This window comes from Eleutherodactylus coqui, unplaced genomic scaffold (assembly GCF_035609145.1).
Source record: "Eleutherodactylus coqui strain aEleCoq1 unplaced genomic scaffold, aEleCoq1.hap1 HAP1_SCAFFOLD_19, whole genome shotgun sequence".
Classification (NCBI taxonomy): domain Eukaryota; kingdom Metazoa; phylum Chordata; class Amphibia; order Anura; family Eleutherodactylidae; genus Eleutherodactylus; species Eleutherodactylus coqui.
The window spans coordinates 321,195-465,373 of record NW_027102012.1 but is presented as its reverse complement, the minus strand read 5'-3'; positions in this window follow the sequence as shown (position 1 = coordinate 465,373).

Here is a 144,179-nt window from a genome sequence, read left to right as displayed (position 1 = left end):
GTGAAATGTCAGATTATATAGTCTTAAATATGTCCAGTAAAATGGTTGAGATAAGATATTATGATAAAATTAGGTACACCTTCACCAGAGTACCTCAGGGCTGCTGTGAATCTCCAACAATTTTCTCCCAGGCTATGTCAGCAAACTTAGCTGACTACCTCTAGGATGCTGGAACTGGGCTACTACTGTATGTTGGTAGCTAGCAGCAGACAGTGGAGCGAATTGTGGGGGGACACAGTCGAACCCTTGAGGTTTCTTTATAAGCAAGGCCATAAAGTAAACAGGTAGAAACTCCAATACTGTCAGCAAACAGTTAAATATCTGGGGTATAACCTGTCAGATGAAGGTAGGCAAGCAATTCTGGAAGTCCCAAAACCACGAGCAAATTCTGTCCTTTTTGGGAATGACAAACGTCTGCAGAGCCTGGATCCTAAATTATGCATCCCTGACAGCACCTCTTACCAGACTCATCTATGATGAACCTCTTTCTGCAGCTGACAGGATCCAGTGGGATGCACCCTCTGAGGAAGCCTTTGTCAGGTTAAAACAGACTCTGGTGGGCACATCAGTCTTGGGGGCTGCTGAACTACAGCAAGCTCTTTGTGCTGTTGACTCAAGGGAAGGATATATGACCTCTGTGTTAACTCAGGCACACAGTGGGAAACAGATCGCTGGCATACTACTCCTGCAGACTAGATCCAGTGGCCGAGCGCTCCCACCCTGTGTACAAGCGGTAGCAGCGGCAGCTGAAGCAGTCAGACCTGCCACTATAGTGCTGTTCCGCCACTCACACTGTGTACCGCACGCAGTTGGTTATACTCATATCTTTGTCCTTCCAGACATCCCTCCTACATGACACTACTGCTCTCACAGCCACACCTGACAACTGAGGGATGTACTACGCTCCATCCATCTACCTTACTGCCTATTTCTTCAGACGGTCCTCCATACAACTGTCTAGGAGAGATGGCACATAAGGTGTTACCCAGACCAGATCTGCAGGATGTATCTCTTGTAGATGCTGAATACACTCTTTGTAGATGGGTTGGACATCTCCGCAGAAGGAAAAAAAACTATCTTACCTAAATCGTTCTTCAGATATGCAGCAAATTTGAGCCATGGCCTGTGTCATTTCTCAACAGGGGGGATGGTAGCACTCATATCGAAAGTATTCACAGCCTATGCGTTTACAAACTACTCTAAAAATTTTTGTTTATCTTATATTCCCTTGTGCCTTGTGTTTAGCACAAATAATACAAGACCATGGAGGGGATGCTGTCCTACACCTCAGTATCCCCTCCAACACATTTGTATGGACTACATAGAATTAAACAAATGTGAAGGTAAGAAATACTGCCTAGTTATTATAGATGCTTTAGCCAAGTGGATAGAAGTGTTTCTCACAGGTCAGTCGCATGAAGCCTCAGTGGCTAAAGCATTACTAAGGGAAATAATACCAGGTGATTGGGTCCTCATCAAGGGGATAAAGAAAAAGAACTGGAAGACCCCAAAGTGAGAAAGACCTTACCAGGTACTCCTGACCACTCCTGCTGCAATAAAGATTGCTGAATGGCAGACCTGGATTCACCATTCTCACTGTAAAAAGGTAACACAGGCAGAGCAGGGACAGTGTGCTGAGGGGGTCTAGTTTAGCCCATTACAGGGGGGTGGGGGGCACATTAGGTGGTCTCCATCTCAACTCGGTGAAGAAATCCACACCCTTTCCCCATGGGCCTCCTCGGTAAGGACAAAAATAACAGGAATAACATTTCTTTTCGGTGTATTGGTGAGTCTGGGGAACGCTATTGATGACAGCCCTGAAATTGTCAGAGGTCATCATCATATTACCCGATCCTACACGATGGGGGAATGGTGGAAGAGCTCTGACCATTGTCTGTATATAGCATCCCTCACTCTCCACCCCGCTATACTGTGCACATCTCCAGCCCCTTTACCTTCTGTATCACCCCATTACTTGTGTAAGCTCGATGGAGCAGAACCCTCACCCCTATTGTTTCCATCAGCTGATTACTATGTATCCGTGGTTCTGTATTTTTTGTACTTTTGTCTTTCTGTATTCCCCCTGTCTATGTAAACACTGTGGAAATGTTGGCGCTATACACATAAAGATTATTATAGATATGTGTCAGATGAGGGACTTGTTGGCATTGTACACAAAGGAATAAGGCGTGGCTAGATGCTTGCCTGGCTTGATAGTACTCTTAGTCAGGCCACATCCCTGGTGGCCATTTTAGTGCTAGTCATGGCCTGCGGCCATTTTAGTACCTGCTGCAATACCCTCGGCTGTCGCCCAGGCGCCACCTTGGCTTCACACCTCCCATAGATGTACCTTTTACCTAGCATCCCAATGCTTGCACTGATTGTAGTACACAACACTAGTGATTAGTGCCTTCTTTGACTTGTGCAGGAATAGTAAGAACCCTCCATCACTGTCCTCTGTGTGTTGATGATATGTAGTCTACCTTATTAAGTGTGGGTTATAAGATACTTGTCACAGAGACGGAAAAAGTCTATAGACTAAATTATTTGGCCCTTATCACAGTTATAGACTAAAATGTATATACTTTAATGGAAATTTAACTTAAAAACATGAATGGGCTCACACACATGCGTATCGCATGGACGAACAAAACAACCACACAAAAACACAAAGGTCGCCTCTTCCTTATCTCAGGAAACTTATGGAGGCTAGAAAAATCAATATTGATAAAGGACTACTAATGTTATGTCCTCTATTTTTTATTTATATCACATAGGAGGTAAGAGGAAGGCTCTATCTGCTGTAGGGCGCCTGTAAGTATAATGCCCCCCGCAGAGTATTTTAGGTAGGGAACCTCTTCCTAACAAAAATTCGCCCCTCTGTGATTACAGTATAGCGCTTAGCGCATGACGAGATGGTTCAAATAGGAGAAACTCCAAGAGAACTAGACCCTTATGCGCAAGAATTACGGCGCAGACCAGGGTTATTCAATTGCAGTATGCTCGGCTCAACGCGTTTCCCCACACGAATGTGGTTCATCAGGAGCACAAATATTTTGAAGAAAGAATGATAAATCAGGATGATAACTGATTCTGCTTTTTGTTGTTTTTTCGTGATAAATAGATATTTTAAAATATTAGAACAGGGTGGCTTGGGAAAGCGCAATTTATGTGCTCGATCATATATAGACTGGATCACAGCATCTGATTTATTCAGGACAATTTCGAGCACTAAATCGCCATGGCGTGTCTCTATAGCCAAGTTCTTGGGAAATCCACACAATGGATAGCTATAGTGACAAATAACAGTACAGCTAGGGCTGAATGCGATTCACCACAAAAAGCCCACAAGTAGATCTTGCCCAGAACTAGGTATTGATTGCCGCAGGCAAAAGAAGTTGTTGCAGAGATAAATGCAACAGCCCCAAAAAGGCTAATAAGCCCTAGAGATTTTTTGACCCTTATTTGGTGTATTAGCTGCAGATGGTGCAGCCAGTTTCAAGAGTCAGCAGCTCATGAACAGCAAATAGTTGTTGCAGAGATAAATGCAACAGCCCCAAAAAGGCTAATAAGCCCTAGAGATTTTTTGACCCTTATTTGGTGTATTAGCTGCAGATGGTGCAGCCAATTTCAAGAGTCAGCAGCTCATGAGCAGCAAATGGTTGTTGCAGAGATAAATGCAACAGCCCCAAAAAGGCTAATAAGCCCTAGAGATTTTTTTGATGATTATTTGGTGTATTAGCTGCAGATGATGCAGCCAGTTTCAAGAGTCAGCAGCTCATGAACAGCAAATAGTTCTATCATAAAACCCAGTGAGGGTATTAGAGGAGCTATCTAATAGAGCCTGCAAGTAGATGTCAGATATCTAATTCGCCAAAGTATCCCTAAAAGCACCCAATAATAGAAAAACAAATAAATAAAAGGATAAAGCCTGTGGCTCTGATGGTGAGCCATTACTCCTGTGGCTCACCATCAGAGCCACAGGCTTTATCCTTTTATTTATTTGTTTTTCTATTTTCAAAAAATCTCTAGGGCTTATTAGCCTTTTTGGGGCTGTTGCATTTATCTCTGCAACAACTATTTGCTGTTCATGAGCTGCTGACTCTTGAAACTGGCTGCACCATCTGCAGCTAATACACCAAATAAGGGTCAAAAAATCTCTAGGGCTTATTAGCCTTTTTGGGGCTGTTGCATTTATCTCTGCAACAACTTCTTTTGCCTGCGGCAATCAATACCTAGTTCTGGGCAAGATCTACTTGTGGGCTTTTTGTGGTGAATCGCATTCAGCCCTAGCTGTACTGTTATTTGTCACTATAGCTATCCATTGTGTGGATTTCCCAAGAACTTGGCTATAGAGACACGCCATGGCGATTTAGTGCTCGAAATTGTCCTGAATAAATCAGATGCTGTGATCCAGTCTATATATGATCGAGCACATAAATTGCGCTTTCCCAAGCCACCCTGTTCTAATATTTTAAAATATCTATTTATCACGAAAAAACAACAAAAAGCAGAATCAGTTATCATCCTGATTTATCATTCTTTCTTCAAAATATTTGTGCTCCTGATGAACCACATTCGTGTGGGGAAACGCGTTGAGCCGAGCATACTGCAATTGAATAACCCTGGTCTGCGCCGTAATTCTTGCGCATAAGGGTCTAGTTCTCTTGGAGTTTCTCCTATTTGAACCATCTCGTCATGCGCTAAGCGCTATACTGTAATCACAGAGGGGCGAATTTTTGTTAGGAAGAGGTTCCCTACCTAAAATACTCTGCGGGGGGCATTATACTTACAGGCACCCTACAGCAGATAGAGCCTTCCTCTTACCTCCTATGTGATATAAATAAAAAATAGAGGACATAACATTAGTAGTCCTTTATCAATATTGATTTTTCTAGCCTCCATAAGTTTCCTGAGATAAGGAAGAGGCGACCTTTGTGTTTTTGTGTGGTTGTTTTGTTCGTCCATGCGATACGCATGTGTGTGAGCCCATTCATGTTTTTAAGTTAAATTTCCATTAAAGTATATACATTTTAGTCTATAACTGTGATATGGGTTATAAGATAGGGTCAGTATGATACTGTGGGATATTTAGTCGTAGCAGAGGAATATGTATGGTCTCCTTCAGATAAGTGTCAGGTAGTGAGGGGACAGGTTGCTATGGATGACGGTAGTGCTGACAAGGATCAGAGATAGTAGGCAGCAGGACAGCAGAGATGATTACATGATGCAGATAGTCCTGGGGTAAGACAGTGAAGGAATGAAAGTTTACAGTAGTATTAAATGAAGTTGACAGACAATGGCTTGAGTGCTGGCTCTGTGTGGTGGGGTTAGCTCACAAATGGTTAAATCATCTGTTACATTGGAATGCTTGTTTCACTTTCACCCTCACCTTTCAGCTTTAGAGTTTAGTGAGAAGAAGGGAGGGGGGAGTGTGTGACTGACTCTCTAACGTAGTAGTCTGAGAGCGATGCTCTGCTTGCTTGAAATGAATAGACTTGTAATGAAGATGATCAGGAATTAAGTTTAATATAAACTTGTGTGAATAGGGAACATACATTCTTGCTGTTATTTGTGTACATGTTAGTTCTGTAATTGGTTTGCAGTGCGTTTGATTGTTAAATGGTGTTTTCAATGTGATAATGTCATGTAAGAAAAAATAATAATAATTAAGTTGTTAATAATGTGAGACCTGAGTGTTCCTATTAAGGGAAAAATATTCCAAGGATACTGCAGTTAGCTGTAGGAGTCTAAAACAGTTAAAGCTTTGTTTATCTTACTCCATCACCTCTCCTTGATAAGAGAAATTCCTGAGGGGGGGTTGTTAAGGTTGGAGGATTAAGCGGTTAAGTGTATAGAGAATTATATGTTATTAATAATTATATGAGATAGAAAGACATGACTGTACGATAGATAAAAGTTAATGACAAGTGGCATGGGGGGCGTGGCTTGGCATAGGAGAGGGAGGCCGCACATCTCAGAGCTCCGCTGCCACTGACTCTCAGAAAACCAGAAAACAAAGAAAATAGCCCATACCCGATGATGACTAGAGTGGGGAAGAGGAAGGCAGACCAGCCACAGATCCAGGGATCCCCTATAAGTCGGTTCCTGCACGGAACACACGCCGCCGGAGCGGGAAGACGGCTCTCCAACATGGCACTGGGTCAGCGCGACAAGCCCACACTGAAGCAGAGTGGAGATCCAGCAACCCTATCCACAGGCCAGGTGAAGGCAGGAGAGCCCCATGCTGGCACACCGCCAGGGCAGAGAGAGAAGCCCATACAACAGCGGAGCAGAGCCATACCCTGAGGGAAGGAGAAAATCCCCTGCCGACTAGACCCAGGGGCTACAGACAGAAAAGAGCGGGCAGCCAGTACAGGGTGCAGAAGCACCACCTTCAAATGCCGGAGGAGCAGCGCAGCTCCACACCAACACGGAGCAGGGGCAGCAAGAAGGACTAAGGGAGCAGTGGACCAAGAACCCAGGTACCTCACCACCAAACAGAGCCCAACACCCTGAACAGGATGGGAGGGGGAATAGGGCAGAGACCCCGAGGTCACCAGCGAGACATTCCACTGTACCCACACTCTACACAATTGGTAATGAATCCCATGAAACCCCCAGCCAGGGACACAGCCCTAACGCAAAGGGTGGCAGAAAGGGACCTGATGCAGACCATACCCCTCCCCGGAAGGACAACCCAAGCAAGAGCGGGGTAATGCAGGGAGATAATCCTATCCCTATCGCCCGACCTCCTTCTCAACAGAGAGACAACAGCAGAGATATAAATACCTTCCATGACTACAGCTCCCAGTAATTTCCCGAAACAGAAGCTCCTGGCAATCATACAGCGCCACCTGCAGACGATTCCCAAACACTACAAGCACTCTGGGTCATGATACGTGCCCTACCGACCAAAACAGACTTAGAGATGCAGATACGATGTATAGAAGAGAAACACGAGAGGGCCATCGCGGCAGTTAACCACTCAGTACAGGCCTTTACAGAACGGGTGATGGCGCTAGAAGAGAACCCCGAGGTCTCCTATATGGACTTTCAACAGCTAACAAGCTTCATAGAAAAACAGCAGAAACAGCTCAGTGAGTTAACTTTCCACCTCGACGACGTCGAAAACAGAGGCCGCTGCAACAACCTAAAGCTGAGAGGCGCCAGAAGCGCTCTATGAGTGTGTAACAACCGTCTTCAACAAGCTACTACGCCGTCCGGAAGACAGGACAATAGAGCTGGACAGGGTCCACAGAATGATGGGCGGGAGAACAAGGAACCCCAATCTGCCAAGGGATGTCATCTGCCGAGTGCACTTTTACAGACAAAAGGAGGAAATCCAACGCATGGCATGGGAAAGAGGTCCAGTTAACTTTAACGGAGTGGAAATTACTATCTTACCAGATGTCTCCAGACTGACCCTCAATAGTCGGTGACTGATAAGACCACTTGTGGACGCAGCACGCCAGGCGGACGCGACCTACAAATGGGGCCACCCCTTTCATTTAATATTACACAAGCGAGGCCGCCTGTACACCGTCAGATCACCCACAGACCTGGACAGAGCTTTCAGGTTCCTAGAAGTCCTGGCGGTGCCCATTCCAGACTGGACTATGCCCATGGACACGGCACAGAGCAACCCGTGACCCGCGAAGGACCCAGGGAACCTTTCCAACCGGCAAGGCAGCAGGGACCGAGACTAACAACCAATCAAAGAAATCGAGACTTATTGTGCCCCGCCAGCAGATACCCTACGAATGACGGCGGCGCGTTCCCCAGTCTCTTACCCGCCGGACGGGCTGAAAGCTGTCTAATTTTGTCTCTTTGCTTCCTCTTGTTTTTTTCCCACAGTACTACTTCTAATGATAGTGGCATCCCGCAAGTTCCGAGTAAGAAGGTTATAGAGGAACAGATACGGAATCGGTGGTCGTTTTCCTTGTTATCTGATCTCCGAGTTAGACAGCGGCCTTAACAGTAAGTGCACTTCCACGTTACCTCCAGTAGGGCATCAGGGGGCCTGGCTTAACCCCTTTTTTGAGGGGGGGAAACAGGCTCCCTGACTAAAATATAGTTGCTAGCCACCGGGCTAGCCTTAGTTGTGTTTGTCCCGGATTAGTTTTCCTTGTGTGTCGTGTAAGTGTCCATCCCCCCTCCTCTTTTTTTTTCTCTTCTTCTTCCACTCTCCCCTCTCCTTCCCCCTCTCTCTCTATATCTTTCCTGATTCTCAACTTGGTGCTTTCACTACCCCTTCTTTTTGCAACCTGATCTTCTCTCTTTCGCAATGTCAGGCTCCGCTAACCTCTCCATAATCTCCATTAATGCGCAGGAACTGAACGTGCCAGAGAAGAGGTCCTCCATCCTCCACCTCCTCTGGAAAAGAAGAGTACATGTGGCCTTTATCCAGGAGACCCACTTCCGCACGAACAAAAGCCCCAGATTTGCAAACGACAGATTTCCAAACACCTACCACAGCACAAATGCGGAATCCAAGTCCAAAGGGGTCTCCATCCTTATCGCCAACTCCGTCCCATGGGAGCAGGAAGAGGTCCGCTGTGATCCGGGAGGTAGATATATTTTCCTCAAGGGGAAACTCACTGGCACACAAATCACACTAGCGGCCATCTATTCACCCAACTCCAACCAGGTGTCCTTCTTAGAGGAGATCCTGGAGGAGCTGGAGGAATTTCAGGAGGGCACCCTGGTCCTGGGAGGAGATTTTAACATGCCGTTGGACCCAAGAATAGACACATCTAAAGGCAGCGGTAACCTTCCCAGGTCAGCGTACCGCAGGATCAAAAATACATTACACAAGTATCAGTTGGAAGACGCCTGGAGAACCTTACACCCCACCACAAAGGACTACACGTTCTTTTCCCAACCACACAACTCATACTCCAGAATCGATTTTTTCCTCCTCCAACTCTCATCCCTAGCGAATCTAGTCTCGGCTACAATAGACACCATCACATTTTCAGACCACGCAATGATCATACTAGCGCTGAAATTACCTACCCTGCACAATAGAATATGGCATTGGATATTCAATACACGGCGAACTCAGACGAAATCCGCACAACATTAAGGAAATACTTTGAACACAAAGTCACTCCAGAGGTTGACCCACTAACAGTATGGAAAGCACACAAGTGCGTGATACGGGGTTTCTGTGTAGGCCTTGGCTCACGCATTAAAAAGGAACGTAGCGCACATCTCAGGGGACTCCTAGATCAGATCCAGGCACTAGAGTCCTCCCACAAATCGACACTAGACAGAGAGAAGGGAACAGAATTACTACGGTTGAAGGAGCAGGTCCGTTCCCACTGTCTGGGAAAGGCAAAAGTGAGCCTGACGAAATGTAGACGTCATTTCTTTGAATTTGGAGACAAACCGAGCTGCATATTGGCCCGGGCCCTCCGCGCAGCAAGAGCTAGGGCCTACGTTCTACACATTAAGAACTCCGAAGGCCACACACTACATCTTCCCGAACAAATCACAGAAGCGTTTTGGCAATATTACTACTCTTTATATAACCAATCTCCACCACAGTCCGAGCAAGCCAGAGAACACAAGAAAGCTAGGATCCACGAATGCCTACAATGATCAAACATTCGCAGATTCCCAAAGGAGGCCATAGAACTGATGGAGGCCCCAATATCCCCGACTGAGCTAGCAGAAGCGCTGACAGACTCTCAGACAGGGAAAGCGCCAGGTCCAGATGGGCTAACCCTATCATATTATAAGAAATTCGCAGAAACACTTACACCCCACTTCATCCAAGCCTTCAATTCCATAACATCCGGAAACAAAATACCTAGAGATACCCTAACAGCACACATAGCGGTCATCCCTAAAGAAGGGAAGGACCCAGCGCAATGCCAGAGCTACCGCCCCATCTCTTTACTTAACGCAGACCTGAAATTATTTTCTAAAATTCTGGCAAATAGGATCTCCCCCTACTTATGTAACAATACACAAAGACCAAGTCGGCTTCGTCCCATTAAGAGAGGCAAGGGACAACACAACCAAAGCCATTAACCTAATACACCAGGCGCACAGACTCTCCAAATCGATATGCCTTTTATCCACAGATGCAGAAAAGGCATTTGACAGGGTGGAGTGGGACTTCCTATTTGCGACAATTACCCACGTGGGTATGGGCCCTAACATGTTACACTGGATTACAGGCCTATATTCCAGCCTATCCGCGTCCGTTAGAGTAAACAGCCAGCTTTCAAAGCCATTTTCCATTTCAAATGGTACAAGGCAGGGCTGCCCTCTATCGCCACTGATCTTCATAATATGCCTGGAGCCACTGTTGTCACAAATACTTAATAACCCAAACGTTAAAGGGATCACGGTGGGGGAGGAAGAATATAAGATCGCCGCATATGCGGACGACCTCCTGTTCTTTATCTCCAACCCACGAATCTCCTTACCAAACCTATTGGCAGAAATTAACCACTATTCCAAAATATCAAACTTTAAAATAAACTATCATAAGTCAGCAGCTCTTAACATCTCTCTCCCACAACATTTTGTGGAGGAATTAAAGGACTCGTTCTCATTTCAGTGGGAAAAGAATCACATTCAATACTTGGGGACCAAGCTAACGCCAAACATTGAGGACCTATACCCCGCCTACTTTCCAGCACTCTTAAGCGAAATTCGACAAGACCTCAACTCTTGGACCAAAGGGACTTTCTCTTGGTTCGGCAGCGGAGCAATAATCAAAATTAATATACTCCCCAGTATACTATACCTACTTCAGGCCCTTCCCATACAAGTGCCAAGGCTCTTCGTCCAGCATTTACAATCACTCACGTCCACATTCATATGGGCAGGAAAGGCCCCACGGATAGCAAGAGACACTTTATCTCGGCCGAAAAGCGAGGGGGGCATGGGACTACTAGATTACGTAAAATACCACCAGGCAGTACACTTAGTACGCATGGTGGACTGGCACCGGCATGCAGCCCTTAAACAGTGGATAGCAACAGAACAAACAGCAGCCCTGGCGCCGTTAGTAGCTCTCCCATGGTCTGAGGGACAAGCCCCCACAGAACTAGCACTCCATCCTACAATCGGCCCCACGCTAGGGATCGCCATCAAAGTACTAGCCAGGAAAGACATTTCTCCCAGGCCCTCACCCATGTTCCCGGTTCTGGGTAACCCGAGATTTCCCCCAGGCAATGAGAACAAAGTATTCCGTGCAAGGATTACCGAAGGCAGATTCCGGGCAGAACATTTTATGCAAGAAGCCCAGTGGCTCCCACTGGAAATGCTCAGAGGGAATACGGACTCACCCCAACTCCCATTATGGCAGGCATTACAAGTAAGACACTTTCTATCTACGCTACCCCGCCCCACTACTTTTGCCTGCCCAAAAACACAATTTGAAGTCATCTGTAGGGAGAAGGGACCCTCAGGCATACGCTATCCAAAATGTACAACATACTAAACACACAACCTGAGGCCTCACCACCTAAGTACATGAATAAATGGGAAGAAGAGTTGGGAGTCACACTTACACCGGAGGAAAGAGATAGAATTTTCATCATCACACACTCGGTTTCAATATTGAGCAAAATACAAGAATCTGGATACAAGGTTCTCACCAGGTGGTATAGGGTGCCCTCCCACTTGCATAGAATATTCCCGACAGTCCCCCCCACATGTTGGAGATGCGGGGCGGAGCAAGGGACAATGTTACATGTCTTTTGGGACTGCTCGGTCCTGGCGAGCTTTTTGATCAGAGGTGTGGCAGATAGCATCTAGATTCACCCACTACCCCCTGCCAAAATCCCCGGCCTTCTTCCTCCTGCATCACAGCGATATACCACTGGCGACCTACAAAGAATCTATAGTACGTTTTCTAGTGAGTGCGGCAAGATCATGCATTCCTAAACTTTGGAGACAGACAACCTCACCAACAATGGCTCTATGGCTCAATACAGTAAGGAGGATCATGGAGATGGAGGACTTCACTGCGGCACTAAGGGGCACACAGGAAAGCTTCAGGAACATATGGTATCACTGGATGGTGTTCCAGGAATCTGAGGAATATCGCTCGTTAATGGATCACTAAACGACAAAAGCGAAACCTGACCACATAGCTATACTCCACGCAACTTAATGGTTGAGTTTTATTTTATTTTTCCCCTAAATGTGTCCCCCTGGTTAATCCCCCTTGTGTCACGTCTGTCTAATTGGTCATGTTAGTTTATATAATATAGAAAGAAAAGAAACACAGATGACGAACAGAAGGACAACGAGTCTTGAATGTTGCAATAAGTTAAGTCTTCCTTTTATTCACAACAAAGAAAAACTGTTCTAATTCTTTGGTATGGTAATGTTCATAAAGTTGGTGTGACGGTGCGCAATGAACACTATGTAAACTGTAATCAAGTTATAATCTGAAAAATAAAGAATAAAAAAAAAAGGTAATGACAAGTCTTCAAGCCGTGATGACCGTAAAATGTGGGATTAAGCTTCTTAACTGTACCTACACCCCACAGATAAGCGATCCATGTTATACATTGAGTTTGCTGTTTCCACCTGTGGGCAAGGACCTGCTGTTGTCTCTGATCCTGGGGTTATACTTGCTTTGCGCTACCTGGTAATGGGACCAAGGCAGACTACGGGAGACTGCCTGAGGGACACTATATGGAGAGGAGAACCATGGAGGCACACTGTTTTCTGGGATATGGCCTGAGCTACAAAGAGCACACGCAGACGTGTGATGGTTGTGTGGTCACAGGTACCTAGAACAGGTGCCAGGTACAGGCCCTAACGGGATTGTGCTTTGGTACAACTGATAATGCCTGTGCACCTCATGACCTCCGAGGGCAACAGCAAGGGCCGTGTCCGGAAAACTAGGAATTCCTCTCCCAAAGGTTCCTTTGACGCCATCAGGGGTCCTAAGGGGGGTACTGAACGAGTATAGGGCAAGAAATCAGATGGCTGCAGCGGGTTTGAGTCTCTTCTTGCATCGTGGGCAACAGTGGATAAAAATGTAGACTGGATTAATTACACATACTATAACCAACAGAGATTTGTTAATTATACAAGAGATGCAATTAGGGGCCTAGAGGAACAACTAGGACATACCTTACTTATTACATGGCAAAATAGAATGGCTCTTGATATGTTACTAGCAGAAAAAGGAGAAGTTTGTAAAATGATTGGAGGATATTGTTGTACTTTCATTCCTAATAACACGGCACCAGATGATACCTGAGCACTGGAAGGGGTAAATGCATAATAAAATGAACTAGCTGATAACTCTGGCATAGACGATCCATTCAGGGACTGGTTGAAAGCTTGTTCGGACACTGGTCACAAGTCATATACTCCACACTAGTCTCTGTGTCAGTATTTGCCTCCATTCTAGTACTCTGTGGTTGCTGCTGTATTCCATGTATCCGAGGAGCACTGCATCAGCCAGTGCCCGATTAACCAATCACAGCCATTCAATGATGTCATTCAGTGATGTCATTCAGTGGTGCAAGCCTCTGGTTTGCACCACTGCCTCTCCCCCTGTGCCCCAACCTGCCACTGAGATCCAACCCCCCTCTCAGGACACAGGCACGACCGTCTCCTGGCCTGCACCCACATGCTCACCTCCGCTGTCCTCGGCCCCATCCAGCAATGTCTCTCAGCGCAGCGTCCAGCCATCGCTAGCGCAACTGTTTGAACGCAAGTACGCCGTCGTGCACATAGCCAAATTGATCAGCCTGGAGATGCTGCCGTATAGGCTTGTGGAAACGGAGGCTTTCAAAAACATGATGGCGGCGGCGGCCCCGCGCTACTCGGTTCCCAGTCGCCACTACTTTTCCCGATGTGCCGTCCCAGCCCTGCACGACCACGTCTCCCGCAACATTGTACGCACCCTCACCAACGCGGTTACTGCCAAGGTCCACGTAACAACGGACACGTGGACAAGCACAGGCGGAGAGGGCAACTATATCTCCCTGACGGCACATTGGGTGAATTTAGTGGAGGCTGGGACCGAGTCAGAGCCTGGGACCGCTCACGTCCTACCCACCCCCAGAATTGCGGGCCCCAGCTCAGTGGTGGTATCTGCGGTGGTGTATGCTTCCTCCACTAAACCACCCTCCTCCTCCTCCTCCTACGCAACCTCTATCTCACAATCAAGATGTGTCAGCAGCAGCATGTCGCCAGCAGTCGGTGTCGCGCGGCGTGGCAGCACAGCGGTGGGCAAGCGTCAGCAGGCCGTGCTGAAACTACTCAGCTTAGGAGAGAAGAGGCACATGGCCCACGAACTGCTGCAGGGTCTGAGAGCAGACCGACCGCTGGCTTTCGCCACTGAGCCTCCAACCGGGCATGGTCGTGTGTGACAACGGCCGTAACCTGGTGGCGGCTCTGCAGCCTCACGCACGTGCCATGCCTGGCCCACGTCTTTAATTTGGTGGTTCAGCGGTTTCTGAAAAGCTACCCACGCTTGTCAGACCTGCTCGGAAAGGTGCGCCGGCTCAGCGCACATTTCCGCAAGTCCAACACGGACGCTGCCACCCTGCGGACCCTGCAACATCGGTTTAATCTGCCAGTGCACTGACTGCTGTGCGACGTGCCCACACGGTGGAACTCTATGCTTCACATGTTGGCCAGGCTCTATGAGCAGCGTAGAGCTATAGTGGAATACCAACTCCAACATGGGCGGCGTAGTGGGAGTCAGCCTCCTCAATTCTTTACAGAAGAGTGGGCCTGGTTGGCAGACATCTGCCAGGTCCTTGGAAACTTTGAGGAGTCTACCCAGATGGTGAGCGGTGATGCTGCAATCATTAGCGCAATCAAGAAGGAAAATACTGTGGCAGCAGACAGCGATGCAGTAAAACTTCTTCCTTTATTCCTCCACACACATACGACGTTTCGATCAACACAGTGATCTTTGTCAAGTACAAATACACCCTTAGTTACAGACTATATATAGTGAAACAACAATTAAAATCCCACATGTAACAGCTGAACAGTACCTAATTCGCATGTGCTCACGTCCTCCATGGCTCCCGATGCTTCCGGTTTGTCATCTGAACGAGTGCGCCTGTGCATGATTTAGCCACTATCGCGAGATTTAGAAGAGCAAGAGGAATCTTGAGGGACTGATCGCGCATGCGCCTGGAGTCCTGCGATGCCGCTGATATAACTATTGGACTCTATTTAGTAAAAGAGACTTCAGAAGTTAAGTGCGCATGCGCTAGCAGTTCCACTGCTCTAATAGCAATAGAAGTATCGCTGGTCCACGGAGAAGACTATATGTAGTGGCAAACAGTATTAATTATAAATAAGATGCTGTTTATAGGTAGTCTTATAGGGAAAACTAGCTCCAACACAACAAATCCATATTATATATATATATATATATATATATATATATATATATATATACATACATACATACATACATACACACACATATACATATACACATATATATATATATATACATATATACACATATATATATATATTCCACAGCAACATTAAACAATAATGGTAATATTGATCAGCCTCATATATCTGTATGTTGATTTAGCAACAAACTTTTTATTGGAGAGTGAGATATGGAGAAAATGATGTCCATTATTGAAATAAATGTCAAAATATAAATAATCTTGGGTAATAACCCTAATATATTAATAATCAATAATCTACCATATCTCACAGCAATATGTCTTTAATCATAGTTCATATCTCATACATATGACTCATGGGTCCAACAATTAGAGTACAGCTCCCTCTATTATCATAACCTATAGTGATACCTCATAAAGCAGCCAATACATAGAATGATATCATATTTATTTATTATGCACATTAGCACACATTAATGCACAAAATATTTTTTTTTTGGGGGGGGGGGGAGTTTATACTGGAAGCCAAACAACAAGTAATGGAACAACAAGGAGTCCGGAGCACATGCATCAAACAGGTATCTGTAACATAAAATAAAAGGTAATTAAAATCAAATACCGTAGATGAGATTATGTATACATAATTTGCAGATAGAGAAAGTGCACATTAGTCTGACACATGACTATCAACTGGACCTATTTATATACAGGACATAATGGGATACTCTATATTAAGACCCTTGGGGGAAAGGGTATCAAGTTCGTGTATCCAACGGATCTCTTTACATTTAAGGATTCCCTCCCGGTCCCCACCTTGAGGCAGTGGGGCAACAGAGTCAATGACCCTAAATTTGAGCTGACTGATTGTATGGTGAAATTCAGCAAAATGTTTTGAGATTGGTAGATCTGTCTTTCTTGTACGGATAGTGCTTTTATGCTACTACGCTAGCATTGGAGTCCGCTGTAGGCACGCGATTGCTGATGGTTTGTGCAGAGGCCTATGTCCTGGGTGCAGTGAAAGTCCGCTTCCAGCCTAGGATTGCTGAATGTGTGGGCCGAGGCCTATGCCATGTTTGGCCGCTCAGATCAATTTTTTGTTCATGTCTTGGGTTTCCTAGGACCCACCTATGCTGTTGGTGCAAACTTAGTTCCCATTGTGGTGTTTGACCTGTCTGGCACAAAGGCACTGACTGACTTGGGTAGGGGGCAGAGCGCTGACTGCTTTCCCCTTGCAGTGTGGATTGAGCTATGCGACACCTTGACAGAATGAATACTGTGTGGCACATGGATTCCCCATTGCTATGCCCACGTTTGCAGCTCCTGACGGAGGTGGCACAGGATTGGAGTTCTCATTGCTTCTGTACAGCATTGTGGGCTATCGCCCCGCCCCTTTTAAAGAGGGTCGCTGCCTGGCCCTGCTAACCCTCTGCAGTGTGTGCCTCCGGTTCCTCCTCATGGCAGACGCACTTATAAATAGACATGAGGGTGGTGTGGCTATGAGGCCAGTGTGTGGCATGAGGGCAGCTGAAGGCTGCGCAAGGACACTTTGGTGTGCGCTGTGGACACTGGGTCGTGCGGGGGGGAAGGGGGGGGTTGGGCAGCATGTAACCCAGGAGAAGTGGCAGCGGAGTGTCATGCAGGCAGTGATTGTGCCTTGTTGGAGGTAGTGTGGTGCTTAGCTGAGGTATGCCTTGCTAATGAGGGTTTTTCAGAAGAAAAAATTGTTGGGGGGGGGGCCCACTCTTGCCGCTATTGTGGCTTAATAGTGGGACCTGGGAACTTGAGATGCAGCCCAACATGTAGCCCTTCGCCTGCCCTATCCGTTTCAGTGTCAATTTCTTGAATTTCCCAGATTTTCAGAAATGAGAACCTTAGCGAGCATCGGCGATATACAAAAATGCTCGGGTCGCCCATTGACTTCAATGGGGTTCGTTACTCGAAACGAACCCTCGAGCATCGCGGAAAGTTCGACTTGAGTAACGAGCACCTGAGCATTTTGGTGCTCCCTCATCTCTAATTATGACATCATAATGGAGTTCTATATTACATTATAATGAAGTTTTACGTTGTATCTTTTGTTATTACTAGATTGTGACATCATAATGGAGTTGTAAATTCTACCCCCTACTATAATTACATTATGACATCATAATGCAGTTTTACATTATGACATCATAATGGAGTTCTATATTACATAATAATATTGTTCTACATTGTATCTTTTGTTATTACTAGATTATGACATCATAATGGAGTTGTAAATTATATTACCTGCTATAAATAAATTATGACATCATAAAGCAGTTTTACATTATGACATCATAATGGAGTTCTATACTACATTATAATGAAGTTCTACATTGTATCTTTTGTTATTACTAGATTGTGACATCATAATGGAGTTGTAAATTCAATCCCCTGCCATAAATACATTATGACATCATAATGCAGTTTTACATTATGACATCATAATGGCGTTCTATATTACATAATAATGTTTTTCTACATTGTATCTTTTGCTATTACTAGATTCTGACATCATAATGGAGTTGTAAATCCTATCCCCTACTATGAATACATTATTACATCATAATGCAGTTTCACATTATGACATCATAATGGCGTTCTATATTACATAATAATGTTGTTCTACGTTGTATCTTTTGTTACTACTAGATTGCGACATCATAATGAAGTTGTAAATTCTATCCCCTACTATAAAAACATTATGACATCATAATGCAGTTTTACATTATGACATCATAATAGAGTTCTATATTACATTATAATTATGTTGTATCTTTTGTTATTACTAGATTGTGACATCATAATGGAGTTGTAAATTCTATCCCCTACCATGAACAGATTATGACATCATAATGCAGTTTTACATTATGACATCATAATGGAGTTCTATATTACATTATAATTAAGTTGTATGTTGTATCTTTTGTTATTACTAATTTGTGACATCATAATGGAGTTTTAAATACTATCCCCTACCATGAATAGATTATGACATCTTAATGCAGTTTTACATTACATTATGACATCCTAATATAGTTCTATACTAAATTATAATGAAGTTCTACATTGTATCTTTTGTTATTACTAGATTGTGACATCATAATGCAGTTGTAAATTCTACCCCCTACTATAAATACATTATGACATCATAATGCAGTTTTACATTATGACATCATAATGGAGTTCTATATTATATTATAATGAAGTTCTACAAAGTATCTTCTGTTATTACTAGATTGTGACATCATAATGGAGTTGTAAATCCTATCCCCTACAATAAATACATTATGACATCATAATGAAGTTTCACATTATGACATCATAATGGAGTTCTATATTACATAAAAATGCTGTTCTACATTGTATTTTTTGTTATTACTAGATTGTGACATCATAATGATATTGTAAATTCTATCCCCTACCATGAATAGATTATGACATCATAATGCAGTTTTACATTATGACATCATAATGGAGTTCTATATTACAAAGTAGTGTTGTTCTACGTTGCATCTTTTGTTATTACTAGATTGTGATATCATAATGGAGTTGTAAATTCTATTACTTGCTATGAATAGATTATGACATCATAATGCAGTTTTACATTATGACATCATAATAGAGTTCTATACTACATTATAATGAAGTTCTACATTACATCTTTTGTTATTACTAAATTCTGACATCATAATGGAGTTGTAAATTCTATCCCCTACTATGAATACATTATGACGTCATAATGCAGTTTAATATTATGACATCATAATGAAGTTCTATATTACATAATAATGTTGTTCTATGTTGTATCTTTTGTTATTACTAGATTGTGACATCATAATGCAGTTGTAAATTCTATCCCCTACTATAAATACATGATGACATCATAATGCAGTTTTACATTATGACATCATAATGGAGTTCTATATTACATAATAATGTTGTTCTACGTTGTATCCTTTAATAGTACTAGATTGTGACATCATAATGGAGTTGTAAATTCTATCCCCTACCATGAATAGATTATGACATCATAATGCAGTTTTACATTACATGATGACATCATAATGGAGCTCTATATTATAATTTAATGAAGTTCTACGTTGCATCTTTTGTTATTACTAATTTGTGACATCATAATGCAGTTTTAAATACTATCCCCTACCATGAATAGATTATGACATCATAATGCAGTTTTACATTACATTATGACATCCTAATATAGTTCTATACTAAATTATAATTTCACTGTGAAAGTACCCCAGAAATATTAGATTACCATTCTTCATTTGGGGCATTTGAGTACAAAAGACAGAGGCTATTTGTCTTGATCCTGATGAATCGGCTCACTTATTACATCAGGGCCGTAGAAACACGTCGATTAAATATTATTTGTCTATCATCCTTAGCCTTCTGAAATAAAATTTATACCGTTATTACCACTGTATAAATAGCAATATAACCGTACCTGTAAATCTATTAAGGGAACGGTAATTAACATCGGTATAGCGGATCACCACGATAAGGTGATATACCTATCCCCTGTCCTGTATGTTCTTTGGGTGTTTGTATGTTTATGTTCGTCTAGTTTTCTGATGTGTGCTGGGCCATTTGGTGGTGTGATTTAGTGTATTTTAAATAAAGTCCTATAATAAAAGTTATATTTTAATAATAGAACAGATTATCTAATCTAATATTTCTGGGGTACTTTCACAGTGAAATTGTATTTCATTTAAAGGACCCCACCTGTCCCAGTGACGACTGTATACTAAATTATAATGAAGTTCTACATTGTATCTTTTGTTATTACTAGATTGTGATATCATAATGGAGTTGTAAATTCTACCCCCTACTATAAATACATTATGACATCATAATGCAGTTTTACATTATGACATCATAATAGAGTTCTATATTACATAATAATGTTGTTCTACGTTGTATCTTTTGTTATTACTAGATTGTGACATCATAATGGAGTTGTAAATTCTATTACCTGCTATGAATAGATTATGACATCATAATGCAGTTTTACATTATGACATCATAATGGAGTTCTATACTACATTATAATGGAGTTCTACAAAGTATCTTCTGTTATTACTAGATTGTGACATCATAATGGAGTTGTAAATCCTATCCCCTACAATAAATACATTATGACATCATAATGCAGTTTCACATTATGACATCATAATGGCGTTCTATATTACATAATAATGTTTTTCTACATTGTATCTTTTGTTATTACTAGATTCTGACATCATAATGGAGTTGTAAATCCTATCCCATACTATGAATACATTATTACGTCATAATGCAGTTTCACATTATGACATCATAATGGAGTTCTATATTACATAATAATGTTGTTCTACGTTGTATCTTTTGTTATTACTAGATTCTGACATCATAATGGAGTTGTAAATTCTATTACCTGCTATGAATAGATTATGACATCATAATGCAGTTTTACATTACGACATCAAAATAGAGTTCTATACTACATTATAATGAAGTTCTACATTGTATCTTTTGCTATTACAAGATTGTGACATCATAATGGAGTTGTAAATTCTATCCCCTACCATGAATAGATTATGACATCATAATGCAGTTTTACATTACGTTATGACATCATAACAGAGTTCTATACTAAATTATAATGAAGTTCTACATTGTATCTTTTGTTATTACTAAATTGTGACATCATAATGGAGTTGTAAATCCTATCCACTACAATGAATACATTATGACATCATAATGCAGTTTCACGTTATGACATCATAATGGAGTTCTATATTACATAAAAATGCTGTTCTACATTGTATCTTTTGTTATTACTAGATTGTGACATCATAATGGAGTTGTAAATTCTACCCCCTACTATAAATACATTATGACATCATAATGAAGTTTCACATTATGACATCATAATGAGTTCTATATTACATAAAAAGGCTGTTCTACATTGTATCTTTTGTTATTACTAGATTGTGACATCATAATGATATTGTAAATTTGATCCCCTACCATGAATAGATTATGACATCCTAATGCAGTTTTACATTACGACATCATAATAGAGTTCTATACTAAAATATAATGGATTTCTACATTGTATCTTTTGTTATTACTAGATTGTGACATCATAATGGAGTTGTAAATGCTATCCCCTACTATGAATAGATTATGATGTCATAATGCAGTTTCACATTATGACATCATAATGAAGTTCTATATTACATAATGTTTTTCTACTTTGTATCTTTTATTATTATTAGATTGTGACATTATGGAGTTGTAAATTATATTACCTGCTATAAATAAATTATGACATCATAAAGCAGTTTTACATTATGACATCATAATGGAGTTCTATACTACATTATAATGAAGTTCTACATTGTATCTTTTGTTATTACTAGATTGTGACATCATAATGGAGTTGTAAATTCAATCCCCTGCCATAAATACATTATGACATCATAATGCAGTTTTACATTATGACATCATAATGGCGTTCTATATTACATAATAATGTTTTTCTACATTGTATCTTTTGCTATTACTAGATTCTGACATCATAATGGAGTTGTAAATCCTATCCCCTACTATGAATACATTATTACGTCATAATGCAGTTTCACATTATGACATCATAATGGCGTTCTATATTACATAATAATGTTGTTCTACGTTGTATCTTTTGTTACTACTAGATTGCGACATCATAATGAAGTTGTAAATTCTATCCCCTACTATAAAAACATTATGACATCATAATGCAGTTTTACATTATGACATCATAATAGAGTTCTATATTACATTATAATTATGTTGTATCTTTTGTTATTACTAGATTGTGACATCATAATGGAGTTGTAAATTCTATCCCCTACCATGAACAGATTATGACATCATAATGCAGTTTTACATTATGACATCATAATGGAGTTCTATATTACATTATAATTAAGTTGTATGTTGTATCTTTTGTTATTACTAATTTGTGACATCATAATGGAGTTTTAAATACTATCCCCTACCATGAATAGATTATGACATCTTAATGCAGTTTTACATTACATTATGACATCCTAATATAGTTCTATACTAAATTATAATGAAGTTCTACATTGTATCTTTTGTTATTACTAGATTGTGACATCATAATGCAGTTGTAAATTCTACCCCCTACTATAAATACATTATGACATCATAATGCAGTTTTACATTATGACATCATAATGGAGTTCTATATTATATTATAATGAAGTTCTACAAAGTATCTTCTGTTATTACTAGATTGTGACATCATAATGGAGTTGTAAATCCTATCCCCTACAATAAATACATTATGACATCATAATGAAGTTTCACATTATGACATCATAATGGAGTTCTATATTACATAAAAATGCTGTTCTACGTTGTATTTTTTGTTATTACTAGATTGTGACATCATAATGATATTGTAAATTCTATCCCCTACCATGAATAGATTATGACATCATAATGCAGTTTTACATTATGACATCATAATGGAGTTCTATATTACAAAGTAGTGTTGTTCTACGTTGCATCTTTTGTTATTACTAGATTGTGATATCATAATGGAGTTGTAAATTCTATTACTTGCTATGAATAGATTATGACATCATAATGCAGTTTTACATTATGACATCATAATAGAGTTCTATACTACATTATAATGAAGTTCTACATTACATCTTTTGTTATTACTATATTCTGACATCATAATGGTGTTGTAAATTCTATCCCCTACTATGAATACATTATGACGTCATAATGCAGTTTAATATTATGACATCATAATGGAGTTCTATATTACATAATAATGTTGTTCTATGTTGTATCTTTTGTTATTACTAGATTGTGACATCATAATGCAGTTGTAAATTCTATCCCCTACTATAAATACATGATGACATCATAATGCAGTTTTACATTATGACATCATAATGGAGTTCTATATTACATAATAATGTTGTTCTACGTTGTATCCTTTAATAGTACTAGATTGTGACATCATAATGGAGTTGTAAATTCTATCCCCTACCATGAATAGATTATGACATCATAATGCAGTTTTACATTACATGATGACATCATAATGGAGCTCTATATTATAATTTAATGAAGTTCTACGTTGCATCTTTTGTTATTACTAATTTGTGACATCATAATGCAGTTTTAAATACTATCCCCTACCATGAATAGATTATGACATCATAATGCAGTTTTACATTACATTATGACATCCTAATATAGTTCTATACTAAATTATAATTTCACTGTGAAAGTACCCCAGAAATATTAGATTACCATTCTTCATTTGGGGCATTTGAGTACAAAAGACAGAGGCTATTTGTCTTGATCCTGATGAATCGGCTCACTTATTACATCAGGGCCGTAGAAACACGTCGATTAAATATTATTTGTCTATCATCCTTAGCCTTCTGAAATAAAATTTATACCGTTATTACCACTGTATAAATAGCAATATAACCGTACCTGTAAATCTATTAAGGGAACGGTAATTAACATCGGTATAGCGGATCACCACGATAAGGTGATATACCTATCCCCTGTCCTGTATGTTCTTTGGGTGTTTGTATGTTTATGTTCGTCTAGTTTTCTGATGTGTGCTGGGCCATTTGGTGGTGTGATTTAGTGTATTTTAAATAAAGTCCTATAATAAAAGTTATATTTTAATAATAGAACAGATTATCTAATCTAATATTTCTGGGGTAGTTTCACAGTGAAATTGTATTTCATTTAAAGGACCCCACCTGTCCCAGTGACGACTGTATACTAAATTATAATGAAGTTCTACATTGTATCTTTTGTTATTACTAGATTGTGACATTATAATGGAGTTGTAAATTCTACCCCCTACTATAAATACATTATGACATCATAATGCAGTTTTACATTATGACATCATAATAGAGTTCTATATTACATAATAATGTTGTTCTACGTTGTATCTTTTGTTATTACTAGATTGTGACATCATAATGGAGTTGTAAATTCTATTATCTGCTATGAATAGATTATGACATCATAATGCAGTTTTACATTATGACATCATAATGGAGTTCTATACTACATTATAATGAAGTTCTGCAAAGTATCTTCTGTTATTACTAGATTGTGACATCATAATGGAGTTGTAAATCCTATCCCCTACAATAAATACATTATGACATCATAATGCAGTTTCACATTATGACATCATAATGGCGTTCTATATTACATAATAATGTTTTTCTACATTGTATCTTTTGTTATTACTAGATTCTGACATCATAATGGAGTTGTAAATCCTATCCCATACTATGAATACATTATTACGTCATAATGCAGTTTCACATTATGACATCATAATGGAGTTCTATATTACATAATAATGTTGTTCTACGTTGTATCTTTTGTTATTACTAGATTCTGACATCATAATGGAGTTGTAAATTCTATTACCTGCTATGAATAGATTATGACATCATAATGCAGTTTTACATTACGACATCAAAATAGAGTTCTATACTACATTATAATGAAGTTCTACATTGTATCTTTTGCTATTACAAGATTGTGACATCATAATGGAGTTGTAAATTCTATCCCCTACCATGAATAGATTATGACATCATAATGCAGTTTTACATTACGTTATGACATCATAACAGAGTTCTATACTAAATTATAATGAAGTTCTACATTGTATCTTTTGTTATTACTAAATTGTGACATCATAATGGAGTTGTAAATCCTATCCACTACAATGAATACATTATGACATCATAATGCAGTTTCACGTTATGACATCATAATGGAGTTCTATATTACATAAAAATGCTGTTCTACATTGTATCTTTTGTTATTACTAGATTGTGACATCATAATGGAGTTGTAAATTCTACCCCCTACTATAAATACATTATGACATCATAATGAAGTTTCACATTATGACATCATAATGAGTTCTATATTACATAAAAAGGCTGTTCTACATTGTATCTTTTGTTATTACTAGATTGTGACATCATAATGATATTGTAAATTTGATCCCCTACCATGAATAGATTATGACATCCTAATGCAGTTTTACATTACGACATCATAATAGAGTTCTATACTAAAATATAATGGATTTCTACATTGTATCTTTTGTTATTACTAGATTGTGACATCATAATGGAGTTGTAAATGCTATCCCCTACTATGAATAGATTATGATGTCATAATGCAGTTTCACATTATGACATCATAATGAAGTTCTATATTACATAATGTTTTTCTACTTTGTATCTTTTATTATTATTAGATTGTGACATTATGGAGTTGTAAATTATATTACCTGCTATAAATAAATTATGACATCATAAAGCAGTTTTACATTATGACATCATAATGGAGTTCTATACTACATTATAATGAAGTTCTACATTGTATCTTTTGTTATTACGAGATTGTGACATCATAATGGAGTTGTAAATTCAATCCCCTGCCATAAATACATTATGACATCATAATGCAGTTTTACATTATGACATCATAATGGCGTTCTATATTACATAATAATGTTTTTCTACATTGTATCTTTTGTTATTACTAGATTCTGACATCATAATGGAGTTGTAAATCCTATCCCCTACTATGAATACATTATTACGTCATAATGCAGTTTCACATTATGACATCATAATGGCGTTCTATATTACATAATAATGTTGTTCAACGTTGTATCTTTTGTTACTACTAGATTGCGACATCATAATGAAGTTGTAAATTCTATCCCCTACTATAAAAACATTATGACATCATAATGCAGTTTTACATTATGACATCATAATAGAGTTCTATATTACATTATAATTATGTTGTATCTTTTGTTATTACTAGATTGTGACATCATAATGGAGTTGTAAATTCTATCCCCTACCATGAACAGATTATGACATCATAATGCAGTTTTACATTATGACATCATAATGGAGTTCTATATTACATTATCATTAAGTTGTATGTTGTATCTTTTGTTATTACTAATTTGTGACATCATAATGGAGTTTTAAATACTATCCCCTACCATGAATAGATTATGACATCTTAATGCAGTTTTACATTACATTATGACATCCTAATATAGTTCTATACTAAATTATAATGAAGTTCTACATTGTATCTTTTGTTATTACTAGATTGTGACATCATAATGCGGTTGTAAATTCTACCCCCTACTATAAATACATTATGACATCATAATGCAGTTTTACATTATGACATCATAATGGAGTTCTATATTATATTATAATGAAGTTCTACAAAGTATCTTCTGTTATTACTAGATTGTGACATCATAATGGAGTTGTAAATCCTATCCCCTACAATAAATACATTATGACATCATAATGAAGTTTCACATTATGACATCATAATGGAGTTCTATATTACATAAAAATGCTGTTCTACGTTGTATTTTTTGTTATTACTAGATTGTGACATCATAATGATATTGTAAATTCTATCCCCTACCATGAATAGATTATGACATCATAAGCAGTTTTACATTATGACATCATAATGGAGTTCTATATTACAAAGTAGTGTTGTTCTACGTTGCATCTTTTGTTATTACTAGATTGTGATATCATAATGGAGTTGTAAATTCTATTACTTGCTATGAATAGATTATGACATCATAATGCAGTTTTACATTATGACATCATAATAGAGTTCTATACTACATTATAATGAAGTTCTACATTACATCTTTTGTTATTACTATATTCTGACATCATAATGGTGTTGTAAATTCTATCCCCTACTATGAATACATTATGACGTCATAATGCAGTTTAATATTATGACATCATAATGGAGTTCTATATTACATAATAATGTTGTTCTATGTTGTATCTTTTGTTATTACTAGATTGTGACATCATAATGCAGTTGTAAATTCTATCCCCTACTATAAATACATGATGACATCATAATGCAGTTTTACATTATGACATCATAATGGAGTTCTATATTACATAATAATGTTGTTCTACGTTGTATCCTTTAATAGTACTAGATTGTGACATCATAATGGAGTTGTAAATTCTATCCCCTACCATGAATAGATTATGACATCATAATGCAGTTTTACATTACATTATGACATCCTAATATAGTTCTATACTAAATTATAATTTCACTGTGAAAGTACCCCAGAAATATTAGATTACCATTCTTCATTTGGGGCATTTGAGTACAAAAGACAGAGGCTATTTGTCTTGATCCTGATGAATCGGCTCACTTATTACATCAGGGCCGTAGAAACACGTCGATTAAATATTATTTGTCTATCATCCTTAGCCTTCTGAAATAAAATTTATACCGTTATTAGCACTGTATAAATAGCAATATAACCGTACCTGTAAATCTATTAAGGGAACGGTAATTAACATCGGTATAGCGGATCACCACGATAAGGTGATATACCTATCCCCTGTCCTGTATGTTCTTTGGGTGTTTGTATGTTTATGTTCGTCTAGTTTTCTGATGTGTGCTGGGCCATTTGGTGGTGTGATTTAGTGTATTTTAAATAAAGTCCTATAATAAAAGTTATATTTTAATAATAGAACAGATTATCTAATCTAATATTTCTGGGGTAGTTTCACAGTGAAATTGTATTTCATTTAAAGGACCCCACCTGTCCCAGTGACGACTGTATACTAAATTATAATGAAGTTCTACATTGTATCTTTTGTTATTACTAGATTGTGACATCATAATGGAGTTGTAAATTCTACCCCCTACTATAAATACATTATGACATCATAATGCAGTTTTACATTATGACATCATAATAGAGTTCTATATTACATAATAATGTTGTTCTACGTTGTATCTTTTGTTATTACTAGATTGTGACATCATAATGGAGTTGTAAATTCTATTATCTGCTATGAATAGATTATGACATCATAATGCAGTTTTACATTATGACATCATAATGGAGTTCTATACTACATTATAATGAAGTTCTACAAAGTATCTTCTGTTATTACTAGATTGTGACATCATAATGGAGTTGTAAATCCTATCCCCTACAATAAATACATTATGACATCATAATGCAGTTTCACATTATGACATCATAATGGCGTTCTATATTACATAATAATGTTTTTCTACATTGTATCTTTTGTTATTACTAGATTCTGACATCATAATGGAGTTGTAAATCCTATCCCATACTATGAATACATTATTACGTCATAATGCAGTTTCACATTATGACATCATAATGGAGTTCTATATTACATAATAATGTTGTTCTACGTTGTATCTTAGATTGCGACATCATAATGAAGTTGTAAATTCTATCCCCTACTATAAAAACATTATGACATCATAATGCAGTTTTACATTATGACATCATAATAGAGTTCTATATTACATTATAATTATGTTGTATCTTTTGTTATTACTAGATTGTGACATCATAATGGAGTTGTAAATTCTATCCCCTACCATGAACAGATTATGACATCATAATGCAGTTTTACATTATGACATAATGGAGTTCTATATTACATTATCATTAAGTTGTATGTTGTATCTTTTGTTATTACTAATTTGTGACATCATAATGGAGTTTTAAATACTATCCCCTACCATGAATAGATTATGACATCTTAATGCAGTTTTACATTACATTATGACATCCTAATATAGTTCTATACTAAATTATAATGAAGTTCTACATTGTATCTTTTGTTATTACTAGATTGTGACATCATAATGCAGTTGTAAATTCTACCCCCTACTATAAATACATTATGACATCATAATGCAGTTTTACATTATGACATCATAATGGAGTTCTATATTATATTATAATGAAGTTCTACATTGTATCTTTTGTTATTACTAGATTGTGACATCATAATGCAGTTGTAAATTCTACCCCCTACTATAAATACATTATGACATCATAATGCAGTTTCACATTATGACATCATAATGGAGTTCTATATTACATAATAATGTTGTTCTACGTTGTATCTTTTGTTATTACTAGATTCTGACATCATAATGGAGTTGTAAATTCTATTACCTGCTATGAATAGATTATGACATCATAACGCAGTTTTACATTACGACATCAAAATAGAGTTCTATACTACATTATAATGAAGTTCTACATTGTATCTTTTGCTATTACAAGATTGTGACATCATAATGGAGTTGTAAATTCTATCCCCTACCATGAATAGATTATGACATCATAATGCAGTTTTACATTACGTTATGACATCATAACAGAGTTCTATACTAAATTATAATGAAGTTCTACATTGTATCTTTTGTTATTACTAAATTGTGACATCATAATGGAGTTGTAAATCCTATCCACTACAATGAATACATTATGACATCACAATGCAGTTTCACGTTATGACATCATAATGGAGTTCTATATTACATAAAAATGCTGTTCTACATTGTATCTTTTGTTATTACTAGATTGTGACATCATAATGGAGTTGTAAATTCTACCCCCTACTATAAATACATTATGATATCATAATGAAGTTTCACATTATGACATCATAATGAGTTCTATATTACATAAAAAAGGCTGTTCTACATTGTATCTTTTGTTATTACTAGATTGTGACATCATAATGATATTGTAAATTTGATCCCCTACCATGAATAGATTATGACATCCTAATGCAGTTTTACATTACGACATCATAATAGAGTTCTATACTAAAATATAATGGATTTCTACATTGTATCTTTTGTTATTACTAGATTGTGACATCATAATGGAGTTGTAAATGCTATCCCCTACTATGAATAGATTATGATGTCATAATGCAGTTTCACATTATGACATCATAATGAAGTTCTATATTACATAATGTTTTTCTACTTTGTATCTTTTATTATTATTAGATTGTGACATTATGGAGTTGTAAATTATATTACCTGCTATAAATAAATTATGACATCATAAAGCAGTTTTACATTATGACATCATAATGGAGTTCTATACTACATTATAATGAAGTTCTACATTGTATCTTTTGTTATTACTAGATTGTGACATCATAATGGAGTTGTAAATTCAATCCCCTGCCATAAATACATTATGACATCATAATGCAGTCTTACATTATGACATCATAATGGCGTTCTATATTACATAATGTTTTTCTACATTGTATCTTTTGTTATTACTAGATTCTGACATCATAATGGAGTTGTAAATCCTATCCCCTACTATGAATACATTATTACGTCATAATGCAGTTTCACATTATGACATCATAATGGCGTTCTATATTACATAATAATGTTGTTCTACGTTGTATCTTAGATTGCGACATCATAATGAAGTTGTAAATTCTATCCCCTACTATAAAAACATTATGACATCATAATGCAGTTTTACATTATGACATCATAATAGAGTTCTATATTACATTATAATTATGTTGTATCTTTTGTTATTACTAGATTGTGACATCATAATGGAGTTGTAAATTCTATCCCCTACCATGAACAGATTATGACATCATAATGCAGTTTTACATTATGACATAATGGAGTTCTATATTACATTATCATTAAGTTGTATGTTGTATCTTTTGTTATTACTAATTTGTGACATCATAATAGAGTTTTAAATACTATCCCCTACCATGAATAGATTATGACATCTTAATGCAGTTTTACATTACATTATGACATCCTAATATAGTTCTATACTAAATTATAATGAAGTTCTACATTGTATCTTTTGTTATTACTAGATTGTGACATCATAATGCAGTTGTAAATTCTACCCCCTACTATAAATACATTATGACATCATAATGCAGTTTTACATTATGACATCATAATGGAGTTCTATATTATATTATAATGAAGTTCTACAAAGTATCTTCTGTTATTACTAGATTGTGACATCATAATGGAGTTGTAAATCCTATCCCCTACAATAAATACATTATGACATATAATGAAGTTTCACATTATGACATCATAATGGAGTTCTATATTACATAAAAATGCTGTTCTACGTTGTATTTTTTGTTATTACTAGATTGTGACATCATAATGATATTGTAAATTCTATCCCCTACCATGAATAGATTATGACATCATAATGCAGTTTTACATTATGACATCATAATGGAGTTCTATATTACAAAGTAGTGTTGTTCTACGTTGCATCTTTTGTTATTACTAGATTGTGATATCATAATGGAGTTGTAAATTCTATTACTTGCTATGAATAGATTATGACATCATAATGCAGTTTTACATTATGACATCATAATAGAGTTCTATACTACATTATAATGAAGTTCTACATTACATCTTTTGTTATTACTAGATTCTGAAATCATAATGGTGTTGTAAATTCTATCCCCTACTATGAATACATTATGACGTCATAATGCAGTTTAATATTATGACATCATAATGGAGTTCTATATTACATAATAATGTTGTTCTATGTTGTATCTTTTGTTATTACTAGATTGTGACATCATAATGCAGTTGTAAATTCTATCCCCTACTATAAATACATGATGACATCATAATGCAGTTTTACATTATGACATCATAATGGAGTTCTATATTACATAATAATGTTGTTCTACGTTGTATCCTTTAATAGTACTAGATTGTGACATCATAATGGAGTTGTAAATTCTATCCCCTACCATGAATAGATTATGACATCATAATGCAGTTTTACATTACATGATGACATCATAATGGAGCTCTATATTACAATATAATGAAGTTCTACGTTGCATCTTTTGTTATTACTAATTTGTGACATCATAATGCAGTTTTAAATACTATCCCCTACCATGAATAGATTATGACATCATAATGCAGTTTTACATTACATTATGACATCCTAATATAGTTCTATACTAAATTATAATTTCACTGTGAAAGTACCCCAGAAATATTAGATTACCATTCTTCATTTGGGGCATTTGAGTACAAAAGACAGAGGCTATTTGTCTTGATCCTGATGAATCGGCTCACTTATTACATCAGGGCCGTAGAAACACGTCGATTAAATATTATTTGTCTATCATCCTTAGCCTTCTGAAATAAAATTTATACCGTTATTACCACTGTATAAATAGCAATATAACCGTACCTGTAAATCTATTAAGGGAACGGTAATTAACATCGGTATAGCGGATCACCACGATAAGGTGATATACCTATCCCCTGTCCTGTATGTTCTTTGGGTGTTTGTATGTTTATGTTCGTCTAGTTTTCTGATGTGTGCTGGGCCATTTGGTGGTGTGATTTAGTGTATTTTAAATAAAGTCCTATAAAAAAAGTTATATTTTATTAATAGAACAGATTATCTAATCTAATATTTCTGGGGTACTTTCACAGTGAAATTGTATTTCATTTAAAGGACCCCACCTGTCCCAGTGACGACTGTATACTAAATTATAATGAAGTTCTACATTGTATCTTTTGTTATTACTAGATTGTGACATCATAATGCAGTTTTACATTATGACATCATAATAGAGTTCTATATTATATAATAATGTTGTTCTACGTTGTATCTTTTGTTATTACTAGATTGTGACATCATAATGGAGTTGTAAATTCTATTACCTGCTATGAATAGATTATGACATCATAATGCAGTTTTACATTATGACATTATAATGGAGTTCTATACTACATTATAATGAAGTTCTACAAAGTATCTTCTGTTATTACTAGATTGTGACATCATAATGGAGTTGTAAATCCTATCCCCTACAATAAATACATTATGACATCATAATGCAGTTTCACATTATGACATCATAATGGCGTTCTATATTACATAATAATGTTTTTCTACATTGTATCTTTTGTTATTACTAGATTCTGACATCATAATGGAGTTGTAAATCCTATCCCATACTATGAATACATTATTACGTCATAATGCAGTTTCACATTATGACATCATAATGGAGTTCTATATTACATAATAATGTTGTTCTACGTTGTATCTTTTGTTATTACTAGATTCTGACATCATAATGGAGTTGTAAATTCTATTACCTGCTATGAATAGATTATGACATCATAATGCAGTTTTACATTACGACATCAAAATAGAGTTCTATACTACATTATAATGAAGTTCTACATTGTATCTTTTGCTATTACAAGATTGTGACATCATAATGGAGTTGTAAATTCTATCCCCTACCATGAATAGATTATGACATCATAATGCAGTTTTACATTACGTTATGACATCATAACAGAGTTCTATACTAAATTATAATGAAGTTCTACATTGTATCTTTTGTTATTACTAAATTGTGACATCATAATGGAGTTGTAAATCCTATCCACTACAATGAATACATTATGACATCATAATGCAGTTTCACGTTATGACATCATAATGGAGTTCTATATTACATACAAATGCTGTTCTACATTGTATCTTTTGTTATTACTAGATTGTGACATCATAATGGAGTTGTAAATTCTACCCCCTACTATAAATACATTATGACATCATAATGAAGTTTCACATTATGACATCATAATGAGTTGTATATTACATAAAAAGGCTGTTCTACATTGTATCTTTTGTTATTACTAGATTGTGACATCATAATGATATTGTAAATTTGATCCCCTACCATGAATAGATTATGACATCCTAATGCAGTTTTACATTACGACATCATAATAGAGTTCTATACTAAAATATAATGGATTTCTACATTGTATCTTTTGTTATTACTAGATTGTGACATCTTAATGGAGTTGTAAATGCTATCACCTACTATGAATAGATTATGATGTCATAATGCAGTTTCACATTATGACATCATAATGAAGTTCTATATTACATAATGTTTTTCTACTTTGTATCTTTTATTATTATTAGATTGTGACATAATGGAGTTGTAAATTATATTACCTGCTATAAATAAATTATGACATCATAAAGCAGTTTTACATTATGACATCATAATGGAGTTCTATACTACATTATAATGAAGTTCTACATTGTATCTTTTGTTATTACTAGATTGTGACATCATAATGGAGTTGTAAATTCAATCCCCTGCCATAAATACATTATGACATCATAATGCAGTTTTACATTATGACATCATAATGGCGTTCTATATTACATAATAATGTTTTTCTACATTGTATCTTTTGTTATTACTAGATTCTGACATCATAATGGAGTTGTAAATCCTATCCCCTACTATGAATACATTATTACGTCATAATGCAGTTTCACATTATGACATCATAATGGCGTTCTATATTACATAATAATGTTGTTCTACGTTGTATCTTTTGTTACTACTAGATTGCGACATCATAATGAAGTTGTAAATTCTATCCCCTACTATAAAAACATTATGACATCATAATGCAGTTTTACATTATGACATCATAATAGAGTTCTATATTACATTATAATTATGTTGTATCTTTTGTTATTACTAGATTGTGACATCATAATGGAGTTGTAAATTCTATCCCCTACCATGAACAGATTATGACATCATAATGCAGTTTTACATTATGACATCATAATGGAGTTCTATATTACATTATCATTAAGTTGTATGTTGTATCTTTTGTTATTACTAATTTGTGACATCATAATGGAGTTTTAAATACTATCCCCTACCATGAATAGATTATGACATCTTAATGCAGTTTTACATTACATTATGACATCCTAATATAGTTCTATACTAAATTATAATGAAGTTCTACATTGTATCTTTTGTTATTACTAGATTGTGACATCATAATGCAGTTGTAAATTCTACCCCCTACTATAAATACATTATGACATCATAATGCAGTTTTACATTATGACATCATAATGGAGTTCTATATTATATTATAATGAAGTTCTACAAAGTATCTTCTGTTATTACTAGATTGTGACATCATAATGGAGTTGTAAATCCTATCCCCTACAATAAATACATTATGACATCATAATGAAGTTTCACATTATGACATCATAATGGAGTTCTATATTACATAAAAATGCTGTTCTACGTTGTATTTTTTGTTATTACTAGATTGTGACATCATAATGATATTGTAAATTCTATCCCCTACCATGAATAGATTATGACATCATAAGCAGTTTTACATTATGACATCATAATGGAGTTCTATATTACAAAGTAGTGTTGTTCTACGTTGCATCTTTTGTTATTACTAGATTGTGATATCATAATGGAGTTGTAAATTCTATTACTTGCTATGAATAGATTATGACATCATAATGCAGTTTTACATTATGACATCATAATAGAGTTCTATACTACATTATAATGAAGTTCTACATTACATCTTTTGTTATTACTATATTCTGACATCATAATGGTGTTGTAAATTCTATCCCCTACTATGAATACATTATGACGTCATAATGCAGTTTAATATTATGACATCATAATGGAGTTCTATATTACATAATAATGTTGTTCTATGTTGTATCTTTTGTTATTACTAGATTGTGACATCATAATGCAGTTGTAAATTCTATCCCCTACTATAAATACATGATGACATCATAATGCAGTTTTACATTATGACATCATAATGGAGTTCTATATTACATAATAATGTTGTTCTACGTTGTATCCTTTAATAGTACTAGATTGTGACATCATAATGGAGTTGTAAATTCTATCCCCTACCATGAATAGATTATGACATCATAATGCAGTTTTACATTACATGATGACATCATAATGGAGCTCTATATTACAATATAATGAAGTTCTACGTTGCATCTTTTGTTATTACTAATTTGTGACATCATAATGCAGTTTTAAATACTATCCCCTACCATGAATAGATTATGACATCATAATGCAGTTTTACATTACATTATGACATCCTAATATAGTTCTATACTAAATTATAATTTCACTGTGAAAGTACCCCAGAAATATTAGATTACCATTCTTCATTTGGGGCATTTGAGTACAAAAGACAGAGGCTATTTGTCTTGATCCTGATGAATCGGCTCACTTATTACATCAGGGCCGTAGAAACACGTCGATTAAATATTATTTGTCTATCATCCTTAGCCTTCTGAAATAAAATTTATACCGTTATTACCACTGTATAAATAGCAATATAACCGTACCTGTAAATCTATTAAGGGAACGGTAATTAACATCGGTATAGCGGATCACCACGATAAGGTGATATACCTATCCCCTGTCCTGTATGTTCTTTGGGTGTTTGTATGTTTATGTTCGTCTAGTTTTCTGATGTGTGCTGGGCCATTTGGTGGTGTGATTTAGTGTATTTTAAATAAAGTCCTATAAAAAAAGTTATATTTTATTAATAGAACAGATTATCTAATCTAATATTTCTGGGGTACTTTCACAGTGAAATTGTATTTCATTTAAAGGACCCCACCTGTCCCAGTGACGACTGTATACTAAATTATAATGAAGTTCTACATTGTATCTTTTGTTATTACTAGATTGTGACATCATAATGCAGTTTTACATTATGACATCATAATGAGTTCTATATTATATAATAATGTTGTTCTACGTTGTATCTTTTGTTATTACTAGATTGTGACATCATAATGGAGTTGTAAATTCTATTACCTGCTATGAATAGATTATGACATCATAATGCAGTTTTACATTATGACATTATAATGGAGTTCTATACTACATTATAATGAAGTTCTACAAAGTATCTTCTGTTATTACTAGATTGTGACATCATAATGGAGTTGTAAATCCTATCCCCTACAATAAATACATTATGACATCATAATGCAGTTTCACATTATGACATCATAATGGCGTTCTATATTACATAATAATGTTTTTCTACATTGTATCTTTTGTTATTACTAGATTCTGACATCATAATGGAGTTGTAAATCCTATCCCATACTATGAATACATTATTACGTCATAATGCAGTTTCACATTATGACATCATAATGGAGTTCTATATTACATAATAATGTTGTTCTACGTTGTATCTTTTGTTATTACTAGATTCTGACATCATAATGGAGTTGTAAATTCTATTACCTGCTATGAATAGATTATGACATCATAATGCAGTTTTACATTACGACATCAAAATAGAGTTCTATACTACATTATAATGAAGTTCTACATTGTATCTTTTGCTATTACAAGATTGTGACATCATAATGGAGTTGTAAATTCTATCCCCTACCATGAATAGATTATGACATCATAATGCAGTTTTACATTACGTTATGACATCATAACAGAGTTCTATACTAAATTATAATGAAGTTCTACATTGTATCTTTTGTTATTACTAAATTGTGACATCATAATGGAGTTGTAAATCCTATCCACTACAATGAATACATTATGACATCATAATGCAGTTTCACGTTATGACATCATAATGGAGTTCTATATTACATACAAATGCTGTTCTACATTGTATCTTTTGTTATTACTAGATTGTGACATCATAATGGAGTTGTAAATTCTACCCCCTACTATAAATACATTATGACATCATAATGAAGTTTCACATTATGACATCATAATGAGTTGTATATTACATAAAAAGGCTGTTCTACATTGTATCTTTTGTTATTACTAGATTGTGACATCATAATGATATTGTAAATTTGATCCCCTACCATGAATAGATTATGACATCCTAATGCAGTTTTACATTACGACATCATAATAGAGTTCTATACTAAAATATAATGGATTTCTACATTGTATCTTTTGTTATTACTAGATTGTGACATCTTAATGGAGTTGTAAATGCTATCACCTACTATGAATAGATTATGATGTCATAATGCAGTTTCACATTATGACATCATAATGAAGTTCTATATTACATAATGTTTTTCTACTTTGTATCTTTTATTATTATTAGATTGTGACATAATGGAGTTGTAAATTATATTACCTGCTATAAATAAATTATGACATCATAAAGCAGTTTTACATTATGACATCATAATGGAGTTCTATACTACATTATAATGAAGTTCTACATTGTATCTTTTGTTATTACTAGATTGTGACATCATAATGGAGTTGTAAATTCAATCCCCTGCCATAAATACATTATGACATCATAATGCAGTTTTACATTATGACATCATAATGGCGTTCTATATTACATAATAATGTTTTTCTACATTGTATCTTTTGTTATTACTAGATTCTGACATCATAATGGAGTTGTAAATCCTATCCCCTACTATGAATACATTATTACGTCATAATGCAGTTTCACATTATGACATCATAATGGCGTTCTATATTACATAATAATGTTGTTCTACGTTGTATCTTTTGTTACTACTAGATTGCGACATCATAATGAAGTTGTAAATTCTATCCCCTACTATAAAAACATTATGACATCATAATGCAGTTTTACATTATGACATCATAATAGAGTTCTATATTACATTATAATTATGTTGTATCTTTTGTTATTACTAGATTGTGACATCATAATGGAGTTGTAAATTCTATCCCCTACCATGAACAGATTATGACATCATAATGCAGTTTTACATTATGACATCATAATGGAGTTCTATATTACATTATCATTAAGTTGTATGTTGTATCTTTTGTTATTACTAATTTGTGACATCATAATGGAGTTTTAAATACTATCCCCTACCATGAATAGATTATGACATCTTAATGCAGTTTTACATTACATTATGACATCCTAATATAGTTCTATACTAAATTATAATGAAGTTCTACATTGTATCTTTTGTTATTACTAGATTGTGACATCATAATGCAGTTGTAAATTCTACCCCCTACTATAAATACATTATGACATCATAATGCAGTTTTACATTATGACATCATAATGGAGTTCTATATTATATTATAATGAAGTTCTACAAAGTATCTTCTGTTATTACTAGATTGTGACATCATAATGGAGTTGTAAATCCTATCCCCTACAATAAATACATTATGACATCATAATGAAGTTTCACATTATGACATCATAATGGAGTTCTATATTACATAAAAATGCTGTTCTACGTTGTATTTTTTGTTATTACTAGATTGTGACATCATAATGATATTGTAAATTCTATCCCCTACCATGAATAGATTATGACATCATAAGCAGTTTTACATTATGACATCATAATGGAGTTCTATATTACAAAGTAGTGTTGTTCTACGTTGCATCTTTTGTTATTACTAGATTGTGATATCATAATGGAGTTGTAAATTCTATTACTTGCTATGAATAGATTATGACATCATAATGCAGTTTTACATTATGACATCATAATAGAGTTCTATACTACATTATAATGAAGTTCTACATTACATCTTTTGTTATTACTATATTCTGACATCATAATGGTGTTGTAAATTCTATCCCCTACTATGAATACATTATGACGTCATAATGCAGTTTAATATTATGACATCATAATGGAGTTCTATATTACATAATAATGTTGTTCTATGTTGTATCTTTTGTTATTACTAGATTGTGACATCATAATGCAGTTGTAAATTCTATCCCCTACTATAAATACATGATGACATCATAATGCAGTTTTACATTATGACATCATAATGGAGTTCTATATTACATAATAATGTTGTTCTACGTTGTATCCTTTAATAGTACTAGATTGTGACATCATAATAGAGTTGTAAATTCTATCCCCTACCATGAATAGATTATGACATCATAATGCAGTTTTACATTACATTATGACATCCTAATATAGTTCTATACTAAATTATAATTTCACTGTGAAAGTACCCCAGAAATATTAGATTACCATTCTTCATTTGGGGCATTTGAGTACAAAAGACAGAGGCTATTTGTCTTGATCCTGATGAATCGGCTCACTTATTACATCAGGGCCGTAGAAACACGTCGATTAAATATTATTTGTCTATCATCCTTAGCCTTCTGAAATAAAATTTATACCGTTATTACCACTGTATAAATAGCAATATAACCGTACCTGTAAATCTATTAAGGGAACGGTAATTAACATCGGTATAGCGGATCACCACGATAAGGTGATATACCTATCCCCTGTCCTGTATGTTCTTTGGGTGTTTGTATGTTTATGTTCGTCTAGTTTTCTGATGTGTGCTGGGCCATTTGGTGGTGTGATTTAGTGTATTTTAAATAAAGTCCTATAATAAAAGTTATATTTTAATAATAGAACAGATTATCTAATCTAATATTTCTGGGGTAGTTTCACAGTGAAATTGTATTTCATTTAAAGGACCCCACCTGTCCCAGTGACGACTGTATACTAAATTATAATGAAGTTCTACATTGTATCTTTTGTTATTACTAGATTGTGACATCATAATGGAGTTGTAAATTCTACCCCCTACTATAAATACATTATGACATCATAATGCAGTTTTACATTATGACATCATAATAGAGTTCTATATTACATAATAATGTTGTTCTACGTTGTATCTTTTGTTATTACTAGATTGTGACATCATAATGGAGTTGTAAATTCTATTATCTGCTATGAATAGATTATGACATCATAATGCAGTTTTACATTATGACATCATAATGGAGTTCTATACTACATTATAATGAAGTTCTACAAAGTATCTTCTGTTATTACTAGATTGTGACATCATAATGGAGTTGTAAATCCTATCCCCTACAATAAATACATTATGACATCATAATGCAGTTTCACATTATGACATCATAATGGCGTTCTATATTACATAATAATGTTTTTCTACATTGTATCTTTTGTTATTACTAGATTCTGACATCATAATGGAGTTGTAAATCCTATCCCATACTATGAATACATTATTACGTCATAATGCAGTTTCACATTATGACATCATAATGGAGTTCTATATTACATAATAATGTTGTTCTACGTTGTATCTTAGATTGCGACATCATAATGAAGTTGTAAATTCTATCCCCTACTATAAAAACATTATGACATCATAATGCAGTTTTACATTATGACATCATAATAGAGTTCTATATTACATTATAATTATGTTGTATCTTTTGTTATTACTAGATTGTGACATCATAATGGAGTTGTAAATTCTATCCCCTACCATGAACAGATTATGACATCATAATGCAGTTTTACATTATGACATAATGGAGTTCTATATTACATTATCATTAAGTTGTATGTTGTATCTTTTGTTATTACTAATTTGTGACATCATAATGGAGTTTTAAATACTATCCCCTACCATGAATAGATTATGACATCTTAATGCAGTTTTACATTACATTATGACATCCTAATATAGTTCTATACTAAATTATAATGAAGTTCTACATTGTATCTTTTGTTATTACTAGATTGTGACATCATAATGCAGTTGTAAATTCTACCCCCTACTATAAATACATTATGACATCATAATGCAGTTTTACATTATGACATCATAATGGAGTTCTATATTATATTATAATGAAGTTCTACATTGCATCTTTTGTTATTACTAGATTGTGACATCATAATGCAGTTGTAAATTCTACCCCCTACTATAAATACATTATGACATCATAATGCAGTTTCACATTATGACATCATAATGGAGTTCTATATTACATAATAATGTTGTTCTACGTTGTATCTTTTGTTATTACTAGATTCTGACATCATAATGGAGTTGTAAATTCTATTACCTGCTATGAATAGATTATGACATCATAACGCAGTTTTACATTACGACATCAAAATAGAGTTCTATACTACATTATAATGAAGTTCTACATTGTATCTTTTGCTATTACAAGATTGTGACATCATAATGGAGTTGTAAATTCTATCCCCTACCATGAATAGATTATGACATCATAATGCAGTTTTACATTACGTTATGACATCATAACAGAGTTCTATACTAAATTATAATGAAGTTCTACATTGTATCTTTTGTTATTACTAAATTGTGACATCATAATGGAGTTGTAAATCCTATCCACTACAATGAATACATTATGACATCATAATGCAGTTTCACGTTATGACATCATAATGGAGTTCTATATTACATAAAAATGCTGTTCTACATTGTATCTTTTGTTATTACTAGATTGTGACATCATAATGGAGTTGTAAATTCTACCCCCTACTATAAATACATTATGATATCATAATGAAGTTTCACATTATGACATCATAATGAGTTCTATATTACATAAAAAAGGCTGTTCTACATTGTATCTTTTGTTATTACTAGATTGTGACATCATAATGATATTGTAAATTTGATCCCCTACCATGAATAGATTATGACATCCTAATGCAGTTTTACATTACGACATCATAATAGAGTTCTATACTAAAATATAATGGATTTCTACATTGTATCTTTTGTTATTACTAGATTGTGACATCATAATGGAGTTGTAAATGCTATCCCCTACTATGAATAGATTATGATGTCATAATGCAGTTTCACATTATGACATCATAATGAAGTTCTATATTACATAATGTTTTTCTACTTTGTATCTTTTATTATTATTAGATTGTGACATTATGGAGTTGTAAATTATATTACCTGCTATAAATAAATTATGACATCATAAAGCAGTTTTACATTATGACATCATAATGGAGTTCTATACTACATTATAATGAAGTTCTACATTGTATCTTTTGTTATTACTAGATTGTGACATCATAATGGAGTTGTAAATTCAATCCCCTGCCATAAATACATTATGACATCATAATGCAGTCTTACATTATGACATCATAATGGCGTTCTATATTACATAATGTTTTTCTACATTGTATCTTTTGTTATTACTAGATTCTGACATCATAATGGAGTTGTAAATCCTATCCCCTACTATGAATACATTATTACGTCATAATGCAGTTTCACATTATGACATCATAATGGCGTTCTATATTACATAATAATGTTGTTCTACGTTGTATCTTAGATTGCGACATCATAATGAAGTTGTAAATTCTATCCCCTACTATAAAAACATTATGACATCATAATGCAGTTTTACATTATGACATCATAATAGAGTTCTATATTACATTATAATTATGTTGTATCTTTTGTTATTACTAGATTGTGACATCATAATGGAGTTGTAAATTCTATCCCCTACCATGAACAGATTATGACATCATAATGCAGTTTTACATTATGACATAATGGAGTTCTATATTACATTATCATTAAGTTGTATGTTGTATCTTGTGTTATTACTAATTTGTGACATCATAATGGAGTTTTAAATACTATCCCCTACCATGAATAGATTATGACATCTTAATGCAGTTTTACATTACATTATGACATCCTAATATAGTTCTATACTAAATTATAATGAAGTTCTACATTGTATCTTTTGTTATTACTAGATTGTGACATCATAATGCAGTTGTAAATTCTACCCCCTACTATAAATACATTATGACATCATAATGCAGTTTTACATTATGACATCATAATGGAGTTCTATATTATATTATAATGAAGTTCTACATTGTATCTTTTGTTATTACTAGATTGTGACATCATAATGCAGTTGTAAATTCTACCCCCTACTATAAATACATTATGACATCATAATGCAGTTTCACATTATGACATCATAATGGAGTTCTATATTACATAATAATGTTGTTCTACGTTGTATCTTTTGTTATTACTAGATTCTGACATCATAATGGAGTTGTAAATTCTATTACCTGCTATGAATAGATTATGACATCATAACGCAGTTTTACATTACGACATCAAAATAGAGTTCTATACTACATTATAATGAAGTTCTACATTGTATCTTTTGCTATTACAAGATTGTGACATCATAATGGAGTTGTAAATTCTATCCCCTACCATGAATAGATTATGACATCATAATGCAGTTTTACATTACGTTATGACATCATAACAGAGTTCTATACTAAATTATAATGAAGTTCTACATTGTATCTTTTGTTATTACTAAATTGTGACATCATAATGGAGTTGTAAATCCTATCCACTACAATGAATACATTATGACATCATAATGCAGTTTCACGTTATGACATCATAATGGAGTTCTATATTACATAAAAATGCTGTTCTACATTGTATCTTTTGTTATTACTAGATTGTGACATCATAATGGAGTTGTAAATTCTACCCCCTACTATAAATACATTATGATATCATAATGAAGTTTCACATTATGACATCATAATGAGTTCTATATTACATAAAAAAGGCTGTTCTACATTGTATCTTTTGTTATTACTAGATTGTGACATCATAATGATATTGTAAATTTGATCCCCTACCATGAATAGATTATGACATCCTAATGCAGTTTTACATTACGACATCATAATAGAGTTCTATACTAAAATATAATGGATTTCTACATTGTATCTTTTGTTATTACTAGATTGTGACATCATAATGGAGTTGTAAATGCTATCCCCTACTATGAATAGATTATGATGTCATAATGCAGTTTCACATTATGACATCATAATGAAGTTCTATATTACATAATGTTTTTCTACTTTGTATCTTTTATTATTATTAGATTGTGACATTATGGAGTTGTAAATTATATTACCTGCTATAAATAAATTATGACATCATAAAGCAGTTTTACATTATGACATCATAATGGAGTTCTATACTACATTATAATGAAGTTCTACATTGTATCTTTTGTTATTACTAGATTGTGACATCATAATGGAGTTGTAAATTCAATCCCCTGCCATAAATACATTATGACATCATAATGCAGTCTTACATTATGACATCATAATGGCGTTCTATATTACATAATGTTTTTCTACATTGTATCTTTTGTTATTACTAGATTCTGACATCATAATGGAGTTGTAAATCCTATCCCCTACTATGAATACATTATTACGTCATAATGCAGTTTCACATTATGACATCATAATGGCGTTCTATATTACATAATAATGTTGTTCTACGTTGTATCTTAGATTGCGACATCATAATGAAGTTGTAAATACTATCCCCTACTATAAAAACATTATGACATCATAATGCAGTTTTACATTATGACATCATAATAGAGTTCTATATTACATTATAATTATGTTGTATCTTTTGTTATTACTAGATTGTGACATCATAATGGAGTTGTAAATTCTATCCCCTACCATGAACAGATTATGACATCATAATGCAGTTTTACATTATGACATAATGGAGTTCTATATTACATTATCATTAAGTTGTATGTTGTATCTTTTGTTATTACTAATTTGTGACATCATAATGGAGTTTTAAATACTATCCCCTACCATGAATAGATTATGACATCTTAATGCAGTTTTACATTACATTATGACATCCTAATATAGTTCTATACTAAATTATAATGAAGTTCTACATTGTATCTTTTGTTATTACTAGATTGTGACATCATAATGCAGTTGTAAATTCTACCCCCTACTATAAATACATTATGACATCATAATGCAGTTTTACATCATGACATCATAATGGAGTTCTATATTATATTATAATGAAGTTCTACAAAGTATCTTCTGTTATTACTAGATTGTGACATCATAATGGAGTTGTAAATCCTATCCCCTACAATAAATACATTATGACATATAATGAAGTTTCACATTATGACATCATAATGGAGTTCTATATTACATAAAAATGCTGTTCTACGTTGTATTTTTTGTTATTACTAGATTGTGACATCATAATGATATTGTAAATTCTATCCCCTACCATGAATAGATTATGACATCATAATGCAGTTTTACATTATGACATCATAATGGAGTTCTATATTACAAAGTAGTGTTGTTCTACGTTGCATCTTTTGTTATTACTAGATTGTGATATCATAATGGAGTTGTAAATTCTATTACTTGCTATGAATAGATTATGACATCATAATGCAGTTTTACATTATGACATCATAATAGAGTTCTATACTACATTATAATGAAGTTCTACATTACATCTTTTGTTATTACTAGATTCTGAAATCATAATGGTGTTGTAAATTCTATCCCCTACTATGAATACATTATGACGTCATAATGCAGTTTAATATTATGACATCATAATGGAGTTCTATATTACATAATAATGTTGTTCTATGTTGTATCTTTTGTTATTACTAGATTGTGACATCATAATGCAGTTGTAAATTCTATCCCCTACTATAAATACATGATGACATCATAATGCAGTTTTACATTATGACATCATAATGGAGTTCTATATTACATAATAATGTTGTTCTACGTTGTATCCTTTAATAGTACTAGATTGTGACATCATAATGGAGTTGTAAATTCTATCCCCTACCATGAATAGATTATGACATCATAATGCAGTTTTACATTACATGATGACATCATAATGGAGCTCTATATTACAATATAATGAAGTTCTACGTTGCATCTTTTGTTATTACTAATTTGTGACATCATAATGCAGTTTTAAATACTATCCCCTACCATGAATAGATTATGACATCATAATGCAGTTTTACATTACATTATGACATCCTAATATAGTTCTATACTAAATTATAATTTCACTGTGAAAGTACCCCAGAAATATTAGATTACCATTCTTCATTTGGGGCATTTGAGTACAAAAGACAGAGGCTATTTGTCTTGATCCTGATGAATCGGCTCACTTATTACATCAGGGCCGTAGAAACACGTCGATTAAATATTATTTGTCTATCATCCTTAGCCTTCTGAAATAAAATTTATACCGTTATTACCACTGTATAAATAGCAATATAACCGTACCTGTAAATCTATTAAGGGAACGGTAATTAACATCGGTATAGCGGATCACCACGATAAGGTGATATACCTATCCCCTGTCCTGTATGTTCTTTGGGTGTTTGTATGTTTATGTTCGTCTAGTTTTCTGATGTGTGCTGGGCCATTTGGTGGTGTGATTTAGTGTATTTTAAATAAAGTCCTATAAAAAAAGTTATATTTTATTAATAGAACAGATTATCTAATCTAATATTTCTGGGGTACTTTCACAGTGAAATTGTATTTCATTTAAAGGACCCCACCTGTCCCAGTGACGACTGTATACTAAATTATAATGAAGTTCTACATTGTATCTTTTGTTATTACTAGATTGTGACATCATAATGCAGTTTTACATTATGACATCATAATAGAGTTCTATATTATATAATAATGTTGTTCTACGTTGTATCTTTTGTTATTACTAGATTGTGACATCATAATGGAGTTGTAAATTCTATTACCTGCTATGAATAGATTATGACATCATAATGCAGTTTTACATTATGACATCATAATGGAGTTCTATACTACATTATAATGAAGTTCTACAAAGTATCTTCTGTTATTACTAGATTGTGACATCATAATGGAGTTGTAAATCCTATCCCCTACAATAAATACATTATGACATCATAATGCAGTTTCACATTATGACATCATAATGGCGTTCTATATTACATAATAATGTTTTTCTACATTGTATCTTTTGTTATTACTAGATTCTGACATCATAATGGAGTTGTAAATCCTATCCCATACTATGAATACATTATTACGTCATAATGCAGTTTCACATTATGACATCATAATGGAGTTCTATATTACATAATAATGTTGTTCTACGTTGTATCTTTTGTTATTACTAGATTCTGACATCATAATGGAGTTGTAAATTCTATTACCTGCTATGAATAGATTATGACATCATAATGCAGTTTTACATTACGACATCAAAATAGAGTTCTATACTACATTATAATGAAGTTCTACATTGTATCTTTTGCTATTACAAGATTGTGACATCATAATGGAGTTGTAAATTCTATCCCCTACCATGAATAGATTATGACATCATAATGCAGTTTTACATTACGTTATGACATCATAACAGAGTTCTATACTAAATTATAATGAAGTTCTACATTGTATCTTTTGTTATTACTAAATTGTGACATCATAATGGAGTTGTAAATCCTATCCACTACGATGAATACATTATGACATCATAATGCAGTTTCACGTTATGACATCATAATGGAGTTCTATATTACATACAAATGCTGTTCTACATTGTATCTTTTGTTATTACTAGATTGTGACATCATAATGGAGTTGTAAATTCTACCCCCTACTATAAATACATTATGACATCATAATGAAGTTTCACATTATGACATCATAATGAGTTGTATATTACATAAAAAGGCTGTTCTACATTGTATCTTTTGTTATTACTAGATTGTGACATCATAATGATATTGTAAATTTGATCCCCTACCATGAATAGATTATGACATCCTAATGCAGTTTTACATTACGACATCATAATAGAGTTCTATACTAAAATATAATGGATTTCTACATTGTATCTTTTGTTATTACTAGATTGTGACATCTTAATGGAGTTGTAAATGCTATCACCTACTATGAATAGATTATGATGTCATAATGCAGTTTCACATTATGACATCATAATGAAGTTCTATATTACATAATGTTTTTCTACTTTGTATCTTTTATTATTATTAGATTGTGACATAATGGAGTTGTAAATTATATTACCTGCTATAAATAAATTATGACATCATAAAGCAGTTTTACATTATGACATCATAATGGAGTTCTATACTACATTATAATGAAGTTCTACATTGTATCTTTTGTTATTACTAGATTGTGACATCATAATGGAGTTGTAAATTCAATCCCCTGCCATAAATACATTATGACATCATAATGCAGTTTTACATTATGACATCATAATGGCGTTCTATATTACATAATAATGTTTTTCTACATTGTATCTTTTGTTATTACTAGATTCTGACATCATAATGGAGTTGTAAATCCTATCCCCTACTATGAATACATTATTACGTCATAATGCAGTTTCACATTATGACATCATAATGGCGTTCTATATTACATAATAATGTTGTTCTACGTTGTATCTTTTGTTACTACTAGATTGCGACATCATAATGAAGTTGTAAATTCTATCCCCTACTATAAAAACATTATGACATCATAATGCAGTTTTACATTATTACATCATAATAGAGTTCTATATTACATTATAATTATGTTGTATCTTTTGTTATTACTAGATTGTGACATCATAATGGAGTTGTAAATTCTATCCCCTACCATGAACAGATTATGACATCATAATGCAGTTTTACATTATGACATCATAATGGAGTTCTATATTACATTATCATTAAGTTGTATGTTGTATCTTTTGTTATTACTAATGTGTGACATCATAATGGAGTTTTAAATACTATCCCCTACCATGAATAGATTATGACATCTTAATGCAGTTTTACATTACATTATGACATCCTAATATAGTTCTATACTAAATTATAATGAAGTTCTACATTGTATCTTTTGTTATTACTAGATTGTGACATCATAATGCAGTTGTAAATTCTACCCCCTACTATAAATACATTATGACATCATAATGCAGTTTTACATTATGACATCATAATGGAGTTCTATATTATATTATAATGAAGTTCTACAAAGTATCTTCTGTTATTACTAGATTGTGACATCATAATGGAGTTGTAAATCCTATCCCCTACAATAAATACATTATGACATCATAATGAAGTTTCACATTATGACATCATAATGGAGTTCTATATTACATAAAAATGCTGTTCTACGTTGTATTTTTTGTTATTACTAGATTGTGACATCATAATGATATTGTAAATTCTATCCCCTACCATGAATAGATTATGACATCATAAGCAGTTTTACATTATGACATCATAATGGAGTTCTATATTACAAAGTAGTGTTGTTCTACGTTGCATCTTTTGTTATTACTAGATTGTGATATCATAATGGAGTTGTAAATTCTATTACTTGCTATGAATAGATTATGACATCATAATGCAGTTTTACATTATGACATCATAATAGAGTTCTATACTACATTATAATGAAGTTCTACATTACATCTTTTGTTATTACTATATTCTGACATCATAATGGTGTTGTAAATTCTATCCCCTACTATGAATACATTATGACGTCATAATGCAGTTTAATATTATGACATCATAATGGAGTTCTATATTACATAATAATGTTGTTCTATGTTGTATCTTTTGTTATTACTAGATTGTGACATCATAATGCAGTTGTAAATTCTATCCCCTACTATAAATACATGATGACATCATAATGCAGTTTTACATTATGACATCATAATGGAGTTCTATATTACATAATAATGTTGTTCTACGTTGTATCCTTTAATAGTACTAGATTGTGACATCATAATGGAGTTGTAAATTCTATCCCCTACCATGAATAGATTATGACATCATAATGCAGTTTTACATTACATTATGACATCCTAATATAGTTCTATACTAAATTATAATTTCACTGTGAAAGTACCCCAGAAATATTAGATTACCATTCTTCATTTGGGGCATTTGAGTACAAAAGACAGAGGCTATTTGTCTTGATCCTGATGAATCGGCTCACTTATTACATCAGGGCCGTAGAAACACGTCGATTAAATATTATTTGTCTATCATCCTTAGCCTTCTGAAATAAAATTTATACCGTTATTACCACTGTATAAATAGCAATATAACCGTACCTGTAAATCTATTAAGGGAACGGTAATTAACATCGGTATAGCGGATCACCACGATAAGGTGATATACCTATCCCCTGTCCTGTATGTTCTTTGGGTGTTTGTATGTTTATGTTCGTCTAGTTTTCTGATGTGTGCTGGGCCATTTGGTGGTGTGATTTAGTGTATTTTAAATAAAGTCCTATAATAAAAGTTATATTTTAATAATAGAACAGATTATCTAATCTAATATTTCTGGGGTAGTTTCACAGTGAAATTGCATTTCATTTAAAGGACCCCACCTGTCCCAGTGACGACTGTATACTAAATTATAATGAAGTTCTACATTGTATCTTTTGTTATTACTAGATTGTGACATCATAATGGAGTTGTAAATTCTACCCCCTACTATAAATACATTATGACATCATAATGCAGTTTTACATTATGACATCATAATAGAGTTCTATATTACATAATAATGTTGTTCTACGTTGTATCTTTTGTTATTACTAGATTGTGACATCATAATGGAGTTGTAAATTCTATTACCTGCTATGAATAGATTATGACATCATAATGCAGTTTTACATTATGACATCATAATGGAGTTCTATACTACATTATAATGAAGTTCTACAAAGTATCTTCTGTTATTACTAGATTGTGACATCATAATGGAGTTGTAAATCCTATCCCCTACAATAAATACATTATGACATCATAATGCAGTTTCACATTATGACATCATAATGGCGTTCTATATTACATAATAATGTTTTTCTACATTGTATCTTTTGTTATTACTAGATTCTGACATCATAATGGAGTTGTAAATCCTATCCCATACTATGAATACATTATTACGTCATAATGCAGTTTCACATTATGACATCATAATGGAGTTCTATATTACATAATAATGTTGTTCTACGTTGTATCTTTTGTTATTACTAGATTCTGACATCATAATGGAGTTGTAAATTCTATTACCTGCTATGAATAGATTATGACATCATAATGCAGTTTTACATTACGACATCAAAATAGAGTTCTATACTACATTATAATGAAGTTCTACATTGTATCTTTTGCTATTACAAGATTGTGACATCATAATGGAGTTGTAAATTCTATCCCCTACCATGAATAGATTATGACATCATAATGCAGTTTTACATTACGTTATGACATCATAACAGAGTTCTATACTAAATTATAATGAAGTTCTACATTGTATCTTTTGTTATTACTAAATTGTGACATCATAATGGAGTTGTAAATCCTATCCACTACAATGAATACATTATGACATCATAATGCAGTTTCACGTTATGACATCATAATGGAGTTCTATATTACATACAAATGCTGTTCTACATTGTATCTTTTGTTATTACTAGATTGTGACATCATAATGGAGTTGTAAATTCTACCCCCTACTATAAATACATTATGACATCATAATGAAGTTTCACATTATGACATCATAATGAGTTGTATATTACATAAAAAGGCTGTTCTACATTGTATCTTTTGTTATTACTAGATTGTGACATCATAATGATATTGTAAATTTGATCCCCTACCATGAATAGATTATGACATCCTAATGCAGTTTTACATTACGACATCATAATAGAGTTCTATACTAAAATATAATGGATTTCTACATTGTATCTTTTGTTATTACTAGATTGTGACATCTTAATGGAGTTGTAAATGCTATCACCTACTATGAATAGATTATGATGTCATAATGCAGTTTCACATTATGACATCATAATGAAGTTCTATATTACATAATGTTTTTCTACTTTGTATCTTTTATTATTATTAGATTGTGACATAATGGAGTTGTAAATTATATTACCTGCTATAAATAAATTATGACATCATAAAGCAGTTTTACATTATGACATCATAATGGAGTTCTATACTACATTATAATGAAGTTCTACATTGTATCTTTTGTTATTACTAGATTGTGACATCATAATGGAGTTGTAAATTCAATCCCCTGCCATAAATACATTATGACATCATAATGCAGTTTTACATTATGACATCATAATGGCGTTCTATATTACATAATAATGTTTTTCTACATTGTATCTTTTGTTATTACTAGATTCTGACATCATAATGGAGTTGTAAATCCTATCCCCTACTATGAATACATTATTACGTCATAATGCAGTTTCACATTATGACATCATAATGGCGTTCTATATTACATAATAATGTTGTTCTACGTTGTATCTTTTGTTACTACTAGATTGCGACATCATAATGAAGTTGTAAATTCTATCCCCTACTATAAAAACATTATGACATCATAATGCAGTTTTACATTATGACATCATAATAGAGTTCTATATTACATTATAATTATGTTGTATCTTTTGTTATTACTAGATTGTGACATCATAATGGAGTTGTAAATTCTATCCCCTACCATGAACAGATTATGACATCATAATGCAGTTTTACATTATGACATCATAATGGAGTTCTATATTACATTATCATTAAGTTGTATGTTGTATCTTTTGTTATTACTAATTTGTGACATCATAATGGAGTTTTAAATACTATCCCCTACCATGAATAGATTATGACATCTTAATGCAGTTTTACATTACATTATGACATCCTAATATAGTTCTATACTAAATTATAATGAAGTTCTACATTGTATCTTTTGTTATTACTAGATTGTGACATCATAATGCAGTTGTAAATTCTACCCCCTACTATAAATACATTATGACATCATAATGCAGTTTTACATTATGACATCATAATGGAGTTCTATATTATATTATAATGAAGTTCTACAAAGTATCTTCTGTTATTACTAGATTGTGACATCATAATGGAGTTGTAAATCCTATCCCCTACAATAAATACATTATGACATCATAATGAAGTTTCACATTATGACATCATAATGGAGTTCTATATTACATAAAAATGCTGTTCTACGTTGTATTTTTTGTTATTACTAGATTGTGACATCATAATGATATTGTAAATTCTATCCCCTACCATGAATAGATTATGACATCATAAGCAGTTTTACATTATGACATCATAATGGAGTTCTATATTACAAAGTAGTGTTGTTCTACGTTGCATCTTTTGTTATTACTAGATTGTGATATCATAATGGAGTTGTAAATTCTATTACTTGCTATGAATAGATTATGACATCATAATGCAGTTTTACATTATGACATCATAATAGAGTTCTATACTACATTATAATGAAGTTCTACATTACATCTTTTGTTATTACTATATTCTGACATCATAATGGTGTTGTAAATTCTATCCCCTACTATGAATACATTATGACGTCATAATGCAGTTTAATATTATGACATCATAATGGAGTTCTATATTACATAATAATGTTGTTCTATGTTGTATCTTTTGTTATTACTAGATTGTGACATCATAATGCAGTTGTAAATTCTATCCCCTACTATAAATACATGATGACATCATAATGCAGTTTTACATTATGACATCATAATGGAGTTCTATATTACATAATAATGTTGTTCTACGTTGTATCCTTTAATAGTACTAGATTGTGACATCATAATAGAGTTGTAAATTCTATCCCCTACCATGAATAGATTATGACATCATAATGCAGTTTTACATTACATTATGACATCCTAATATAGTTCTATACTAAATTATAATTTCACTGTGAAAGTACCCCAGAAATATTAGATTACCATTCTTCATTTGGGGCATTTGAGTACAAAAGACAGAGGCTATTTGTCTTGATCCTGATGAATCGGCTCACTTATTACATCAGGGCCGTAGAAACACGTCGATTAAATATTATTTGTCTATCATCCTTAGCCTTCTGAAATAAAATTTATACCGTTATTACCACTGTATAAATAGCAATATAACCGTACCTGTAAATCTATTAAGGGAACGGTAATTAACATCGGTATAGCGGATCACCACGATAAGGTGATATACCTATCCCCTGTCCTGTATGTTCTTTGGGTGTTTGTATGTTTATGTTCGTCTAGTTTTCTGATGTGTGCTGGGCCATTTGGTGGTGTGATTTAGTGTATTTTAAATAAAGTCCTATAATAAAAGTTATATTTTAATAATAGAACAGATTATCTAATCTAATATTTCTGGGGTAGTTTCACAGTGAAATTGTATTTCATTTAAAGGACCCCACCTGTCCCAGTGACGACTGTATACTAAATTATAATGAAGTTCTACATTGTATCTTTTGTTATTACTAGATTGTGACATCATAATGGAGTTGTAAATTCTACCCCCTACTATAAATACATTATGACATCATAATGCAGTTTTACATTATGACATCATAATAGAGTTCTATATTACATAATAATGTTGTTCTACGTTGTATCTTTTGTTATTACTAGATTGTGACATCATAATGGAGTTGTAAATTCTATTATCTGCTATGAATAGATTATGACATCATAATGCAGTTTTACATTATGACATCATAATGGAGTTCTATACTACATTATAATGAAGTTCTACAAAGTATCTTCTGTTATTACTAGATTGTGACATCATAATGGAGTTGTAAATCCTATCCCCTACAATAAATACATTATGACATCATAATGCAGTTTCACATTATGACATCATAATGGCGTTCTATATTACATAATAATGTTTTTCTACATTGTATCTTTTGTTATTACTAGATTCTGACATCATAATGGAGTTGTAAATCCTATCCCATACTATGAATACATTATTACGTCATAATGCAGTTTCACATTATGACATCATAATGGAGTTCTATATTACATAATAATGTTGTTCTACGTTGTATCTTAGATTGCGACATCATAATGAAGTTGTAAATTCTATCCCCTACTATAAAAACATTATGACATCATAATGCAGTTTTACATTATGACATCATAATAGAGTTCTATATTACATTATAATTATGTTGTATCTTTTGTTATTACTAGATTGTGACATCATAATGGAGTTGTAAATTCTATCCCCTACCATGAACAGATTATGACATCATAATGCAGTTTTACATTATGACATAATGGAGTTCTATATTACATTATCATTAAGTTGTATGTTGTATCTTTTGTTATTACTAATTTGTGACATCATAATGGAGTTTTAAATACTATCCCCTACCATGAATAGATTATGACATCTTAATGCAGTTTTACATTACATTATGACATCCTAATATAGTTCTATACTAAATTATAATGAAGTTCTACATTGTATCTTTTGTTATTACTAGATTGTGACATCATAATGCAGTTGTAAATTCTACCCCCTACTATAAATACATTATGACATCATAATGCAGTTTTACATTATGACATCATAATGGAGTTCTATATTATATTATAATGAAGTTCTACATTGCATCTTTTGTTATTACTAGATTGTGACATCATAATGCAGTTGTAAATTCTACCCCCTACTATAAATACATTATGACATCATAATGCAGTTTCACATTATGACATCATAATGGAGTTCTATATTACATAATAATGTTGTTCTACGTTGTATCTTTTGTTATTACTAGATTCTGACATCATAATGGAGTTGTAAATTCTATTACCTGCTATGAATAGATTATGACATCATAACGCAGTTTTACATTACGACATCAAAATAGAGTTCTATACTACATTATAATGAAGTTCTACATTGTATCTTTTGCTATTACAAGATTGTGACATCATAATGGAGTTGTAAATTCTATCCCCTACCATGAATAGATTATGACATCATAATGCAGTTTTACATTACGTTATGACATCATAACAGAGTTCTATACTAAATTATAATGAAGTTCTACATTGTATCTTTTGTTATTACTAAATTGTGACATCATAATGGAGTTGTAAATCCTATCCACTACAATGAATACATTATGACATCATAATGCAGTTTCACGTTATGACATCATAATGGAGTTCTATATTACATAAAAATGCTGTTCTACATTGTATCTTTTGTTATTACTAGATTGTGACATCATAATGGAGTTGTAAATTCTACCCCCTACTATAAATACATTATGATATCATAATGAAGTTTCACATTATGACATCATAATGAGTTCTATATTACATAAAAAAGGCTGTTCTACATTGTATCTTTTGTTATTACTAGATTGTGACATCATAATGATATTGTAAATTTGATCCCCTACCATGAATAGATTATGACATCCTAATGCAGTTTTACATTACGACATCATAATAGAGTTCTATACTAAAATATAATGGATTTCTACATTGTATCTTTTGTTATTACTAGATTGTGACATCATAATGGAGTTGTAAATGCTATCCCCTACTATGAATAGATTATGATGTCATAATGCAGTTTCACATTATGACATCATAATGAAGTTCTATATTACATAATGTTTTTCTACTTTGTATCTTTTATTATTATTAGATTGTGACATTATGGAGTTGTAAATTATATTACCTGCTATAAATAAATTATGACATCATAAAGCAGTTTTACATTATGACATCATAATGGAGTTCTATACTACATTATAATGAAGTTCTACATTGTATCTTTTGTTATTACTAGATTGTGACATCATAATGGAGTTGTAAATTCAATCCCCTGCCATAAATACATTATGACATCATAATGCAGTCTTACATTATGACATCATAATGGCGTTCTATATTACATAATGTTTTTCTACATTGTATCTTTTGTTATTACTAGATTCTGACATCATAATGGAGTTGTAAATCCTATCCCCTACTATGAATACATTATTACGTCATAATGCAGTTTCACATTATGACATCATAATGGCGTTCTATATTACATAATAATGTTGTTCTACGTTGTATCTTAGATTGCGACATCATAATGAAGTTGTAAATTCTATCCCCTACTATAAAAACATTATGACATCATAATGCAGTTTTACATTATGACATCATAATAGAGTTCTATATTACATTATAATTATGTTGTATCTTTTGTTATTACTAGATTGTGACATCATAATGGAGTTGTAAATTCTATCCCCTACCATGAACAGATTATGACATCATAATGCAGTTTTACATTATGACATAATGGAGTTCTATATTACATTATCATTAAGTTGTATGTTGTATCTTGTGTTATTACTAATTTGTGACATCATAATGGAGTTTTAAATACTATCCCCTACCATGAATAGATTATGACATCTTAATGCAGTTTTACATTACATTATGACATCCTAATATAGTTCTATACTAAATTATAATGAAGTTCTACATTGTATCTTTTGTTATTACTAGATTGTGACATCATAATGCAGTTGTAAATTCTACCCCCTACTATAAATACATTATGACATCATAATGCAGTTTTACATTATGACATCATAATGGAGTTCTATATTATATTATAATGAAGTTCTACATTGTATCTTTTGTTATTACTAGATTGTGACATCATAATGCAGTTGTAAATTCTACCCCCTACTATAAATACATTATGACATCATAATGCAGTTTCACATTATGACATCATAATGGAGTTCTATATTACATAATAATGTTGTTCTACGTTGTATCTTTTGTTATTACTAGATTCTGACATCATAATGGAGTTGTAAATTCTATTACCTGCTATGAATAGATTATGACATCATAACGCAGTTTTACATTACGACATCAAAATAGAGTTCTATACTACATTATAATGAAGTTCTACATTGTATCTTTTGCTATTACAAGATTGTGACATCATAATGGAGTTGTAAATTCTATCCCCTACCATGAATAGATTATGACATCATAATGCAGTTTTACATTACGTTATGACATCATAACAGAGTTCTATACTAAATTATAATGAAGTTCTACATTGTATCTTTTGTTATTACTAAATTGTGACATCATAATGGAGTTGTAAATCCTATCCACTACAATGAATACATTATGACATCATAATGCAGTTTCACGTTATGACATCATAATGGAGTTCTATATTACATAAAAATGCTGTTCTACATTGTATCTTTTGTTATTACTAGATTGTGACATCATAATGGAGTTGTAAATTCTACCCCCTACTATAAATACATTATGATATCATAATGAAGTTTCACATTATGACATCATAATGAGTTCTATATTACATAAAAAAGGCTGTTCTACATTGTATCTTTTGTTATTACTAGATTGTGACATCATAATGATATTGTAAATTTGATCCCCTACCATGAATAGATTATGACATCCTAATGCAGTTTTACATTACGACATCATAATAGAGTTCTATACTAAAATATAATGGATTTCTACATTGTATCTTTTGTTATTACTAGATTGTGACATCATAATGGAGTTGTAAATGCTATCCCCTACTATGAATAGATTATGATGTCATAATGCAGTTTCACATTATGACATCATAATGAAGTTCTATATTACATAATGTTTTTCTACTTTGTATCTTTTATTATTATTAGATTGTGACATTATGGAGTTGTAAATTATATTACCTGCTATAAATAAATTATGACATCATAAAGCAGTTTTACATTATGACATCATAATGGAGTTCTATACTACATTATAATGAAGTTCTACATTGTATCTTTTGTTATTACTAGATTGTGACATCATAATGGAGTTGTAAATTCAATCCCCTGCCATAAATACATTATGACATCATAATGCAGTCTTACATTATGACATCATAATGGCGTTCTATATTACATAATGTTTTTCTACATTGTATCTTTTGTTATTACTAGATTCTGACATCATAATGGAGTTGTAAATCCTATCCCCTACTATGAATACATTATTACGTCATAATGCAGTTTCACATTATGACATCATAATGGCGTTCTATATTACATAATAATGTTGTTCTACGTTGTATCTTAGATTGCGACATCATAATGAAGTTGTAAATACTATCCCCTACTATAAAAACATTATGACATCATAATGCAGTTTTACATTATGACATCATAATAGAGTTCTATATTACATTATAATTATGTTGTATCTTTTGTTATTACTAGATTGTGACATCATAATGGAGTTGTAAATTCTATCCCCTACCATGAACAGATTATGACATCATAATGCAGTTTTACATTATGACATAATGGAGTTCTATATTACATTATCATTAAGTTGTATGTTGTATCTTTTGTTATTACTAATTTGTGACATCATAATGGAGTTTTAAATACTATCCCCTACCATGAATAGATTATGACATCTTAATGCAGTTTTACATTACATTATGACATCCTAATATAGTTCTATACTAAATTATAATGAAGTTCTACATTGTATCTTTTGTTATTACTAGATTGTGACATCATAATGCAGTTGTAAATTCTACCCCCTACTATAAATACATTATGACATCATAATGCAGTTTTACATCATGACATCATAATGGAGTTCTATATTATATTATAATGAAGTTCTACAAAGTATCTTCTGTTATTACTAGATTGTGACATCATAATGGAGTTGTAAATCCTATCCCCTACAATAAATACATTATGACATATAATGAAGTTTCACATTATGACATCATAATGGAGTTCTATATTACATAAAAATGCTGTTCTACGTTGTATTTTTTGTTATTACTAGATTGTGACATCATAATGATATTGTAAATTCTATCCCCTACCATGAATAGATTATGACATCATAATGCAGTTTTACATTATGACATCATAATGGAGTTCTATATTACAAAGTAGTGTTGTTCTACGTTGCATCTTTTGTTATTACTAGATTGTGATATCATAATGGAGTTGTAAATTCTATTACTTGCTATGAATAGATTATGACATCATAATGCAGTTTTACATTATGACATCATAATAGAGTTCTATACTACATTATAATGAAGTTCTACATTACATCTTTTGTTATTACTAGATTCTGAAATCATAATGGTGTTGTAAATTCTATCCCCTACTATGAATACATTATGACGTCATAATGCAGTTTAATATTATGACATCATAATGGAGTTCTATATTACATAATAATGTTGTTCTATGTTGTATCTTTTGTTATTACTAGATTGTGACATCATAATGCAGTTGTAAATTCTATCCCCTACTATAAATACATGATGACATCATAATGCAGTTTTACATTATGACATCATAATGGAGTTCTATATTACATAATAATGTTGTTCTACGTTGTATCCTTTAATAGTACTAGATTGTGACATCATAATGGAGTTGTAAATTCTATCCCCTACCATGAATAGATTATGACATCATAATGCAGTTTTACATTACATGATGACATCATAATGGAGCTCTATATTACAATATAATGAAGTTCTACGTTGCATCTTTTGTTATTACTAATTTGTGACATCATAATGCAGTTTTAAATACTATCCCCTACCATGAATAGATTATGACATCATAATGCAGTTTTACATTACATTATGACATCCTAATATAGTTCTATACTAAATTATAATTTCACTGTGAAAGTACCCCAGAAATATTAGATTACCATTCTTCATTTGGGGCATTTGAGTACAAAAGACAGAGGCTATTTGTCTTGATCCTGATGAATCGGCTCACTTATTACATCAGGGCCGTAGAAACACGTCGATTAAATATTATTTGTCTATCATCCTTAGCCTTCTGAAATAAAATTTATACCGTTATTACCACTGTATAAATAGCAATATAACCGTACCTGTAAATCTATTAAGGGAACGGTAATTAACATCGGTATAGCGGATCACCACGATAAGGTGATATACCTATCCCCTGTCCTGTATGTTCTTTGGGTGTTTGTATGTTTATGTTCGTCTAGTTTTCTGATGTGTGCTGGGCCATTTGGTGGTGTGATTTAGTGTATTTTAAATAAAGTCCTACAAAAAAAGTTATATTTTATTAATAGAACAGATTATCTAATCTAATATTTCTGGGGTACTTTCACAGTGAAATTGTATTTCATTTAAAGGACCCCACCTGTCCCAGTGACGACTGTATACTAAATTATAATGAAGTTCTACATTGTATCTTTTGTTATTACTAGATTGTGACATCATAATGCAGTTTTACATTATGACATCATAATAGAGTTCTATATTATATAATAATGTTGTTCTACGTTGTATCTTTTGTTATTACTAGATTGTGACATCATAATGGAGTTGTAAATTCTATTACCTGCTATGAATAGATTATGACATCATAATGCAGTTTTACATTATGACATCATAATGGAGTTCTATACTACATTATAATGAAGTTCTACAAAGTATCTTCTGTTATTACTAGATTGTGACATCATAATGGAGTTGTAAATCCTATCCCCTACAATAAATACATTATGACATCATAATGCAGTTTCACATTATGACATCATAATGGCGTTCTATATTACATAATAATGTTTTTCTACATTGTATCTTTTGTTATTACTAGATTCTGACATCATAATGGAGTTGTAAATCCTATCCCATACTATGAATACATTATTACGTCATAATGCAGTTTCACATTATGACATCATAATGGAGTTCTATATTACATAATAATGTTGTTCTACGTTGTATCTTTTGTTATTACTAGATTCTGACATCATAATGGAGTTGTAAATTCTATTACCTGCTATGAATAGATTATGACATCATAATGCAGTTTTACATTACGACATCAAAATAGAGTTCTATACTACATTATAATGAAGTTCTACATTGTATCTTTTGCTATTACAAGATTGTGACATCATAATGGAGTTGTAAATTCTATCCCCTACCATGAATAGATTATGACATCATAATGCAGTTTTACATTACGTTATGACATCATAACAGAGTTCTATACTAAATTATAATGAAGTTCTACATTGTATCTTTTGTTATTACTAAATTGTGACATCATAATGGAGTTGTAAATCCTATCCACTACAATGAATACATTATGACATCATAATGCAGTTTCACGTTATGACATCATAATGGAGTTCTATATTACATACAAATGCTGTTCTACATTGTATCTTTTGTTATTACTAGATTGTGACATCATAATGGAGTTGTAAATTCTACCCCCTACTATAAATACATTATGACATCATAATGAAGTTTCACATTATGACATCATAATGAGTTGTATATTACATAAAAAGGCTGTTCTACATTGTATCTTTTGTTATTACTAGATTGTGACATCATAATGATATTGTAAATTTGATCCCCTACCATGAATAGATTATGACATCCTAATGCAGTTTTACATTACGACATCATAATAGAGTTCTATACTAAAATATAATGGATTTCTACATTGTATCTTTTGTTATTACTAGATTGTGACATCTTAATGGAGTTGTAAATGCTATCACCTACTATGAATAGATTATGATGTCATAATGCAGTTTCACATTATGACATCATAATGAAGTTCTATATTACATAATGTTTTTCTACTTTGTATCTTTTATTATTATTAGATTGTGACATAATGGAGTTGTAAATTATATTACCTGCTATAAATAAATTATGACATCATAAAGCAGTTTTACATTATGACATCATAATGGAGTTCTATACTACATTATAATGAAGTTCTACATTGTATCTTTTGTTATTACTAGATTGTGACATCATAATGGAGTTGTAAATTCAATCCCCTGCCATAAATACATTATGACATCATAATGCAGTTTTACATTATGACATCATAATGGCGTTCTATATTACATAATAATGTTTTTCTACATTGTATCTTTTGTTATTACTAGATTCTGACATCATAATGGAGTTGTAAATCCTATCCCCTACTATGAATACATTATTACGTCATAATGCAGTTTCACATTATGACATCATAATGGCGTTCTATATTACATAATAATGTTGTTCTACGTTGTATCTTTTGTTACTACTAGATTGCGACATCATAATGAAGTTGTAAATTCTATCCCCTACTATAAAAACATTATGACATCATAATGCAGTTTTACATTATGACATCATAATAGAGTTCTATATTACATTATAATTATGTTGTATCTTTTGTTATTACTAGATTGCGACATCATAATGAAGTTGTAAATTCTATCCCCTACTATAAAAACATTATGACATCATAATGCAGTTTTACATTATGACATCATAATAGAGTTCTATATTACATTATAATTATGTTGTATCTTTTGTTATTACTAATTTGTGACATCATAATGGAGTTTTAAATACTATCCCCTACCATGAATAGATTATGACATCATAATGCAGTTTTTCATTACATTATGACATCCTAATATAGTTCTATACTAAATTATAATGAAGTTCTACATTGTATCTTTTGTTATTACTAGATTGTGACATCATAATGCAGTTGTAAATTCTACCCCCTACTATAAATACATTATGACATCATAATGCAGTTTTACATTATGACATCATAATGGAGTTCTATATTATATTATAATGAAGTTCTACAAAGTATCTTCTGTTATTACTAGATTGTGATATCATAATGGAGTTGTAAATCCTATCCCCTACAATAAATACATTATGACATCATAATGAAGTTTCACATTATGACATCATAATGGAGTTCTATATTACATAAAAATGCTGTTCTACGTTGTATTTTTTGTTATTACTAGATTGTGACATCATAATGATATTGTAAATTCTATCCCCTACCATGAATAGATTATGACATCATAAGCAGTTTTACATTATGACATCATAATGGAGTTCTATATTACAAAGTAGTGTTGTTCTACGTTGCATCTTTTGTTATTACTAGATTGTGATATCATAATGGAGTTGTAAATTCTATTACTTGCTATGAATAGATTATGACATCATAATGCAGTTTTACATTATGACATCATAATAGAGTTCTATACTACATTATAATGAAGTTCTACATTACATCTTTTGTTATTACTATATTCTGACATCATAATGGTGTTGTAAATTCTATCCCCTACTATGAATACATTATGACGTCATAATGCAGTTTAATATTATGACATCATAATGGAGTTCTATATTACATAATAATGTTGTTCTATGTTGTATCTTTTGTTATTACTAGATTGTGACATCATAATGCAGTTGTAAATTCTATCCCCTACTATAAATACATGATGACATCATAATGCAGTTTTACATTATGACATCATAATGGAGTTCTATATTACATAATAATGTTGTTCTACGTTGTATCCTTTAATAGTACTAGATTGTGACATCATAATGGAGTTGTAAATTCTATCCCCTACCATGAATAGATTATGACATCATAATGCAGTTTTACATTACATGATGACATCATAATGGAGCTCTATATTACAATATAATGAAGTTCTACGTTGCATCTTTTGTTATTACTAATTTGTGACATCATAATGCAGTTTTAAATACTATCCCCTACCATGAATAGATTATGACATCATAATGCAGTTTTACATTACATTATGACATCCTAATATAGTTCTATACTAAATTATAATTTCACTGTGAAAGTACCCCAGAAATATTAGATTACCATTCTTCATTTGGGGCATTTGAGTACAAAAGACAGAGGCTATTTGTCTTGATCCTGATGAATCGGCTCACTTATTACATCAGGGCCGTAGAAACACGTCGATTAAATATTATTTGTCTATCATCCTTAGCCTTCTGAAATAAAATTTATACCGTTATTACCACTGTATAAATAGCAATATAACCGTACCTGTAAATCTATTAAGGGAACGGTAATTAACATCGGTATAGCGGATCACCACGATAAGGTGATATACCTATCCCCTGTCCTGTATGTTCTTTGGGTGTTTGTATGTTTATGTTCGTCTAGTTTTCTGATGTGTGCTGGGCCATTTGGTGGTGTGATTTAGTGTATTTTAAATAAAGTCCTATAATAAAAGTTATATTTTAATAATAGAACAGATTATCTAATCTAATATTTCTGGGGTACTTTCACAGTGAAATTGTATTTCATTTAAAGGACCCCACCTGTCCCAGTGACGACTGTATACTAAATTATAATGAAGTTCTACATTGTATCTTTTGTTATTACTAGATTGTGACATCATAATGGAGTTGTAAATTCTACCCCCTACTATAAATACATTATGACATCATAATGCAGTTTTACATTATGACATCATAATAGAGTTCTATATTACATAATAATGTTGTTCTACGTTGTATCTTTTGTTATTACTAGATTGTGACATCATAATGGAGTTGTAAATTCTATTACCTGCTATGAATAGATTATGACATCATAATGCAGTTTTACATTATGACATCATAATGGAGTTCTATACTACATTATAATGGAGTTCTACAAAGTATCTTCTGTTATTACTAGATTGTGACATCATAATGGAGTTGTAAATCCTATCCCCTACAATAAATACATTATGACATCATAATGCAGTTTCACATTATGACATCATAATGCAGTTTTACATTATGACATCATAATAGAGTTCTATACTACATTATAATGAAGTTCTACATTACATCTTTTGTTATTACTATATTCTGACATCATAATGGTGTTGTAAATTCTATCCCCTACTATGAATACATTATGACGTCATAATGCAGTTTAATATTATGACATCATCATGGAGTTCTATATTACATAATAATGTTGTTCTATGTTGTATCTTTTGTTATTACTAGATTGTGACATCATAATGCAGTTGTAAATTCTATCCCCTACTATAAATACATGATGACATCATAATGCAGTTTTACATTATGACATCATAATGGAGTTCTATATTACATAATAATGTTGTTCTACGTTGTATCCTTTAATAGTACTAGATTGTGACATCATAATGGAGTTGTAAATTCTATCCCCTACCATGAATAGATTATGACATCATAATGCAGTTTTACATTACATGATGACATCATAATGAAGCTCTATATTACAATATAATGAAGTTCTACGTTGCATCTTTTGTTATTACTAATTTGTGACATCATAATGCAGTTTTAAATACTATCCCCTACCATGAATAGATTATGACATCATAATGCAGTTTTACATTACATTATGACATCCTAATATAGTTCTATACTAAATTATAATTTCACTGTGAAAGTACCCCAGAAATATTAGATTACCATTCTTCATTTGGGGCATTTGAGTACAAAAGACAGAGGCTATTTGTCTTGATCCTGATGAATCGGCTCACTTATTACATCAGGGCCGTAGAAACACGTCGATTAAATATTATTTGTCTATCATCCTTAGCCTTCTGAAATAAAATTTATACCGTTATTACCACTGTATAAATAGCAATATAACCGTACCTGTAAATCTATTAAGGGAACGGTAATTAACATCGGTATAGCGGATCACCACGATAAGGTGATATACCTATCCCCTGTCCTGTATGTTCTTTGGGTGTTTGTATGTTTATGTTCGTCTAGTTTTCTGATGTGTGCTGGGCCATTTGGTGGTGTGATTTAGTGTATTTTAAATAAAGTCCTATAATAAAAGTTATATTTTAATAATAGAACAGATTATCTAATCTAATATTTCTGGGGTAGTTTCACAGTGAAATTGCATTTCATTTAAAGGACCCCACCTGTCCCAGTGACGACTGTATACTAAATTATAATGAAGTTCTACATTGTATCTTTTGTTATTACTAGATTGTGACATCATAATGGAGTTGTAAATTCTACCCCCTACTATAAATACATTATGACATCATAATGCAGTTTTACATTATGACATCATAATAGAGTTCTATATTACATAATAATGTTGTTCTACGTTGTATCTTTTGTTATTACTAGATTGTGACATCATAATGGAGTTGTAAATTCTATTACCTGCTATGAATAGATTATGACATCATAATGCAGTTTTACATTATGACATCATAATGGAGTTCTATACTACATTATAATGAAGTTCTACAAAGTATCTTCTGTTATTACTAGATTGTGACATCATAATGGAGTTGTAAATCCTATCCCCTACAATAAATACATTATGACATCATAATGCAGTTTCACATTATGACATCATAATGGCGTTCTATATTACATAATAATGTTTTTCTACATTGTATCTTTTGTTATTACTAGATTCTGACATCATAATGGAGTTGTAAATCCTATCCCATACTATGAATACATTATTACGTCATAATGCAGTTTCACATTATGACATCATAATGGAGTTCTATATTACATAATAATGTTGTTCTACGTTGTATCTTTTGTTATTACTAGATTCTGACATCATAATGGAGTTGTAAATTCTATTACCTGCTATGAATAGATTATGACATCATAATGCAGTTTTACATTACGACATCAAAATAGAGTTCTATACTACATTATAATGAAGTTCTACATTGTATCTTTTGCTATTACAAGATTGTGACATCATAATGGAGTTGTAAATTCTATCCCCTACCATGAATAGATTATGACATCATAATGCAGTTTTACATTACGTTATGACATCATAACAGAGTTCTATACTAAATTATAATGAAGTTCTACATTGTATCTTTTGTTATTACTAAATTGTGACATCATAATGGAGTTGTAAATCCTATCCACTACAATGAATACATTATGACATCATAATGCAGTTTCACGTTATGACATCATAATGGAGTTCTATATTACATACAAATGCTGTTCTACATTGTATCTTTTGTTATTACTAGATTGTGACATCATAATGGAGTTGTAAATTCTACCCCCTACTATAAATACATTATGACATCATAATGAAGTTTCACATTATGACATCATAATGAGTTGTATATTACATAAAAAGGCTGTTCTACATTGTATCTTTTGTTATTACTAGATTGTGACATCATAATGATATTGTAAATTTGATCCCCTACCATGAATAGATTATGACATCCTAATGCAGTTTTACATTACGACATCATAATAGAGTTCTATACTAAAATATAATGGATTTCTACATTGTATCTTTTGTTATTACTAGATTGTGACATCTTAATGGAGTTGTAAATGCTATCACCTACTATGAATAGATTATGATGTCATAATGCAGTTTCACATTATGACATCATAATGAAGTTCTATATTACATAATGTTTTTCTACTTTGTATCTTTTATTATTATTAGATTGTGACATAATGGAGTTGTAAATTATATTACCTGCTATAAATAAATTATGACATCATAAAGCAGTTTTACATTATGACATCATAATGGAGTTCTATACTACATTATAATGAAGTTCTACATTGTATCTTTTGTTATTACTAGATTGTGACATCATAATGGAGTTGTAAATTCAATCCCCTGCCATAAATACATTATGACATCATAATGCAGTTTTACATTATGACATCATAATGGCGTTCTATATTACATAATAATGTTTTTCTACATTGTATCTTTTGTTATTACTAGATTCTGACATCATAATGGAGTTGTAAATCCTATCCCCTACTATGAATACATTATTACGTCATAATGCAGTTTCACATTATGACATCATAATGGCGTTCTATATTACATAATAATGTTGTTCTACGTTGTATCTTTTGTTACTACTAGATTGCGACATCATAATGAAGTTGTAAATTCTATCCCCTACTATAAAAACATTATGACATCATAATGCAGTTTTACATTATGACATCATAATAGAGTTCTATATTACATTATAATTATGTTGTATCTTTTGTTATTACTAGATTGTGACATCATAATGGAGTTGTAAATTCTATCCCCTACCATGAACAGATTATGACATCATAATGCAGTTTTACATTATGACATCATAATGGAGTTCTATATTACATTATCATTAAGTTGTATGTTGTATCTTTTGTTATTACTAATGTGTGACATCATAATGGAGTTTTAAATACTATCCCCTACCATGAATAGATTATGACATCTTAATGCAGTTTTACATTACATTATGACATCCTAATATAGTTCTATACTAAATTATAATGAAGTTCTACATTGTATCTTTTGTTATTACTAGATTGTGACATCATAATGCAGTTGTAAATTCTACCCCCTACTATAAATACATTATGACATCATAATGCAGTTTTACATTATGACATCATAATGGAGTTCTATATTATATTATAATGAAGTTCTACAAAGTATCTTCTGTTATTACTAGATTGTGACATCATAATGGAGTTGTAAATCCTATCCCCTACAATAAATACATTATGACATCATAATGAAGTTTCACATTATGACATCATAATGGAGTTCTATATTACATAAAAATGCTGTTCTACGTTGTATTTTTTGTTATTACTAGATTGTGACATCATAATGATATTGTAAATTCTATCCCCTACCATGAATAGATTATGACATCATAAGCAGTTTTACATTATGACATCATAATGGAGTTCTATATTACAAAGTAGTGTTGTTCTACGTTGCATCTTTTGTTATTACTAGATTGTGATATCATAATGGAGTTGTAAATTCTATTACTTGCTATGAATAGATTATGACATCATAATGCAGTTTTACATTATGACATCATAATAGAGTTCTATACTACATTATAATGAAGTTCTACATTACATCTTTTGTTATTACTATATTCTGACATCATAATGGTGTTGTAAATTCTATCCCCTACTATGAATACATTATGACGTCATAATGCAGTTTAATATTATGACATCATAATGGAGTTCTATATTACATAATAATGTTGTTCTATGTTGTATCTTTTGTTATTACTAGATTGTGACATCATAATGCAGTTGTAAATTCTATCCCCTACTATAAATACATGATGACATCATAATGCAGTTTTACATTATGACATCATAATGGAGTTCTATATTACATAATAATGTTGTTCTACGTTGTATCCTTTAATAGTACTAGATTGTGACATCATAATGGAGTTGTAAATTCTATCCCCTACCATGAATAGATTATGACATCATAATGCAGTTTTACATTACATTATGACATCCTAATATAGTTCTATACTAAATTATAATTTCACTGTGAAAGTACCCCAGAAATATTAGATTACCATTCTTCATTTGGGGCATTTGAGTACAAAAGACAGAGGCTATTTGTCTTGATCCTGATGAATCGGCTCACTTATTACATCAGGGCCGTAGAAACACGTCGATTAAATATTATTTGTCTATCATCCTTAGCCTTCTGAAATAAAATTTATACCGTTATTACCACTGTATAAATAGCAATATAACCGTACCTGTAAATCTATTAAGGGAACGGTAATTAACATCGGTATAGCGGATCACCACGATAAGGTGATATACCTATCCCCTGTCCTGTATGTTCTTTGGGTGTTTGTATGTTTATGTTCGTCTAGTTTTCTGATGTGTGCTGGGCCATTTGGTGGTGTGATTTAGTGTATTTTAAATAAAGTCCTATAATAAAAGTTATATTTTAATAATAGAACAGATTATCTAATCTAATATTTCTGGGGTAGTTTCACAGTGAAATTGCATTTCATTTAAAGGACCCCACCTGTCCCAGTGACGACTGTATACTAAATTATAATGAAGTTCTACATTGTATCTTTTGTTATTACTAGATTGTGACATCATAATGGAGTTGTAAATTCTACCCCCTACTATAAATACATTATGACATCATAATGCAGTTTTACATTATGACATCATAATAGAGTTCTATATTACATAATAATGTTGTTCTACGTTGTATCTTTTGTTATTACTAGATTGTGACATCATAATGGAGTTGTAAATTCTATTACCTGCTATGAATAGATTATGACATCATAATGCAGTTTTACATTATGACATCATAATGGAGTTCTATACTACATTATAATGAAGTTCTACAAAGTATCTTCTGTTATTACTAGATTGTGACATCATAATGGAGTTGTAAATCCTATCCCCTACAATAAATACATTATGACATCATAATGCAGTTTCACATTATGACATCATAATGGCGTTCTATATTACATAATAATGTTTTTCTACATTGTATCTTTTGTTATTACTAGATTCTGACATCATAATGGAGTTGTAAATCCTATCCCATACTATGAATACATTATTACGTCATAATGCAGTTTCACATTATGACATCATAATGGAGTTCTATATTACATAATAATGTTGTTCTACGTTGTATCTTTTGTTATTACTAGATTCTGACATCATAATGGAGTTGTAAATTCTATTACCTGCTATGAATAGATTATGACATCATAATGCAGTTTTACATTACGACATCAAAATAGAGTTCTATACTACATTATAATGAAGTTCTACATTGTATCTTTTGCTATTACAAGATTGTGACATCATAATGGAGTTGTAAATTCTATCCCCTACCATGAATAGATTATGACATCATAATGCAGTTTTACATTACGTTATGACATCATAACAGAGTTCTATACTAAATTATAATGAAGTTCTACATTGTATCTTTTGTTATTACTAAATTGTGACATCATAATGGAGTTGTAAATCCTATCCACTACAATGAATACATTATGACATCATAATGCAGTTTCACGTTATGACATCATAATGGAGTTCTATATTACATACAAATGCTGTTCTACATTGTATCTTTTGTTATTACTAGATTGTGACATCATAATGGAGTTGTAAATTCTACCCCCTACTATAAATACATTATGACATCATAATGAAGTTTCACATTATGACATCATAATGAGTTGTATATTACATAAAAAGGCTGTTCTACATTGTATCTTTTGTTATTACTAGATTGTGACATCATAATGATATTGTAAATTTGATCCCCTACCATGAATAGATTATGACATCCTAATGCAGTTTTACATTACGACATCATAATAGAGTTCTATACTAAAATATAATGGATTTCTACATTGTATCTTTTGTTATTACTAGATTGTGACATCTTAATGGAGTTGTAAATGCTATCACCTACTATGAATAGATTATGATGTCATAATGCAGTTTCACATTATGACATCATAATGAAGTTCTATATTACATAATGTTTTTCTACTTTGTATCTTTTATTATTATTAGATTGTGACATAATGGAGTTGTAAATTATATTACCTGCTATAAATAAATTATGACATCATAAAGCAGTTTTACATTATGACATCATAATGGAGTTCTATACTACATTATAATGAAGTTCTACATTGTATCTTTTGTTATTACTAGATTGTGACATCATAATGGAGTTGTAAATTCAATCCCCTGCCATAAATACATTATGACATCATAATGCAGTTTTACATTATGACATCATAATGGCGTTCTATATTACATAATAATGTTTTTCTACATTGTATCTTTTGTTATTACTAGATTCTGACATCATAATGGAGTTGTAAATCCTATCCCCTACTATGAATACATTATTACGTCATAATGCAGTTTCACATTATGACATCATAATGGCGTTCTATATTACATAATAATGTTGTTCTACGTTGTATCTTTTGTTACTACTAGATTGCGACATCATAATGAAGTTGTAAATTCTATCCCCTACTATAAAAACATTATGACATCATAATGCAGTTTTACATTATGACATCATAATAGAGTTCTATATTACATTATAATTATGTTGTATCTTTTGTTATTACTAGATTGTGACATCATAATGGAGTTGTAAATTCTATCCCCTACCATGAACAGATTATGACATCATAATGCAGTTTTACATTATGACATCATAATGGAGTTCTATATTACATTATCATTAAGTTGTATGTTGTATCTTTTGTTATTACTAATTTGTGACATCATAATGGAGTTTTAAATACTATCCCCTACCATGAATAGATTATGACATCTTAATGCAGTTTTACATTACATTATGACATCCTAATATAGTTCTATACTAAATTATAATGAAGTTCTACATTGTATCTTTTGTTATTACTAGATTGTGACATCATAATGCAGTTGTAAATTCTACCCCCTACTATAAATACATTATGACATCATAATGCAGTTTTACATTATGACATCATAATGGAGTTCTATATTATATTATAATGAAGTTCTACAAAGTATCTTCTGTTATTACTAGATTGTGACATCATAATGGAGTTGTAAATCCTATCCCCTACAATAAATACATTATGACATCATAATGAAGTTTCACATTATGACATCATAATGGAGTTCTATATTACATAAAAATGCTGTTCTACGTTGTATTTTTTGTTATTACTAGATTGTGACATCATAATGATATTGTAAATTCTATCCCCTACCATGAATAGATTATGACATCATAAGCAGTTTTACATTATGACATCATAATGGAGTTCTATATTACAAAGTAGTGTTGTTCTACGTTGCATCTTTTGTTATTACTAGATTGTGATATCATAATGGAGTTGTAAATTCTATTACTTGCTATGAATAGATTATGACATCATAATGCAGTTTTACATTATGACATCATAATAGAGTTCTATACTACATTATAATGAAGTTCTACATTACATCTTTTGTTATTACTATATTCTGACATCATAATGGTGTTGTAAATTCTATCCCCTACTATGAATACATTATGACGTCATAATGCAGTTTAATATTATGACATCATAATGGAGTTCTATATTACATAATAATGTTGTTCTATGTTGTATCTTTTGTTATTACTAGATTGTGACATCATAATGCAGTTGTAAATTCTATCCCCTACTATAAATACATGATGACATCATAATGCAGTTTTACATTATGACATCATAATGGAGTTCTATATTACATAATAATGTTGTTCTACGTTGTATCCTTTAATAGTACTAGATTGTGACATCATAATGGAGTTGTAAATTCTATCCCCTACCATGAATAGATTATGACATCATAATGCAGTTTTACATTACATTATGACATCCTAATATAGTTCTATACTAAATTATAATTTCACTGTGAAAGTACCCCAGAAATATTAGATTACCATTCTTCATTTGGGGCATTTGAGTACAAAAGACAGAGGCTATTTGTCTTGATCCTGATGAATCGGCTCACTTATTACATCAGGGCCGTAGAAACACGTCGATTAAATATTATTTGTCTATCATCCTTAGCCTTCTGAAATAAAATTTATACCGTTATTACCACTGTATAAATAGCAATATAACCGTACCTGTAAATCTATTAAGGGAACGGTAATTAACATCGGTATAGCGGATCACCACGATAAGGTGATATACCTATCCCCTGTCCTGTATGTTCTTTGGGTGTTTGTATGTTTATGTTCGTCTAGTTTTCTGATGTGTGCTGGGCCATTTGGTGGTGTGATTTAGTGTATTTTAAATAAAGTCCTATAATAAAAGTTATATTTTAATAATAGAACAGATTATCTAATCTAATATTTCTGGGGTAGTTTCACAGTGAAATTGTATTTCATTTAAAGGACCCCACCTGTCCCAGTGACGACTGTATACTAAATTATAATGAAGTTCTACATTGTATCTTTTGTTATTACTAGATTGTGACATCATAATGGAGTTGTAAATTCTACCCCCTACTATAAATACATTATGACATCATAATGCAGTTTTACATTATGACATCATAATAGAGTTCTATATTACATAATAATGTTGTTCTACGTTGTATCTTTTGTTATTACTAGATTGTGACATCATAATGGAGTTGTAAATTCTATTATCTGCTATGAATAGATTATGACATCATAATGCAGTTTTACATTATGACATCATAATGGAGTTCTATACTACATTATAATGAAGTTCTACAAAGTATCTTCTGTTATTACTAGATTGTGACATCATAATGGAGTTGTAAATCCTATCCCCTACAATAAATACATTATGACATCATAATGCAGTTTCACATTATGACATCATAATGGCGTTCTATATTACATAATAATGTTTTTCTACATTGTATCTTTTGTTATTACTAGATTCTGACATCATAATGGAGTTGTAAATCCTATCCCATACTATGAATACATTATTACGTCATAATGCAGTTTCACATTATGACATCATAATGGAGTTCTATATTACATAATAATGTTGTTCTACGTTGTATCTTTTGTTATTACTAGATTCTGACATCATAATGGAGTTGTAAATTCTATTACCTGCTATGAATAGATTATGACATCATAATGCAGTTTTACATTACGACATCAAAATAGAGTTCTATACTACATTATAATGAAGTTCTACATTGTATCTTTTGCTATTACAAGATTGTGACATCATAATGGAGTTGAAAATTCTATCCCCTACCACGAATAGATTATGACATCATAATGCAGTTTTACATTACGTTATGACATCATAACAGAGTTCTATACTAAATTATAATGAAGTTCTACATTGTATCTTTTGTTATTACTAAATTGTGACATCATAATGGAGTTGTAAATCCTATCCACTACAATGAATACATTATGACATCATAAAGCAGTTTCACGTTATGACATCATAATGGAGTTCTATATTACATAAAAATGCTGTTCTACATTGTATCTTTTGTTATTACTAGATTGTGACATCATAATGGAGTTGTAAATTCTACCCCCTACTATAAATACATTATGACATCATAATGAAGTTTCACATTATGACATCATAATGAGTTCTATATTACATAAAAAGGCTGTTCTACATTGTATCTTTTGTTATTACTAGATTGTGACATCATAATGATATTGTAAATTTGATCCCCTACCATGAATAGATTATGACATCCTAATGCAGTTTTACATTACGACATCATAATAGAGTTCTATACTAAAATATAATGGATTTCTACATTGTATCTTTTGTTATTACTAGATTGTGACATCATAATGGAGTTGTAAATGCTATCCCCTACTATGAATAGATTATGATGTCATAATGCAGTTTCACATTATGACATCATAATGAAGTTCTATATTACATAATGTTTTTCTACTTTGTATCTTTTATTATTATTAGATTGTGACATTATGGAGTTGTAAATTCTATTACCTGCTATGAATAGATTATGACATCATAATGCAGTTTTACATTATGACATCATAATGGAGTTCTATACTACATTATAATGAAGTTCTACATTGTATCTTTTGTTATTACTAGATTGTGACATCATAATGGAGTTGTAAATTCAATCCCCTGCCATAAATACATTATGACATCATAATGCAGTTTCACATTATGACATCATAATGCAGTTTTACATTATGACATCATAATAGAGTTCTATACTACATTATAATGAAGTTCTACATTACATCTTTTGTTATTACTATATTCTGACATCATAATGGTGTTGTAAATTCTATCCCCTACTATGAATACATTATGACGTCATAATGCAGTTTAATATTATGACATCATAATGGAGTTCTATATTACATAATAATGTTGTTCTATGTTGTATCTTTTGTTATTACTAGATTGTGACATCATAATGCAGTTGTAAATTCTATCCCCTACTATAAATACATGATGACATCATAATGCAGTTTTACATTATGACATCATAATGGAGTTCTATATTACATAATAATGTTGTTCTACGTTGTATCCTTTAATAGTACTAGATTGTGACATCATAATGGAGTTGTAAATTCTATCCCCTACCATGAATAGATTATGACATCATAATGCAGTTTTACATTACATGATGACATCATAATGAAGCTCTATATTACAATATAATGAAGTTCTACGTTGCATCTTTTGTTATTACTAATTTGTGACATCATAATGCAGTTTTAAATACTATCCCCTACCATGAATAGATTATGACATCATAATGCAGTTTTACATTACATTATGACATCCTAATATAGTTCTATACTAAATTATAATTTCACTGTGAAAGTACCCCAGAAATATTAGATTACCATTCTTCATTTGGGGCATTTGAGTACAAAAGACAGAGGCTATTTGTCTTGATCCTGATGAATCGGCTCACTTATTACATCAGGGCCGTAGAAACACGTCGATTAAATATTATTTGTCTATCATCCTTAGCCTTCTGAAATAAAATTTATACCGTTATTACCACTGTATAAATAGCAATATAACCGTACCTGTAAATCTATTAAGGGAACGGTAATTAACATCGGTATAGCGGATCACCACGATAAGGTGATATACCTATCCCCTGTCCTGTATGTTCTTTGGGTGTTTGTATGTTTATGTTCGTCTAGTTTTCTGATGTGTGCTGGGCCATTTGGTGGTGTGATTTAGTGTATTTTAAATAAAGTCCTATAAAAAAAGTTATATTTTATTAATAGAACAGATTATCTAATCTAATATTTCTGGGGTACTTTCACAGTGAAATTGTATTTCATTTAAAGGACCCCACCTGTCCCAGTGACGACTGTATACTAAATTATAATGAAGTTCTACATTGTATCTTTTGTTATTACTAGATTGTGACATCATAATGCAGTTTTACATTATGACATCATAATAGAGTTCTATATTATATAATAATGTTGTTCTACGTTGTATCTTTTGTTATTACTAGATTGTGACATCATAATGGAGTTGTAAATTCTATTACCTGCTATGAATAGATTATGACATCATAATGCAGTTTTACATTATGACATCATAATGGAGTTCTATACTACATTATAATGAAGTTCTACAAAGTATCTTCTGTTATTACTAGATTGTGACATCATAATGGAGTTGTAAATCCTATCCCCTACAATAAATACATTATGACATCATAATGCAGTTTCACATTATGACATCATAATGGCGTTCTATATTACATAATAATGTTTTTCTACATTGTATCTTTTGTTATTACTAGATTCTGACATCATAATGGAGTTGTAAATCCTATCCCATACTATGAATACATTATTACGTCATAATGCAGTTTCACATTATGACATCATAATGGAGTTCTATATTACATAATAATGTTGTTCTACGTTGTATCTTTTGTTATTACTAGATTCTGACATCATAATGGAGTTGTAAATTCTATTACCTGCTATGAATAGATTATGACATCATAATGCAGTTTTACATTACGACATCAAAATAGAGTTCTATACTACATTATAATGAAGTTCTACATTGTATCTTTTGCTATTACAAGATTGTGACATCATAATGGAGTTGTAAATTCTATCCCCTACCATGAATAGATTATGACATCATAATGCAGTTTTACATTACGTTATGACATCATAACAGAGTTCTATACTAAATTATAATGAAGTTCTACATTGTATCTTTTGTTATTACTAAATTGTGACATCATAATGGAGTTGTAAATCCTATCCACTACAATGAATACATTATGACATCATAATGCAGTTTCACGTTATGACATCATAATGGAGTTCTATATTACATACAAATGCTGTTCTACATTGTATCTTTTGTTATTACTAGATTGTGACATCATAATGGAGTTGTAAATTCTACCCCCTACTATAAATACATTATGACATCATAATGAAGTTTCACATTATGACATCATAATGAGTTGTATATTACATAAAAAGGCTGTTCTACATTGTATCTTTTGTTATTACTAGATTGTGACATCATAATGATATTGTAAATTTGATCCCCTACCATGAATAGATTATGACATCCTAATGCAGTTTTACATTACGACATCATAATAGAGTTCTATACTAAAATATAATGGATTTCTACATTGTATCTTTTGTTATTACTAGATTGTGACATCTTAATGGAGTTGTAAATGCTATCACCTACTATGAATAGATTATGATGTCATAATGCAGTTTCACATTATGACATCATAATGAAGTTCTATATTACATAATGTTTTTCTACTTTGTATCTTTTATAATTATTAGATTGTGACATAATGGAGTTGTAAATTATATTACCTGCTATAAATAAATTATGACATCATAAAGCAGTTTTACATTATGACATCATAATGGAGTTCTATACTACATTATAATGAAGTTCTACATTGTATCTTTTGTTATTACTAGATTGTGACATCATAATGGAGTTGTAAATTCAATCCCCTGCCATAAATACATTATGACATCATAATGCAGTTTTACATTATGACATCATAATGGCGTTCTATATTACATAATAATGTTTTTCTACATTGTATCTTTTGTTATTACTAGATTCTGACATCATAATGGAGTTGTAAATCCTATCCCCTACTATGAATACATTATTACGTCATAATGCAGTTTCACATTATGACATCATAATGGCGTTCTATATTACATAATAATGTTGTTCTACGTTGTATCTTTTGTTACTACTAGATTGCGACATCATAATGAAGTTGTAAATTCTATCCCCTACTATAAAAACATTATGACATCATAATGCAGTTTTACATTATGACATCATAATAGAGTTCTATATTACATTATAATTATGTTGTATCTTTTGTTATTACTAGATTGCGACATCATAATGAAGTTGTAAATTCTATCCCCTACTATAAAAACATTATGACATCATAATGCAGTTTTACATTATGACATCATAATAGAGTTCTATATTACATTATAATTATGTTGTATCTTTTGTTATTACTAATTTGTGACATCATAATGGAGTTTTAAATACTATCCCCTACCATGAATAGATTATGACATCTTAATGCAGTTTTACATTACATTATGACATCCTAATATAGTTCTATACTAAATTATAATGAAGTTCTACATTGTATCTTTTGTTATTACTAGATTGTGACATCATAATGCAGTTGTAAATTCTACCCCCTACTATAAATACATTATGACATCATAATGCAGCTTTACATTATGACATCATAATGGAGTTCTATATTATATTATAATGAAGTTCTACAAAGTATCTTCTGTTATTACTAGATTGTGATATCATAATGGAGTTGTAAATCCTATCCCCTACAATAAATACATTATGACATCATAATGAAGTTTCACATTATGACATCATAATGGAGTTCTATATTACATAAAAATGCTGTTCTACGTTGTATTTTTTGTTATTACTAGATTGTGACATCATAATGATATTGTAAATTCTATCCCCTACCATGAATAGATTATGACATCATAAGCAGTTTTACATTATGACATCATAATGGAGTTCTATATTACAAAGTAGTGTTGTTCTACGTTGCATCTTTTGTTATTACTAGATTGTGATATCATAATGGAGTTGTAAATTCTATTACTTGCTATGAATAGATTATGACATCATAATGCAGTTTTACATTATGACATCATAATAGAGTTCTATACTACATTATAATGAAGTTCTACATTACATCTTTTGTTATTACTATATTCTGACATCATAATGGTGTTGTAAATTCTATCCCCTACTATGAATACATTATGACGTCATAATGCAGTTTAATATTATGACATCATAATGGAGTTCTATATTACATAATAATGTTGTTCTATGTTGTATCTTTTGTTATTACTAGATTGTGACATCATAATGCAGTTGTAAATTCTATCCCCTACTATAAATACATGATGACATCATAATGCAGTTTTACATTATGACATCATAATGGAGTTCTATATTACATAATAATGTTGTTCTACGTTGTATCCTTTAATAGTACTAGATTGTGACATCATAATGGAGTTGTAAATTCTATCCCCTACCATGAATAGATTATGACATCATAATGCAGTTTTACATTACATGATGACATCATAATGGAGCTCTATATTACAATATAATGAAGTTCTACGTTGCATCTTTTGTTATTACTAATTTGTGACATCATAATGCAGTTTTAAATACTATCCCCTACCATGAATAGATTATGACATCATAATGCAGTTTTACATTACATTATGACATCCTAATATAGTTCTATACTAAATTATAATTTCACTGTGAAAGTACCCCAGAAATATTAGATTACCATTCTTCATTTGGGGCATTTGAGTACAAAAGACAGAGGCTATTTGTCTTGATCCTGATGAATCGGCTCACTTATTACATCAGGGCCGTAGAAACACGTCGATTAAATATTATTTGTCTATCATCCTTAGCCTTCTGAAATAAAATTTATACCGTTATTACCACTGTATAAATAGCAATATAACCGTACCTGTAAATCTATTAAGGGAACGGTAATTAACATCGGTATAGCGGATCACCACGATAAGGTGATATACCTATCCCCTGTCCTGTATGTTCTTTGGGTGTTTGTATGTTTATGTTCGTCTAGTTTTCTGATGTGTGCTGGGCCATTTGGTGGTGTGATTTAGTGTATTTTAAATAAAGTCCTATAATAAAAGTTATATTTTAATAATAGAACAGATTATCTAATCTAATATTTCTGGGGTACTTTCACAGTGAAATTGTATTTCATTTAAAGGACCCCACCTGTCCCAGTGACGACTGTATACTAAATTATAATGAAGTTCTACATTGTATCTTTTGTTATTACTAGATTGTGATATCATAATGGAGTTGTAAATTCTACCCCCTACTATAAATACATTATGACATCATAATGCAGTTTTACATTATGACATCATAATAGAGTTCTATATTACATAATAATGTTGTTCTACGTTGTATCTTTTGTTATTACTAGATTGTGACATCATAATGGAGTTGTAAATTCTATTACCTGCTATGAATAGATTATGACATCATAATGCAGTTTTACATTATGACATCATAATGGAGTTCTATACTACATTATAATGGAGTTCTACAAAGTATCTTCTGTTATTACTAGATTGTGACATCATAATGGAGTTGTAAATCCTATCCCCTACAATAAATACATTATGACATCATAATGCAGTTTCACATTATGACATCATAATGCAGTTTTACATTATGACATCATAATAGAGTTCTATACTACATTATAATGAAGTTCTACATTACATCTTTTGTTATTACTATATTCTGACATCATAATGGTGTTGTAAATTCTATCCCCTACTATGAATACATTATGTCGTCATAATGCAGTTTAATATTATGACATCATCATGGAGTTCTATATTACATAATAATGTTGTTCTATGTTGTATCTTTTGTTATTACTAGATTGTGACATCATAATGCAGTTGTAAATTCTATCCCCTACTATAAATACATGATGACATCATAATGCAGTTTTACATTATGACATCATAATGGAGTTCTATATTACATAATAATGTTGTTCTACGTTGTATCCTTTAATAGTACTAGATTGTGACATCATAATGGAGTTGTAAATTCTATCCCCTACCATGAATAGATTATGACATCATAATGCAGTTTTACATTACATGATGACATCATAATGAAGCTCTATATTACAATATAATGAAGTTCTACGTTGCATCTTTTGTTATTACTAATTTGTGACATCATAATGCAGTTTTAAATACTATCCCCTACCATGAATAGATTATGACATCATAATGCAGTTTTACATTACATTATGACATCCTAATATAGTTCTATACTAAATTATAATTTCACTGTGAAAGTACCCCAGAAATATTAGATTACCATTCTTCATTTGGGGCATTTGAGTACAAAAGACAGAGGCTATTTGTCTTGATCCTGATGAATCGGCTCACTTATTACATCAGGGCCGTAGAAACACGTCGATTAAATATTATTTGTCTATCATCCTTAGCCTTCTGAAATAAAATTTATACCGTTATTACCACTGTATAAATAGCAATATAACCGTACCTGTAAATCTATTAAGGGAACGGTAATTAACATCGGTATAGCGGATCACCACGATAAGGTGATATACCTATCCCCTGTCCTGTATGTTCTTTGGGTGTTTGTATGTTTATGTTCGTCTAGTTTTCTGATGTGTGCTGGGCCATTTGGTGGTGTGATTTAGTGTATTTTAAATAAAGTCCTATAAAAAAAGTTATATTTTATTAATAGAACAGATTATCTAATCTAATATTTCTGGGGTACTTTCACAGTGAAATTGTATTTCATTTAAAGGACCCCACCTGTCCCAGTGACGACTGTATACTAAATTATAATGAAGTTCTACATTGTATCTTTTGTTATTACTAGATTGTGACATCATAATGCAGTTTTACATTATGACATCATAATAGAGTTCTATATTATATAATAATGTTGTTCTACGTTGTATCTTTTGTTATTACTAGATTGTGACATCATAATGGAGTTGTAAATTCTATTACCTGCTATGAATAGATTATGACATCATAATGCAGTTTTACATTATGACATCATAATGGAGTTCTATACTACATTATAATGAAGTTCTACAAAGTATCTTCTGTTATTACTAGATTGTGACATCATAATGGAGTTGTAAATCCTATCCCCTACAATAAATACATTATGACATCATAATGCAGTTTCACATTATGACATCATAATGGCGTTCTATATTACATAATAATGTTTTTCTACATTGTATCTTTTGTTATTACTAGATTCTGACATCATAATGGAGTTGTAAATCCTATCCCATACTATGAATACATTATTACGTCATAATGCAGTTTCACATTATGACATCATAATGGAGTTCTATATTACATAATAATGTTGTTCTACGTTGTATCTTTTGTTATTACTAGATTCTGACATCATAATGGAGTTGTAAATTCTATTACCTGCTATGAATAGATTATGACATCATAATGCAGTTTTACATTACGACATCAAAATAGAGTTCTATACTACATTATAATGAAGTTCTACATTGTATCTTTTGCTATTACAAGATTGTGACATCATAATGGAGTTGTAAATTCTATCCCCTACCATGAATAGATTATGACATCATAATGCAGTTTTACATTACGTTATGACATCATAACAGAGTTCTATACTAAATTATAATGAAGTTCTACATTGTATCTTTTGTTATTACTAAATTGTGACATCATAATGGAGTTGTAAATCCTATCCACTACAATGAATACATTATGACATCATAATGCAGTTTCACGTTATGACATCATAATGGAGTTCTATATTACATACAAATGCTGTTCTACATTGTATCTTTTGTTATTACTAGATTGTGACATCATAATGGAGTTGTAAATTCTACCCCCTACTATAAATACATTATGACATCATAATGAAGTTTCACATTATGACATCATAATGAGTTGTATATTACATAAAAAGGCTGTTCTACATTGTATCTTTTGTTATTACTAGATTGTGACATCATAATGATATTGTAAATTTGATCCCCTACCATGAATAGATTATGACATCCTAATGCAGTTTTACATTACGACATCATAATAGAGTTCTATACTAAAATATAATGGATTTCTACATTGTATCTTTTGTTATTACTAGATTGTGACATCTTAATGGAGTTGTAAATGCTATCACCTACTATGAATAGATTATGATGTCATAATGCAGTTTCACATTATGACATCATAATGAAGTTCTATATTACATAATGTTTTTCTACTTTGTATCTTTTATAATTATTAGATTGTGACATAATGGAGTTGTAAATTATATTACCTGCTATAAATAAATTATGACATCATAAAGCAGTTTTACATTATGACATCATAATGGAGTTCTATACTACATTATAATGAAGTTCTACATTGTATCTTTTGTTATTACTAGATTGTGACATCATAATGGAGTTGTAAATTCAATCCCCTGCCATAAATACATTATGACATCATAATGCAGTTTTACATTATGACATCATAATGGCGTTCTATATTACATAATAATGTTTTTCTACATTGTATCTTTTGTTATTACTAGATTCTGACATCATAATGGAGTTGTAAATCCTATCCCCTACTATGAATACATTATTACGTCATAATGCAGTTTCACATTATGACATCATAATGGCGTTCTATATTACATAATAATGTTGTTCTACGTTGTATCTTTTGTTACTACTAGATTGCGACATCATAATGAAGTTGTAAATTCTATCCCCTACTATAAAAACATTATGACATCATAATGCAGTTTTACATTATGACATCATAATAGAGTTCTATATTACATTATAATTATGTTGTATCTTTTGTTATTACTAGATTGCGACATCATAATGAAGTTGTAAATTCTATCCCCTACTATAAAAACATTATGACATCATAATGCAGTTTTACATTATGACATCATAATAGAGTTCTATATTACATTATAATTATGTTGTATCTTTTGTTATTACTAATTTGTGACATCATAATGGAGTTTTAAATACTATCCCCTACCATGAATAGATTATGACATCTTAATGCAGTTTTACATTACATTATGACATCCTAATATAGTTCTATACTAAATTATAATGAAGTTCTACATTGTATCTTTTGTTATTACTAGATTGTGACATCATAATGCAGTTGTAAATTCTACCCCCTACTATAAATACATTATGACATCATAATGCAGCTTTACATTATGACATCATAATGGAGTTCTATATTATATTATAATGAAGTTCTACAAAGTATCTTCTGTTATTACTAGATTGTGATATCATAATGGAGTTGTAAATCCTATCCCCTACAATAAATACATTATGACATCATAATGAAGTTTCACATTATGACATCATAATGGAGTTCTATATTACATAAAAATGCTGTTCTACGTTGTATTTTTTGTTATTACTAGATTGTGACATCATAATGATATTGTAAATTCTATCCCCTACCATGAATAGATTATGACATCATAAGCAGTTTTACATTATGACATCATAATGGAGTTCTATATTACAAAGTAGTGTTGTTCTACGTTGCATCTTTTGTTATTACTAGATTGTGATATCATAATGGAGTTGTAAATTCTATTACTTGCTATGAATAGATTATGACATCATAATGCAGTTTTACATTATGACATCATAATAGAGTTCTATACTACATTATAATGAAGTTCTACATTACATCTTTTGTTATTACTATATTCTGACATCATAATGGTGTTGTAAATTCTATCCCCTACTATGAATACATTATGACGTCATAATGCAGTTTAATATTATGACATCATAATGGAGTTCTATATTACATAATAATGTTGTTCTATGTTGTATCTTTTGTTATTACTAGATTGTGACATCATAATGCAGTTGTAAATTCTATCCCCTACTATAAATACATGATGACATCATAATGCAGTTTTACATTATGACATCATAATGGAGTTCTATATTACATAATAATGTTGTTCTACGTTGTATCCTTTAATAGTACTAGATTGTGACATCATAATGGAGTTGTAAATTCTATCCCCTACCATGAATAGATTATGACATCATAATGCAGTTTTACATTACATGATGACATCATAATGGAGCTCTATATTACAATATAATGAAGTTCTACGTTGCATCTTTTGTTATTACTAATTTGTGACATCATAATGCAGTTTTAAATACTATCCCCTACCATGAATAGATTATGACATCATAATGCAGTTTTACATTACATTATGACATCCTAATATAGTTCTATACTAAATTATAATTTCACTGTGAAAGTACCCCAGAAATATTAGATTACCATTCTTCATTTGGGGCATTTGAGTACAAAAGACAGAGGCTATTTGTCTTGATCCTGATGAATCGGCTCACTTATTACATCAGGGCCGTAGAAACACGTCGATTAAATATTATTTGTCTATCATCCTTAGCCTTCTGAAATAAAATTTATACCGTTATTACCACTGTATAAATAGCAATATAACCGTACCTGTAAATCTATTAAGGGAACGGTAATTAACATCGGTATAGCGGATCACCACGATAAGGTGATATACCTATCCCCTGTCCTGTATGTTCTTTGGGTGTTTGTATGTTTATGTTCGTCTAGTTTTCTGATGTGTGCTGGGCCATTTGGTGGTGTGATTTAGTGTATTTTAAATAAAGTCCTATAATAAAAGTTATATTTTAATAATAGAACAGATTATCTAATCTAATATTTCTGGGGTACTTTCACAGTGAAATTGTATTTCATTTAAAGGACCCCACCTGTCCCAGTGACGACTGTATACTAAATTATAATGAAGTTCTACATTGTATCTTTTGTTATTACTAGATTGTGATATCATAATGGAGTTGTAAATTCTACCCCCTACTATAAATACATTATGACATCATAATGCAGTTTTACATTATGACATCATAATAGAGTTCTATATTACATAATAATGTTGTTCTACGTTGTATCTTTTGTTATTACTAGATTGTGACATCATAATGGAGTTGTAAATTCTATTACCTGCTATGAATAGATTATGACATCATAATGCAGTTTTACATTATGACATCATAATGGAGTTCTATACTACATTATAATGGAGTTCTACAAAGTATCTTCTGTTATTACTAGATTGTGACATCATAATGGAGTTGTAAATCCTATCCCCTACAATAAATACATTATGACATCATAATGCAGTTTCACATTATGACATCATAATGCAGTTTTACATTATGACATCATAATAGAGTTCTATACTACATTATAATGAAGTTCTACATTACATCTTTTGTTATTACTATATTCTGACATCATAATGGTGTTGTAAATTCTATCCCCTACTATGAATACATTATGTCGTCATAATGCAGTTTAATATTATGACATCATCATGGAGTTCTATATTACATAATAATGTTGTTCTATGTTGTATCTTTTGTTATTACTAGATTGTGACATCATAATGCAGTTGTAAATTCTATCCCCTACTATAAATACATGATGACATCATAATGCAGTTTTACATTATGACATCATAATGGAGTTCTATATTACATAATAATGTTGTTCTACGTTGTATCCTTTAATAGTACTAGATTGTGACATCATAATGGAGTTGTAAATTCTATCCCCTACCATGAATAGATTATGACATCATAATGCAGTTTTACATTACATGATGACATCATAATGAAGCTCTATATTACAATATAATGAAGTTCTACGTTGCATCTTTTGTTATTACTAATTTGTGACATCATAATGCAGTTTTAAATACTATCCCCTACCATGAATAGATTATGACATCATAATGCAGTTTTACATTACATTATGACATCCTAATATAGTTCTATACTAAATTATAATTTCACTGTGAAAGTACCCCAGAAATATTAGATTACCATTCTTCATTTGGGGCATTTGAGTACAAAAGACAGAGGCTATTTGTCTTGATCCTGATGAATCGGCTCACTTATTACATCAGGGCCGTAGAAACACGTCGATTAAATATTATTTGTCTATCATCCTTAGCCTTCTGAAATAAAATTTATACCGTTATTACCACTGTATAAATAGCAATATAACCGTACCTGTAAATCTATTAAGGGAACGGTAATTAACATCGGTATAGCGGATCACCACGATAAGGTGATATACCTATCCCCTGTCCTGTATGTTCTTTGGGTGTTTGTATGTTTATGTTCGTCTAGTTTTCTGATGTGTGCTGGGCCATTTGGTGGTGTGATTTAGTGTATTTTAAATAAAGTCCTATAATAAAAGTTATATTTTAATAATAGAACAGATTATCTAATCTAATATTTCTGGGGTAGTTTCACAGTGAAATTGCATTTCATTTAAAGGACCCCACCTGTCCCAGTGACGACTGTATACTAAATTATAATGAAGTTCTACATTGTATCTTTTGTTATTACTAGATTGTGACATCATAATGGAGTTGTAAATTCTACCCCCTACTATAAATACATTATGACATCATAATGCAGTTTTACATTATGACATCATAATAGAGTTCTATATTACATAATAATGTTGTTCTACGTTGTATCTTTTGTTATTACTAGATTGTGACATCATAATGGAGTTGTAAATTCTATTACCTGCTATGAATAGATTATGACATCATAATGCAGTTTTACATTATGACATCATAATGGAGTTCTATACTACATTATAATGAAGTTCTACAAAGTATCTTCTGTTATTACTAGATTGTGACATCATAATGGAGTTGTAAATCCTATCCCCTACAATAAATACATTATGACATCATAATGCAGTTTCACATTATGACATCATAATGGCGTTCTATATTACATAATAATGTTTTTCTACATTGTATCTTTTGTTATTACTAGATTCTGACATCATAATGGAGTTGTAAATCCTATCCCATACTATGAATACATTATTACGTCATAATGCAGTTTCACATTATGACATCATAATGGAGTTCTATATTACATAATAATGTTGTTCTACGTTGTATCTTTTGTTATTACTAGATTCTGACATCATAATGGAGTTGTAAATTCTATTACCTGCTATGAATAGATTATGACATCATAATGCAGTTTTACATTACGACATCAAAATAGAGTTCTATACTACATTATAATGAAGTTCTACATTGTATCTTTTGCTATTACAAGATTGTGACATCATAATGGAGTTGTAAATTCTATCCCCTACCATGAATAGATTATGACATCATAATGCAGTTTTACATTACGTTATGACATCATAACAGAGTTCTATACTAAATTATAATGAAGTTCTACATTGTATCTTTTGTTATTACTAAATTGTGACATCATAATGGAGTTGTAAATCCTATCCACTACAATGAATACATTATGACATCATAATGCAGTTTCACGTTATGACATCATAATGGAGTTCTATATTACATACAAATGCTGTTCTACATTGTATCTTTTGTTATTACTAGATTGTGACATCATAATGGAGTTGTAAATTCTACCCCCTACTATAAATACATTATGACATCATAATGAAGTTTCACATTATGACATCATAATGAGTTGTATATTACATAAAAAGGCTGTTCTACATTGTATCTTTTGTTATTACTAGATTGTGACATCATAATGATATTGTAAATTTGATCCCCTACCATGAATAGATTATGACATCCTAATGCAGTTTTACATTACGACATCATAATAGAGTTCTATACTAAAATATAATGGATTTCTACATTGTATCTTTTGTTATTACTAGATTGTGACATCTTAATGGAGTTGTAAATGCTATCACCTACTATGAATAGATTATGATGTCATAATGCAGTTTCACATTATGACATCATAATGAAGTTCTATATTACATAATGTTTTTCTACTTTGTATCTTTTATTATTATTAGATTGTGACATAATGGAGTTGTAAATTATATTACCTGCTATAAATAAATTATGACATCATAAAGCAGTTTTACATTATGACATCATAATGGAGTTCTATACTACATTATAATGAAGTTCTACATTGTATCTTTTGTTATTACTAGATTGTGACATCATAATGGAGTTGTAAATTCAATCCCCTGCCATAAATACATTATGACATCATAATGCAGTTTTACATTATGACATCATAATGGCGTTCTATATTACATAATAATGTTTTTCTACATTGTATCTTTTGTTATTACTAGATTCTGACATCATAATGGAATTGTAAATCCTATCCCCTACTATGAATACATTATAACGTCATAATGCAGTTTCACATTATGACATCATAATGGCGTTCTATATTACATAATAATGTTGTTCTACGTTGTATCTTTTGTTACTACTAGATTGCGACATCATAATGAAGTTGTAAATTCTATCCCCTACTATAAAAACATTATGACATCATAATGCAGTTTTACATTATGACATCATAATAGAGTTCTATATTACATTATAATTATGTTGTATCTTTTGTTATTACTAGATTGTGACATCATAATGGAGTTGTAAATTCTATCCCCTACCATGAACAGATTATGACATCATAATGCAGTTTTACATTATGACATCATAATGGAGTTCTATATTACATTATCATTAAGTTGTATGTTGTATCTTTTGTTATTACTAATTTGTGACATCATAATGGAGTTTTAAATACTATCCCCTACCATGAATAGATTATGACATCTTAATGCAGTTTTACATTACATTATGACATCCTAATATAGTTCTATACTAAATTATAATGAAGTTCTACATTGTATCTTTTGTTATTACTAGATTGTGACATCATAATGCAGTTGTAAATTCTACCCCCTACTATAAATACATTATGACATCATAATGCAGTTTTACATTATGACATCATAATGGAGTTCTATATTATATTATAATGAAGTTCTACAAAGTATCTTCTGTTATTACTAGATTGTGACATCATAATGGAGTTGTAAATCCTATCCCCTACAATAAATACATTATGACATCATAATGAAGTTTCACATTATGACATCATAATGGAGTTCTATATTACATAAAAATGCTGTTCTACGTTGTATTTTTTGTTATTACTAGATTGTGACATCATAATGATATTGTAAATTCTATCCCCTACCATGAATAGATTATGACATCATAAGCAGTTTTACATTATGACATCATAATGGAGTTCTATATTACAAAGTAGTGTTGTTCTACGTTGCATCTTTTGTTATTACTAGATTGTGATATCATAATGGAGTTGTAAATTCTATTACTTGCTATGAATAGATTATGACATCATAATGCAGTTTTACATTATGACATCATAATAGAGTTCTATACTACATTATAATGAAGTTCTACATTACATCTTTTGTTATTACTATATTCTGACATCATAATGGTGTTGTAAATTCTATCCCCTACTATGAATACATTATGACGTCATAATGCAGTTTAATATTATGACATCATAATGGAGTTCTATATTACATAATAATGTTGTTCTATGTTGTATCTTTTGTTATTACTAGATTGTGACATCATAATGCAGTTGTAAATTCTATCCCCTACTATAAATACATGATGACATCATAATGCAGTTTTACATTATGACATCATAATGGAGTTCTATATTACATAATAATGTTGTTCTACGTTGTATCCTTTAATAGTACTAGATTGTGACATCATAATGGAGTTGTAAATTCTATCCCCTACCATGAATAGATTATGACATCATAATGCAGTTTTACATTACATTATGACATCCTAATATAGTTCTATACTAAATTATAATTTCACTGTGAAAGTACCCCAGAAATATTAGATTACCATTCTTCATTTGGGGCATTTGAGTACAAAAGACAGAGGCTATTTGTCTTGATCCTGATGAATCGGCTCACTTATTACATCAGGGCCGTAGAAACACGTCGATTAAATATTATTTGTCTATCATCCTTAGCCTTCTGAAATAAAATTTATACCGTTATTACCACTGTATAAATAGCAATATAACCGTACCTGTAAATCTATTAAGGGAACGGTAATTAACATCGGTATAGCGGATCACCACGATAAGGTGATATACCTATCCCCTGTCCTGTATGTTCTTTGGGTGTTTGTATGTTTATGTTCGTCTAGTTTTCTGATGTGTGCTGGGCCATTTGGTGGTGTGATTTAGTGTATTTTAAATAAAGTCCTATAATAAAAGTTATATTTTAATAATAGAACAGATTATCTAATCTAATATTTCTGGGGTAGTTTCACAGTGAAATTGTATTTCATTTAAAGGACCCCACCTGTCCCAGTGACGACTGTATACTAAATTATAATGAAGTTCTACATTGTATCTTTTGTTATTACTAGATTGTGACATCATAATGGAGTTGTAAATTCTACCCCCTACTATAAATACATTATGACATCATAATGCAGTTTTACATTATGACATCATAATAGAGTTCTATATTACATAATAATGTTGTTCTACGTTGTATCTTTTGTTATTACTAGATTGTGACATCATAATGGAGTTGTAAATTCTATTATCTGCTATGAATAGATTATGACATCATAATGCAGTTTTACATTATGACATCATAATGGAGTTCTATACTACATTATAATGAAGTTCTACAAAGTATCTTCTGTTATTACTAGATTGTGACATCATAATGGAGTTGTAAATCCTATCCCCTACAATAAATACATTATGACATCATAATGCAGTTTCACATTATGACATCATAATGGCGTTCTATATTACATAATAATGTTTTTCTACATTGTATCTTTTGTTATTACTAGATTCTGACATCATAATGGAGTTGTAAATCCTATCCCATACTATGAATACATTATTACGTCATAATGCAGTTTCACATTATGACATCATAATGGAGTTCTATATTACATAATAATGTTGTTCTACGTTGTATCTTTTGTTATTACTAGATTCTGACATCATAATGGAGTTGTAAATTCTATTACCTGCTATGAATAGATTATGACATCATAATGCAGTTTTACATTACGACATCAAAATAGAGTTCTATACTACATTATAATGAAGTTCTACATTGTATCTTTTGCTATTACAAGATTGTGACATCATAATGGAGTTGTAAATTCTATCCCCTACCACGAATAGATTATGACATCATAATGCAGTTTTACATTACGTTATGACATCATAACAGAGTTCTATACTAAATTATAATGAAGTTCTACATTGTATCTTTTGTTATTACTAAATTGTGACATCATAATGGAGTTGTAAATCCTATCCACTACAATGAATACATTATGACATCATAAAGCAGTTTCACGTTATGACATCATAATGGAGTTCTATATTACATAAAAATGCTGTTCTACATTGTATCTTTTGTTATTACTAGATTGTGACATCATAATGGAGTTGTAAATTCTACCCCCTACTATAAATACATTATGACATCATAATGAAGTTTCACATTATGACATCATAATGAGTTCTATATTACATAAAAAGGCTGTTCTACATTGTATCTTTTGTTATTACTAGATTGTGACATCATAATGATATTGTAAATTTGATCCCCTACCATGAATAGATTATGACATCCTAATGCAGTTTTACATTACGACATCATAATAGAGTTCTATACTAAAATATAATGGATTTCTACATTGTATCTTTTGTTATTACTAGATTGTGACATCATAATGGAGTTGTAAATGCTATCCCCTACTATGAATAGATTATGATGTCATAATGCAGTTTCACATTATGACATCATAATGAAGTTCTATATTACATAATGTTTTTCTACTTTGTATCTTTTATTATTATTAGATTGTGACATTATGGAGTTGTAAATTATATTACCTGCTATAAATAAATTATGACATCATAAAGCAGTTTTACATTATGACATCATAATGGAGTTTTATACTACATTATAATGAAGTTCTACATTGTATCTTTTGTTATTACTAGATTGTGACATCATAATGGAGTTGTAAATTCAATCCCCTGCCATAAATACATTATGACATCATAATGCAGTTTTACATTATGACATCATAATGGCGTTCTATATTACATAATAATGTTTTTCTACATTGTATCTTTTGTTATTACTAGATTCTGACATCATAATGGAGTTGTAAATCCTATCCCCTACTATGAATACATTATTACGTCATAATGCAGTTTCACATTATGACATCATAATGGCGTTCTATATTACATAATAATGTTGTTCTACGTTGTATCTTTTGTTACTACTAGATTGCGACATCATAATGAAGTTGTAAATTCTATCCCCTACTATAAAAACATTATGACATCATAATGCAGTTTTACATTATGACATCATAATAGAGTTCTATATTACATTATAATTATGTTGTATCTTTTGTTATTACTAGATTGTGACATCATAATGGAGTTGTAAATTCTATCCCCTACCATGAACAGATTATGACATCATAATGCAGTTTTACATTATGACATCATAATGGAGTTCTATATTACATTATCATTAAGTTGTATGTTGTATCTTTTGTTATTACTAATTTGTGACATCATAATGGAGTTTTAAATACTATCCCCTACCATGAATAGATTATGACATCTTAATGCAGTTTTACATTACATTATGACATCCTAATATAGTTCTATACTAAATTATAATGAAGTTCTACATTGTATCTTTTGTTATTACTAGATTGTGACATCATAATGCAGTTGTAAATTCTACCCCCTACTATAAATACATTATGACATCATAATGCAGTTTTACATTATGACATCATAATGGAGTTCTATATTATATTATAATGAAGTTCTACAAAGTATCTTCTGTTATTACTAGATTGTGACATCATAATGGAGTTGTAAATCCTATCCCCTACAATAAATACATTATGACATCATAATGAAGTTTCACATTATGACATCATAATGGAGTTCTATATTACATAAAAATGCTGTTCTACGTTGTATTTTTTGTTATTACTAGATTGTGACATCATAATGATATTGTAAATTCTATCCCCTACCATGAATAGATTATGACATCATAAGCAGTTTTACATTATGACATCATAATGGAGTTCTATATTACAAAGTAGTGTTGTTCTACGTTGCATCTTTTGTTATTACTAGATTGTGATATCATAATGGAGTTGTAAATTCTATTACTTGCTATGAATAGATTATGACATCATAATGCAGTTTTACATTATGACATCATAATAGAGTTCTATACTACATTATAATGAAGTTCTACATTACATCTTTTGTTATTACTATATTCTGACATCATAATGGTGTTGTAAATTCTATCCCCTACTATGAATACATTATGACGTCATAATGCAGTTTAATATTATGACATCATAATGGAGTTCTATATTACATAATAATGTTGTTCTATGTTGTATCTTTTGTTATTACTAGATTGTGACATCATAATGCAGTTGTAAATTCTATGCCCTACTTTAAATACATGATGACATCATAATGCAGTTTTACATTATGACATCATAATGGAGTTCTATATTACATAATAATGTTGTTCTACGTTGTATCCTTTAATAATACTAGATTGTGACATCATAATGGAGTTGTAAATTCTATCCCCTACCATGAATAGATTATGACATCATAATGCAGTTTTACATTACATGATGACATCATAATGGAGCTCTATATTACAATATAATGAAGTTCTAGGTTGCATCTTTTGTTATTACTAATTTGTGACATCATAATGCAGTTTTAAATACTATCCCCTACCATGAATAGATTATGACATCATAATGCAGTTTTACATTACATTATGACATCCTAATATAGTTCTATACTAAATTATAATTTCACTGTGAAAGTACCCCAGAAATATTAGATTACCATTCTTCATTTGGGGCATTTGAGTACAAAAGACAGAGGCTATTTGTCTTGATCCTGATGAATCGGCTCACTTATTACATCAGGGCCGTAGAAACACGTCGATTAAATATTATTTGTCTATCATCCTTAGCCTTCTGAAATAAAATTTATACCGTTATTACCACTGTATAAATAGCAATATAACCGTACCTGTAAATCTATTAAGGGAACGGTAATTAACATCGGTATAGCGGATCACCACGATAAGGTGATATACCTATCCCCTGTCCTGTATGTTCTTTGGGTGTTTGTATGTTTATGTTCGTCTAGTTTTCTGATGTGTGCTGGGCCATTTGGTGGTGTGATTTAGTGTATTTAAAATAAAGTCCTATAATAAAAGTTATATTTTAATAATAGAACAGATTATCTAATCTAATATTTCTGGGGTACTTTCACAGTGAAATTGTATTTCATTTAAAGGACCCCACCTGTCCCAGTGACGACTGTATACTAAATTATAATGAAGTTCTACATTGTATCTTTTGTTATTACTAGATTGTGACATCATAATGGAGTTGTAAATTCTACCCCCTACTATAAATACATTATGACATCATAATGCAGTTTTACATTATGACATCATAATAGAGTTCTATATTACATAATAATGTTGTTCTACGTTGTATCTTTTGTTATTACTAGATTGTGACATCATAATGGAGTTGTAAATTCTATTACCTGCTATGAATAGATTATGACATCATAATGCAGTTTTACATTATGACATCATAATGGAGTTCTATACTACATTATAATGAAGTTCTACAAAGTATCTTCTGTTATTACTAGATTGTGACATCATAATGGAGTTGTAAATCCTATCCCCTACAATAAATACATTATGACATCATAATGCAGTTTCACATTATGACATCATAATGCAGTTTTACATTATGACATCATAATAGAGTTCTATACTACATTATAATGAAGTTCTACATTACATCTTTTATTATTACTATATTCTGACATCATAATGGTGTTGTAAATTCTATCCCCTACTATGAATACATTATGACGTCATAATGCAGTTTAATATTATGACATCATAATGGAGTTCTATATTACATAATAATGTTGTTCTATGTTGTATCTTTTGTTATTACTAGATTGTGACATCATAATGCAGTTGTAAATTCTATCCCCTACTATAAATACATGATGACATCATAATGCAGTTTTACATTATGACATCATAATGGAGTTCTATATTACATAATAATGTTGTTCTACGTTGTATCCTTTAATAGTACTAGATTGTGACATCATAATGGAGTTGTAAATTCTATCCCCTACCATGAATAGATTATGACATCATAATGCAGTTTTACATTACATGATGACATCATAATGAAGCTCTATATTACAATATAATGAAGTTCTACGTTGCATCTTTTGTTATTACTAATTTGTGACATCATAATGCAGTTTTAAGTACTATCCCCTACCATGAATAGATTATGACATCATAATGCAGTTTTACATTACATTATGACATCCTAATATAGTTCTATACTAAATTATAATTTCACTGTGAAAGTACCCCAGAAATATTAGATTACCATTCTTCATTTGGGGCATTTGAGTACAAAAGACAGAGGCTATTTGTCTTGATCCTGATGAATCGGCTCACTTATTACATCAGGGCCGTAGAAACACGTCGATTAAATATTATTTGTCTATCATCCTTAGCCTTCTGAAATAAAATTTATACCGTTATTACCACTGTATAAATAGCAATATAACCGTACCTGTAAATCTATTAAGGGAACGGTAATTAACATCGGTATAGCGGATCACCACGATAAGGTGATATACCTATCCCCTGTCCTGTATGTTCTTTGGGTGTTTGTATGTTTATGTTCGTCTAGTTTTCTGATGTGTGCTGGGCCATTTGGTGGTGTGATTTAGTGTATTTTAAATAAAGTCCTATAATAAAAGTTATATTTTAATAATAGAACAGATTATCTAATCTAATATTTCTGGGGTAGTTTCACAGTGAAATTGTATTTCATTTAAAGGACCCCACCTGTCCCAGTGACGACTGTATACTAAATTATAATGAAGTTCTACATTGTATCTTTTGTTATTACTAGATTGTGACATCATAATGGAGTTGTAAATTCTACCCCCTACTATAAATACATTATGACATCATAATGCAGTTTTACATTATGACATCATAATAGAGTTCTATATTACATAATAATGTTGTTCTACGTTGTATCTTTTGTTATTACTAGATTGTGACATCATAATGGAGTTGTAAATTCTATTACCTGCTATGAATAGATTATGACATCATAATGCAGTTTTACATTATGACATCATAATGGAGTTCTATACTACATTATAATGAAGTTCTACATTGTATCTTTTGTTATTACTAGATTAAGAGATCATAATGGAGTTGTAAATTCTATCCCCTACCATGAATAGATTATGACATCATAATGCAGTTTTGCATTATGACATCATAATGGAATTCTATATTACATAATAATGTTGTTCTACATTGTATCTTTTGTTATCACTAGATTGTGACATCATAATGGAGTTGTAAATTCTATTACCTGCTATGAATAGATTATGACATTATAATGCAGTTTTACATTATGACTAGAGATGAGCGAGCGTACTCGGAAAAGCACTACTCGCTCGAGTAATTTGCTTTATTCGAGTATCGCTGTGCTCGTCCCTGAAGATTCGGGTGCCGCTGCGGCTGACAGGTGAGTCGCAGCGGGGGGCAGGGGAGAGCGGGTGGGAGAGAGGGAGAAAAAAGATCTTACCTCCGTTCCTCCCCGCTCTCCCCTGCAGCTCCCCGCTCCGTGCCGGCACCCGAATCTTCAGGGACGAGCACAGCGATACTCGGATAAAGCAAATTACTCGAGCGAGTAGTGCTTTTCCGAGTACGCTCGCTCATCTCTAATTATGACATTATAAAGCAGTTCTAGACTACATTATAATGAAGTTCTACATTCTATCTTTTGTTATTACTTGATTAAGAGATCATAATGGAGTTGTAAATTCTATCCCCTACCATAAATAGATTATGACATCATAATGCAGTTTTACATTACATTATGACATCATAATGGAGTTCTATACTACATTATAAAGAAGTTCTACATTGTATCGTTTGTTATTACTAAATTGTCACATCATAATGGAGTTGTAAATTCTATCACCTGCTATGAATAGATTATGACATCATAATGCAGTTTTACATTATGACATCATAATGGAGTTCTATTTTACATTATAAATAAGTTGTATGTTGTATCTTGTTATTAATACATTGTGACATCATAATGGAGTTGTAAATTCTATCCCCTACGATTAATAGATTATGACATCATAATGCAGTTTTACATTACATTATGACATGTTAATGGAGTTCTATACTACATTATAATGAAGTTCTACATTGCATCTCTTGTTATTACTAGATTGTGACATCATAATGGTGTTGCAAATTCTATCCCCTACTATAAATACATTATGACATCATAATGCAGTTTTACATTATGACATCATAATGGAGTTCTATATTACATAATAATGTTGTTCTACATTGTATCCTTTGTTACTACTAGATTGTGACATCATAATAGAGTTGTAAATTCTATCCCTTACCATGAATAGATTATGACATCATAATGCAGTTTTACATTACATTATGACATCATAATGGAGTTCTATATCTATATATATAAAATTGAATGTATGTCTGTCTGCGTGCGTGCGTGTCTGCGTGCGTGTCTGTTTGTCCTTTATGCGCTACTACACCATTCATCCGATCGCCATGAAACTTTGGGAAGTTGTTAAGTACACTCCTGGGAAGATTATAGGCATAGTACAAATATCCTACGATAAATGGCGCGCGAGCGTCGTCGAAAGTTACGCCCCCCCCCCACGTAGATCGAATAAGTAAGCCACCTGCTATTGTGATGTCATCACTGATGTCATCAACATCGGACGCCCTTGAACATGCCCCAACATGTTCTATAAAGCTGCATTGTGATGTCATTAAGGCTCTATTATGACACGTACAGCTTGGAACCACTAGAGCACGCCAGCCAATTACCATTGGAGTTGGAAGTGGGTAAACAAGTACTAGGATATCTTCCTAAGAAGCCACAGCAGCCGGATAAATTGTATGTTCCACCCAACGGCTATTTTATTCAGCCCGCAAGGGGGAAGCAGCGGCCTACAAAATCTCATTCAGGTAGGTAGGTTCAGTTCTTGGAGGTTGGGGAATGCTTATGGGCAAGGCCTTATGTCTCATCCCAACTTAATTCTCTCACTTCCCAATGTCATAGAAACTTGAAATTTGCCACGAGCATTGATTATGTCATAAATAGGAAAAGTTAATGGGTCCCAACTCGATTATTCAATTCAAAGCGCCAAAGAATTAGCGTTCAAATTTTACGTACGGAATCTAATTCTCTCATTTCCTGATGTCATAGATAGATAGATAGATAGATAGATAGATAGATAGATAGACTGTATGCAATAACCCTGATAGATAGATATGGAGATAGATAGATAGATAGATAGATAGATAGATAGATAGACTGTATGCAATGACACGTACAGCTTGAAACCATAAATACTAGAGCACGCCAGCCATTTACAGTCAGTCTTCATTGGAGTTGGAAGTGGGCAAACATGTACTAGGCTATCTTCCCAAGAAGCCACAGCAGCCGGATAAATTGGATGTTCCACACAACGGCTATTTTATTCAGCCTGCAAGGGGGAAGCAGCGGCCTACAAAACCTCAGTGGTCGCTGCTGCCGTCATCTAGATATATAAAAACGAATGTATGTATGTATGTCTGTCTTCGCAGCAACGCGCGACGGGTACGCTAGTTACATTATAATGAAGATCTACATTGTATCTTTTGTTATTACTAATTTGTGACATCATAATGGAGTTTTAAATACTATCCCCTACCATAAATAGATTATGACATCATCATGCATTTTTACATTATGACATCATAATGGAGTTCTATACTACATTATAATGAAGTTCTACATTGTATCTTTTGTTATTACTAGATTGTGACATCATAATGGAGTTGTAAACTCTATTACCTGCTATGAATAGATTATGACATCATCATGCAGTTTCAAATTATGACATCATACTGGAGTTCTATATTACATAATAATGTTGTTCTACGTTATATCTTTTGTTATTACTAGATTGTGACATCATAATGGAGTTGTAAATTCTATCCCCTACCATGAATAGATTATGACATCATAATGCAGTTTTATATTACATTATGACATCATAATGGAGTTGTAAACTCTATCCCCTACTATAAATACATTATGACATCATAATGCAGTTTTACATTATGACATCATAATGGACTTTTATCTATATATATAAAATTGAATGTATGTCTGTCTGCGTGCGTGCGTGCGTGTCTGCGTGTCTGTTTGTCCTTTATGCGCTACTACACCATTCATCCGATCGCCATGAAACTTTGGGAAGTTGTTAAGTACACTCCTGGGAAGATTATAGGCATAGTACAAATATCCTACGATAAATGGCGCGCGCGCGAGCGTCGTCGAAAGTTACACCCCCCCCACGTAGATCGAATAAGTAAGCCACCTGCTATTGTGATGTCATCACTGATGTCATCAACATCGGACGCCCTTGAACATGCCCCAACATGTTCTATAAAGCTGCATTGTGATGTCATTAAGGCTCTATTATGACACGTACAGCTTGGAACCACTAGAGCACGCCAGCCAATTACCATTGGAGTTGGAAGTGGGTAAACAAGTACTAGTCTATCTTCCCAAGAAGCCACAGCAGCCGGATAAATTGTATGTTCCACCCAACGGCTATTTTATTCAGCCCGCAAGGGGGAAGCAGCGGCCTACAAAATCTCATTCAGGTAGGTAGGTTCAGTTCTTGGAGGTTGGGGAATGCTTATGGGCAAGGCCTTATGTCTCATCCCAACTTAATTCTCTCACTTCCCAATGTCATAGAAACTTGAAATTTGCCACGAGCATTGATTATGTCATAAATAGGAAAAGTTAATGGGTCCCAACTCGATTATTCAATTCAAAGCGCCAAAGAATTAGCGTTCAAATTTTACGTACGGAATCTAATTCTCTCATTTCCTGATGTCATAGATAGATAGATAGATAGATAGATAGATAGATAGATAGATAGATAGATAGATAGACTGTATGCAATAACCCTGATAGATAGATATGGAGATAGATAGATAGATAGATAGATAGATAGATAGACTGTATGCAATGACACGTACAGCTTGAAACCATAAATACTAGAGCACGCCAGCCATTTACAGTCAGTCTCCATTGGAGTTGGAAGTGGGCAAACATGTACTAGGCTATCTTCCCAAGAAGCCACAGCAGCCGGATAAATTGGATGTTCCACACAACGGCTATTTTATTCAGCCTGCAAGGGGGAAGCAGCGGCCTACAAAACCTCAGTGGTCGCAATAGCAGGTGGCTTACTTATTCGATCTACGTGGGGGGGGGTGTAACTTTCGACGACGCTCGCGCGCGCGCCATTTATCGTAGGATATTTGTACTATGCCTATAATCTTCCCAGGAGTGTACTTAACAACTTCCCAAAGTTTCATGGCGATCGGATGAATGGTGTAGTAGCGCATAAAGGACAAACAGACACGCAGACACGCACGCACGCAGACAGACATACATTCAATTTTATATATATAGATAATAATGTTGCTCTACGTTGTATCTTTTCTTACTACTAATTTCTGACATCATAATGAAGTTTTAAATACTATCCCCTACCATGAATAGATTATGACATCATAATGCAGTTTTACATTATGACATCATAATGGAGTTCTATAGTACAATATAATTAAGTTCTACACTGTATCTTTTGTTATTACTAGATTGTGACATCATAATGGAGTTGTAAATCCTATCACCTACTATGAATAGATTATGACGTCATAATGCAGTTTCACATTATGACATCATAATGGAGTTCTATACTACATTATAATGAAGTTCTACATTGTATCTTTTGTTATTACTAGATTAAGACATCATCATGGAGTTGTAAATTCTATCCCCTACCATGAATAGATTATGACATCATAATGCAGTTTTACTTTATGACATCACAATGGAGTTCTATATTACATAATAATGTTGTTCTACATTGTATCTTTTGTTATTACTAGATTGTGACATCTTAATGGAGTTGTAAATCCTATCCCCTACTATGAATAGATTATGACGTCATAATGCAGTTTTTACATTATGACATCATAATGGAGTTCTATATTATATAATGATGTTGTTCTACGTTGTATGTTTTGTTATTACTAGATTGTGACATCATAATGGAGTTGTAAACTCTATCCCCTATGAATACATTATGACATCATAATGCAGTTTTAAATTATGACATCATAATGGAGTTGTAAATTCTTTCCCCTACCATAAGTACATTATGACATCATAATGCTGTTTTGCATTATGACATCATAATGGAGTTCTATATTACATAATAATGTTGTTCTACATTGTATCTTTTGTTATTACTAAATTGTGACATCATAACGGAGTTGTAAATTCTATTACCTGCTATGAATAGATTATGACATCATAATGCAGTTTTACATTAGGACATCATAATGCAGTTCTATACTACATTATAATGAAGTTCTACATTCTATCTTTTGTAATTACTAGATTGTGACATCATAATGGAGTTGTAAATCCTATCCCCTACTATGAATAGATTATGACGTCCTAATGCAGTTTCACATTATGACATCATAATGGAGTTCTATATTACATAATGATGTTGTTCTATGTTGTATGTTTTGTTATTACTAGATTGTGACATCATAATGGAGTTGTAAATTCTATCCACTATGAATACATTATGACATCATAATGCAGTTTTGCATTATGACATCATAATGGAATTCTATATTACATAATAATGTTGTTCTACATTGTATCTTTTGTTATTACTAGATTGTGACATCATAATGGAGTTGCAAATTCTATTACCTGCTATAAATAGATTATGACATTATAATGCAGTTTTACATTATGACATTATAATGCAGTTCTATACTACATTATAATGAAGTTCTACATTCTATCTTTTGTTATTACTAGATTGTGACATCATAATGGAGTTGTAAATTCTATCCCCTACCATAAATACATCATGACATCATAATGCAGTTTTACATTATGACATCATAATGGAGTTCTATATTACATAATGTTTTTCTATGTTGTATCTTTTAATATTACTAGATTGTGACATCATAATGGAGTTGTAAAGTCTACCCCCTACCATGAATAAATTATGACATCATAATGCAGTTTTACATTACATTATGACATCACAATGGAGTTCTATCTTACATAATAATGTTCTACATTGTATCTTTTGTTATTTCTAGATTGTGACATCATAATGGAGTTGCAAATCCTATCACTTACTATGAATAGATTATGACGTCACAATGCAGTTTCACATTATGACATCATAATGGAGTTCTATATTACATAATGATGTTGTTCTATGTTGTATGTTTTGTTATTACTACATTGTGACATCATAATGGAGTTGTAAATTCTATCCCCTATGAATACATTATGACATCATAATGCAGTTTTGCATTATGACATCATAATGGAATTCTATATTACATAATAATGTTCTATATTGTATCTTTTGTTATTACTAGATTGTGACATCATAATGGAGTTGTAAATTCTATTACCTGCTATGAATAGATTATGACATTATAATGCAGTTTTACATTATGACATTATAATGCAGTTCTATACTACATTATAATGAAGTTCTACATTCTATCTTTTGTTATTACTAGATTGTGACATCATAATGGAGTTGTAAACTCTATTACCTGCTATGAATAGATTATGACATCATAATGCAGTTTTACATTATGACATCATAATGGAGTTCTATATTACATAATAATGTTGTTCTACGTTGTATCTTTTGTTACTACTAATTAGTGACATCATAATGGAGTTTTAAATACTATCTCCTACCATGAATAGATTATGACATCATAAAGCAGTTTTACATAACATTATGACAACATAATGTAGTTCTATACTAAATTATAATGAAGTTCTACATTGTATCTTTTGTTATTACTAGATTGTGAGATCATGATGGAGTTGTAAATTCTACTCCCTACTACAAATACATTATGACATCATAATGCAGTTTTACATTATGACATCATAATGGAGTTCTATATTACATAATAATGTTCTACGTTGTATCTTTTGTTACTACTAGATTGTGACATGATAATGGAGTTGTAAATTCTATCCCCTACCATGAATAGATTATGACATCATAATGCAGTTTAACATCACATTATGACATCATAATGGAGTTCTATATTACATTATAATGAAGATCTACGTTGTATCTTTTATTACTAATTTGTGACATCATAATGGAGTTTTAAATACTATCCCCTACCATGAATAGATTATGACATCATAATGGAGTTCTATATTACATAATAATGTTTTTCTACGTTGCATCTTTTGTTATTACTAGATTGTGACATCATAATGGAGTTGTAAATTCTATTACCTGCTATGAATAGATTATGACATCATCATGCAGTTTTACATTATGACATCATAATGGAGTTCTATACTACATTATAATGAAGTTCTACATTGTATCTTTTGTTATTACTAGATTGTGACATCATAATGGAGTTTAAAGTTCTACCCCCTACTATGAGTAGATTATGACATCATAATGGAGTTCTATATAGCATTATAATGAAGTTCTACATTGTATCTTTTGTTATTACTAGATTGTGACATCATAATGGAGTTGTAAATTCTATCCCCTACTATGAATACATTATGACATCATAATGGAGTTCTATATTACAGAATTATGTTGTTCTACATTGTATCTTTTGTTATTACTAGATTGTGACATCATAATGGAGTTGTAAATCCTATCCCCTACTATGAATAGATTAAGACGGCATAATGCAGTTTCACATTATGACATAATGGAGCTGTATATTACATTATAATTACGTTGTACGTTGTATCTTTTGCTATTACTAGATTGTGACATAATAATGGAGTTGTAAATTCTATCCCCTACAATTAATAGATTCTGACATCATAATGCAGTTTTACATTACATTATGACATCATAATGGAGTTCTATACTACATTATAATGACGTTCTACATTGCATCTTTTGTTATTACTAGATTGTGACATCATAATGGAGTTGTAAATTCTATCACCTGCTCTTAATAGATTATGACATCATAATGCAGTTTTAGATTATGACATCATAATGGAGTTCTATATTACATAATAATGTTGTTCTGCGTTGTATCTTTTGTTGTTACTAGATTGTGACATCATAATGGAGTTGTAAATTCTATTACCTGCTATGAATAGATTATGACATCATAATGCAGTTTTACATTAGGACATCATAATGCAGTTCTATACTACATTATAATGAAGTTCTACATTCTATCTTTTGTAATTACTAGATTGTGACATCATAATGGAGTTGTAAATCCTATCCCCTACTATGAATAGATTATGACGTCATAATGCAGTTTCACATTATGACATCATAATGGAGTTTTATATTACACTAGCGTACCCGTCGCGCGTTGCTGCGAAGACAGACATACATACATTCGTTTTTATATATCTAGATAACAACCAATCACAGCGTAGCTTTCAAGTTACCTCAGCGGTATAATATATAACAACCAATCACAGCACAGCAGCTTTCATGTTACCTCAGCAGTATAAGAAATAGCAACCAATCACAGTGCAGCTTTTATTTTACCTCAGGGGTATAGGAAATAACAACCAATCACAGCACAGCTTTTATGTTACCTCAGCAGTATAAGAAATAGCAACCAAGCAAGAATTTTAGCGCAGCTATCCAATCCAGTTATTTACACTTTGCTTGTCTGCCTGTGTGCCGTGGATTATTCTAGGGGTTTTGCCCAGCTCGCAACATTGTATCCAATAAGCGAGTTCTCCACTAAACATTGTTCTCCATGAAAGAACTGAGCGTACCTTTTTTAAAAATGACGGCAGCAGCGACCAATAAGCTTTGTAGGCCGCTGCTTCCCCCTTGCAGGCTGAATAAAATAGCCGTTGTGTGGAACATCCAATTTATCTGGCTGCTGTGGCTTCTTGGGAAGATAGCCTAGTACATGTTTGCCCACTTCCAACTCCAATGGAGACTGACTGTAAATGGCTGGCGTGCTCTAGTATTTATGGTTCCAAGCTGTACGTGTCATTGCATACAGTCTATCTATCTATCTATCTATCTATCTATCAGGGTTATTGCATACAGTCTATCTATCTATCTATCTATCTATGACATCAGAAAATGAGAGAATTAGATTCCGTACGTAAAATTTGAACGCTAATTCTTTGGCGCTTTGAATTGAATAATCAAGTTGGGACCGATTAGCTTTTCCCATTTATGACATAATCAATGCTCATGCCAAATTTCAAGTTTCTATGAAATTGGGAAGTGAGAGAATTAAATTCCGTACATAAAATTTGGACGCTAATTCTTTTGCGCTTAGAATTGAATAATCGAGTTGGGATGAGACATAAGGCCTTGCCCATAAGCATTCCCCAACCTCCAAGAACTGAACCTACCTACCTGAATGAGATTTTGTAGGCCGCTGCTTCCCCCTTGTGGGCTGAATAAAATAGCCGTTGGGTGGAACATACAATTTATCCGGCTGCTGTGGCTTCTTAGGAAGATATCCTAGTACTTGTTTACCCACTTCCAACTCCAATGGAGACTGACTGTAAATGGCTGGCGTGCTGTACGTGTCATAATAGAGCCTTAAAGGAGATGTCCCGAGGCAGCAAGTGGGTCTATACACTTCTGTATGGCCATAATAATGCACTTTGTAATGTACATTGTGCATTAATTATGAGCCATACAGAAGTTATAAAAAGTTTTATACTTACCTGCTCCGTTGCTGGCGTCCTCGTCTCCATGGTGCCGACTAATTTTTGGCCTCCGATGGCCAAATTAGCCGCGCTTGCGCAGTCCGGGTCTTCAGCTTTCTTCTATGGAGCCGCTCGTGCCAGAGAGCGGCTCCGTGTAGCTCCGCCCCGTCACGTGCCGATTCCAGCCAATCAGGAGGCTGGAATCGGCAGTGGACCGCACAGAAGAGCTGCGGTCCACGAAGGTAGAAGATCCCGGCGGCCATCTTCAGCGGTAAGTATTGAAGTCACCGGACCGCCGGGATTCAGGTAAGCGCTGTGCGGGTGGTTTTTTTAACCCCTGCATCGGGGTTGTCTCGCGCCGAACGGGGGGGGGGTTTAAAAAAAAAAAAACCCGTTTCGGCGCGGGACATCTCCTTTAATGACATCACAATGCAGCTTTATAGAACATGTTGGGGCATGTTCAAGGGCGTCCGATGTTGATGACATCACAATGGCAGTGATGACATCACAATAGCAGGTGGCTTACTTATTCGATCTACGTGGGGGGTCGTAACTTTCGACGACGCTCGCGCGCGCGCGCCATTTATCGTAGGATAGTTGTACTATGCCTATAATCTTCCCAGGAGTGTACTCAACAACTTCCCAAAGTTTCATGGCGATCGGATGAATGGTGTAGTAGCGCATAAAGGACAAACAGACAGACACGCAGACAGACAGACAGACACGCACGCAGACAGACATACATTCAATTTTAGATATATAGATAATGATGTTGTTCTACGTTGTATGTTTTGTTATTACTAGATTGTGACATCATAATGGAGTTGTAAATTCTATCACCTGCTCTTAATAGATTATGACATCATAATGCAGTTTTAGATTATGACATCATAATGGAGTTCTATATTACATAATAATGTTGTTCTGCGTTGTATCTTTTGTTGTTACTAGATTGTGACATCATAATGGAGTTGTAAATTCTATTACCTGCTATGAATAGATTATGACATCATCATGCAGTTTTACATTATGACATCATAATGGAGTTCTATACTACATTATAATGAAGTTCTACATTGTATGTTTTGTTATTACTAGATTGTGACATCATAATGGAGTTGTAAATTCTATCACCTGCTATTAATAGATTATGACATCATAATGCAGTTTTAGATTATGACATCATAATGCAGTTCTATATTACATAAAAAGGTTGTTCTACGTTGTATCTTTTGTTATTACTAGATTGTAACATCATAATGGAGTTGTAAATTCTATACCCTACCATTAATAGATTATGACATTATAATGCAGTTTTGCATTATGACATCATAATGGAATTCTATATTACATAATAATGTTGTTCTACATTGTATCTTTTGTTATTACTAGAGTGTGACATCATAATGGAGTTGTAAATTCTATACCCTACCATTAATAGATTATGACATTATAATGCAGTTTTGCATTATGACATCATAATGGAATTCTATATTACATAATAATGTTGTTCTACATTGTATCTTTTGTTATTACTAGATTGTGACATCATAATGGAGTTGCAAATTCTATTACCTGCTATAAATAGATTATGACATTATAATGCAGTTTTACATTATGACATTATAATGCAGTTCTATACTACATTATAATGAAGTTCTACATTCTATCTTTTGTTATTACTGGATTGTGACATCATAATGGAGTTGTAAAGTCTACCCCCTACCATGAATAAATTATGACATCATAATGCAGTTTTACATTACATTATGACATCACAATGGAGTTCTATCTTACATAATAATGTTCTACATTGTATCTTTTGTTATTTCTAGATTGTGACATCATAATGGAGTTGCAAATCCTATCACTTACTATGAATAGATTATGACGTCATAATGCAGTTTCACATTATGACATCATAATGGAGTTCTATATTACATAATGATGTTGTTCTACGTTGTATGTTTTGTTATTACTAGATTGTGACATCATAATGGAGTTGTAAATTCTATCCCCTATGAATACATTATGACATCATAATGCAGTTTTGCATTATGACATCATAATGGAATTCTATATTACATAATAATGTTCTATATTGTATCTTTTGTTATTACTAGATTGTGACATCATAATGGAGTTGTAAATTCTATTACCTGCTATGAATAGATTATGACATTATAATGCAGTTTTACATTATGACATTATAATGCAGTTCTATACTACATTATAATGAAGTTCTACATTCTATCTTTTGTTATTACTAGATTGTGACATCATAATGGAGTTGTAAACTCTATTACCTGCTATGAATAGATTATGACATCATAATGCAGTTTTACATTATGACATCATAATGGAGTTCTATATTACATAATAATGTTGTTCTACGTTGTATCTTTTGTTACTACTAATTAGTGACATCATAATGGAGTTTTAAATACTATCTCCTACCATGAATAGATTATGACATCATAAAGCAGTTTTACATAACATTATGACAACATAATGTAGTTCTATACTAAATTATAATGAAGTTCTACATTGTATCTTTTGTTATTACTAGATTGTGAGATCATGATGGAGTTGTAAATTCTACTCCCTACTACAAATACATTATGACATCATAATGCAGTTTTACATTATGACATCATAATGGAGTTCTATATTACATAATAATGTTCTACGTTGTATCTTTTGTTACTACTAGATTGTGACATGATAATGGAGTTGTAAATTCTATCCCCTACCATGAATAGATTATGACATCATAATGCAGCTTTACATCACATTATGACATCATAATGGAGTTCTATATTACATTATAATGAAGATCTACGTTGTATCTTTTATTACTAATTTGTGACATCATAATGGAGTTTTAAATACTATCCCCTACCATGAATAGATTATGACATCATAATGCAGTTTTAGATTATGACATCATAATGGAGTTCTATATTACATAATAATGTTTTTCTACGTTGCATCTTTTGTTATTACTAGATTGTGACATCATAATGGAGTTGTAAATTCTATTACCTGCTATGAATAGATTATGACATCATCATGCAGTTTTACATTATGACATCATAATGGAGTTCTATACTACATTATAATGAAATTCTACATTGTATCTTTTGTTATTACTAGATTGTGACATCATAATGGAGTTTAAAGTTCTACCCCCTACTATGAGTAGATTATGACATCATAATGGAGTTCTATATAGCATTATAATGAAGTTCTACATTGTATCTTTTGTTATTACTAGATTGTGACATCATAATGGAGTTGTAAATTCTATCCCCTACTATGAATACATTATGACATCATAATGGAGTTCTATATTACAGAATTATGTTGTTCTACATTGTATCTTTTGTTATTACTAGATTGTGACATCATAATGGAGTTGTAAATCCTATCCCCTACTATGAATAGATTAAGACGGCATAATGCAGTTTCACATTATGACATAATGGAGCTGTATATTACATTATAATTACGTTGTATGTTGTATCTTTTGCTATTACTAGATTGTGACATAATGGAGTTGTAAATTCTATCCCCTACAATTAATAGATTCTGACATCATAATGCAGTTTTACATTACATTATGACATCATAATGGAGTTCTATACTACATTATAATGACGTTCTACATTGCATCTTTTGTTATTACTAGATTGTGACATCATAATGGAGTTGTAAATTCTATCACCTGCTCTTAATAGATTATGACATCATAATGCAGTTTTAGATTATGACATCATAATGGAGTTCTATATTACATAATAATGTTGTTCTGCGTTGTATCTTTTGTTGTTACTAGAATGTGACATCATAATGAAGTTGTAAATTCTATTACCTGCTATGAATAGATTATGACATCATCATGCAGTTTTACATTATGACATCATAATGGAGTTCTATACTACATTATAATGAAGTTCTACATTGTATGTTTTGTTATTACTAGATTGTGACATCATAATGGAGTTGTAAATTCTATCACCTGCTATTAATAGATTATGACATCATAATGCAGTTTTAGATTATGACATCATAATGCAGTTCTATATTACATAAAAATGTTGTTCTACGTTGTATGTTTTGTTATTACTAGATTGTGACATCATAATGGAGTTGTAAATTCTATACCCTACCATTAATAGATTATGACATTATAATGCAGTTTTGCATTATGACATCATAATGGAATTCTATATTACATAATAATGTTGTTCTACATTGTATCTTTTGTTATTACTAGATTGTGACATCATAATGGAGTTTAAAGTTCTACCCCCTACTATGAGTAGATTATGACATCATAATGGAGTTCTATATAGCATTATAATGAAGTTCTACATTGTATCTTTTGTTATTACTAGATTGTGACATCATAATGGAGTTGTAAATTCTATCCCCTACTATGAATACATTATGACATCATAATGGAGTTCTATATTACAGAATTATGTTGTTCTACATTGTATCTTTTGTTATTACTAGATTGTGACATCATAATGGAGTTGTAAATCCTATCCCCTACTATGAATAGATTAAGACGGCATAATGCAGTTTCACATTATGACATAATGGAGCTGTATATTACATTATAATTACGTTGTATGTTGTATCTTTTGCTATTACTAGATTGTGACATAATAATGGAGTTGTAAATTCTATCCCCTACGATTAATAGATTATGACATCATAATGCAGTTTTACATTACATTATGACATCATAATGGAGTTCTATACTACATTATAATGACGTTCTACATTGCATCTTTTGTTATTACTAGATTGTGACATCATAATGGTGTTGCAAATTCTATCCCCTACTATAAATACATTATGACATCATAATGCAGTTTTTCATTATGACATAATGGAGTTCTATATTACATAATAATGTTGTTCTACGTTGTATCCTTTGTTACTACCAGATTGTGACATCATCATGGAGTTGTAAATTCTATCCCCTACCATGAATAGATTATGACATCATAATGCAGTTTTACATTACATTATGACATCATAATGGAGTTCTATGCTACATTATAATGAAATTCTACATTGTATCTTTTGTTATTACTAGATTGTGACATCATAATGGAGTTGTAAGTTCTACCCCCTACTATGAGTAGATTATGACATCATAATGCAGTTTTACATTACATTATGACATCATAATGGAGTTCTATATAGCATTATAATGAAGTTCTACGTTGTATCTTTTGTTATTACTAGATTTTGACATGATAATGAAGTTGTAAATTCTATCCCCTTCAATAATAACTGTTACCATGCATGGCGGTGCAAGGTCCCGTGGTCGGCGCGCGCCGCTCCGTTGTCGGCTCCGGCGTCCTGGAGCTCTGGAGTCGGGGCTCTCCCGGCGGCGTGGGGCAGCCAGTGTGCGGCGGCATGGGCGTGTCCGCCCGTAGGGTGCCGCCCGCACTCATCCACCTTTCTTATGCAGCAGTGGGAGAGTCGGCTCCTCCCACTCTCCGCCCCTGGGCGGAGGCTTGCAGTTTTAAGGCTGGCAGTGACCTGAGCTCACTGCCAGTTATTGGTTCTGCTAGCATCTAGTCGGTCCTTTCTGCAGCTAAGTCTTAGTTCACCCTCTAGTTTGCCTGTCAGCTTCCATTTCCAGCTTTGCTTTCTCTGTATTTTCTGTTGGTCATTTCCATCTGCCTTCTCTGTCGGCACTCTGTTCCCTCCATCAGTTAGTCACATCTTGTCAGTCGCCAGGTCCCTAGCCAGTGCAGGGACCGCCGTCCAGTTGTCCGCCTGTGGTTAGCCAGGGCTGAGGCAAGTAGACAGGGACAGTGGGGTGCGGGAAGATCAGGGCACCCCACCTGGCGCTCGGGGGGGGGGGGCAGAGTGCCTTAACACAATGACAACCAGCTGCTGCTGCAAAAGCAAATAATCATTTTACAGTTTTCCTTTCAGCCTGATACACATGACCATGCACAAGCTAATGGCCCGGGAGACAGGGGATTCAGTCATGTTGTTGATCAGTCATTAGACAACCCTGATTTTACACTCTTTGTGGATGCATTGTGGTATGGTCAAGCAGGCAGGTTCTAAACAGGTTATGTTGTGGCCAAAGCCGAACCCCTTCCATCTCACATGTCAGTCAGAATTACGAGCTCTGGAAGAAGCATGCAAGCATGCTCAAGAAGACACGGACTACAAGGACTCATACTATGCCTTTGGCATTACTGATTACCATGGACCCATCTGGAAAGCAAGGTCATTCTTGACAAGCAAATGAAAAAACCAATTAAAAACAGTAAAGGTGTGAAGGCACTGATGGAAACCCTCCTGCTGCCCAAAAGAGTGGCCTGAAAGCCACTCCATAACAAAAGGCCACTCTAAGGATGGCTCAAAAGAGGCAATCAGATATCACCTGGCTGAGAAGGCTGTGAATACAACCACACAGAAGCCCAGATTGATCCTTCAGGGCTTGGGGTGGTACAGGTACCCCCTCAGACCTCACCCCTTGTGGATTATGACCCGTTGATTCAGTTACAAAAGCAGGCAATCAAGGGGGAAAAGGAACAATGGGAGCCAGCAGGATGGGCAGAGACACCTGGAGATAAATGGATGATTTATCTCCAGATCAGCTCTATGTAAGACCCAAGTCAGCGCAGCATAAGAGGACCTAACCTAGCTACAAGCAAAAATAGTTTAGTGGAAATAGTGACAATAGGTTGCTGGAGGGTAACTGATAGCTAAGTCAGTAGACCCTTTATAATATCCTCTACTACCTCCCTTTTTGTAGGTCAATCCTACTTGATCCAATGAAAAACTCCAATTTATTCAATAAACACACCCTACACATGTGAGTACACTTGTCAGTCTCCTGGGAGCAGGTCTCTCTCTCGAATAGAATACATATTTGGCTCTCCAAACACTTGCCCTCTACTTAACCTCAATAGTTCATGGCACTCGGGGAGTATCTGATCATAAACCAATCATCCTTAAATTACAATTCCCAGGACAGTATTTTGCCCGGACCTGGAAGCTTAATCTCTTTTGGCTTAAGCTAATAGGATCAAATGACCGGATACCAGATCAAATAACCACATTCCTCCAAATCCATGAAGAAGATACGAGAAATGCCTTAATATGGGATACACTAAAAGCTTACCTTAGAGGTTGTTTTAAATCACCAATATCCTGCATAAAAAGATCTACTTCCCAAGCTGACTTTCTGTTAGAGGAGCAGACAGCAGAGGCCGAAAAACAATACATAGCGAACCCTACAGACACCAACAAAACAAGCTGGCTAGGATTACTTAGCTTACTTAGACATTAATTACATGTTAAAACCAAATGGAAAATCTTCTTTACGCGGCAATATTTTTTAGAAATGGGTAACCAGTCGAGTCCCCGTTTGGCCAATTAATGAAACAAAACGGGCTAACCAACTCTGTCCTCACAATTAAAGCGGCTGATGGACGGATACTCACGGAGGCCCAATCTATAACAACCAGGTTTAGGGAATACTATACCAATCTATATACTTCAACAAGTGAAATGTCGATGTTGGATAATTTGGCCTATCTAGAAGACCTTGCCTTCCCGTCCCTTTCTGCTGAACAAATAGCACTATTAGGCCTCATGTCTACGGGGAAAAGAAGAATGAAAATCCGCAGCGGATTTTAACTCTTCTCCCGCCCGCGGATCCGCACCCCATAAGGATACATTGACCACCCGCCGGTAGGTGAATACCTGCGGATGGTCAATAAAAGTGAATAAAAAAAAATATGGAGCATGAAAAAATCCGGACATGCTCCATTTTCGTGCGGGTCTCCCGTGGGGACAGCTCCCGCAGGCTTCTATTGAAGCCTATAGAAGCCGTCCGGATCTGCGGGAGACCTAAAATAAGAATAAACTTACCCGCAGCGGACCGGGCAGGTCTTCTCTTCTTCGCGGCCAGATCTTCTTTCTTCGGCCCAGCGGATGTGCCCGGCGCATTCGAGCGGCACGCCGACGACATGCCGGGCACATCCGCAGGCCGCAGAAAGAAGATCCGGCCGCGAAGAAGAGAAGACCTGCCCGGTCCTCTGCGGGTAAGTTTATTCTTATTTTCAGCGCTCATGTCCGCGGGGGAGGAGGGACCCGCTACGGATTCTCCATGGAGAATCCGTAGCGGGCCTGATTTTCCCCGTTGACATGAGGCCTTAGATGCCCCAATAGCATTAGAGGAAATCCATCAAGCTATCATGGATATGGCACTAAATAAGTCCCCTGGGCCAGATGGCCTCCTCTTGGGGGTAGATCATAAATATATAGAACAGCTTTCTCCAATACTATATGATACTCTGCAGCGGGTTTATCAGGGAAATTCCCTCCCACCCTCCTTTTATAAAGCGTCTATAATCGCGTTGTTGAAACCTGGTAAAGAACCCGATAATTGTGACTCATATAGGCCAATATCACTGCCTAATGTGGATTATAAAATATTGACAGAAATACTGGCTACTAGACTTAACCAAGTAATCCTTTCCATAATCCATGAAGACTAGATAGGGTTTATGCCCGGAAAATCAACCACAATAAATATACGCAGAGTCCAAACAATTGTATAAATAGGGAGACTGCATGATATGCCTTGGGCAGTAGTGTCACTAGATACAAAAAAAGCATTTGACTCATTGGAGTGGAGTTTCCTGGAGGCATGTTTGATACATTTTGGTTTCTGGTCCCGATTCCTACGGTGGATCAGGTTACTGTATGAATCCCCCACAGCCAACGTTATAGTAAACGGTATATCTTCGGCGAACTTTCTACTGTCTCGGGGGACGCGTCAGGGATGTCCTTTGTCTCCCTCCCTTTTTGCAATAGCAATTGAGGTACTGGCCATCCGTTTGCGCAATACTTCTGCGGTTACGGGAGTGAGTTGGAGGGGTAGAGAGAGTAAAGTTGGTCTATATGCAGATGATATGGTTCTTTTCCTCCGTAACCCAGAGCATTCCTTCTCACAAGCCCTTGAGATAATAGACTCTCTCTCAACATTCTGGACTTTATATACACTGGTCCAAATCTGCAATAATGTATACAGCCCAAAACGCGACCACAATTTCTGATGTGTCAGCCTGTGGTCTATTGGAAATAACCAAATTCAAGTATGTAGGAATTAATATAGTGCAAGACCATAAAAACTACAAGTCCGCTGCAAAACCTAATACAAACGAAAATGAAGGCCTGGTGGAAATTACCTATATCCGTGGCAGGTCGTATAAACCTTATTAGGATGGTAATCCAACCCAAATGTTTATATTCGTTACAACTTATGTCGGTTAAAGTTCCAGAAAGTTTCTTCCAAACCTTAAACTGTCGGTATTAGATTTGTTTGGGGCCCGTCTCACTCCAAGCTTAAACTCACTGCACTACAACGCCCTAAAAACCAAGCCGGAATGGCGTTATCCGACTTTAAAGTGTATTACATAGCAAGACAGTTACGTAATCTCAGGGATTGGTTCATTTTGGGAAGAGATGCCAATCACAGATCATTACCTAGCCGATGAGTTAGAGGGTCAGAATCTAATTGGGTTTTTGGAACATCCAGATTTTAGAAAATCATCAAGACTTATAACCATGCATAAAGTGGCCCTGTGTGGCGCGCAGCAAAGCGTATCCAACAATACACAGATACAATGACTGACACTCCTTTATGGAATAACCCTACTTTGCCCTCACTCAAGATGATGCAGGGTGTTGGATACTGGGTTAAACTAGGGATACAAACTCTAGGAGATATATACGAGGATAATATACTGCTGTCCTATATACAATTACGAGAGAATCTAAAAGTACCTAGACTTCAACTTTTCAGGTACTTTCAGTTGAGACATGCTTTGAATGCAGAATTTCCACCGAATTCTACCAAAATCTCCAAATACCCAACAGTAGGTATTCTTAAATTACAGGGACCTAGAGGACTAATATCAGCACTTTACACACACTTGCTGTCGGCCAAGATAAGCCGTGACCCACTCTCTATTTATGATAGGTGGAAAACATTAACCCCTTGAGTGGCGGGTTTCCTACCCCCCTGTCGTGCCCATCAGGGCAGGTTTTTTTAAATTGGACAATCATTTAATTTTAACTAATTTTGCAGTCGCGTTCCAAGAGCTATAACTTTTTCATTTTTCCATTGACACGGCCATGTGAGGGCTTGTTTTTTGCTGGAGAAGTTGTACTTTTTGATGGCATCATTTTTGGGTATATATAATGTATTGCATAACTTTTGTGAAAAAATTTGTAGGGAGATTAGGGAAAAAAAGTAATACAAGTTAAATCCCCCTCCTTTTGCCATATCTATAATAAAAAATCTAAATCATAAAAGAAAAATACATATTTGGTATCGCCGCGTCCGTAAATGTCTGATCTATCAAAATAGTGCATTATTTACCCCCCATGGTGAACGTAATCCGAAAAAAAAAATAAAGAACGCCAGAACTGCACTTTTTCAGTCACCCTGTCTCCCAGAAAAAATGCAATAAAAAGTGATCAAAAAGTCGTATGTATTCCAAAATGGTACCAACGTTAACTACAGGACGTCCCGCAAAAAACGAGCCCTTGCTCAAGTATGTCGATGGAAAAATAAAGAAGTTATTGCGCGCAGAAGATGCAGCAGAAAATAATTTTAAAAAATGAAATGTCTTTGCAAAAAAATACAAGTGCTATAGTAAAAAAAAGTTTACACATTTGGTATCATAGTAATCGTACTGACCCATAGAATAAAGTTATCAGGTCATTTTTGTTGCAGTTTCTCTACCATAGAAGCAAGACGCACTGAAAGATGGTGGAATGTCATTTTTCTTTCATTTTACTCCACTTAGATTTTTGTAAAAGTTTTTCAGTACATTATATGGTACTTTAAATAGCACCATTGAAAAATATAACTCGTTCCGCAAGAAACAAGCCCTCATACAGCGACGTCGAAGGATAAATAAAGGAGTTATGATTTTTTAAACGGGGGGAGGAAAAAAACAATTGGGGAAAGAAGAAAAAAAGGGACCGTGTCATTAAGGGGTTAAATAATGTACTAACTTCCTTCTCTGGGTCATTACGACGCAGGGATACCACATGTGTAATTGTATTTTTAATTTTTCATAAAGTAAAGGCAGACAAGTGTTTTTAATTTAATTTTATTTATTTTATTTTTTAAATAATTTTTAACAATTTTTTTTTTCGTTTTGTCTCTTTAGGGGACTTCCACAGAGACCCATCAGGACTCCCTGATCACATTCTGGGGGGACCCATGGTGACAGCCCTTTACATGCTGCAGTCACATGCTGCAATTACAGAGCCCCAAGGTTCCCCACCCTTCCCCCATAATAGCATATACAACAAGAAGGTTTCCACTAAATATAACTACAGAGCCCCAAGGTCCCCCCGCCCCCCCAAACTACAGAGCCCCGAGGTCTCTCCCTATACAACAAATACAGAGCTACAACGTCCACCCCCTACTAAACAGCAACTACAGAGCCACAAGGTTTCCACTAAATGGTATTGGTGTATTATGTCGTCACCGGAAGTAAGGGGTGGCGACATAATACACCTGTCAACTTCTGATTGGCTGGGGACAGAGGACTGCGGTGTGGCTGGGAGCAGTGGCGGCAGAGGACAGCGCCGAGCCTGGGAAGCGACAGAGAGGACTGCATCGAGCTGCACAGCTGCCAGAGGCTGGAGGCACCAGAGGACAGTGCAGAGGCTGCGACTGCCAGCCTCTGAAATACCCCAAGTGCCGTTACACACAGCACGAGGAGACAGTGGCCAAAGCAGGAGTGGCGCTGGCTGAGGGACAGCAGACCACAACTGTGAATTAGCGGGGCGCCACAGAGCACACCGCCGGCGGCAGACCGGCCCACAACGAGCACTGACTGATGGCTGCAGCATGTGGAAGTACTTTTGCCTGCCCTGCCTGGTTAGGGGTTAGTTTTCCTGTTTGGCTTCGCTTATTCGCTGTAAATGCTGTAACATGGCAGCATTTACAGCAAATAAGCTAAGCCTAAGGGGAAAACTAACCCCTTACCATAACAGGGCAGGGCAGGCAAAAATACTTCCACACGCTCCTAGCACCTTAAAGCATTGAGCCAATCGGGAGCTAGGGGTGTGACAGGGGTGTTCCTACTGTCAAATCCCTAGCTTCCGGTGGCGACATAATCCACCAGTACCCCACGAAATTGCAAATAAAGATCCACAAAGCCTGTCAAAATGTGGCATAATGCAATACTATGGTATTGCATTATACTGTAAGAGTGATCAAACAATCACAAGTTCAAATCCCCTTAAAAGGACTAAAAGAAAAAAACTTTTTATTACTGCAAAAAGTAAAGGCTCTGTAGTTGCAGTTTGGGGTGGGAGTGTGTGGCTCTGTAGTTGCGGTTTGGGGTGGGAGTGTGTGGCTCTGTAGTTGCGGTTTGGGGTGGGAGTGTGTGGCTCTGTAGTTGCTATATTTAGTGGAAGCCTGGCTCTACTTGCTATTAAGCAACCTTTCACATGGGACATAATTAGTGCACATGGACTTTTTATACCTCTATAGGGCTTGAATAGTGCCATTAAAAAATACAACTCCCACAAAACAAAACAAGCCCTCATACAACGGCAGCAGAAAATTAGTTATGATTTATTGAAAGTTGGGCAAGTTACAATTTATTGAAATCAAAAATCTGGGGGAGAAATTAGGTCTGTATCCTTGGCTTAATAATTCAGTTCTGGAAAACCCCACAGTATTGCAGATGTCTAATCACTGAGGATCCAACGGCTGAGACCCCCCAGCGGTCCAGAGAGCAGCATCCCCCCTGAATGCCTCGTGGAATGGAGCAGCGGTGTACATGCGTGACTATCGCTTTTTTGCGCTCAGCAACCTCCATTCATCTTATAGAAGGGAGTGAAATGGCGCTTAAGCATGCGCACCGCTACTCCAGTCACAGTGCGTTCAGAGTGCGCTGTTCACTGGGGGTCCTGTGCAGATGGGATATACTGTCTAGTGAGAAAACCCCTAAAGCAGACCTGGAGACATGAAGATGGCCGCCCAGCTTCTCGGACCGCCTGCTGCACACTGCATTAGTCTAAGACATCACACCTGCGGAGTAACCAGTGCTGCCAAGTCCGATCAGAGCGTAGTGTAAGCGTATTTGCGAAGTGGGATTTGCCCATGCAAAATGCACTGTAAACTACGCAAGATGTGCGCAATTGCATGCGGAAAAAAAAAAAACATGCACCAATGCTCTCAGCCATTTAAATGGCTGATAGCTTCAGGAGTTCCAAATGTTCTCTCTATGCACAAATGCACGGAGAGATAGAAAAGGCTGCACATTTTTATTGCACAACCGCATTGTGCACGAGCGCCAAATACGTGCGTGTGAACGAACCCACTGGGGAGAGGATGGAGGGGGAAAGAAACAATGGGTTCTATTTTCAGCATATTGTGTGCACAAATATGGTTGTGCAACTCTGGTTTAGGCTACGGATGAGTACTGTGAACAGTCTGCATCAGGCGGGCAGGGAAGTGGTTCAGCCATTTTTGTTCCTTCAGGCCCCGAAGGTGACAGCAGACTGTAGCCGGGCCAGCAGAGATCTTGTGTCGTCATCCAACCTCGCAATATCATTGGGGTCAATGGGGGTGAAGGGTGAGCAGCAAGGAGCAGCGACCACAAGCCATACAGAGCAAAACTCCAACCTTGGGGACGCAGCCAGCGGGGGCCACGCACCGCCCAACCCCGGGGACGCAGCCGGCGGGGGCCACGCACCGCACCACCCCGGGGACGCAGCCACCGGGGCCACACAACGCACCACCTCGGGGACGCAGCTGTAGAGCTATGCACCGCACCACCCCAGTATTTCTGTTTCGGTGGTTTAGTTGAATAATATCACATAGCCCTTATCAGCTGACCACAAACTGTAGTTGTCTGGGCCATATGACACATCTGCTTGTATCGGTCAGTAATGCGAGGGGCTCACCGATTACCTCCAAGATGGCTGACTGTTTCCCACCCAACTTCCTAGACACATAATGCCCCACAAGCAGCTGTACTGACACCAGGCCGTCTCTTCATACACTGCTGCCAATGAGAAAGCAGTCTAATAAGCCGAGCACGGAGCCCACTCATAGTCCGTGAAGCCTCTTGTCCGACACCTCAGCTCGCAGCCGCCTTTCACGCTTCCCCCCTCAGTGCAGAGAGCTCACTGCGCGGGAAAGGAGCCGATCACGTGGGGCTCATGGAGCAGGAAACCCGCCGTCCTCCTTCCAGAACATTCCTGCACTTCATCGGGGCTCCAACCGGAAGTGGTGGGCGGGACATAGGTTTTATAGATTCGGGGGGAGAGAGAGAGAAAGACACAGCAGGCAGCTTTCAGAGGTCGGCCCGCGCGCATCCAGTCAGCAGAGGCCGACCGCGCGGCGGGAGGATGCGGCTCGTGAGGTAACTTCATCCGTGGAGGCCCGTCAGGCTGGCAGCGTCCTGTAGCGGCAGCTCAGCGCTGACAGGGGGGACGCGGCCGGCTCCTGTGAGGGGCGCTAGTATTCCCTCATGGTTAGCGCTCTCATGCAGTTGTGGCTCTTCCCCCAGGGGGCGCCCTCCTGTGTATTGTGTGCTGTAGTGTGTATGATATGGCGTTAGATGTAATCCCCCTCTGTGTTGTGCTGCTCGCAGTTCTCACGGCCTCTCCAGGACCCGGCATGTTGTGGTGTATTGTCTGCACTGCAGCCCTGTTTCCCATGGTGGCATATAAACCTCTGGGCACAATTATTGTGGCATTTATACACCATGCCGCCGGGTGACAGCGGGAAACCAGGAAGACCGTGCAGGACGGCATGTGTGAGATATGCAGTATGTGGCGGTATGGCGGTCACACTGGTAATCCTGTGTGAGGAGGTAACTGGCTGGATCACGCTGTGCGCTGACACCTGTCACTTTACATGGGGCTGCCGAGGTAGCCGCACCGCCCGTCCATCAGCCACACTGAAGCTGATTCGTGGCCAGCCACAATGGTGTCCCTGCGGGGGAGGGGCGACCCCTGAAGTGCCGGGCAGAGGGGGACATCGGAGTCCTGTTCTCTAGATCGGTGGGCTCTGAGCAGTGAGACCCCCAATCAGCAGGTCGCCCCCTTATACACCCAGCGATTTCCCGCACGCTCGTGTGAATGAGCCTTAAAGGGCATCACAATGCTGAGACTATTAGGCAGAAATTCTGGTATTTTGGGGCTGTAAAACAAGTGTACCTTCACATGTAAATGAGCAGCGGCTTTACTGTGTGGAGTGTGTAAGACCCGGTAACAACCGCTACATGGCTCTATTTGTGCCTCCGGGGACAGCGGACAGAATGTGAGCGCAAAACAGACAGCGGCGTGCACCGTCTTGGTGCGTATTACACACATACTCTCCGTGTGAGGCGCTCCCAGCTTGTGGGGGATCCGGGGGCCACTGCAATGCCCTGCCGTCACACCTGCAGTAATTTTAGGGGAAGGGCTTTAAATCGAAGCCTAAAAAATCATCCCTAGCTGTAGTAAAAAGTAAAATCTATACTGGCCTGTCTTCTCCCCGCACGGCTGTGAAGCTTTTCAGCAGGCAGGGACTTAAAATCCCCGCTGCTGAAAGGGCTGCGTCTGATTGGCTGAGTGCTCAGCCAATCACAGGCAGCGCTCAGCCATTCATTGAACAGCTGAGCGATGCCTTTGATCGGTCACAGTGCTCAGCCAATCACAGGCAGCGCTCAGCCATTTATTGAACAGCTGAGCGATGCCTATGATTGGTCACAGTGCTCAGCCAATCACAGGCAGCGCTCTACCATTTATTAAATTCAATGCTTGCTGGAGGCAGGACATTTAAGCCCCAGATCCAGAAAGCAATTCTCTGTCAGCGTAGAGGAGGGAGTGACAGCCTGCAGACCATTGGGAAGACGACACGCCGGCGACAGGTGAGTATAGAAACTCCCGCTCCCCCCCGAGCCTTAGCTTGTGAGTTTTTGACTTGCAAGCAGGCTTGTATCCCAAATTTTTGCTCGGAAATTGGAGCAAAAATTAGGGAAAGAGCCTGCTCGCAAGTGAAAAACTCTCCAGCCAAGGCACTCGTAACCCGAGGTACCGCTGTATAGGTAAATATGGCCGCTGGCCGGGATTTATGGTGGAAACAATGTACAAAACCGCAGCGGGAAAACTGCTTATGTTGTTGCCGCGGTTTTGATGCGGTTTCAGTTTTCACCACAATTGCATCAAAGCCGTAGCAAAAACGTGGGCAGTTTGGTCAATGTTGTTTTTTACTGAACTCCAACCGCCCCGTGTGAATACAGCCTAAAGTATCTTGGGAAGTAACTTGAGATATAAAGGTAGGAGGGAAAGCGCCATCTAAAGGTAGCGGACGCACCACATGTGTGAAGGCCTTGTTCTCGGAGGACTGGGGATGCTCAGAGGAGATTGTAATATCTCAACACTGAATGTTCTGAAATAAGGATGCTATTGGGGAACCCCTGTATGGGGGAAACATTGTGAATGGGACGCAATGCTAGATTGGTGCCACTGCCTCTGTAATCTCAGCATTGGGGTCCTGACTTGCTATTGACTGTGTTGACCGAGACTCTATATAAAAATACAAGTGCAGATATGATATATGTAATATGTTCATGGGCAGAAGAAACAAGGGGGCATATCCGTATTACTTAAGCGTAGAGATGAGCGAGCATACTCACTAAGTACCTGCCCAGGACTGAGCAGTCGGAGAGTTGCAGGGTTTTTACCTTGACTCAGGGATTGCTTGGATTCTAACATGTTGGTAATAGGAATCTCTGAGGCGTCTCAAAGGTGTTTGAGCTCTCTAGAGACGTTCATTCTCCATAAATAAGGTCATTATTTTTTGCCCCTACTGAAGACTTATAGGATATCCATTGGATAGCGGCGATCACGGAGCCCGGCAACATCTCCTGCCTCCCGGCTACCTTCAGTAGCCGGAAAACAGGAGATTTCAAATGCCCCATGGCGATCTGGTTATCTGCACATGCATCACCATTTTAACTAAGGCGCACATGCGCAGAAGACGCCGGAGGGTCCGCTCCCGCCCAGATCGTCGCCGGACATCACGCAGGATGGAGGTGAGTAGTTTTAGCCTCCCTCGTGGGTACATTCTGTGAGGGGAGCTGAAACTTTAACTTTTTATTTACCTTATTGCGATCGGCGCCATCCATCGGATAGCACCGATCGCATTGCTGGGTGGGGGCTCCCCGTGGGCCCTCATGATTGCTCCATGTTGTCAGCTACCCCCTGGAACCGACAACATGGAGCTGTCACGTCCACAGCCCATGGGGCTTTAATCCTCAGAAGATGCATGTTTTTACGTCCTCTGGGATTAAAGCCCACTTAGCTAGGATGTAAAAACACTATGGGGCCGTCACTAAGGGGTAAAAGCATGCAGATTTGTTTTGCTGACCTTTTAGCACAGAAAACAAGTCGCAGCATGCTCCATTGCAGTGCGGTTCCCACGGTAAAGCAGGAGTTTAAAAAAAATCTCCACTGCACATGTGCGATGGCCGGCGCTCCTGCACACATCTGCAGTGAAGAAAATTGAAGATCCGGACAGACACACAGAGGGTCGGATTCCGCTCCGAGGACATGAGGCCTAATGTGTTCCGGAAAAAGTAAGGGTGCTAAAATGAGGCTGCGGGAGATAAGCTACAGAGTTTTCCAGTCACGAATTTGCAAGAAGTTTGCAGTCACAAAGGGGGACAAACGTAGTACATTTACTTGTTATCAGGAATATGTTACACTTATAAAAGAAACAAAAAATACACCAAAACCAAACCAACTGAAAGGACTGACCACCTGCCAGAACATAATCCAGGCGGAGCTCAGAGAGATGGCATGGCATGGAGCGCCAGAGATGCGGGCAGATTGTCAGAGACGATAAATGTTTCATCCTGTAAGAATGACAAACAGACGTTAGTGTGATGTTATCTGCGTATCCAGTCATACACCGACTACTGCACTGCTATATGAACGTGCTAGAGATAAAGATCACTAATTAGAATCCATTTATGGGTACGTTCACACCTAGTGGAAAGTCTGCATCATTTCCGTATCATTCTTGGTGCAGATCTGCAGCGGACTTTACCCCTTCTATGGAAAGGGTGAAATCCGCACCGTTTCCGTAACGTTGGTGTAAATCTGCAGCTGCGTCTGAACGCACCCTATGGAATATTTTTGTTAAAGGGGAAAAAAAGAATTCTCTTTTAACCCCTTAATGATGCAGCGCCTTTTTTTTCTACTTTTGTTTCTTCCTCCCCCCTTTTAAAAAATTGTATCTCCCTTATTTGTCCATGTATGAGGGCTTGTTTTTTGCGGGACGAGTTGTATTTTTCAATGGTGCTATTTAATGTACCTTATAAGGTACTGAAAAATGTTTAAAAAATTCTAAGTGGAGTAAAATTTAAAAAAAACAAAAAAAAACCCACGTCATTCCGCCATCTTTCAGTGCATCCTGTTTCTAGCTACAACAAAAATGACACAATAACTTTATTCTATGAGTCACTACTATTATTATTATACCAAACTTTTAGGCCTCCTTCCCACGAACGGATTTCCGCCGCGTAATTCGCGGCGAAAATCCGCTGCGTTGCCCGCAGCTATTAGGTTCTATTGAACCTAATAGCACAATGCTCACGATGCGTAATTCCACCGCGGAATTACGCACCGCGATTTCTCCCGTCCTCACCCGCAGCATGCTCTATTTTCTGCGGGTGAGGACGGGCTGTACGCACTGACGGCTTCCATTGCAGTCAATGGAAGCCGTCCATTCACGCTATCTCCCGCTGTAACCAGCGGGAGATAGCGTGAAAAAACGCTTTCCCGCCCACCGCCGAGCGTCATATGACGCCAAATGACGCGGTCCGGCCGCGTCACGTGACACGGCCGGCCGTGCACGTGACACGGCTGGTGACGCGAGGGCGGTGGGCGGTGACGGGCGGTGACGCGCGGCGGTGGGCGGGGAAGCGATTTCACGCTATCTCCCGCAGGTAAGTATAGGGGCTCTGGGGGGCGCCGTGACGGGCTTCGCAGCGGAATATTACGCTGCGGAGCCCGTCACGCTCGTGGGAAGGAGGCCTTATAGTGTTTTTTTGCTGTACTACTAAGAAAAAAATACAAGACATTTAATTTTTTAGAATTATTCTCTGCTGCAAAAAACGTTTTTATTTTTCCATCGACATAGTTGAGTATGGGCTCATTTCTGGCGAGACATCCTGTAGTTTATGTTCGTACCATTTCGGAATACATAAGACTTTTTGATCGCTTTTTTATTGCATTTTTTCTGGGAGATGGTGACTGAAAAAGTGCATTTCTGATGTTCTTTTTTTTTTTTCCGGACGAAGTTCACCGTGTGCTGTAAATAATGCGCTGTAAATAGATCAGACTTTTACAGACGCAGCGATACCAATTATGTATTTTTGTTTTATGATTTAGATTTTATTATAGATATGGCAAAAGGAGGGTGATTTAAATTTTTATTATAATTTTTTTTTTTTTTACACAATTAGTAAAACTTTATTGATCTGATTTTAACTTTTTTTTTTTTAGGACCACAACTTGATCGCTCCTGCCATGGCATTACATCATACTGCAATCTGACAGGCAGCCTATCAATCCATCCCTGGCTGCCACCAGCACAGCTTCCTGCAATCTCACACGGGGCGTTAAAGGGTTAAAAACCGCGATTGGCTGTGCTGCTGATTGCAGCTATTGCCCGCGGGTGTCAGCTGTAGTAAACAGCAGGCGCCCCACGATCTCTCTTCATAATACCCCAATGCTGCATGATGTAAATGTACGTCATATAGAGGGAAGGGGTTAGGGACTGTCACCTTTTTTTCCCCCATTTTTGTTTTTTCCTCCCTAATTTTAAAAAATCATAACTCTTTTATTTTAAATTCCGCCATCTTTGATTGCGTCTTCTTTCTACGGTGTAAACATTGCAACAAAAATGACCTGATAACTTTATTTTAAGGGTCAGTACGATTACTAGGATACCAAATTTACCAAGTTTTTGTTGTTGTATTGCTTTTATTAATAAATTTTTAAAATTACTATCTGCTGCCATTTTCTGACAGCTATAACTTTTTAGTTTTTCCGTTGACATTGTTATGCTACATCTCATATTCTGCGAGATGTCCTGTAGTTTTCGTTGGTACCATTCTGGAGTACATATGACTTTTTATTACATTTTTTCTTGGAGACGAAGTGACCATAAAAGTGCAATTCTGGCGTTCTTTATTTTTTTTCTGACGACGTTCACCATGCGGAGTATATAATGTTTTACATTGATAGATCGGACTTTTGCAGGCACAGCGATACCAAACGTATTCTTGTTTTATTATTTCGATTCTTTTATTATAAAATAGCAAAAGGATTTTTTTAACTTTTATTACCGTTTTTTTTTTTCATAATTAGTAAAACTTTTTTAAAATGACATTTTTTTTTATTTTTAAGTCCCCCGAGGGAACAAGAACTAGTGATGTTTTGATTGCTCCTGCAGTATGATGTACTGTCATAGCATAACATCATACCGCATTCTAAGGCCTTAGTCACACGGGCGTTTTTTCGCGCGGTTTGCGGATCGCATGACGGATGCGCATCCGCAAATCGCGTGACCGATGCCCAAAAATCGCCCGAAAAGCTGCTCCTAGCCGCGTTTCATTAGAAACAGGCTGGAGCTGTCCAGCGCATTGCATTCAATGGAGCCGGCAATACAGCCGGCTCTATGAAAGCAATGTGCTGTGGGCGAGTGCGGGATGACTTGTCGGGAAGGGCTTAAATATATAAGCCCTTCCCTGCAATTCATCCAGAAATGTGTTAAAATAAAAAAAATATATATACTTACCTTGTCCCGGCAGATGGAGTTCAGCGCGGCCGGCCTGCAGTGGGTGTGAGTCAGACCTGCCCCTGATTGGCTCAGCCCTGAGCCAATCAGGGGCAGCTTTGAGTCACACCCCCTTCACACCCACTGCAGGCCGGCCGTGCTGAACTCCGACTCCTGGGACAAGGTGAGTATATATATATTTTTTATTTTAACACATTTCTGGATGAATTGCAGGGAAGGGCTTATATATTTAAGCCCTTCCCGACAATTCATCCAGCGCTGTCCGGCAGCCCATTGCTTTCAATGGAGCCGGCTGTATTGCCAGCTCCATTGAATTCAATGGGCAAACATCGTTCTTCTCTGCCACAGCTGTTACAGCTGTGGCAGAGAAGAATGATTTGTCTTCTATATGTTCTCAATAAGGTCGTCGCTGCTGCCGCCAGCCCCGTTGAGCGCATATAGAGAAGAGAACAGGAATCGCAGATCGCACATAGGTGCGAACTGCGATTTCTGTTCTATAATTTATCGGATGAGCGCATAAAAAGCGCTCATGTGTCCGATACCATTGCAAAGCAATGGTTTAAAAAAAAATAAAAAAATCGCCAGACGCATGCGCAAATTGTGCGAAAAGTCGCCCGTCTGACTGAGGCCTAACAGGCATCCTATCAAGCCATGCCTCAGGCATGGTTTGATAGGCATTTTGCTAATACAGTCCTGGGGCCTTCAAGAAGGCCCCAAGCTGCCATGACACCCGCACGGCCCGCTGGAACATTGGCCGATGGATGTTGCAGGCGGATGTCAGAAACAGCTGGCACCTGCGCTGTATGAAAGGGAATCACCCCATGATCTCCCTCAATGGATACCCCAAACGTGGAGGACGTAATCTTACATCCTGTGTTAAGGGGTTTATGTCATTTTTTGATAGTTATCAAATATATAACGGAAGACACCAAAGAATCTATACATTTATAAAAGAATATATATGTTATTAACATTTATCATACATGTACAAAAAAGCAATCCATAAGATTTACTTTAGGCTACCTGCACATGGGCGGGCGGATATCATCCGGAGTTTCTCAGCCCAATATTGCGCTCGCTAACGTGCATTCTCACCGCGATGCCAAATGTTTTTATGGCAAAACCGCCTCCCATCACTTCAGTAAAGCAGCGATCCTCTGCCACGTCGGAGGATGAGCGGTTCCCATTGTTTTCAGTGGGATTCCTCACATTGCACACTGTGTCATGTGTTTTACTGTTCCATTGAAAGGAATGGGCGATGCTTTCCGAGGAACAGGAAAAGATACGACTCGCTGCGATCGCTCACGTATAGGACTCCATTAAAAAAAATGGGCCTCATAGTGTGATAGACATTATGATTGCTGGTATAAAATGTCTATCGATTTGTATAAACGAAATGTATTTTGCTGTTGTAATGACTCTTAGCTCTGTGGAGTTTAAAAGACACACACACAATCTAATCATGGTATTTGCTAGACAATGGATGTATGATGTTAATGTTAGCTAAGTACATAGGAATTGCACAAGAAGCCTCTAAGAGTTAAGGGTCATAGTGTTACATGTATATTTGTGTACAACACTGAGTGTTGAACTAGCACTTCTTCACCCCTCCCATCCTGAAACTTCTACAAACAAAGGAATTGCTTCAGCCTGAGCACATGTTGATAAGACTTGCTTATACACAGACATGACTGGAGCTAGGACAAAGGTCCATGCTACATCAGCACTTGGAAGAGGGTGGGCAGAGAGGTGGGAGATTCTATATGATCCGACAAATGAGAATCTTATATGTTACTGATGTAATCTGTTGCACGCCCATTGAAGGGCGGTTGTCATGTGTTATAATAAAAGGCTTGAGCCTCTATACATTGTAGAGACTCTCCCAGTTTTAGACCAGCATTTGTGTCTGATCTGGTTCGATGATGTGTGCACACGATACAATTCGGAAGCGGCAAAATACCCCGAAGCCTGCTGGAGAAAATCATAATCCAGAACAATAGTAGCGCCAGATCTGTGCGTCCTGCAGTGAGTTGTTAACAATGCGGTGCAGGAAACAATGTGCTATATTTTTGCGACCCTTGGAACGCTTCACCCACTGTTTTCAATGGAACAGGAAACTGCATTGCACGGCGTGCGAGGTGTACGTAAGTGTGATGCGAGGTTACCCATTGAAAACAATGGTAACACTTGGTGGAGGATCACTGCTCCACAGAAAGGATGGGAGACACTTTTGTCAGTAAAATGCCTCACGTTGCTGTGAAAATTCACATTGACGAGCGCAATATGGGGCCGAATTTCTCCACCTGAGATCGCACTCACCCGCGTGTAGGCAGCTAGATACGTTCTTTATTTGTAAGCGTATTCACGCCGGCCGATATACGGTGTCCCTCTCTGCAGGGGGAGAAGGTTGGAAGAGGCGGGAGCACTGCACTGAGCTCCTGCCCCCTCTCCACTATCTGCAATGAGAAGGGGCAGGATGGAGGCGGGGGCTAAGTTCCTGGAATTAGCTCCGCCCCGTCCCATCTCCCCTCATTGCAAATAGTGTGGAGGGGCGGAGAGTTGGCGGAGAGGGGGCGGGAGGTCAGAGCACTGCTCCCGGCTCTTCCAGCCTCCTCCCCCTGCAGAGAGAGACGCCGTATATCGGCCGGCGTGAATACCCGGCCGATATACGGTCGTCTGAATAAGCCCTGAGCCACAGCCATAACTGGAAGGAAAGGCGCATTCCTGATTCCGCACAAGAACGTATGCAGGACAGTCGGGCGCCACCATTGTTCTTCCTTTGCACCTCTAGGACCGTCATGCGCTCTGCTTTGGGAAGCTCTAACTGTACAGCCTTTGGCCGTATGATGTAGTATGACCACGATACACCATTAGGCCTCCTTCCCACGAACGGATTTACGCCGCGTAAATCCGCGGCAAAAATCCGCTGCTTTGCCCCCTGCTATTAGGTTCTATTGAACCTAATAGCTCAATGCTCACGATGCGTAATTCCACCGCGGAATTACGCACCATGAAATCTCCCGTCCTCACCCGCAGCATGTTCTATTCGCTGCGGGTGTACGCGCTGACGGCTTCCATTGCAGTCAATGGAAGCCGTCCATTCACGCTATCTCCCACTGCAACCAGCGGAAGATAGCGTGAAAAAACGCTTCCCCGCCTACCGCCGCGCGTCATATGACGCGGCCGGCGAGTCACGTGACGCGGCCGGCGAGTCACGTGACGCGGCCGGCCGCGTCATGTGACGCGGTGGGCGTGTCACATGACGCGACGGCGGTGGGCGGGGAAGCGTCTTCACGCTATCTTCCGCTGGTAAGTATGGGGGCGCCGTGACGGGCTTCACTGCGGAATATTACGCGGCGGAGCCCGTCAGCGCTCGTTGGAAGGAGGCCTTACTGCCCAGCCAGTAGGAATCTCACTGCCAGTACTTCTGCCAAGCAGAAGAATGAAGGTGCATCGACACTACAGCGTTCCTGCGCCCGTCAGCAGCACTCTGATAGCCATATGGGCGGCCAAATATACTAAACGACCAGACAGGCAGCCACCAATATACGTGCCCTGCTCTGATTTTAGGCTACAGGGGTCTATAGAGAAACAAGAGTAGAAGCATATCCGTGTATGAAGGGGTTAATACCAGACATCCCGCCTCCAGCATGCAGGAAGGGGTTAATGCTAGACGCATCCCTCGTTCAGCAGGCGTGTATGAAGGGATCTCCACATCCAGGCACCCACACTGCGCTGCATGGTGCCCCCAATATACCGGCTATGAATGAACCGCCAGCTTCTCTGAGGAGTGCGGAGCCCATTACCTTTCCCTCTCCGTAAGGTCCTCTTACGTCACCACAACACGTGATGAAGCACCTGACCCATTACATCACGTGGTACGGTTGTCTCACGTGAACAAGGTAACGTGCCTCCTCTGGCGGCTGAGGGTAGTGCGGCTCATATGGGGACGTGAGCGGCACAGGAGGGGAGTGCCTGCGGCAGGGAACAGGGTGATGTGTACTGTGGTCAGCGTTACTTGAGGGGAAGAAAGGCCTTGGACCAAGCTGATGGTAGTAAGGGCAGGCCCACTCAACTGGCAACTACAGGCGGATCCCACAGTAAATATGCACCCGGCTGCTTTTAGCCCCTCCCTCACACAAGAACGCGGGAAAGCAGCGCAATTTAAATTCCGGCGCTTTGCCGCACGTTACGTTTTCACTGGCTTTCAGCAGTCCTCGTCATTGAGGAGCAGTACACGCTCAAAAATAGACCAGACACGGAAATCGCAGCAGTCTGAGGCCGTGTGAGAGGCTGCGCCTAAAGCCAAAAATATCGCCTGTGTGAGGGAGGCAGGACGCCATCCTTTGTTATCATGTTTGTTTTTTCCTCCCCCTTTTATAAAATCATAACTCCTTTGTTTATCCATCGACGTCGCTGTATGAGGGCTTGTTTTTTGCGGGACGAGTTGTATTTTTCAATGGTGTTATTTAATGTACCATATAAGGTACTGAAAAACTTTTAAAAAATTCCTAATGCAGTGAAATGGGGAAAAAATTGACATTCTGCCATCTTTCAGTGGTCTTGTTTCTACAACATACAAAAATGACATGATAACTTTATTCTATACGATACCAAACTTGTGTAGGGTTTTTTTTTTTTGGTTTTTTTTTGCTGTACTACTTTTTTTTTTTTTTTAATTAACCCCTTCCCGCCCCAGGGCGTAAGTTTACGTCCTGGCAGCAGGGTACTTCCTGCGACAGGGCGTAAACTTACGTCCTGGGGATAGCGCGAGATCACATATGAGGAGCTGGCTGTCGGTCATAGCCGGCGTCCCGCTGCAACAGTGGGGAGGGCATCTCCTTCCCTGCCACTTTTTAAATGCTTTTTCTCATATTAGCATAAAAAACCCCACATATTTGGTATCGTCGTGTCCATAAAGACTTGTAGAATAAATCAAACATGGTTTTTATCCTGCACGGCAAAAAGCGTTAAACGCAAAAAACTGAGGCAACATGCTAATTTTTAGTATTTTGCCTCCCAAAAAACGCAATAAAAGTGATCAAAAAAATCCGTATGTACCCCAAAATGGTACCAGTAAAAACTACTGCTCGTCTCGCAAAAAATAAGCCCTCACCGAGCTCCGTCCATGGAAAAATAAAAGTTATAGGACTTTGAATGTCGCGATTTAGAAAAAGAAAATAATTTCCAAAAAAGGGTTTTTATTGCGAAAAAGTGAAAAAAACAAAAAAAAAAGTTTTGGTATCATCGTAATCGTTACGGCCCGTGGAAAAAATGTTTTGTGTCATTTATGCTGATGATTAACGCTGTAAGAAACCCAACCAAAAAAATCTATAGCAGAATTGATGCGCTTTGAATTTGTATTTTTTATACTTACTTTTCAGTCGCTGCATTCCAGGAGACATTATGTTTTTTATTTTTCCATCAATGGATCCTCTGAGTGCTTGTTTTTCTTTTTTGTTTTTTTGCCGGAAAGGAGACTCTAGTACCCTGTTGTACTGCCTCTAGCTATGATACAAGGTATGATACAGGCGGGCATGGAGACTCTAGTACCCTGTTGTACCACCTCTAGCTTGAATACAAGATGTGATACGGGCTGGCATGGTGGCTTAGTACTCTGTTGTACCGCCTCTAGCTTGGATACAAGATGCAATATGGATGGGCATGGAGGCTCTAGTACCCTGTTGTACTACCTCTAGCTGGGATACAGCATGTGATACAGTGGGCATGGAGGCTCTAGTACCCTGTTGTACTGCCTTTCTTTAGGTGTTTAGCGCCGGTCCGCGGCATCGGCGGGAAGTTTTGTTCTAAACACAAGGCCCGCTGCCTCGTGTCATGTGCGGCGTGCTGACGCCGCTCACCACTAAAGCGATTACCAGCTCAGGTGTCGCAGCTCCCCGCTGGTAATCGCGCTATTCCCACTGATCCAGCACACACTGACGTCAGTGTGCAGCCAGGATCCTCCTCCCCGAGTCCCCTGCTCATTAGTTCCGCAGGAGAGGACTCGGGGAGGAAGCATGCCAGGCTACACACTGACTACAGTGTGCTCAGGGCAATTAGAGAGGGAGCGACGCTGACAGCAGGGAGGAGGTAAGTATATGGGTTGGGGGGGGGGTGCTTATTACTAGGGGGGCTGTTTATTTCTGAGAGGTGGTGGCTGCCTATTACTGGGGTGGGGGGTGCTTATTACTGTGGAGGAGGCTGCCTATTACTGGGGGGGGGGCTGCTTATTACTGAGGAGTGGGGGCTTCCTATTACTGGGGGGGGGGGGAGATAAATTATATGCTGCCCTATGTGTGTGCTTGGGGGGGGGGGGGGGATAAATTTTTGCTGCCCTATGTGTGTGCTGGGGGGGCAGGGGGAAATACATTATATACTGCTCTATGTGTGTGCTGCCAGGCTGGGGGGGGGATATATTATACTGCCCCCTTCATAACCCCGCCCCATATAACCAAAGCCCCACCCATGTCCCGCCCCACTCTGCCGGGCCTTGTAAAAATGGTCTTGCTTGAAGCCGGTCCCTAGTGCCAAAAAGGTTGGGGACCACTGCTCTAGATCATGCAAACTCGTGGGCTGTGGAAGTTGGCGTCCCAAATGGTCATATATATGTTCTATTGGTGATTAATCTGATGACCCACACCCTCACTTGGATGTCCGTGCCCTCGACCCTTACCCCTACTCCTCATCATGGCGGATTAAGAATAGAGCAGGGCCCAAATTAATTAGCCGACTGTACAGCACTGACAACTATGGCTTAATTCACCGCACACAGAGACTTGTAGATAGCGGAATGCTATGCTGTGACTTGAAAAAATTAACCCTCTGTCTTGCGCTGATACCTAGGGGTAATTTACTGCTCGCAGAGATTTGTAGATAATAGAGGCTGTATGGAGTGGGAGAAGACTCTAAAGCCAGTGGATAGTGCTGGTAACTGTGGCTATCTCAACCCCACCAAGAAAAGGGTATGGTGAGACGCTCTGCACAGCGGCAGAGCTGAAATATTTTGCAGTGGCCCAGGAAATATTACAGTACTGTTTAGCGGTGAGACCTCTGTCTAATGCACTGCAGACACCGAACGGTATAACTGAAGTTGTTTGCAGTAGGCTAGGAAATGTTAGCCTGGGTTCACACAGGGCGGATTTGCTGCGGTTTTGCCGCGGATTGCCGTTACATATCTGCACTGCGGCAAAACCGCTGCCTTTGCAGTGCAATGCAGCACAAATGAGTTTTGCAAAAAAGCTGTTCTCACAGGGCGGATTTTTTCCGCACAGCCGCAGTGCGTAAATGCAACTGCGGAGCGTTTTTCAAAGATGCAGCATGTCCACTCTTCTGTCTTTTCCGCAGCTCTTTTTTCCATAGACCTCTATGGACGCAGCAAAATCCCTACCAAAATACTCGGCAAAAACTTTTAAAAAAACTGCGGAAAAGAATGCTTGCGGATTTTTCCACAGGAAAATCCGCAAGCCAAAATTAACCTTTTGAAGTCGTTTTGCCGCAGAAGCATTTCTTCTGCGGCCAAACCGCAACGGAAAAACTGCGGCAAATCCGCCCTGTGTGAACCCAGCCTTAGAGTGCAGTTTCATGGTGAGAGCTGGTTGTACGGCACTGCAGGCTGAGAACGCTATTACGGAAAGACTGGGAACAGGCCTAGATGCGTAATACAAAAGTTGGTGCACTACTGCTCCCAGCCAGCCACAATTGTAAAGTACACGGATCAGATGTAGCCCTAAGAAGGACCGTTGGGGTTCTTGTACGGAGGATGAGGACTGTATAACTTTCCCTATAGAAGCAGCTCTGTCCCTAAACTCTGCGTTATGCACTGCAGGCTGAGAACGCTATAACTGCAAGGCTGGGAACAGGCCTAGATGCGTAATACAAAACTTGATGCACTACTGCTACCAGCCAGCCACAACTATAATGCACACGGTCAGATGTAGCCCTAAGAAGGACCGTTGGGGTTCTTGCACAGAGGATCAGGAGTACTGTAAAACTTTCCCTGTATAGGCAGCTCCGTCCCTAAACTCTGCGTAATACACTGCAGACTGAGAACGCTAAAGTTGAAATGGCCTGCACAGCCCGAGATGGTTAAAAAAAAAATTGGTGCACTACTGCTCCCAGCCAGCAACAACAGTAATGCAGACGATGTGGAGTAGCCCTAAGAAGGACCGTTGGGGTTCTTGACGACAGGATCCTACTCTAACACTGTCCCTATATCAGCAGCAGCACTTTCCCTAACCCCTGCCAGCATGCGTCTGAGGCGAGCCGCGTGCGGGACCAGTTTAAGTACTCGGCGGTCACCTGATCGGCCCAGCCACTCACTACTGGGGGAAGGGGGGCACGTCACAGCAGGAAGTGGTAATGCCTTCTCTCTTTAATGGCTAGAAAATGGCGCTAAACATGCGAGGAAGGCAATGCAATTGACTCCAGTACCGCGTGGTGATCGTCTCGAGTAACGAGCATCTCGAGTACCCTAGTTCACTCATCTCTAAACTAGATACATCTGATATTGTTGTAATTATTCTGACAAAATAAAGTCAACATGTCATTTTAGCTGCAGGTTGTTTACTGTAACCCCCCCCCCCCCTTTACAAAAAATGGCAAACCTGAGGGTTTGTTTTTCATTTCAGCTCACTTAGAAATGTTTAAAGGGGTTGTCCCGCGAAAGCAAGTGGGGTTATACACTTCTGTATGGCCATATTAATGCACTTTGTAATGTACATTGTGCATTAATTATGAGCCATACAGAAGTTATAAGAAGTTATTCACTTTCCTGTTCCGTTACCAGCGTCCCCGTCTCCATGGTGCCGTCTAATTTTCAGCATCTAATCGCCAAATTAGACGCGCTTGGGCAGTCTGGGTCTTCTTCTTTTCTCAATGGGGCCGCTCGTGCCGGATGCCGGCTCCGTGTTTTCCGCCCCGTCACGTGCCAATTCCAGCCAATCAGGAGGCTGGAATCGGCAATGGACCGCACAGAAGAGCTGCGGTCCACCGAGGGAGAAGATCCCGGCGGCCATCTTCAACCGGTAAGTAAGAAGTCACCGGAGCGCGGGGATTCAGGTAAGCGCTGTGCGGATTTTTTTTTAGGTCCCCGCATCGGGTTTGTCTCGCGCCGAACGGGGGGGCTGTTGAAAAAAAAAAAAACCCGTTTCGGCGTGGGACAACCCCTTTAATGCACTTTGTAATGTACATCGTGCATTAATTATGAGCCATACAGAAGTTATTCACTTACCTGCTCCGTTGCTAGCGTCCCCGTCGCCATGGTGCCGTCTAATTTCAGCGTCTAATCGCCTGATTAGACGCGCTTGCGCAGTCCTGTCTTCTCCCTGGTGAATGGGGCCGCTCGTGCCAGAGACCTGGTCCTCGTAGCTCCGCCCCGTCACGTGTGCCGATTCCAGTCAATCAGGAGGCTGGAATCGGCAATGGACCGCACAGAGCCCACGGTGCACCATGGGAGAAGACGGCGGTGCATCGTGGGTGAAGATCCCGGCGGCCATCTTGATAAGGTAAATAAGAAGTCGCCGCAGCGCGGGGATTCGGGTAAGTACTAAACGTTTTTGTTTTTTTTAACCCATGCATTGGGTTTGTCTCGCGCCGAACGGGGGGCCTATTGAATTTAAAAAAAAAACGTTTCGGCGCGGGACAACCCCTTTAAAAGCTTTTCAGTACATTATGTGGTACATTAAATAATACAATTGAAACATACAACTTGTCCGTAAAAATCAAGCCCTCAGGTGGATATGTTGCCGGACAAATAAATAAGGTATGTTTTTTTTTTTTGTTTTTTTTTTAATGGGGAGAAAAAAAAGAAAAATGTTAAACCAAAAATTGGCCGTTAAAAAACCCCTTTAAGGACGGTCTCTTTACATATGGATGATAATCACTATCGTCCACATGTGCCACAACGCAAGAACGCAGATGAGGAGGGCATTGATGTCTATAGATGGCACAGCTATGTAGTGTATTAACTATGTTGGCTCAGTGCCTCCCTCTAGTGTCTGCTTATTAAACTGCATTTGAAGGGATAATCCTACCCAACACATAATGTCATTGATGGCATATTATGTGATATCTGATGCTATGTGATATCCATGGATGTCTGCACCCCCCGGGTAACGGCTCAACTGTCCCTTTAGCTTTTTTCTCATAATAATGCTGGTGAATGCAGCTGCACTTCCTTTACAGCAAGGTGTGGGGATTGTAGGGGTCCCAACAGCGGACCCCTCACTAATCAGACAATGATGAGATATTCTATCAATATACCATCCGTGTGAACCTGCCTCCAATTCTGTCATATGGCACTGCTAACGTGGGCACCCCGTGGCTGGCACTGTGCAGTGCTCTGATATTGTGAACGGGGCTGTTGTTGGGGTTGAACTGTTTACTGGGACACTATGGCTGCTACTCTTTATAGGGTCACTGTCAGGCATGTGTGACCGAGCTGTTCATAGGGGCACGCAAGCTGCCTGTGTACACTGTTTATGGGGGCACTCTATCTAGCACTATTAATGGGGGCGCTCTGTCTAGCACTATTTGTGGGGACACTCTATCTGATACTATTTATGAGGGCACTCTGTGTAGCACTCGGGTGGCATTCAGTATCTTGCCCTATTTATTGGGTCGCTCTCTATGGGTCACTATGAGGGCATTCTATCTGATACCATTTGGCACTATTTATGGCTTTTGCTCGTGATCAATATGTGGATTTAGATCTGTCAGTGGGCAAAATCCGCGTACTGAATGTCTGACACATTTTTTCATGGATCCGCATGAAGAAGTAACATACGACTTTTTTTTCTTGAATACACGTCAAAAAACGTGCTCGCAAATTTTTCCCACTGATGGCTGCAGCCACGTGTGGATCCACGGCAAAAACTGCAGCAGAATGGAATTCCAGGTGGAATCCACCTTGTGAACATATCCTTACTGTCCCCTCATCTCCCCATATGTTACATTCCTTACTGTCCCCTCATCTCCCCATATGTTACATTCATTACTGTCCTCTCATCTCCCCATATGTTACATTCATTACTGTCCCCTCATCTCCCCATATGTTACATTCATTACTGTCCCCTCATCTCCCCATATGTTACATTCCTTACTGTCCCCTCATCTCCCCATATGTTACATTCCTTACTGTCCCCTCATCTCCCCATATGTTACATTCCTTACTGTCCCCTCATCTCCCCATATGTTACATTCATTACTGTCCCCTCATCTCCCCATATGTTACATTCATTACTGTCCCCTCATCTCCCCATATGTTACATTCATTACTGTCCCCTCATCTCCCCATATGTTACATTCATTACTGTCCCCTCATCTCCCCATATGTTACATTCATTACTGTCCCCTCATCTCCCCATATGTTACATTCATTACTGTCCTCTCATCTCCCCATATGTTACATTCATTACTGTCCCCTCATCTCCCCATATGTTACATTCATTACTGTCCCCTCATCTCCCCATATGTCACATTCATTACTGTCCCCCCATCTCCCCATGTGTTACATTCAATACCGTCTCCTCATCTCCCCATGTGTTACATTCATTACCGTCCCCTCATCTACCCATGTGTCACATTCATTACCGTCCCCTCATCTCCCCATGTGTCACATTCATTACCGTCCCCTCATCTCCCCATGTGTCACATTCATTACCGTCCCCTCATCTCCCCATGTGTCACATTCATTACCGTCCCCTCATCTCCCCATGTGTCACATTCATTACCGTCCCCTCATCTCCCCATGTGTCACATTCATTACCGTCCCCTCATCTCCCCATGTGTCACATTCATTACCGTCCCCTCATCTCCCCATGTGTCACATTCATTACCGTCCCCTCATCTCCCCATGTGTCACATTCATTACCGTCCCCTCATCTCCCCATGTGTCACATTCATTACCGTCCCCTCATCTCCCCATGTGTCACATTCATTACCGTCCCCTCATCTCCCCATGTGTCACATTCATTACCGTCCCCTCATCTCCCCATGTGTCACATTCATTACTGTCCCCTCATCTCCCCATGTGTCACATTCATTACCGTCCCCTCATCTCCCCATGTGTCACATTCATTACCGTCCCCTCATCTCCCCATGTGTCACATTCATTACCGTCCCCTCATCTCCCCATGTGTCACATTCATTACCGTCCCCTCATCTCCCCATGTGTCACATTCATTACTGTCCCCTCATCTCCCCATGTGTCCCATCCATTACTAGGGTTGCCACCCTCCTGGTAAATGACCGTCCTGGCCAGTAATTACATCTAGAGGCCGGTGCGGGTAATAATTTTTTACTGGCAATTTTAATTATGAGAAAAAATGATGTTCTGGCGGGGTGGCAACTTGGACAAATGTTGGGAAAAAATAAGTAGCTGATTTTGTGCACAAATATAGCCAGCACTAAGACTTGTAACTTTTGGGATTTTTGCACCACACTCCACACTTTTAGAGAAGTAAGTGGGGGCACCTACTTATTTAGTAGAATTTACACCAGGGAACTTCCTCATAGCTGGTAACGATTTCTTCTTCTGGCACATGAGCCGCCCAAGACACTTGTATTAAGTGGCATAGACCTCTTACCCTTAATGCCACAGGACATAAAGTTACATTACTGGTTACAGTTACTGGTCTTAATAAATCAGCCCCATAGTGTTTAAACATAGAAGAAAGCCGTGTTGTGTCTCAGTCCAGCATGGAGAGGGTCCTGGAGCCGCTTGGGGAAGAGTTGGGAGGATACTCAACCCTCATTCCATCCCATGAATTACACCTGCTGCTCTGACTGACCAGGTGAGAAGAGCTGACTCTTTCTAAGTCACCCCGCTTGCCTTCTGCATATTGCGCTGTAAATGACACAGCGATAATCGCTCAGGTCGTTGTGTATAAATGGGCCTTTACAAATGTCTACTTTACTTCCATGTTCTAAAGTTTACACTTCATTTTTTTTATTCTAGTTTGGTCTGATGACGACTGGCTCAAAAGATTTTCTGGTAAAACACTGGAGGAGAGCGAACAGGCTGAGGGGACAGAAGCTCCTAAACCTGCAGCACAAGAGGTACTGGTCCTATAATAATCATAGCTCCAAGTACAGATATTAGGAGGATACAAAACCTTAAATCTTATTACCTTAACTCTTATCCTAGGGAAAAAGTATCTTCACATGTGGCATATAAGCGGCATATTTTCTACCATGGATTTGCGTGCGGAAAATCCGCAGCATATTACAATACAGACGAAGTGGATGAGATTATAAGAAGTCTCATCTTATCCACATCCTGACGATTGTTAATTGACCCGCAGTGCGAATTTTAGATCCGCAGTATGTCAACTTATGTTGTGGGCTTTCACTATGGATCTCAGCACATCAAATGTTTAGGGTTGTAATCTGCCGTGAATTTGCACCAAAATCTGGACAATACCGATCCTATTTGGCCTATTGGAGGAAGAGGAATGGCCGTACCACACCCGCATTTTCCTACAGAAGACCTTATTCTTGGCGCGTAAAACAATAGCTACTTATTGGATGGCTGCGGGAATCCCTACGATCTCATGTTGGGTTCGGTCGGTGAATACAGTAATCTCCTACGAAAAAATTATTTACCAAAACAGAGGCTGCCCAAACAAATTTAAAAAAAATATGGGATATCTGGCTAGATACCAATTCCACTTTATCTGTAGAATGAACTCCCAGACTCATGTTCCCTCTCTCCACCCCCCCCCCCCCCCCACACGCTCTCCTGTGTCCCCATTTACTAAGCAAATAGCAAACGCAGAGCTTTATCTCATAAAGAATTCATCCAATAGGCATGGACGGTTTGAGTTTAATTGTTTAAGTTTATCGCAACCTAAAAGAAAAAATGTACAAGGAATATGTTATGTTATTACGTTTAAGCAAGTTA